This window comes from Podarcis filfolensis (assembly GCF_964270895.1).
Source record: "Podarcis filfolensis genome assembly, chromosome: 17".
Classification (NCBI taxonomy): domain Eukaryota; kingdom Metazoa; phylum Chordata; class Lepidosauria; order Squamata; family Lacertidae; genus Podarcis; species Podarcis filfolensis.
The window spans coordinates 31,302,304-31,414,058 of NC_139621.1; the positions used below are offsets into that span (position 1 = coordinate 31,302,304).

The window sequence follows — 111,755 nt, forward strand, 5'->3', positions numbered from 1 at the left end:
TTTCTCCCACATCATTGGCTGGTGAGGAGACACACAGAAAGACAAGAGGAAATCATTTTGCTCCTGATTACAGAGGGGGAGGAACCTAGCACAGGGCTGCCTTTTCAACGACAGACCTGTGTTTATTGAAATGTCTTGTTCACACATGCACAAACACACCCCTTCTCCCATCATTCTGAGAGAGACAAACAGAAGACAATAAAAAAAATAGACACTGGTCCCATACGACAGGCTTGAAGTCTGTGTCCATAACTGGAGTCTTTATCGAAGGAACCAGCCTCTTGAGTGAATGTAGCCGCTTAGAGACTACTGAGGTGCATTGATCACAAAGCACCAGACGCAAGGAACACATTAAAAAGCACATCCGTATGCGATGCTGACTGCACACAAGCCCATGTCCACAGCAGAGATGACAGGGAGACTGCGGTTTGGACACCAGGCACATCCAAATATGACAGCTGAAATGCTGTTCTGCAGTCCAATCACCCAAAGCAGAAGTCTCTCGCGAAAGCAGAAACAGAAGGGCATCTATCTAACTGGGAAAAGTGGAGTGTGACATGAGCTGTGGTGTCCTCTGAATTTGTTCTGCCAAATTGGATAAGTATAAGATATTGGCATGTTTTCTCCTTGTTGCTACCGCCACTGCTAACGTAAAGGGCTGGGCCGCCATCGATGTACAACTTTTCTGCCCCAATCTTAATGATGTCTCCGCCACGTGACCAATTCTGCTGCTCAGTTTCTTCAGAAATTGCATGACTCAAGATCCAGGTTTATATCCAAAAGCTGTGTTAGCAACTCTGTGGACTGAATCTAGGAAGTGTGGTTTCAAACATCTCCCAAGATAAAATTTTGGTTTGATCAAGGTTAAGAACAGAAACTCTGTTGAGGGGTGCTTAAACAATGAAGGGCCACAAAACTGAAGTTGCATGGAATCTTCTACTGGGCCTACTCTCTCCCTCCACCCCAGCAGCTTACTGTAGCCTGTCTTCCACAACTCCCATGTTGGTTCAGCTGCACGTAATAGACAGGCCCATAGCTAAGCTCAGAGCCTATTCAGCTACGATGTCACTTGTGCATACAAAGCAGGTAATCAGTGTCTCACTGCCCCCAAGTGAAGCGCAATCCCATTTATTTTTCACACCTACATCACGTATGACTACCAGTTACAGGCTGAATCGTCTGCTTGATTCACTTAGGCCTACCTAAGTGTGTAGGTGTGAACTATGAGTCAATAAAGCGTAGTTTAGCTTACACATGCTATTTTGGAGATAGCCAAGAAATAGCCACACACTTGATCAGCCTTTCCATGGCCTTATAAAGCACAAGGAAAAAATACCTGCAGTTTCACACCTGAGGGGGGGGGGAGGAAATTCTTTTCAAAAAGTTGTAACTCATACACATTCTCTGCTTCAAGATTATCTCTTTGGGCCTGGACATCTTTTCCAGGCTGACAGCCACATTGCGTGACTGAGTTTGATCGCTCAGGTTGTATCCCAAGGTACATTTTTCCCCTGCCTCCTCTAAGTCCACTCTCTACAGAATAGAGCAGCGCTGACTATAGAATGAGCAAGTAATCTGGCAGGTCTCTGTTTGCTGAAGCGTGGGTGGAAGGATAGAAGAAAAGGTCTAACTCTGTACCAACTTTGATCAGAAAGCTGCTTGCCAGAAAAAGCACTGCTCCATAACAATGCCAGAATTCTCCTCTGTGGCAGAACCAGACTGAATAAACCTTGATGGCTTGCAGACAGATTTAAAAGTGGAATCCACATGAAAGCTACACGGTATATTGAAAAGATGCCACCGCAACCTAGACACCATATTGCTGATTGAATACAGAGCTGGTCTTGATGCTCAGCAGAGAATGTTGTGCTCAATTCTTCATTTTATAGGTGAGACCAATCACCGGGCAAACAGCGTATTTTCATTTACCATAGAACTAGCTGGTATATTCAGGGATATGTCAAGGCTTCAAGTCAGTACATAGATCACCATCCTGTTGTTTGATCCACACGCATGAACTTCCAGAATCAACAGGCTTTCAAACACGTGAGGGGAAGTTGTCCCTGGTTGGCAAAAAGTGCACACACACCTTTCCAATGCAGCTACGTGATGCAACACATATTCTGTTCAGCCTATCAAAAGCAAAAAAAGTAAACCACTGGGCTCACATTTCAAGTCTCAGCATACGCGTCAACCTACCAACTTAACAATTCAATTATGCCAACAGAAGGCACATATACCATCAAGGAGAGCAGAAGACAATGCAAATATATATAATTTCAAACAAACATTTTGGAATAAATATTTAAACAGTCTTGCCTCAAAGGAGATCATAATAAATAAGACAAGACCATGCAATCCTTAAATTAAAGCCAAACTCTGCTTCCATCTTTACATATTTTTTTTTGGGGGGGGGACCACAAACACATCAAAGATTCATTCGTGTCTTTTCTTCCCCACCAATGCGACCGTTTTGGCTAAGCTACTGTTGATGCAGTGTAAGGAACGCAGGTGTTGTCAGAAAAAAATGTTTTAATTATTTACAGAATGATTACCGGAATGATTACATGAAATACCAAAGAAAAATGTACACCTCGCACAGAAACCAGAAAAGAGATGCTGAGCAAACTCACAGCTGATAAGGTAAACTAAAGCACTTTGAATAAGGCAAACATGTAAATTTAAAAAGGGGAAAACCAAAACAAAAAAAAACAACCAAGACAAATCATAAAGACTACATAGAGGGGGGAACAGAAATGCAAATCGAGGTTGGGTGTTTCCTCAAATGAAGGGAACACAAAAACACACACACACACAAAAGGGATTTGAAATGGATGATGCTTCCCACAGAAAATCTTGCCCACGCTAGCCGCCATCATTAAAATTACACGTGTGTTCAAACCCTCTCTCAGATGGCTTGGAACTTTCCACTCTCAGGGCACCACCTTCCGAGTGTCGATGGACCCAAAGTGCCATCTGTGCGCTGTGTCCTACAAGACACACCCCGTTTGTGAGAGTGTATAGATTCAAAGTGTGCAAGAACCGGGAAGCGTTCCCTGCCCCCCTCCCCTCCTCGATCCAAGGAGGCGACACTAGAACAGCACTCGGAAGATTCGGTTTTTGCTGCAAATACATTTTGAAATCCACCCCCGCTTTTCAAAAAGGGAGCATCTTAGAAAAGTGATTTTGATCCTTGGTTTTCAAATTCTGACCACGCGTCGCTCAGTTCCATGAAGATCATTTTGGCGTATTGTTCGTAAGGTTGCCCCGTGGCCTGCAAGGAAGCAAAACAGAGCAGGAGTTACAAGAAACGTGGGTGTTTTCACTCCAAACATGAGCTGAGCAAGAATCCTGTGTTGCTGCCAACACAGCAATTCTGCAGCCAGGATGCAAATGTACGAACAGTCCACCCCTTCCCAGACTTGGGAGTGTCTGGTCAGAAGTCTTGGCATGGAAGATAGCAAAACACCTTGCCTGCCTCTTCTGCATCATTAGCTAGGCTTAGAATCAAAGAGTCATGAAATTGTAGAGTAAGAAGGGACTGCGGGGTCATCTAGTCCAACCCACTGCAACGCAGGAATCTGTTGCCCAACATGGGGCTCGAACCCGCAACACCAAGAATGAGCTACAGAGTGAGCTATCCTAACAGGAAGGTTCCACGTAATCCTTCCACCTCCAACTGAACATTCTCAAGAGTCAAGCGACAGTTGCCTGTAACAGCTGCATTAAAGGAAAGCAGACATGCCCCCTCCCGCCCGCACCAGAAAAGGACTGCCTCTGAAGACAGTTTGGAAACTTCAGCTGGTGCAGAATTCAGCGGCCAGGTTGCTCACTGAAGGAACACGGTTTGAGCGTATTACACCAATCCTGGCCCAACTGCACTGGTTACCAATTAGCTTCCGAGCCCCATTCAAAGTGCTGGTTTTGACCTATAAAGCCTTAAACAGCTCAGGACCGCAATACCTCAAGGACCGCCGCTTCCCATATGAACCTACCTAGACCCTGAGATCATCTTCTGAGGCCCTCCTTCGTGTGCCTCCCTCCTTGAGAGGTCCGGAAGGTGGCAACACCAAAAGGGGCCTTCTCTGCAGTGGCTCCCTGTCTGTGGAATGCTCTCCCCAGGGAAGTTCGCCTGGCGCCTTCATTATACACCTTTAGGCAGCAGGCAAAAACGTTCCTTTTAAACCAGGCCTTGGGTTGATCTGTTTGACATCCTATGCCCTTTAAAAATGTGGCTCCTTTGCGGCGGGGGGGAGGTTGTTATTGGGATGTTGTTTTTATTCTGATGATATAAGTTGTGGGTTTTTCTGCGACCTCCGTGTATAGGGCAGTATAAAGGTAAAGGGACCCCTGACCATTAGGTCCAGTCGTGACCGACTCTGGGGTTGCAGCGCTCATCTCGCTTTATTGGCTGAGGGAGCTAGCGTACAGCTTCTGGGTCATGTGGCCAGCATGTCTAAGCCCCCTTCTAGCGAACCAGAGCAGAGCACAGAAACGCCGTCTACCTTCCCGCTGGAGTGGTACCTATTTATCTACTTGCACTTTGTGCTTTCGAACTGCTAGGTGGGCAGGAGCAGGGACCGAGCAACGGGAGCTCACCCCGTCGTGGGGATTCGAACTGCCGACCTTCTGATTGGCAAGTCCTAGGCTCTGTGGTTTAACCCACAGCGCCACCCGCGTCCCTTATAGGGCAGTATATAAACTCAATAAACAACAACAACAACATTACAGAGGGAAACAATAACACACCTTATCTAACCAGCTCAAGCTGTTGCTTGCTATGAGGTAGAGATGCTGTGGAGACAATATGCCAGCCTCATGTTTAAGCACTTGCACTGTCGCCATAGGCAACCAGAAATGCCATGCAGTTCCAAGGCAGGCTGGCAGAGGAGGAACAGAGCTCTCCAGTCCTTCTCTTGTGCCCGGCACAACAACAAGCCAGGCTGCCAGGAGGAGGGGAATCTCCTCTAAATCCAGCATAGGAATGTAGCTAGCTGCTGCTACAAGCCCCCTTGCAGGCTTATATTTATTTATTTGCAGGCTCATAATGTTTAGGGCAGTGTTTCTCAAACTTTGCTTCCCATGTGAGTTTGCATTTCTTAGTGCAGAAAGTATTGATCTGGTGTTTCCTATTCTAATTAATTCAAGAGGGCTCTGGAAGCTTCTCTGTGTGAAATAAACAAGCAGAAGGTACATGATGTTTGGGTTATTCCTTCAGAGAAGCTGAGCACAGCTGGCTTTAACTGGTTCTCTTATCTCTTCTGTCAAGGTCATGCTGACTATAAAAGAAAGGCCAGAAAGAGCATGGGTTTCACTTTCTCTTTCTATCTCTTTACCTTCTGGTGTGGTGTTCTGTACATAGCATGCTATACAGCAGTACCTCGGGTTACATACGCTTCAGGTTACATACGCTTCAGGTTACAGACTCTGCTAACCCAGAAATAGTGCTTCAGGTTAAGAACTTTGCTTCAGGATAAGAACAGAAATCGTGCTCCAGGGGCGCGGCGGCAGCACGAGGCCCCATTAGCTAAAGAACAGTTTCAGGTTAAGAACAGACCTCCGGAACGAATTAAGTACTTAACCCGAGGTACCACTGTATAAAGTTTAGTCTTATACGTTATTGTAAGTTAAGGCTGCTGCAACTGGATTTTTTATGAACAGCGCCAATCCTGAATGTATTGGATTTGTGACCATTATGCTCATGTGCCTTCAGTAGCAGTAAAGCTTTGCTGAATGAAATACAATTGCCTCTGGTCTGTTTTTTGGGAATCCTGCAACATGCTTCAGTTTTTACTCTGCTAACGATACACTGGAATCTGCTCTGGTTCAATATTGAGCAGAATTCCATGACATCCCAGCTGTTGCTGGACTGCAACTCCCAACATCCTCGGGATCACTGGTCCTGCTAGCTAAGGATGATGGGATTTGTAGTCCAACAACAGCTGGGGAACCAAGTTAGGGGCTTATCTACAAAGCTTCTGTAAGCTGCTGAGTGTGCTGCCACATAGTGGATTCAGGAATTGTGCCCAGCTATAATGGACGCTGTGCAAAGGCCGTCTCACGTGTGTTACAAGCTACACACACAGAGGCCAATTCCTATTTCTGAGTTTATTATTTTTTTTTAAATGTTACATACCACTTTTCATAAACTGCAGAGAGGTAAATGAAACCTCTATGCAGCTTACAGAGAACAGGAAACAGATATGGACAGTGCCAAAAGAAGAAGAAGAAGAAGAAGAAGAAGAAGGTAAAAGCAATTCCTAGAAAGACTGCACTTGCTAGATGCTCATTATTAGATCACAGCTTCCTTAAGGCAGCTTTTGTTGCTGCTATTTATTAAACTTATTAGAACAAAGTCCCTCAAAATGACTTACAACAATAAACAATACATGTTAAAACTGGTATAAATCAAAACAGAGGAAAGTCTAAAAATCATTCATATTTTTAAAAAGGCAGGACCAAAACACCCCACCCACTGAAGGCAGCCACAGATAATTATACACCAAAACGCCTGGCAGGAAGGAAATGTTTTTGTCTGGCATCTGCAGGCAAGTAATTATGGTGCCAGGTGAGGTTCCATGAGGGCAGCATTCCACAAGCTGAAAGCAGGTAACCCGGATACCCCTGTAGGAGTTGGAGGGAAGCACCTAACTTACACAGGCTCAGAGCCTTCCTTGCTGGTATGGCCCATCTCCCTGCAGTTCCCCGCTCTGGCTAAGAGATGGCAATAGCAGCACATTTAGCATCCCTCTGGCTGCCAGTTCTAAGACCCATGGCTGGCTCAAGTCCTGAAATGTTTGTTGTGCTGTATGTTCCATTGTATACTTCTTTGGACCTCTGCAATGCCTCCTACAGGCTCTCGTTGAGCTGTTCTTCAGAAGTACCTACCTAGTGGTTCACAGAATCAGAGAGTTGGAAGGGACCCTTGTCCAACCCCCTGCAATGAAGGAATATGCAGCTGTCCCTTATGGGGATCGAACCTGCAACCTGGGCATTATCAGCACCACGCTCTAGGCAACTGAGCTACGCAGCTTGAGCAGGGAGCACCCAGCACCTGGAATTGACCCTTAAGAATATAGCAGTAATTTGGCACTAGCGGTTTGTCAAATCTGCCAGAAGCACATACCTTATCTGGATGTACGACAAGCACTGCCTTCCTATAGTACTTCTTGACTTGATCTGGGGTAACCAGGTCAGCCATGCCGACTTGCTTCCATTTGGTCTCACCTTCCCAAAGCACAGTGTGAAGAGTAGATAATAAAGCTCTTATATTCCTCTCTTTTCCATCAATCCAATCTAGAATCTAGAGAGAGAGAGAAGTTCAAACACAAGTATTGTGTTATTTTATGCACGGTGACTTGCTGTTATTTTGATTTGATTCTAGTTTAGAAATGATTCCGGAGGCGGCGCGACCGGTAATGGCTGCCTTCTCCGAGTAAGGAGAAGGGAGCTCCGCTGTAAACGGGTCGTCCGCTACGGCGAAGCGGAGACCCACTCAGGAAAACCACAGGTGGCAGAAGCCTGTGGTCTCGGGACCCGGCGGGCGCCAGAAGCAGCCCCCAAAACGTTGAAGGGACCCCGTAAGGGGCTCCGGATCGCGGAGGGGGTAGCGGCGCTGTGGGTCGTTGCGCAAACAGCGAAGTGAAGCCGCATTGCTGTTGCCGGTCAGCGCTGTCCTTTCTTCCTGCAACTTTTCTGAACTTTGGAAACTACAACCCGTGAGTAAATTTGGACATTGAAAACTTTCTGAAACTTTTGTCAACTTTCTGAAACTTTTTGAGAACTTTATGAAACTTTTAAAACTTTTTTAAAAAAGTTGAAATTTGGCTGAAAACGGAGTGAGGATAAGCAGGAAGCCCATCTCCCGCTATACTGAACTTTAAGCAAAGAGCAGGAGGAGTGGAGACAAAAAGTTATGCGTTAACTAAATGCTGGCACCCTGTTAAAGCAGTTTTCTGAGTGAAAGACTTTGAGCTATTGACTTTTGCTGGTTATATTCGGGGTGCACTGATATTCTTCTTCTGTGGCACCAGTGGATTATAAAATAAATAAGAATCTCTGATGCTGGAGCTGCCTGGATGAGCACCAGTTTGCAACTTTGGATACATTGAATTCAGATTTTGAAACATTCTGAGTTGGAACTGGATACTTTGAAACTGTTGCAGTCAAGGCACTGTAAGAAACACTGTTTTGCTTTAAGTTTTACTCTGCTAAAAATAATACATGTGGAGGCGATAGACATGGATTTAAATTTATAAGTTTAACTTGGATTTGATCTTTTCCCTGAAGACGTATTAAGCTCCCTCTAGAGGATTTTGGACTTACAGCAGTGACTTTGTTTTACTTTCCCTTTCCCGGCCTCTGATTGACTATTGTATCTGGGACTCTGCTTTCTCATGGGAACAACTTGGATTGACCTTGGATTACAGATAACTTTGGAATGAGTGGCGCAAGGAGAAGAGGAAGGACTAAACAAACAACTCTAACTTTACCTGCAGCCTCACAGCGTAGATCTTCTGTGCCGGCCTTGCCTTCCACTTTGCCTCCAGACATAGAGGCGGCCTCCCTAATACAGGCAGGGGAGGGTGAGACAGAGGAGCTGCACCTGGGAGATATGGCTTCAGGGACAAGTAGCTCTGTCTTGGAGAAAATATTGGAGAAACTGGAGGCTCTGGACAAGAAGGCTGATTTGCATACAGCTAAAATTGAACAGAACACAGAAAGCTTGAATAAGCTGACTGGACAAGTTGCACAGAATGCCCAGTCTATTGGAGAATTAAAGGAGGCTGTAGGTGAAAATCGTAAACTGGCTGAAGATACTAGTCAAAGATTGGAAGAACTTGAGAAAGAAGTAAGACCACTCAGCAAACAAGTTGGAGAACATCAGATTTACTTTTTGATGACAGAACTGCGAAACAGGGAGACCAACTTGAGGATACGGTCAATACCAGAGGTGGAAGAAGATAATTTTATTGAATTTCTAACTAAGGAATTTGCCAAGTTTTGGAAGTTAGAGGAAAAAGACTTTAAAATTGTATCTGCTTTCAGGCTTGGCAGAGTCAGAAGGACAGAGAAGCCCAGAGATTGTTTGATAACACTGAGATCAAAGGAGGAAAGGGACAAGATTTTGGGCCTGCACTACGAAAAGTCACTAGACATTTTGGGCAAGAGAATTGAAATCTACAAGGACATTCCTAAGCAGTTGCTGGACCTTAGATCTAACTACACGGAATTGGCAAGACTGTTGAGAAGCAACGCAATTATCTTCAGGTGGGAGTTTCCACAAGGATTATCCTTTACCTACAGAGGGAGAAAGATCAAAATCAAAACAGTGGAAGATAGAGACAAGTTTTTGGGAGCACACGGAGAAGACCTCCACAAAGGACTTGGATTGCCAACGCCAGAACTTCCAGGGGAGCCCGCCCCCTCGGATCCTCAAGGACCGGAGAACAAGGTACCACCCCAGAAAGAATAACCAGATCTATCCAGGATGTCTCTGCAGCTTCTGAGTTGGAACATAAATGGCTGTAACAGTCCCGAAAAAAGGTCTAAAATTTTTCATATTCTAAAAAAGGAACAATTGGACATTATATGCTTACAAGAAACACATGTGATTAGGCTCCATAGAAAGGTGTTAATAAATAAAAGGCTTGGTCAAGAATTTATATCATCGGATACAGTTAAAAAGAGAGGTGTAGTGATCTATGCAAAAGAGAGCCTTTCACCAAAATTTCTCTTTAAAGATGAAAGTGGAAGAATCCTCGCAATAGAAGTACAGTATCAAGGAGAAAAAATTTTGATATTAGGAATTTATGCTCCAAATGAAGGAAAATCGGATTTTTATAAGAAGTTGCACGAGATCATGCTGGATTATCTGGATTACAACAACGTCATCATGATGGGGGACATGAACGGGGTCGTATCAACAAATATGGATAAGTCACAGAACCAGAACATTACTAAAGAGGGAAGACTACCTAAGACCTTTTTTGAAATGACTGACAATATGGACTGGGTTGACATCTGGAGAGTTAGAAACCCCCTGGGAAGAGAAGGAACATTCTTTTCTGAAGCTCAACTGACTTGGACACGAATCGACCAAATATGGATAACTAGAAGTCTGGCACCTAAGGTGAGGAAGGTGGAAATCTGCCCCAAAACATGCTCCGACCATAACGCCTTGAGAATGGATATGACATTGATCCCAATCGGCTCCTTTAGATGGAAGATGAATGATGGCCTGTTTAGAGATCAAAGAATTGTAAAGAAGGCCCAAAAAACCTTAAAGGACTATTTTGAGATTAATTTGAACACTACGGTGGAAAAAAGAACTATCTGGGATGCAAGTAAAGCTGTGATGAGAGGGTTCTTGATTCAACAGAATTCCTTAAAGAAAAGACTGCAAAATGAAAAGAAAGATAAAATTCTGGAAAGTATCAAAGAGTTGGAGAAGAAGTTAAGATCTAACCCGAAGTCCCAACCGATTCTGAGAGAAATTAAACTTTATCAGGCGCAATATTCCAAGCTGATAAATCAGGAAATAGAATGGAAGATTAAAATAATGAAACAAAAAACTTTTGAATCGGCAAATAAATGTGGGAAACTGCTAGCTTGGCAGTTGAAAAGGAGACAAAGATTAAACACAGTAACAAACTTAGAGGTTGAAGGAAGGAACATTCAGAACCCGGGAGAGATTAGAAAGTGCTTCCAGAGGTATTTTAAAAAGTTATATACTCAAGGGCCACAAGATGAAATAGAGATTACACAATTTTTGGAGAGAAATGGATTAGCAAAGCTGTCAGAAGAAAATAGAACAATTTTAAATGGCAAAATAACACGACAAGAGATTGAACAGGCCATCCTGAGTCTGAAACAGGGCAAATCACCAGGGCCAGATGGACTGACCTCTAACTACTACAAGACATTGAAGGATTATTTGATACAACCTTTGTTGGAGGTCAGTAATGAAATAATGGAGGGGAAGAAGGCGCCTGAATCGTGGAAAGAAGCATTTATCACATTGATTCCAAAGTCAGAAACTGAAAAGACACAACTCAAGAATTACCGTCCCATCTCCCTTTTAAATGTGGATTACAAAATATTTGCAGATGTTTTGGCACGAAGATTTAAGAAAGTTTTAAGTGAGATAATCCATAAAGACCAGGCAGGCTTTCTCCCGGGCAGACATATGTTTACTAACACAAGGAACATCATAGACATATTGGAACTTTTACAAACAAACATAAACACTAAAGCAGTTTTAATTTTTATAGACGCGGAGAAAGCCTTTGACAACATTTCTTGGAAATTTATGAAGGGGAATTTAAAAGAAATGGGAGTGGGACGGGGGTTTGAGAACGGGATTGAGGCAATATACTCAGAACAAAAGGCTAAACTGATAGTTAACAATGTGGTTACAGAAGAGTTTAAAATTGAAAAAGGTACACGACAAGGCTGCCCGATTTCCCCATTACTGTTTATTTCGGTTCTGGAAGTGCTCCTGAATATGATTAGGGGGGACCGGTTGGTGGAAGGGATTCAGGTCGGAGCGAAACAATATAAACTTAAAGCTTTTGCAGATGACCTAGTTCTGACATTACAGGAGCCGGAGTCTAGTTTGAAAAGAGTACTACAACTGATTCAAAACTTTGGTCGAGTGGCAGGATTTAAGTTAAATAAGCAAAAAACTAAAGTTTTGGGGAAAAACGTGACAGATATTGAGTTGGAACAGCTTCAGAAAGAGACAGAACTAAATGTGGTTAAAAAAGTTAAATACCTAGGGGTAAATATAACAGCAAAAAATCTGAGTTTATTTAAAGATAATTATGAAAAATGTTGGTCAGAGATTAAGAGAGACTTGGATAGTTGGTCAAGACTAAAACTTTCTTTGTTAGGCCGAATAGCTGCCATCAAGATGAATGTATTGCCAAAAATGTTATTTTTGTTTCAGACACTGCAGATTGTAGACAAGACAGAGTGCTTCCGGAAGTGGCAGAAAGATATTTCTAAATTTGTCTGGCAGGGCAAAAAGCCCAGAATCAAATTTAAAATATTAACAGATGCGAAAGAAAGAGGGGGCTTTGCCCTGCCAGATTTAAAGTTGTATTATGAAGCTGCAGCTTTCTGCTGGTTAAAAGATTGGTTACTTCTTGAAGATACGGATGTTTTGGATTTGGAAGGTTTTAATAATGCGTTTGGATGGCATGCATATTTATGGTATGATAAAGCTAAGATAAATAAGGCCTTCAAGAACCATATTGTCAGAAAATCAGTCTTTAATGTCTGGACAAAATATAAAGACTTACTGGAGAATAAAACTCCGAGGTGGCTGTCACCCCTGGAGGCTAAGGCTCGGAAAAGAGCCAATATGGAGGCCAACTGGCCAAAATATTGGGAGATAATAGAAAAGGATGGTGACAACTGGAAATTGCAGAGTTTAGAAAAGATGAGAGACAAAGTGCGAGACTGGTTACACTATGCTCAGATTAAAGAAGTGTTTAAAAATGACAAAAAGCTAGGATTCCAAGTGGAAAAGTCAAAGTTAGAAACTGAACTGTTAGAACCTAAGACTAAGGTACTTTCAAGAATGTATAACTTGCTGCTGAAATGGAACACACATGACGAAATGGTAAAATCAACAATGATAAAATGGGCGCAGGATATTGGGTATAATATTATGTTTGAAGATTGGGAAAGGTTGTGGACCTCTGGGCTGAACTTCACTGCATGTAATGCGTTGAAGGAAAATGTGATGAAAATGATGTATAGATGGTACATGACCCCTGTTAAACTGGCTAAAATATACCATTCGTCTGATAGCAAATGTTGGAAATGTAAGGAAAATGAAGGAACATTTTTTCACCTCTGGTGGACCTGCCCGAGAGTGAAGGCCTTTTGGGAGAAGATATATAATGAATTAAAAAAGGTGTTTAAATACACCTTCACTAAGAAATCAGAGGCCTTTCTCCTGGGTATTGTCGGCCAGAGTGTGTTAAAAGAGGACAGAACATTCTTTTTGTACGCAACAACAGCAGCAAGAATATTAATTGCCAAGAATTGGAAAACTCAGGAGCTACCCACTGTGGAAGAATGGCAGATGCAACTGATGGACTATATGCAATTAGCCGAGATGACCGGCAGAATTCGAGACCAGGGAGAAGAAAGGATGGAAGAAGACTGGAGGAAATTTAAGATTTATTTACAAAAATATTGTAATTTGGCTGAGTGCTGAATTGGATGCCAGTGCAGACAATTGTCTACCATTAAATTAGATTTAAGGTTGAATTATATGTCAAACCAAATTAAGATTACTAATTAAGATGAATTAAATGATAATTTGTTTGAAACTAATTTAATAATGATGTAAGTGTATGCGGGAGGTGTGGGGGAGTCCCATGTAACAATTGAGAGATGTTAAATGGACAATGATAAGTGCTTATCTAATATATGCTCTATTTGAAAACTTTAATAAATATATTATAAAAAAAAATAGAAATGATTTATTGTAACTGTTAGGAGTGAATTTCAGTTTAATTATTACTTGATGATATTTAATTTTATTGTGTACCACAGTATTCTAATGGATTACTGAATACTACTTTATCTGATGTAAACTGTTTAAAGTTCTGTTTTTAGTATGACATTTCTGTATCGCATCAGATTGTTATAAGGTGTGTGATCTTTGTTGTTTCTTCAGCTTGTAAACTGCCTTGCGTATAGTAAAACAGAAAGGCAGTGTACAAATTAAAAGTGAAATGAAATGAACAAGAAGTATAGGTCTTTGGCTCAAACAGGCAATCCCAAACTCCTCTACCTGTTCACTTCCAACAGAAGAGAGAGGTCTATTCATGCAGAGGAATGCAGCCACATAATTTTCTGTCCCTTCCCCTAAATAAAACCCTCAATAAAGCACAAATGAAGAAGCCCTCTCTAGAAGTAGCCCTGGATGTGTATGGGGGTGAAATTATGTGTGTATGTATGTACACATGTACGCATGCATGCATCTTCTATCAGTCCTACTACTCCCTAAAGCACAGGAGGTCTTGTACATCCCCGCTCTGTATCATCTTGCTTGTTGCCTCAAACTCAAACCCAAGTTGTGGAAAACTCTGAACTTCTGAAGCTGAGTGATATGCCTCCAGACCACTGCTTCACCAGGTCCAGTACAGACGCTCTCTCTCACTGTAAGGTGTCTTTCGCACCTTAAGGTCTTTTAAAGACCTTTTAAAAAGCAATTTTTAACGGGAGATGCCAGGGACCTTCTGAAAGCCAAGCATGTGTGCTCTGCCACTGAGCCACAGCCCCACTTAGGGCCAAATCCAGGAGGCTCATTTGATTTACATCCCAAGCTCAAAAGAGGCCTCAGGTTTTAGCCACTTGGCATTTGATAAACTTTGCGACTCGCTTTTATGCGCACCAGACCAGAACGTGACACGCACACTCAGCTTACAGCTGCAAAATTAGGCAAGTCAAATGCATGACTTGGTAAAAGGCACATCATCATCATCATCATTATTATTATTATTTTGATTACGTGTTAATGTATTTTGTTGCATTAAAGAATTTACAATTTTCACAAATATTATTAAAAAGTATGCCAGTTCTGATTGCACAAAGTTAGACTGCAGCCTCTCTGGTCCGCTAATTATATAAACAACTCTACCCTTGCTTGGTGCCTTATTTTGTTTTCACAGATCCTCCTTTTTTATTTTTATCATGGGCTAGGGGCTTCTGAGAGGGCCTGGCCCCCCACTTTCCCCTCTCAACCAACAGCCGTGCATCATCCAGGGACCGCCCTCCTCCACATTTATGCTTCAACTTCCCCTACTTAGATGGCACACCGCTGCTTTTCCAAAAACCAGAAGTTGCAGGATGAGAACTATTTGGTATAAGAACAGCCAACCTTTAGTTTCAGAGGGTCCATATCTTTAGACATTTCTTGCTTTCTCATCTCAGCAATGGTCTTTGGTCCTTTTCTGTCGGTTTTAGCTGCAAACCCTTGATTCGACAAAAGATCCTCAAAATCGTTTTCTGAAACTTTGGGTTTTTGCCCTAGCAAATGAGATAAAAAGGATTAGGCTCCCAGTTCACTTGGGTAAGCGACACAGAAGTGAAAAGTCGTAAATCATATATATGTACCAGAAGCCACATACATCATGCTTAAATTCCATCCAAACCCGATCACCTGGGAAAGTGTGGGATCGCACTGTTACTCAGAAGCAAATGTAATCTTCTGCAAAGGGGCTTTACAGACCAAAGAAGCGACTAGATCAATAAAATTATCTTTTCTCCAATGCATATCATGGATTATGATGATTTTGCTGCGCACTGATGGTATATTTTTGCTGCTGTTTAATTTGGGTTTGCTATCTAGGCTATTGTATGGCTTCTGTTGTAATGCACTGTTCTTTTTTTCTGATTCATGCCACACTTTATGGTTTCAGATTTTGTATGTCACTTGGGAGACTCTTATATGCCAAGCAACTAATATATGCAAAAAATAATCATCATCGGGTAGAGAAACATACCAAAGCCAGGCGCCCTGATGCCTCTCTCTTCTCGTCCTCCAATGACACTGAAATTCACAGTGTAGTTGGCTTTCGGCTGCGCGCTCGGCTTAGCTTGTTCTGGCACCTTTGGCTGTGCCTGGGGTTGCCAAGATGTGCTAGCAGGTTGCGTTTTGCTTGCCTGCCATTGGTTCCCTGCTTTCTGAGTTGACTTTGGAGCAAAACTGCCGGTTGAGAATCCGCCGCTGGAAGTCCCTGGAAAGCAAGGATCAGGGTTTTGCTTTTTAATTTAAAAAGATATTCCATTGGGTTTAAACCTATGAAAACAAGCATGCCAGCATCTTCTGTGGCAAGGATGGGGAGCCTGTGGTCCTCGCAACGTTGGACTACAACTCCCATCATCCCACAGCATTGACCGTGGGAACTGAAGCCCAATAATATTTGGAAGGCCGCAAGTTCCCCAACCTTGCCTTGTAGCTAGTCATGTATTGGTTCCTGAATGGATCCCCACTCCCCAGCATTACTTCCCAAAGACGGTCATAACTTCTTTACAAGCAACCAAATTCAGATGCCAGGATGCAAATCTTATGGCATGATGCTGCTTGGTTTCAGCTTTCTGCCTAGATCTCTCAGATTCACGGGTGGCGCTGTGGGTTAAACCACAGAGAATAGGACTTGCCGATCAGAAGGTCGGCGGTTCGAATCCCCGCGATGGGGTGAGCTCCCATTGCTCAGTCCCTGCTCCTGCCAACCTAACAGTTCGAAAACACGTCAAAGTGCAAGTAGATAAATAGGTACCGCTCTGGCGGGAAGGTAAAAGGCGTTTCCGTGCGCTGCTCTGGTTCGCCAGAAGCGGCTTAGTCATGCTGGCCACATGACCCGGAAGCTGCAGGCCGGCTCCCTCGGCCAATAAAGCGAGATGAGCGCCGCAACCCCAGAGTCGGCCACGACTGGACCTAATGGTCAGGGGTCCCTTTACCTTTACCTTTAAAAACGGCACGAACTAAAAACTTCACAAGTTTAAAGGGCTTTGGTTGCCTTGTACAAAAAGCCTACAACACCAAACGTGAGAGCTAACACTCAGCTCTGAACACGTTCTCTGCATGGCTGGTTTGAGGAGCGATGAGAGGGAAAGCCCCACAGCACAGAGGGGTATCCTGCAGAGGTGCCCCAGTACACTGAACAAGAACCAAACACCAAACAAAGTAAGCAAGGACTCTTGTAGCGAAATGACTGCATTTTTATTTTACAGACCCGCTCCAGCATTTTAACTACATTATCCACCCTGAATGTACAGGATAAACACACTCTACTGCAACCCTTTTCTTTCTTTTATTGGTCACTTAAACACTTACCTGGAAGGCCGGTTCTCAGGTTAGCAAGGTCAGCAAAAGGGTCAAAGTTCTGTGATTTTGCTTGACTGAATGAAAGGCCTGAAGTGGCGTTTGTGGGTCCTCCTGTCGTAAAAGCCGGGCCTATGTAATAAGACACAATTATTACGCTCTACAAAATATCACATGGGTGGCTTCAAATACTGCTATGCCACACTATTCAGCATTCTTCTCAATCAATGGATGAAATATGCTTCTGTTCATTCCTTACGACTGACACTTTCGCATGCTATGATCTGTATATGTATGTGTATGTGTATGTGTATGTGTATGTGTATATGTATATGTATATGTATATGTATATGTATATGTATATGTATATGTGTGTGTATACATACATACATACATATATGACTTTTTGTTTAACAATGCAGAGGGGCTTGGGAATTTTGATCTTGCCTGTCCTAATCTTTATCAAATTAAGAAAGTTTACATTTTGGTGTTAATTGTTATCTGTGTGCTTTTTACATCGAATCACACACTCACCTAAGACAATCTCCTTTTATATTGTTCCAGTCCCAGGTGAATATGACTGCTAAAAAGGCATGCTAGGCTGCGCCTTGTGTACGCTGTCAACTTTCAGTTAATGCTTTAGAAGGAATAAGGCAGGGACAGCTGCATTGCTAACCATAGTTATTAGGCTGTCTGTCAGTATGCATTTTATTATGCTTATATTACATTTCTATCACTGATGTTCTGCAATGTGTTTTTAACGTTGTACATCACCCTGGGAACTTTTGATAAAGGGGGGAATATAAATTGAATAAATAACAGTAATAATAATAATAATCTGCCTTGCAGTGTGAGCTGGGAGAGACTCCCCTTCCTATGTTATTTGATAAAAATCTAAGACTATTACATGACCGAGTGTTTCACATACACACAATGTTTTGGTAGCTCTGCGTATACCGCCAGCTGCCAAATAAAAGGAAGTGACTCCCTTGCACGATACCTTCCAAAGTGGACTTCTTCGGTGGTGCAGGCGCCGCAGTGCTAATTGCCGGGGCATCTGCCCAGGAATCCCAGCCGCCTAGAAGGTCAGGCTGGCTTGCGGAGGAAGCCATTTTAGGTGGGTCTGGTGTCAAATTCCCTAGAGGGATGCAAACCAAAATTCAGGGATAAGGTAAAAGCAGGCAGGTAACGCTGCGTAATCTTAACAAGGAATACAGATTCAAATGCAGCAATTATACTGGATTTTTTTTTTTAATTATCTCTTAGAAATCAATTAGAGTTTGTTAACACACACACACACACACACACACACACACACACATTCTGTTCCAGCAGAGCTCTTTTTATGACATTATAAACAATAACTTGGGGTCACCCAAATGGCTTGGCAACAGCTTCAGAGCAGACAATATACAGCTCTTCTTCACATGTGTAACTTAACTTATGGAATTCAGTACAGTGGAACCCAAATACTGCAAACCTGGAAGTAAGTGATCACCTAATCAAAATAATTTGTTGCACTTTTCAAATAATTAAATTGCAGCTGCAGCTGAGTCTATAACTGCACTGAAAATAGTACGAGCCAAATCGGTACGTTGATTGTGGCTCCGTTCTAAAATTATTTACTGGACATTCATCTGATACAGAAGCTCTAAACCATAGCCTACAGGGCTATAGATCTGGACCCCATAACTAACAAACTTCCCCTTCCCTGCGCATCTCTATCATTCCAAGAAATGAAAGCTATTAACACAGGTCATTGGTGTAGCTAAGCAGGTGTCCCAGAGGCCTTGTTGCTCTGTGTGTCCAGCTAAAAGTTCTCTCTGGACAACCAAGACACAGGCTAGAGTGTCACAGCTCTGATAAGCAAGGAGCTTATGCGGGTGGCGCTGTGGGTTAAACCACAGAGCTTAGGACTTGCCGATCAGAAGATCGGTGGTTCGAATCCCCACGACGGGGTGAGCTCCCGTTGCTCGGTCCCTGCTCCTGCCAACCTAGCAGTCTGAAAGCACGTCAAAGTGCAAGTAGATAAATAGGTACCACTCCGGCAGGAAGGTAAACGGCATTTCTGGTTCGCAAGAAGCGGCTTAGTCATGCTGGCCACATGACCCGGAAGCTGCACGCCAGCTCCCTCAGCCAATAAAGCGAGATGAGTGCTGCAACCCCAGAGTCGGCCACGACTGGACCTAATGGTCAGGGGTCCCTTTACCTTTACCTTATCCATGCCTCTACAGGAGACTGTGCTTAACATAGGAGGCTGCCTTACACCTAGTCAGAGCTTTGGTCCATGAAGCTCAGTACTGCCTACACTGACGGCAGTGGCTCTAGTTTCAGGCAGGAACTGGAGACACCAGAGATTGAACCTGGAAACTTCAGCATGCAAGGCAGATGTGCCACCAATATGCTGCCGTCCCTTCTCTGCTGGCGACTAAAGATTACATTGAGTCCTAAAGTGATCACAAGAGTAGCACTTAGCCACTAAAAGTTAGAGTTGTCTGTAGCCAAGGAGGGAGGCATCTCAGGTAGAAGGCTTTCAAGCAGTTTTAACCTGCTTTATAGCAGTGGCAGTTATAGAAACTCAGGTATATAAGCTAAGGGCCAAATGGCTCCTTAAAATAACGTTGAAGTCACCAAAATGGAATGTCTAGTTGCCATTTTGGGTAAGATAACCTTGAGCTAGGTGAAGAGCTTTGAGAACTTAAAGAAGAACAGTCACCTTATCTAGGGACAGTCCACATATATACAGTGGTACCTCGGGTTACATACGCTTCAGGTTACATACACTTCAGGTTACACACTCCGCTAACCCAGAAATAGTACCTTGGGTTAAGAACTTTGCTTCAGGATGAGAACAGAAACTGCGCGGCGGCGGCAGCACGGCAGCAGGAGGCCCCATTAGCTAAAGTGGTGTTTCAGGTTAAGAACAGTTTCAGGTTAAGAACGGACCTCCGGAATGAATTAAGTACTTAACCCGAGGTACCACTGTATAGGCCTATTGCTATTCCAATCTCTTTTTCTTAATGGCAATTGCTCAGGTTGCACAGAAAAAGCATTTTGGCTCCTGAAATCCATTCCAACTGTGCAGATAAAATAGAACTGATAGAATTCCACAGGATGGGGCATTTGTGTGTGAAAACAGTCCAGAGCCAATGATCCCAAGACATGCACCTCCAGATGGCGGAGATGTCAGGCACCATCCTGGCATCCATGAATCCTCACTTGGTCACAAGTGGTTGGTCGCAAGGTACAAAATGTGCCTGGCACCTGGCTAATTTCGAACACTGGGCAAGGTGGGCACACATCAGGCTTTACAGAACACAGTTCCACATGTTGCTTACTCCTGCTCATGATGAAATGTTTAGTACAGTGGTACCTCAGGTTAAGTACTTAATTCGTTCTGGAATTAATGGGGCCTCCTGCTGCTGCCGCGCCGCTGGAGCACGATTTCTGTTCTCATCCTGAAGCAAAGTTCTTAACCTGAAGCACTATTTCTGGGTTAGCGGAGTCTGTAACCTGAAGCATATGTAACCTAAAACGTATGTAAGCCGAGGTAACACTGTAACTTGCACCCAAAACTTATTAAGCTTATGTCAAGTATTTATTTAGAGCACTGATATCACAACTACTGTTCACTGTTAAAATGGGTATGTGTACAGAGATTATTTAAGAAAAGACACAGAAATCTCTGTCGCTGCTGTACTAACAGATCTCCAGCAAAGCCTTAAGACAACTGTGCTCAGAAGATCTTTTAATTCTCTAATTAAAGACGACAAACAGGATGTCCTGAGGAGGAAGACACAGGTTCAGCATGACATAAGATTTAAGCCTGTCTAAGACTGATACACATACTATCGCTTCTCAATCCAGCCACCGCCATCTAGAAGAGGCATGGTGATTCCATTTAAGATTTGTCTCCTTGCATTCACCACCTTAGTACCTCTTATGCAGGACCACAAATTTGGTGGCCAGTCTTTCTAGAGAACGCAACACTGAGAAGTCTGGGACTGTTCCAACTTTGGAAAAGACAATATTGAGGTAGATGGAATAAGGGTCTGTCTCAACATAAGGCAACTGTAGATATATGAATTAATAAGATATGAATGGGGAATGTGCATAAGCAGAATTCTGTACATGACCATCCAGTATGCATGTAGGCCAACACAACAGAGAATGTGCATGCACTTGACAGCATAAGCAGAGAATCTTGTAGACTGGGCAATATGTATAAGTCTCCAAATGGTATCAGAGAAATGCTAATTCAGTTTAGGGATTTCATGCATTGCCCAGTCAATGAGAATTTCCATTATAACGCCCACACTTCACATTGCAACCCCTATTAATCACATCTTTTGTGATTAAAAAGGATAACAGTACTAGTAAATCATAATACAACACCAAACAGACTAAACAAAAGCAGTCGCCAGAACAATTTCACAGAAAACCGCAGTAAGTTGTTATTTTCAAAAGCTGGTAATGGAAAACATGTAAGTCTTGAAACAAGATCATAAGAGCAACTTGACAATGTGAAAACCTTGGTTTCACAATCAGCCAAGGAGATAACTTGTGCTGGGATGGGACACTGAGGCATGAATAGATGACCGCTTCAGTGATTGTTTTTTAAGTTTGCTTAATTCATGCATTGCCTTGGTCCTGTCAGAATGGTCCATGAGACAGAAACCCGGCTTACGTCAAATGGAACAATTTGCCCATCTAGCTCAGGGACTGCCAATGTTGTGCCCTTGAGGCCTTCTCGCTGGTAAGACATCTGAAGGCAGCCCTGTATAAGGAAGCTTTTTAATGTTTAATGTTTTACTATGTTTTTATATATGTTGGAAGCTGCCCAGAGTGGACGACAACTCAGTCAGATGGGGGGGGGGGAGAGAAGTACAAATAAAATGTTGTTGTTGTTAAGTTCAGAACCAGAGAGAAGCAACCTATGTCCCAACAAGTCCCCGTTCCATGCTTTCAAAGCTGAAAAGGGGTGCACTCCCTCTCAAGTTTCTCACGCCTTGCGGGAATGTTGAGGTTGCAAGTGTGCACTCTTTTGCAATGGTTGGGTCTTCTCCCGTCTGCAAAGGTGACATCTGGTTTTACGCAACAAGGCTGCACCCTGGACCAGGGCTGGATTTAGGTTTGATGAGGCCATTAAGCTACTGAAGATAATGCGGGCCTTTATATGTCCAGCTGTCCTTTGTCAACAACAAATTGTCGCTGTTTTGTGTTGAATATATGCTATATGGTAATTTATGGACCTAATAGGTATCTAAAGCCATTTGCACATAACAAATGGGAGCCTACACAACACAAAACACTGTTGCTGTATGTAGGTTTTTTTTATCTTATATTGTGGAAATGTACATCCAGGGGTTTTCCCTTTAATTTTTTGGGGGGCCCCCAAGAGAGTGGGGCCCTAAGCTATAGCTTGTTTAGCTTATATATACAATGGTACCTTGGGTTAGAGACGCTTCAGGTTACAGACTCCGCTAACCCAGAAATAGTACCTCAGGTTAATAACTTTACCTCAGGATGAGAACAGCGGCAGCGGGAGGCTCCATTAGCTAAAGTGGTACCTCAGGTTAAGAACAGTTTCAGGTTAAGAACGGACCTGCAGAACAAATTAAGTTCTTAACCCGAGGTACCACTGTAGGTAAATCCTGCACTGCCCTCGACCAAAGCTGTTCCAGCTTCCTCATTTGGTTGATCAAGGCTCCCCAGCCTCAAGTCTCCACAAGGAGGTTGGGGGGAGGAGAGCTGGAATCCCTGCTCCTGCTTCCAAAGTGACAGAAGGAGGAAGGAGGAGATCCTCTCCTCCTCCAAGCCAGGTTTCCCACCCCTCCCCCTCCCCAATGTCTTCCTCTTCCTGTGTCGGCGCCTGTCAACCTAAGCATGATCCCAACGATGCTCACGACAACCACAGAGGTCACTGCCCAACGTGCCAGCAAATCTCATCCAGTGACCCACAGCTGATAATTTTAGAAAGCCTCTGTGCATCTTTATCTAAGGTACAAAAGCGGATGCTATTTGTGTGCCATTAAGTCGGCAGAGAGATCTCTTCCTGATTCCACAAGCAGCTATTTTTAGGTTTAATCAGGAGAGAAGCCTGAACAACAAATGTGTGCATACTTCTTCTAAGAGTTCAGAGTTGTTACAAGTAGGAGATCAGGGTTATTTTACACATCCTGTTAACACCCACACATGCAAGCCTTCAGCTAGGGCTTTTTTGTGTTGAGCGGCATTGATCTTGTGCTCCAACACAGAGACACTATCCCACATCATTTTCGCACACAACAGGATTCTAATAAATCAGTAAGGAAAAGGGGGGAAATAGCTGCGACCTGATCTCTCATTTCCCTGTGCCTATGGTGGAAACACACATGCGTATAGTAAAAAGCAATTGCAAAGTCGGCCCAGTGGCTCCAACTTGCAGTTTTCTCCACTTTCCTTAAATGAGCTGGGGGGGTGGGGAATGCATTTTCTTAGCACAGAAGAAAACGAGAGTCCTCCTGTGTGCAGCGGGCATTTGATCAGATCTGTGTACAGCACACTGAATTCATAGCATTCTTGCTGATTTGATTAAAAGCAAGTGCCTATGCCATAATTGCCACAGGTGTCTGCATTCAATTCTTCGGGGTTGTTTTTTAATCAGAATGAAAAGAAGATAGAGGAATTCAAAATGGGATACAAACAGGCACAAGTCTGCAGACAATTTGTTTTTTAATATAACGGCATAGTTATTTATGTTTGCCTTTATGATTTCAGAGATCTAAAACTCTGCATTTATGTATCTCCACCTCCTTTACCTTTTCCGGCCTAAAGGAACTGTTTTGCCAAACAATTAATAGTTACCACCACTAGCTCTCAAGTATTTGATTTCAAATCTAAGTTAGCTGAACTTAAGTGTCATTGAAGTCAACTAATTTAGGCTGTAATCCCAATTCCTGGGAGTAAATCCTGCTGAATTCAATATGCCTTACTTCTGAGTAAATATGGTTGGGGTTGTGCTGTTAGTCGGGACCCAGCCATTATCTTCTAGCTTGCTTTGTTTAAACTGAAAAAAGTGCTATCGGACTTCCTACACCATACAGAAGATAGTACTTAAATTATTAGCTCCTTGTTAAAGGGATATGCAATCTATAAGTGCCAGGCAGTACAAAATGTTGTTACAAGACACAAATGGTTAAGGATGCCAGCACATAGAGAGTGTTGAAAATCAACAAGCCGATTTGTTCTATCCTTCTAGAAGCTGAAATGAACTTCTGCAGCTAGTGGTCAATTTCATGCCTTAATGCTAACTCAAAGCATGGAATAAGTTTGCCCACAATTTCACAGCTAAGTGTGTGACAGTTTGTATGGCAACATACACTGTTAACTCCCAGAATATTGGCTGGAGTACAGTGGCAGGTGGAATACTTATGGGGGTTTAATAATTTTGAAATGCGATGTGCTGGGAACCCAATTTCAACTATCTTCACGCAAAAGGAGCTTGTAAAAAGGTAAATTAGCAAAACTTTAGCTATGTTACAGGGGGAAAGATAGACATACACCTGCGACACAAAGCTTGTTAAAATAGCAACACCACCAAGTTGATCCATTAGACATTAATCCACCTTGACTAATCTGAGTGGAGCATGTCACTCAACAGGCTATGGGACTGTCGGGGGAAGAGGGGGAGTGAGGAAGGCACATTAAACATGCACTTACCTAAATTAAGGAAGTCTGTGCTAGAGGAAGGTGGTGGTGCGCTGTGTGTGGAAGGAAATGTACCAGGTGCGGTTGGTTCATTCGGACTAAGGAAGTCACCAAATAGATCGGGGCCGGTAAGAGTCGGATTGTCGGAACCCGAGGAGACTGTGAATGGGTCAAACGGGTCAGCTGGAGACAAAACACAGCATTATTGGTGTTACTTGAGATGCTTCAAGACATCCGATGAAAAAGAAGAAGTCATGGGCAATATGAGAAGGCGGCACACAAAACTATTTAGGGTATCTTGCTTCCAAGCATACTAGCACAACTCTGCCCTCTGCCACCCACCCCTGTCACTGGGGTTTAGACGCTATTGCACAACACAAAGATTTCTGCCAATCAGCAACAGGAAGAACGGCGATCTGCTGCCTGTAAAGTCCCCCCTTTTCTCCCTATAAAGAAAAAACAAAGCCCAGCAAACCCTACGACGTCACGTCAACCACGCAAGCCCAGTAACAATTCCATGCAAACAAATCAAGTTGCAAAATGAAGTAAGTGGAAAGTTTTTCAAGCTGGAAGATTCCCCTAGCAGAAACAGTTACCCAAGTGGAATTGCTACTCCTAATAGGAACATTTAAAAAGCCATACTGTACCAGTCTGCACAATGGAAGGCATTGCTGATCTTTCTTCCTTTTTAATTTTTTTTTAAAAGAGCAGTGACTGCAAAGGCTGTGAAATAAAGGGAAGGATGCCAAAAAGGCAGCCTCCAGCCGGAAGGTCTTTCACTGAGCACTGTCAAGCAGCAGCTAATTGGAGCTGCTCAGAGGACAGTATTTATAGTTAGCAGGGAGTGGCAAGCAATGGCCAGCAGGGAGCCTGGCTGACACTCTTACCTTGCCACAGGGCTGTATTCACAGGCCAAGATGCTTTTAGAGCCCGGCCGGTTCTGAAACAGCCACCCGTCAAAACTAGAGCTCAACTGAGTCCATTCTGAATACGACCATGGAAAAGGAATCTGCCCGTTTTAGGGAACACCTCCCCATCCCACCAGCTCTTTATTTCCGGTGCAAGCAGGTAGTTAAAGCTACCGCCCCTGGCACCGCTAGTTTTCATCACGCTTCAACAGGAATTCAATAATGAGCAAGCGAATTCTCAGAGCCAGCTGAGGCCCCGCGTGCAATCCCCTATCTGGAAGCACTCAAAACAATCACAGCACTGTTGCTCTCTCCTGCGACGTCAAGATGTATATTAACAAGCAACGGAACAAGACGCTTCCCCAAAGCGGGTTTTTTTGGTCCTCCTCTGGGAGTGGTCATATGACAAAACCAGGCTGCTCTTGCCTTCCACAACCTGCCTCCACGCCCTAGTGTTAAGGAAATATTTCAATGTTACAACTGCGTTTCCAGCAATTGGAAGACCCAATAATTAACGTTTATGATGATCACAGAATCAGAGAGCTGGAAGAGACCATGAAAGTCATCAAGTCCACCCCTCTGCAATGCAGAAATCTTTTTGCCCAGCATGGGGCTCAAACCCACGACTCTGAGATTAAGAGTCTCACGCTCTACCAAATGTGCTTAACTTTTTAAAAAAGTAAATGGTCCCTTGAACAGAATACACCACATATTAAATTCTGCATGAAGATAAACCATTCTAAAGTAGGGGGTCCATTTCCCCCCGCTTCCTCCCAGCGCACAACCTCTACGCCAGGCATGGCCAAACTCGGCCCTCCAGATGTTTTGGGACTACAACTCCCATCATCCCTAGGTAACAGGACCAGTGGTCAGGGATGATAGGAACTGTAGTCCCAAAACATCTGGAGGGCCGAGTTTGGCCATGCCTGCTCTAGGCATTTAATCCAAGTGGATGCTTCTTGTTTCAAGGAATCATTCAGAATCCAGAAAGCAGATCAGCTTATTAGATGGCCAACAGCCAAAGTCACAGCTCACTGGTGAGTTTTGGGAACCTCTGGAAGTGTGGCCAGTCCCAAACAAATTATTTAACTCCACTGGAGAGACTGCCTAGCAAAAAGTGTATGCTGATTTTGTACTCATTTTACACTACGGCCAGCTAAGAGACATTCTGCTGCAAAGTTCTGATTTGTAACTTTTTAATCTTCATTGAAGAGGGAAAGACTATCAGTGGGGCTCATACCCCTAACTGGTACACTCTACTGTCTGACGCAATCTGCTTCTAAATACTAGTTGCTGGAAATTGCTTTTGCACTCAGGTCCTTCTTTGTGGGCTTCCCAGAGGCACCTGGTTGGCCACTTTGAGAAGAGGATGCTGGATGAGACCACTGGCCTCGGGGGCTTCCTGAGGGGTTTTGGCACCTGAGCAAAACATTCTGCTGCTCCCCATTGCAGGGGCAAACTCCTTAAGGCCAGGGAGACCACAGGGAGACCAGCACCCTTTGGGGTACTGCTTGAGATGACAGCCTCATCCTGCCTCATGGGCAGGCAGGCTAGACTGGCCTGATCCAGAAGACTCTTTCTGTGTTCCCTATAGGAGGAACTTTGAGGCTCCCAAGCACCTTCCCCAATGCCCATTACTCTGCGAAGAAGGCAACAGCTGAATCAGACTGCACTGTGGTTTACTGGCACGTGAGATTGCCTCGATCCTGTAATTCGCCCTTCTCCTTTGGAGACAGATCATGGCATCTGCAAGATTATTATCATTATTAATTAAATGTGCATACTGCCCTTTATCCATAGATCTCAGGACAGTTCACAACATAAAAATACAATATAAAAAACACAAAGGACATGATAAAAACAAGAACAAAAAAACCCCCACAAACCAATAATCCTCTCCCACAAATATCTTTAAAAGTGGTATAAAATTTTGGTCAGCCAAAGGCCTGGTTGAAGAGGAATGTTTTTGTCTAGCACCTAAAAATAGATAATGAAGGGGGAAAGCATTTCACAAGTGGGAAGCCACTGCAGAAAAGGCCCACTCTCATGCTGCCACCCTCTGGACCTCTCGCGGAGGAGGCACATGAAGAAGGGCCTCAGAGGATGATCTCAGGGTCCGGGCAGATTCATATGGAGAGATGCAGTTTGCAGTTCTGAGCTGTTTAAGGCTTTATAGGTCAAAACCAGCACTTTGAATTGGGCCTGGAAACTAACTGGCAGCCACTGCAGCCGGGCCAAGATCAGTGTAATATGCTCAAACTGTCTTGCCCCATAGAGCAACCCGGCCACAGGATTTTGCACCATCTGAAGTTTCCGAACCGCCTTCAGAGGCAACTCCACGTGTAATGAATGCATTGTAGTAATCTAACCTAGAGATTACCAGAGCATAGGCGACACAAGCTAGGCTATCCCTGATGACACCAAGGCGCAGCTGGGTCACCAGCCGGAGCTGATGGAAGCCGAAGCCACTCAAATGTTCCAGAGCTCAGCTAGGGCTTTGACAAGAGTGCCAGCCGGAAACCCGCCAGAGCCATCTGGAAACCTATCTAAAAATTAAAGTAAAAGTGCTCTACAGTTCTCAACAGTCCGTGTCTGCGGACTTACTGTGGACACTTCTAGGATGGCAGTGGACCCAGCTGCCCATCAGAATTCCAGTGAAAGGAAAGGCCCGGTTACGTACCTGCAGAAGAAGAGGTGGCTCCCGTTGAGGGGGCACTACTCTGGTGGGGATGCGTGGAGGGCTGTGGTTGGCCACCAAAGAAGAATTCTGCTCCTCCTCCTAGAAGGTCCGCGGTAGAGTCTTCCGAACTCTCTGGGGCACCGCCAACAAACAGTTCGCTCAGCAAGTCTGCGTTGCTGGAGGAGCTCTTCATCTCCGAAGGAGGCTGCAGCAGCTCTGGGGGAGCTTCTGAATCCAGCCCAAGCAAGTCAACGCTGTCTTCTGTGGGAGTCTCTTCTGGCTGACCAGTGGGAGTGTCAAAATCAGCTTCAAACAGCGGCTCACCGTCCTCTTTTTCCAGGGCGTGTTTCACCATTTCCTCAACTGGTCTGACCTCACTGGGAAAGGCAGCAAATTCCTCGTCGGAAGGTTCGCTGTCATCCCTTTCCTCCACCAACCGAGGTCTCTCTTTGGGGAAGGGTCCCTCAGGCGCCGCTTCGGAACTTTTGCCTTCTGTTGGGTGAAGAGAAGGACATGACACCTTCTTGCAACAGGTTTACTGTAACGGTGCTATTCCACCAGTCTGCAACAACTTTTACTGGATGAACGGAGTAAGGCGGGGATGGGAAACCTTTGCTCCATCAATGGACATGTTCCTTTGGGGGTAAGCCATCAAAGGCTACATGATGGTGGTGGGAGGAGCAAGAGTCAAAATCTGGTAAGGCCCTTTTCCCTTCCTTGCCATAAGTGTGCCATAAAGCCAAGGACCACGTAAAATTCAGCCAAGTGCCAAAGGCATGGGCAGCCAAGGTCCCAATCCGCATTCCTCAAATGGGCCTGCTGCCAAGCCCTAGTGCTGTGGACCTCAGTCACTCCATAGCTCTCCTTTTGCTTCTGCATTGGCAACCATGATGGGGAGAGGAGGCCAGCTATAGCACAGGGCCTTTAATCGCTGGCATTTATGGCACAGGAGCACATTCTTTGAGGACATGGGCCTAATGGCAAGACAGCAGCTCTGGAAGGCTGTATCCACCAAAACCCACAGGAACCCCAGAAAGCAAAATTGTTACTCTCCAGTGAAGGAAGCGAAGAGAAATCCTGACTTTTATTTGCTGGGGAATATTCCTTTGAAACTCCCCCCCCCCCGACCTCCTACAAACACTTACATTTCACGGAGGGATGGAGGGATTTTAATCACTATCATTCCAGATCCTTTGCACAGAAATGATGGAAGACTGAGCTGCCCCCAAATTGGGCAGGGAGCAGGGCTTTTTTGTGGGATTTGGACAATTTCACGCAGAAGGAACCTTCCGCTGGGGGGGGGGGAAGGGGAATTGAGGTCCGGCCAGAAAGGAGAAAGGAATGCAGGTGGACACCACCACCCCCCTGAGACCCCTATATCAACATAGGGTCCTTGGGCACAACCACTTACTTGGTGGCTAGTCAGCATTGCAGACTTCAGCTTTTCTCAGCCCAGAATTTTTAATTTTTATTTTACTTTTGTGGGACTTGAGTACACAGAGTATGAACCCACTGATGTCAAGATGACTACTGAAGCAAGGAGGCCTAGAGCAAGGCTGGTGTCGAGCAACAGACAGCACAGGAGCAACCAGAGAAGTGCGATGAAGCCATTGGTTTGCCCTACCTTGCCAATCCAGTGTGTGGAAGAAATCTGTCTCCGCGCTGCCGCTCGGTGGGGAGTCCGACTCCATGGGAGCACCTTCTGGAGATGATTCTGACTTGGAGGCTTCTGCTTCATACTGGGCAGTTGACCCCGGTTGTCTAGGTAGCTCGGGCTTACCTAACAGGCAAAAAGTTCAAATGCAAGAAATTTAGCAACATGCCACCTGTTAAGGAGATGGAAGAAATGAGAGCTCATGGTAAAAACAAAGCAATGGGGTGGGGAGGGGAGATAAATCCCCCCACAATATGAAACGTTAGCCTTTGAAAACGCTCAAACACAAAACCAGACGCATTTTTCTCATTACCAAATTTTGTTAATATTTCTTGCTGCTCTTCCCGGCTGGAGAACAGGATCTTGGGATTTAGACCCTTGGTGTTCAAGTTATCCCAGGGGGCTCGCTCAGTGCTGGGCCTGTCCCGAGGCTCTACTTCAACTTCCAGATTCACTTGGAACAAGTCCGGATATTTCTCTTGAATGTCACATGCATCCAGATCGTACCTGCAGCAATTTTACACAAGTTGATGACGGCAATGAATTAGACCACAATCCACAGGGAAGGTATTCTGTGCAAGCCACAGGGAAGCCAATGGGATACAAATTCAATCAATCAATCAATCAATCAATTGTATATAGTCAAAGGCCTTTACAATGTACAGCAGATAATAAGAACAAAGCTGAAATCACACAACATGACCTATAAAAGCTAAAAACATACAAATTTACAGCATGAGGTTTTAAAATTAGGAAGCATTAACATATCTAGGGGACCCGGGTGGCGCTGTGGTCTAAACCATTGAGCCTAGGGCTTGCCAATCAGAAGGTCGGCGGTTCGAATCTCCACGATGGGGTGAGCTCCCGTTGCTCGGTCCCAGCTCCTGCCAACTTAGCAGTTTGAAAAAACGTCAAAGTGCAAGTATATAAATAGGTACTGCGACAGCTGGAAGGTAAACGGCGTTTCCGTGCGCTGCTCTGGTTTTGCCAGAAGCGGCTTAGTCATGCTGGCCACATGACCCAGAAAAACTGTCTGCGGACAAACGTCGGCTCCCTCGGCCAGTAAAGCGAGATGAGCACTGCAACCCCAGAGTTGTTTGCGACTGGACTTAACTGTCAGGAGTCCTTTACCTTTTTTAACATATCTAGAACGGAGTTTCTTAGCTGCCAGAGCTAACTTGGCTACCAGATATGTCACCTGGAGATCTTTATTAGCTAGGAACTCAACTGTCACCTCCTGGGGGACTGGTCTGAGAGACAGTCAAGAACAGGTGATAAAAAAATTTCTCTGGCATTGAATATAAGGGACAAAGCAGCAGGTTATGCACGACATCCTCAACCTGATTGCAATCCATAAATGCACCTGCATTCTATAGGGGGAATTCCCAGGTATCTCCCCTCTAAATACGCTGAGGGCACCTGTTGGAACCTTAGTCCAACAAATGCCCTATGCAGCTGCAGGGGAGTCAGTGTCTCAAGGTAATGGGGCCTTGAGTGGTTGATCTTGATTTGGGGGTACCAAATAGAATAACAGGCAGCCATAATGGATGCTCTATCCAGTTTCTTAGGTCACATGGACTGATACAAACTCGCCTTACCCACCCATGTGTTTGGTTATTACGCTCGACAATCATCATCGCGGGTGAATGCCAACTTGTAGCAGCTCATGAATAATTTTTAGAGCCCCAAATGCAGAGTGCCCACAGGTTTACCCGCTTAACCCATGTCTGGAGTTGTCAGAAGCAACAAACAGCTCTGGTGGGGAGACTCTGCACACAGGATGGAAAGGGGCTGAGCCATGCAATCTGCAGCCTGAGGCTGAACCCTTAATTCCAGTTCACGTTTCAATGCTGTGATAGCTCAGAGAAAAAGTACAGTGGTACCTCGGGTTACAAACACCTCGGGTTACAAACACTTCAGGTTACAGACTCTGCTAACCCGGAAGTATTACCTCAGGTTAAGAACTTTACCTCAGAATGAGAACATAAATTGCATGCCGGCGGCATGGCGGCAGCAGGAGGCCCCATTAGCTAAAGTGGTACCTCAGGTTAAGAACGGTTTCAGGTTAAGAACGGACCTCCGGAACGAATTAAGTTTATAGCCAGAGGTACTACCGTACACAGCTAAAGAAGAGTGTTAAAGAGAAAGCTACAGTTTAAAACACACACACACACAACTGCAAAACTACTTCTGCAGTTAAAGTGGGAGTACTCATTGCCATTATGCTGAGGAAAGTTATCACCAAACTGGTTATCAACGTACTTCGCAAATTTCACAGTAGTGGCATTCCGCGGGACAAATCCTGTATGAAACTGGATCTGGAACATCTTCATTGATGCCATCTTGCAAAGCAATACAAAGAAAGAAAGAAAAGGACAGGACATGATTTCTGTCTTTGTGATGAATTTTAAGTTGTTCTCATTCTCTGTATGTTTTTTTTAAAAAAAAACCACAACATTTTATGAACACCACATACAAATTCTAAGCATTGAGCGGTATCTAAATATCTATAATTAAATTTCTAAAATTAATTAAACAAATAAGATATAAGAGAAATAATGTGAAATGAAGCAATTAATGTTATGCAATATTGTGCACTGCAAAAGAGATATTCCCTGCCTGCTGATATTATTAGTGACTTTGGCCAGTGAGATCCCTTTGTTACTTCTATAGTTTATTAAAAGCATGTGAAGCATTGTCTCATCTTCTGCTTCTCCAGATGTAGGGCAGCTATAATCAGTCTTGTCCAGCCATGTGGGCAAATGCATTGCCTGAAATAGGAATTGGCAAGTAAAAATATCCCTCAAGAACCCCGGCGGAGTTTCATACCAAAATTAAAATAAAATACAGTTCTATCTTTTCAGCTTACCTTGGCTTGGAGTCTGCCACCCAAAGTGGACCTGGCATGATAGATAACAATGAGAACATCTCCTTGGACTGTTATGCCTAACGGGATCAAAGCTTTGCCGTCTTCCATCTTAAAATCCCTAAGGGAGAGGGAGAAAAACCAGGCATCGAATGTCAATATGCAGCAGTGCAATTCAGAAACATTACGGCACAGGTGGGGGAATGCACAGACCCGCTCCCTCAGATGTTGTCGGTCTCCATCTTCGATCATCCCCTGCCACCACGGCCAGAGGTCAGGGATGATGGGAACTGTAGTCCAGCAATATCTGGAGGGTGCCAGACTCAGTTCTCGAACATCTCCATTGACGAAAGTTTTGGAACCCAAACGCCAAAAACCCAGAAGTAAATGCTTCTGTTTTTGAATGCGCCTCGGAAGTCGAACAACTTCCGCTGCGTGTTTTTTCAATTTCCCAACGCAATTTGCAGACTGCCCTTTGCACCTGTTTTCGAACGTTTTGGAAGCCGAACAGTCTTATGGAATGGATTACGTTTGAGAACCGCGGTACCACTGTAACTGGTTACAATTTGATTTCTTCAACCCCCAAGGTGCCCAGAGGGTGCGAGATGGTGGATTGCGGCAGCAAAGCCATGTCCAACTTGCATCAAGCTTTGCACACGGGGCTCCTATTCCTTCTCACAGGAACGTTTTAAAGGAAGCTGGGCTACTCACAAGTTGCTACACAAGAAAGCTAAGGATGAAAAAGCCAAGTGGGATGTTTCTGCCTGGACTGTTGATGACATTAACACGGATCCCCGAGAAACTCAGGTCTCGCTACCCACTTACTTCATTTTATCATATTCTTGTGAGGTAGTGGCTGCTCTTTCGTCCCCGACATAAACTTCACAGAAAGGCCTGCAGCCATTGCGCTGCTTGTTGAATTGAGGGACTGGAGTCATGACAATAGACTTGATGAGGATTGGCTTGCTGTGAGGGATGATGGGCTCTTCAGCCATCATGTCGCACATGTACTCTATATACCTGTGGAAACAAGGAAGCAGCAGAAGTCCAACAATGCAATGCTTCGAGTCGGTGAAACTATGAACTCAACACTGCACACCCTGGTCCGTCGTTCACAGCTTTGCAAGCCCACAAAAAGTTTCTAGTCCACAGGAATACTTCCCTGCTCCCTCTAGCCATGTGTGTTACATGCCAACATTTGAGGCCCACAGATTATCTGAAAAGAATAAAAGGGCAGTTCTCTTCAATTTTTTTAACGCTTCCCTGCCCAGGAAAATGAGGCCTAGAATACATTCTCTGCCTTGGAGACCTTTTTCCACCTAGCCTTGAAGAATGGGGCCCTGGCTAACTCCAGCCACAATAACTGAGGCAGCTGAACAGACTCTTGGGCTGAGGTACTGTTGTTGATTTTAATTTTGTGTATCTTTATACTTTTACTCTTACGATTTATGTGGAAATCGTTCACTTTGTCTGTGTGCTTCTCAATGTTTTGTTTATGACTACTTCTGTTATGTTTGCAGTTACATAATTTTTTTATATATTGTAAGCCACCTTGAAGCATGGTTTTAACTTTGGGAAATAAAATGACTGAGATTTTACATGTCACGGTTAGTCAAACAAGCGGGTATTTACAAGTGTACCTTACTGAATGCATATCTAATAGGGCATAGTTAAAGCTCACACAAATAATTATTGACTCTTTACAGAAAGGGGCCATATTTTGCAACTTCTGCATAGTTTGCTACTTGCTTGGGGCAAACAGCAATTATTCCAGGCAAACAGGTGAGTGGCAGGTGTCACTTGTTTCCTGCTCACTAAAGAATGAACCAACCACACTGGATCATGCAGCTAGCCTGTGAAGTGCTTTCAAGTAAGCACTACATAGATATTCAAGTCCGATGAATGGAAGAAGAGAAGAATAAGAGTTTGGATTTGATATCCCGCTTTATCACTACCCTAAGGAGTCTCAAAGCGGCTAACATTCTCCTTTCCCTTCCTCCCCCACAACAAACACTCTGTGAGGTGAGTGGGGCTGAGAGACTTCAAAGAAGTGTGACTGGCCCAAGGTCACCAGCAGCTGCATGTGGAGGAGCAGAGACGCGAACCCGGTTCCCCAGATTACAAGTCCACTGCTCTTAACCACTACACCACACTGGAAATGAGGGCCATGCCAGCTGGACTCTGATCCTCACAGAGCCCCAGCTGCCATTCACATCTATAATAGGGCTCCCAATATATTTAGGCTTAGCCGGAGGTGGAGAGGTAGAGCCCTTGGATGCAATTCAAAAAAATCAATGTAGTGTGTAATGTCTGCATGAGATGCACTCCCCCCGCCCCCCCGCCCGCCTTCCTGTTTTAAATTTTCCATCTATCTCCATTTTCATAACATATATCAGGGCTTCTGCAAAAAAGAAAAGAAAATAGGAGAACACAGCTTCATTGAACAATTGCTCACCTCTTATGGGATGGCCAAATGCCTGGCGGGCAGCGCTTCATGCTAAACATATAAACAGCGGCTTCGGCCGTAGTGAACAGACGGCAGAAACATAAGAAAGAACACACGACGACGGCTGATGCGGCTCTTCCATCCTACCAAAAAAAAGATACAAGGGTAGGAACAGTAGCTATTGATGGGAAAATGTCATTTATTATATACCAGCTCTTGGATAATGTTTTCAGTCAAAGAAATGTCACAAGTCCACTACCGAATTCACGAGCAATTAGGCACAAGCTCTGGTCTGTGAGGGAGGAAGAAAGCTCTCTTTGTTCCAGTGACAGGAATAGAGTACAGATACTCCTTAGACATTTTGATGCAGTTTGGTTAAGTCCCAACTTCCATATTGCCGTATTTTTTGCACCATAACACACACTTTTTTCCTCCTAGAAAGTAAGGGGAAATGTCTGTGCGTGTTATGGAGGAAATGCCTACGGATTTTCCTCCTCTAAAAACTACGTGTGTGTTATGGTCGGGTGCGTGCTGTAGAGCGAAAAATACGGTACTTCAAATCCCCCATTTTCTGTATACGTTTAACCGGGTTTGGGGGTGATGGAGTTGAAATTCCAAGTGGATCAGCTGCTCAGTGGTTTCTCCTCCAATCCTATCCTATCACCTTTCAAATGTTGACTCTTACGTTATGGTATCTCTCTTCTCTTTGCAATCTACAACACTTAGTTTTTAAAACCATTCTATTTGCCCCCCCCCCAACCCATTCAACCTATCCATTTGTGGAGGATTTTGAGTCAACATTTCTTTCCAACTTTCTTGTATTGTTGGAGCTACAGGGGCATTTCCAGACCTGTTGCTACTTACAAGGCAGTGCACAATGCAGACGTTCTTTGGGTCTTGCTTCAGCCATAAATGCATGTTCTTGCAAATGCTATAAAGGTTTTGAAGGTTTGGCGAACGCCTTGCTGGCCAGCCACATTCAGACACCTGTTTCAGAGACAGTACAGGGTGGGGTGCATGGATTTAACTAATTTTAATCAGAAACTTGTATAGCTTTCAAGCCTGCTATATAACAAATGAAATAAATATTCAACTCCTCCCACCCCAAAAAAGATCTCCAGAAGCAGACAAGATGACCAAAGCCAAGGCGTGCTATTTCAGACTCTGAACCCTCAATTATATTTTGCAAATTTCATAAAAGGAAGCTCAGCAGCTTAGCAGGCATGTGACGACCTGCCATCTGTTTCATGATGTTAAGAATGTACTACAGAAAGATGCTAGGCTAACCTTGCTGAATTTCTGCACATTTCCAATCGTCCTCATGATTTAGCAACATAACACAATTTAGATTAAAGTGTTGCACTGATATAGGTATAGGTATATTTTTTAAAGGTCTTCTTTTGGTCTCATGGCATCTGTTTATACTGCTGCTCTAAACCCATTTCCACGCTTTTTCGGAAACCAGAACCTGCACATCGCCCTTTCCCAATTCTCTGAAAGGAGTTAACATCCCTGGCATAAGAAAGCAGGGTGTGATAAAATAGGTCTCTCTCACATGTTTTATCATTTATTTCAGCCAAGCAGCTCAGGTTATAAGCATAATGTTTCATTTTACAGTACTACAATGCTGCAAGAAGCGTGAGGGATTTGTGACTCGCCTAAGGCCACTGAGGAACTATCACAGCGATGCTTTCTGCCCAAGTTTCCCCATCTAAATCCAGAGGCTACCAGTCAACCACAAAGGAGTGAAATATGAACACACAATTGCGCTAACCTGGTGGCTTCCAGATGTTTTGGACTACAACTTACATCAGTCTCAGCCAGCCTCCAGCCAACATGGCCAAAGGCCAGAAGTAATAATAATAATAATAATAATAATAATAATAATAATAATAATAATAATTTATTTCTTCTGAAGGAGCCCAGGGCACTAAACACATCAATACCAAAAACATTTTTAAAGCATTCTGGAAACAGTCCAAACCATTCCAAAAATATTCTCATTTGTGCAGGGAAGCCAAGCAGGCGGAGGACATCCTAGCAACTCTTACAGCTTCCCACATGTCAAGAAAGCACCAGGTTACAAGTTTCTACTGGAAAAGAAGAAGACATTGCAATGGCAAAAGGAACAGTGGCAAAGCAGCACTGGCTTACAAACCCTATTGTGAAATCTGGAGGGTCTGTACGTTCTCGGAGACAGATTGTAGACAGCATAGCGTCCGGGATGTTTCGAGTCTAAGAACAACCGCACGTCTTCTATGTTATTTTTTATTGCAGACTCAACACCTTCTGCCGGAAAGGACATCACTGGGAAGAAATTAAACGATAGCAGAGGCTCAAGCCTTTGTTTTCATAAAAGCAGCTAGAATATGCAATTTGATAAAGGATGATCTTATCATACCAGCAATTCTGGAAGTGATGTATGATAAATCCAAATCCCCCTTGGCATAACTGAAATGTAAAGAGAGGAATACTCAAGTTAAAACTACAGAATCTCTAGGCTGCTTCGAAAATGGAGTTTTCAGGATGGGGGGTACCTTACTAGGTTCTCTATGCCAGCTTCCTTGCCCTTCAAGCTGGAATACCAACACCTCCCACCCACCTTTGGAGAGTCTCTCCTACATCTGTCTCAAATCTCTGAATTATAGAAGGTATCTAAAGAATCTAGCACAGCAGCGTAAGTTAGTAAGCAGATGGCACCGTCCCATTCATGAAACTCTCTGTCTCCTGGGCAGAATATGAGACATATCAAAGATCCTGAAACTGAATGTTTTGAATACTTAAGGCAACAGAATTACGAAAATTCTTATGGGGGGCGGGCAGGGGGAGAGAGATAAGACTATTCCCAGTGATCTACATCAGCTTTCCCCAACTTCATGCCCTCAAGATGTATGGGACTACAATAGTCAAAGATGATGGAAGTTGTAGTCCCCATGCCTGGAGGGCACTCAGATGGGCAAGACTGATCTGCATGAAAGGTTTGTGAGGTTAATATCCCATTATTCCCATGGCTACTGCAGCACTAACTTCAAGCCACAGCAGCTGTAGAAGCTTCCTTGACTTGATGAAGTGGGAGCGGGATACACCCTGCTCACCTTCCCCTCCTTACTGCAATGAATAGTGGCAAATGACTGAATCATTGTTCCCACCTCCGGAGCTAACAGGGAAAGTTCATATACTATGTTGTGCAGGAGGCTCATAGGCAATATTGCAGCTCTCTGCTAGCCTTGACTCAGATATGCCCCTTGTATGGTCCTTCTGCAATCCACAGGCCAAGGGGCACATTATTGGTGCCACTGAGCCAACAGCTACAGATGTCCCAATGCTGAGGCCAAGGTTCACCACCAATATGAAACTGACAAGCTGCTTCCCACCTCTCAGATCTGCTGAGTCGGTGTAGCATCTTGAGGATCTGGCAATGAGCTGATGGGGTTAGATGTAGGAGTGTGTACATGCCTTACTAAAAAAAATAAAATCAGGACTATACAAAGCAATACAATTTTGATGACTTCTCTCATTCTTCTACCACTTTTGGAGAGGGTTCAGACAAAATATGATTTCTGGGGCTTTTCTAGGTTCCCACAACACTGACTCACCTAACCCTGATAATGCTTCACTTGGCCACTAGTAACTAGTTAAGTCTATGGTTTTACACAGAGGGGAAAAGATTTAGGAAAGTCTCTACAGCAGAGCTTTAGAATCTGTGGCCCTAAAAATACTGGACTACAACTCCCATCATTCCTCACCACTGGCCTGTCTGGCTAAGGCTGTTGGGATTTGGAGTCCAACAACATCTGGAAGGCAGCAGGTTCCCTTGCCCTGCTCTATGGTTAAGCAAAAAACAAAGACGTTCCTAATTCATGAGTGCACAGGACGAGCCTCCCTTAAAAGAGAACTGAACTAAGAGAGATGGATTAGCACTTTAAGTGGAAATACACAAAATACTATTGATAAACCAGCATAAAGTTGTATCAGTCGCAAGCAAACAAGTGAACAGAAATAAGAAGAACTGAACAGAAGCAGGTTAACCTAGGTCACCACCACAGGTATCCTTTAGACTCCTTAGCAGAGATAAGTGTGTTTATAATTTGAAATAGAGGACTGGCACTGTTAAAGAAATATTGTGGAGGCAAAATACTACAGAGCAAGCACAACCCATGCCCACTCTCCAAACAGATAACCTTAATATACAAAAACTTCCACACACATTCCAGTAAGATACAAGTTTCCTTCTTTTAACAAAGGCCATTGGAGATTGCTGGGCAGGGTGGGGGCTTGGGGGTAAGTTTCATTTTTTAAATATCCCTGTTTATGTTATGAAAACTCCCAGCAAGTAGAAAATTTGCACGTTGGGGATGGCAGTTGTAGTCTAGTCCATTCCACAATGTAGAAAGTTATGTTTGCACACATGTGTGCACACAGAGAGAGCACTTTAAAAAAATACAATTATTTCCCACCCCTTCATTTACAGTCCAGTGCAGTACAGTCCCTGGATGGAGTCCATTTTGCTGAATGTTTAGTTCAGCTGGTCAGTCCAGTCTTCTATTTCACTACTTTTTAATCAGATTTGTGTGTCTCCACTCAACAAGAAAGAATATTCCTAAACTAGAATAGGTTTATGTGTTGCCTGCTAGGTACAGACAAACCTCAGTTCCTGAATGCCGAAAACCCGGAAGAAAATGCTCCGGTTTTTTAACGTTTTTCGGAACCCGAACAAGCCGTGCCTCAGTTGCTGAATGTTTCGGAAGTCGAACGTTCCCAATTCCTGATTCCAGGACGGCTTACATTCGACAACAAAGGTTTGACTGTACTGTCAGTCAATCAATCACACAGGTGCTTTTAGAAAAGGACACCGACTTTCTTTTGAGCGTTCACACTTGTGGTCCAAGTCCATTATGAAATCCTTCATTGAAGTTTTATTCTCTTTAGTTCCACTACCCTGTGTGTCCCGCCCTGCAACATTTTGCTTCCATTTCTTCAACATGCACCGAAACCTGCCTTGCATATTAAGACCAGCTAAAACTTGTCTCCCAATCGTTCCTTAGCTGCTATCTGGACCAGGGCCGGATTTAGGTTTGATAAGGCCCAAAGCTACTGAAGGTAATGGGGTCCTTTATATGTCTAGCTCTCCTTTCTCAACAACAAATTGTCACTGTTTTTTTTGTGTTGAATATATGCTATATGTGGGGCCCATTACTTACATCATAGGAGCCTACACAACACAAAACACTGTTGCTGTATGTAGGTTTTATTTTATTTTATTTCTTTTTATCTTATATTTTGGAAATGTACATCCAGGTTATTTTTCCTTTAATTTTTTGGGGGGCCCCCAAGAGAGTGGGGTCCTAAGCTATAGCTTGTTTAGCTTATATGTAAATCTGGCACTGAACTGGACTAAGAGATGTAGGGCAGGATTCAGCTAAGTTATTGTGGTTGCGGAAAGACGTCTGCTAGCGCAATGGGACTTTTCCCCTTTCCCCAGAACATCCTCTACTAAACTGGTTCTGTAGTGGGGTATGACAGCTAAAAAGAATGCGAATACATTTCACATCTGGCAACCAATGTGTCCCTTTGGTTTCAGATGGGTAGACGAGTCTAAAAAGCCCGGGACACAAATTTCCATGGCCCTCTAGTGGCTATGGTGACTCATTTACCAGAAGTAATACATTCAGAGTTAACTCCGGAAATGCATACTCAATTCTGACCAAACTAAGCCTCCTAGAGCATCAAGAGCAAAAAAGATGTAGAAATTTGGCAGATTTGTTTTTCAAAACAAAACAAACAAAACCAGAAGCTCTGAAGTTATACATGTATTAAGACTATCAAAAGATACTTAAGTAGAATGAAATACGAAAGCTACAGGACAATCCCTTTATTCACATTGTTGTAGGTCTACCAATGTGTAGGGGCCAATGCATTGAACAGGATTAGCGTGTCATCTCTTATGTATAACTTGAGAGTTCAGAAACTTCTCAGTATGACATAGTTAATGTTAGCAGGTTAAGACCAGAACAATCCTGTTAGCATGCAACACAGAGAACACAGACAATTGAGGCATATTTACCTTGGACTGCTAAGAACGTGGGCATGGATTGATGAAAGTTGAAGGAGGGAGGAAAAATGGGCAAGGAAATAAGCGTCACACGCAAAATCAAGATGCAAAATAAAAAGAGAACGAGAGAAAGCCCTCTCCAAAACAACCATCTCATAACCCTCTGAAAAACAAATCTTGTTTTCCCTCCTTAACGAATGCCTTAAGTCACATTAGGAAAACACTACTTACTATAGGTAATGAAAACCATTAATGCTAGGAACCTAAAAATAAAAATAAAAAGAGCACCAGCCATTGCAGTTTCATTTGTTTGCATTGCTTTGAAAAGCATTTAATGGCAAGATATATAAAGAAAATAAGGTTTGAGCTTCAAGTGATACTATACATCCAACCAATTCACATCATAACTGAAAGGAGCGTTAAGCAAGTGCAACATTGACATAGAACATAGAAACCTCATCGGGAGTCAAGGGAATGGCATTTCATTTAGCCCAAAAGCGATTTGCATGAATGTTCCTAATACCCCGCTGAGGCTGGTTAGTCATGTTGCACTTCAGTGATATGTGCCAGTTGCACAGAGACAGTGGATCTCCCCGCCTACCTACCCCCAATATCATGTTTACTTGGCACACCATCAGTCTCAAACCAGTTTGCTTCCAAGTAAACACACATATGGTTACGATGCAAGTGGCAATTCTCACAATTTGGAAATTATCTCATACTAACAATATGGAAAGTGCAGTTTCAGAATTACAAACCTCAGACCTTTCATCATCTACGGTGTCCCAGATTACTTAAAATGGATTCCAAAAATTATTGTTAGCGAACCCAAAAGGCATTGGGATTTCTATTTATTCCTGTTTTTTCTTGGAAGGCATTCTGTCTGCTCTTTAGAGCAATACTGGGGGTGAGGGTGGAAGCAAGTCTGCTATTCAAAACTCCTTTCAGCGCCATGTTACAAAGAAAGAGCAACAAGCAAACACCAGCTAAAAGACCTCTTTCGAAGTGTGGAGCTCATGCATAGTTCTTCGGATCTGGGCCTCAGTAGAGATAAAATATATTTTGGCTAAAAAGATATGAGCTGCAATGTGCTATGTTGTTGTAACCTGCCCAGGTGCCTTGTGGTGAAGGGATGTGTGTTAAGAAAGCCAATATAAAAGCATAAATAAACCTTTACACTGCTCATGCAAATTATTTCTTTGGGGAGCAAGCAGGTATCTACCGTATTTTTTGCTCTATAAGACTCACTTTTTCCCTCCTAAAAAGTAAGGGGAAATGTGTGTGCGTCTTATGTGGCAAATGTAGGCTGCGCAGCTATCCCAGAAGCCAGAACAGCAAGAGGGATTGCTGCTTTCACTGCGCAGCAATCCCTCTTGCTGTTCTGGCTTCTGAGATTCAGAATATTTTTTTTTCTTGTTTTCCTCCTCCAAAAACTAGGTGCGCCTTATGGTCTGGTGCGTCTTATAGAGCGAAAAATACTGTATCTATAAGTTAAATATGGCATCAGCTTTAACAGCGAGAACATAAAATTCAGACCAAACCCTTTGCTTTGGTTTTATAGATTACCACAATAGCTCACCATTTTGCAGTGGAAAAATGCAGTTTTTTACTATTTATGTTCATAACATGTACATACAAGAGCCTTTGATTTATTGCATAGCATGACTTCAGCACGGAGGATACTAGCAATACGGCTTAGCTCATTAAGAACTAACCAAGCACAAATTCTGTAGTGGGGTTTGCTTTCGGTTTGGGTTTCTTCGACTCAGGTACTATACAATTCTCCCTACTGTCACTAACCAGTTCCCCATGGTCAAGTCCATCCACACCTGGGCCCTCAAAAGACCTTTACTGAAGTGTCAGCTTTTTCACCTTGCCCAGGAAAGGCCCTGCTTGAAAGAGACAGTTCCAGTCCATCCCAAAGGGGTTTCTCGCTGGCAGAAGACGGCGGCTAGCATTCGAGCGCCACACTTGGGAGAGAGCAGGAAGATGGGAGGAGGGCCGGCTGATCTACCCTTGGGCCTATGAGGCCTCTGCCCTTGGGTAACCAACAAAAACTGCATCATGAAAAAGGTGAATGGAAGATGACTTACCATTGGTTACCTTAACCTTGAGGTCATAATCACTCCACAGTAATAAGCCTCAAGCCTCTCTATAAGTTTAATGTACCGTATTTTTCCGTGTATAAGACTAGGGTTTTTTTAACCAAAAAATAGGTTTAAAATTGGGGCTCGTCCACAGCTGTCAACTTTCAGATTTGAAAATAAGGGATCAGCAGACTCACCTGTCCTGGGGACAGTCTACTGGGGTATCTAACAATCTGGGATAGCAGCGGGAAGCAGTGGGAAACGGCGCTGGAATAAGGGAATTTCCCACAAAAAAAGAGAAGGTTGACAGCTATGGGCTCATCTTATACATGGGTAGTGCTGAGGGGTGTTTTCTTAATTTGGAGTCCCCAAGAATAGGGGGCATCTTATACATGGGGGCGTCTTATACACAGAAAAACACGGTACTTATTAGCTAAGTGCCTTATGACAAGGGCTTTCCCTCTCCATAGTCTCTGTCTACAGAGGCTTGGCTGATGGGTGCCAGGGGCAAGAGCAATGCCCTACCCCCCAAATCAACATTTTCTGCCAGTTCTCCCAAGTTGCCATAAAAGTACATGTAGGTACAGTACTTTGGGGGAACCCATGCTATAAATAACCATTCAGCTGTGGCAGAGCATTTTTTGGTAGCGCCTGGGGGTGGGGTGGGCGCATGCGGTGCAGCACGAGGGTGGGGCATGCCACTGGAGTAACCCCCACCCACTGGAGCTAAGCAGGGCTGTGCTGCACCCCCTGCCCAGCTGTGCAGTGCGGAGCCCAGCCAGCCGATTTGGGCCGACATTGCCCTGGGAGCCCAGCACCGCTTTCTGGGACTTGCAAAAGCGGCGCAGGGTTGGCAGGACGCATGCCTGTTGGGTCCTTCTCAAGCCACGCTCCAGCTGGAGAATGGCATGAGAAGGCCGCAACAGCTCATGCGCCCCTCCAAAAACAGTGCCTGGAGCAATGTGCCCCCCAACCCCCTATGCTATGCCTCTGCATTCAGCTGGGAAATTGTGCCCCCAAACCCCACTGATGCCTTCCAGCTGCAGTGGCTGCCGATCATCCGAACAGGAAAGGTAAATCAAGGCTGGCGAACCCAGAACACAAGCACACTGCAGACACCCAAAACTGCATTGTGATTATAGACGCAACCTTCACCATGGGGCACCCATGTTGCAAGAGTTCCACTGGGTACTGGTAAACTTCCGTGCATGATTAACTATACCAATTCTTATATTTAAAACTGCAGGGAAGAAAGGTGTTGGAGAATCCCTTCTACTAACCTTGAGGCTCTTCAGATATTTGGAACCACAACTCCCAGCATCCCTGAACATGGGCCATGGCAGCTTCCAGTAGCAAGAATTTTCCTATGGTAGCCCCCTGCTTGTGTGCTCCCTCTCTCCCCACCCCCACCCCAAAAAGTAGCTAATCTGTTCCATATTTTTAGTTTGTAGGGACCGGTTCCTACCTTTTTTTATTCCAGGTAGTCTTTGAATGAGCTGGCAATTACATGTTAAATGCCAGGTTTAATGTTGATCCTTGTGGGTTTAGAGCTGTACTATTCTTTGTATTTATAATAAGCTCATGTTTTACTTAAAAAAACAAACAAACCATACATATGTTAAGCATCATCTTTTGCCTTTTTTTACACCACAAACTGAAGTATGGCAGTCACAAGAGACAGGGCCTTTTCAGTGGTAGCCCTGTCACTGGGACATTCCACCCAGCTTTGTGTCTGGCTGTGAACTTGAGTCTTTAAAGACTTCACTATTCCAATCTGCTTTTAAAATGAATGAACTTGCTGATTCTAATTACTGCACTTTATTTATGGGCTACATTTTACAATTACTGTTTTAGGTTTTAAATAGTTATGTTTTTAATTGTGAGGCACCCCTTTTTTGGCCTGAATGGCAATAGAAAAACAGCTAAATAAACAAGCTAATTTGGAACATCCAATAATATTTGGAGCTTGCCAGGCTCGGCAGATGGGGATTTCCGTGCCTTTCACAAGTTTATTTTTACAAGTGGGGGAGTCAAGCCAATCAGAAACTGCTATGCTTCAAATCTTCCTTCTAAACATTCAGCTACTGGGATATTACATATTTCTTAACCTATCCTGGCTAGGATCCCACGTTGCCACTTGCTTTTAGCAGGTGGTCTGTAGACCAGATGGCATGGAATTGCAGGTTGTCACAGAGCCAAGTTGCACTGCATGGAACAGAAGGTTAGGAGTCAAACCAGAAACCTTGCTGCTGAGCAGGGCAGCAGACCTTACGCTCACTATTGCATCTAGCTCTGTCCTGAACTTGTGTGGTTGTGTCAGTACAATATTCTCAATAATGTAACATTTGCAGTATAAACCAGGTTAGGGATTTGTTTTTTAAAGCAGCTTTTTCTAGTGATGTGCACAACTTTGCACACATACAATGCCTCTTCCAGTCGTACCTTGGATCCCAAACACTTTGTGAGTCGAAAGTTTTGGCTCCCGAACGCCACAAACCTGGAAGTGAGTGTTCCGGTTTGCGAACGTTCTTTGGAACCCGAATGTCCGACGTGGCTTCTGATTGGCTGCAGGAGCTTCCCGAAGCCAACCGGAAGCCACGCCTTGGTTTCCAAATGTTTTGAAAGTTCCAAAACCACATAACCACAATATCTTGAAACACGATAGTGCCCAAAGCACAGATTCATCCGCTGATCCTATCATAACCCACCCCTTCCTGCTTTTTCACAAGTTTTGGAGAAGGCCATCTCTTTTTAAAAACCACATGTGGGGGCGGGAAAGACACAGTACATGAAATACCCAATGCACTGAGGGAGAGGTGAGTTATGTTTGTGGATCTGCAGTCCCTTTATCAGCACAGTTACAGTTCTACTTACTTGGCCACAGACTGAATAACTTTCGAAGATGTGTCCTTGATATTTGTGAGAAACCTCTCCGTCCCGCCCCTAAGAATATCAAAGAATCCGCTGTAAGTCTGGTCACATTCGGCTACCGTCAGACCTAAGAGCCAAGGGCACAGAAAAGTAACTGAGCACAATTTCAGTCTATTAGCTTCAGTGTCAAACAATCTGGTGGTACACTTAAACTCTCTCCTATATTTTTGCATTTCTTTAGAAAGGCTTAGTCCCATTATTAAACAAATGGTCGGAAAAGAAATTGCCAAGAAGTACAACCAGACATGGTACTGGGACATCTCACATACTTTGAAGCTCTGATTAAAAAAAGGGGGGGAGGGAGGAATATTTGGGAATATACCTGCATTGTACATGTTGTTGAGCTGCCCTGCTGGCTTTGAGTTCTGTGTTACTACAGATGAAGATGTCCTAGGCAGAGCGTTATTTCCATAGCCTCCATTTTGTTCAAGGAGCTGGAAAGAAAAGCAGTCATTTTCAGAATTAGTACTTTGATCTCTTTCAAACACACACCCCACCAAAGGGTACAAGCAATACAGAGCATCTTAAAGCCACTTGCCAGGTGGGATCCACAAACGAATTGTATCCTGGCCATAAAATGGGTTCCACCACTATTCTCTATTTTATTCATTTGAGTTTTTCATCTAATGAAGTTGGCAGAAAAATTAATTGAGGTGAAAAAAACAGAAATCTTTATACGAAGGTCAATTAAGTACGAAGGAGGATAATGCTCCTTTACTCTGGAAGAGGAAATGTCAGCACATACCACTTCCCGCAGCACTGCATGACAAGCTATACTTGCCAAGATAGCTCATCAAAGCTAGAGAAAAGTCAATATATACAGTACAGTCAGACCTCAGGTTAAATATGCTTCAGGTTGAGCGTTTCAAGTTATGCTCCATGGCGACCCGGAAGTAACGGAGTGCGTTACTTCCGGGTTTCACCACTCGCACATGCGCAGACGCTCAAAATGACGTCATGCGCATGTATGGAAGCGGCAAAACGCGACCCGCACAGACACAGACGAGCAGACGCGTGTTACGTTGTACTCAGGATGCAAACGGGGCTCCGGAACGGATCCCGTGTGCATCCAGAGGTACCACTGTAAATGTGTGTGTGTGTGTGTGTGTGTGTGTGTGTGTGTGTGTGTGTTTTAATTAAAGAGGGTCCCATAACACAGCACAGAGGTTAGAGGAGGGTCCAGGTCCAAAAGGGCTGAAGACTGGAGCTCAAGCTCTTAGCCTCTACACCATCAAAGTCCTTGTTTCAACTCTGCCCTCCAAAAGCAATCTCGCTAGGTAGCTTTAGGCAAACTATCACCCTCTCAATTTCCTATCGGCCCAACCTCATATTGCTTCTTCTGCAATACAGAGATAGAACTGATCTACTTTACAAGACGGATGCAAACGTCACATTGTATGTGAAGCACCAAATGTGTTTGGTAGATTGCGGGAAGGGAATGTTGCAAAGTTTGATCAGCACTTATATTTCAAGCAGTCCAGAAATAATAAAAAAGATTATTCACGTGCAAATGCCAAGATGACTAGAAATGAAGCAGATCTTGCTCTCCACCAGCCTCCCCCAAACTCATGCCCACCAACAGCCTCCATTAGCCTCAGTCTCCATAGCCAATGGCCATGGATGATGGGAATTGTAGTCCAAAATGCTGAGGGGCACCAGGTTGGGGTTTCTCTATACCTGCTACTCATTCCCCTTATTCCCTGACTTCTGAGATCAGAGTCAGGAGGATGGGAAACAGAACAGAATTTATTTGACAACATTGCTTTTGGAAGAATTGTACGAAACACGCCAATCTATTTGCCTTATTCCAACACTGGCGCATCTTCAACGGGCAATTTGGAGTTTCAGTGCAGAGAACCCCAAACCATAAGGCTTTGCTCAATAGCTCCAATTACCTCTGTGATAGGCGACTTTGGGTTCACATTTCTAGCAGCTGCAATCTCCTGCAATTGATTCACAAGCTCCGTGATAGACAGCCTCTCTTCCGGATTCACTTTCAGACTCGATCCTAATAAAATGACACAACAGATTATTGAAACAGGGGTTTAATCTGCAGATCTCAAAGACAAATTTCTGGTTTCCCCTGGCCTAAGATTTCTATCCTGCCAGTCATCCAAAGAGACTTTCAACATGGGTAAAAGACCTGGCTAACGAATATTTGCATAACTTCAGTTATACCACAAGATGTGGCTTTAATTGTTTCAGTGATCAAGGGCTTCGAACTGTGAATAGCTGAGAATTCTCTAAGAAAAGGGAGAAGTTCAGAACATGCTGGGCTGTATAATACTTTTAGTCACCCAGGAGTGGTGAATCCCTTCCACATATGCTAGAACAAGGCTTCCCTAAACTGGTGCTTTCCAAAAGTTTAAGACTCCCATCATCTCTGATCACTGGCCATGCTGGCTTGAGCTGATGGAAGTTGTAGTACACATCATCGGGTGGGCCATAAATCGCCTACCTGTGCACTGGAATAAAGTCAACACTACACTCAAATAATAAAAAGATGGAACGGTTAACTTCACTGCCACTTCTAATTTCTTATATTCATGGATTTTCTCTTCAACCTGCATGTATACTGTCATTTCCCATTAGTTACATGTAGAGAAACTATTTTTAAAAAAATATAGGTGCATTTTTGCAAAGGAAACAAACAAAAAGAACCTTAAATCCATACAAAACTATCAATTCATTCCCAAGTGAATTTAGCATTACAGTCTTAAACTTACGAATGAGATCATGAAACACTGTGTATCTTGTGTCATTCTGAGGAATTGAATATTTTCCATTGACTATTCGAAGCTTAGCTCCATCTTCGAATGGATGTTGCCTGAAGCACAACAGATAGAGGATGCAACCCAATGCCTGCAGGGGAAGAATGCAGAAGTTAACAAAAATAAATAAATAAATAAACTCCCCAAATTCCTAAATAGTTAAGTTGTTCAAGCTTATTTCGTTTCATCCAATAGCCTATGGTATTCAATTACTTCGGAGCAGACTACAGCATTGGATGATCTGCTGCAGCCATAATGAGTGCTAACCGCAGTTTGTTGCCTTAATCCTGGCTAAAATCCCACATGAAACCATGGCTTGACTTCCCAGATTGAACCCTGCCAATGAAAGAGGATACCAATGAGCCTTGGCTGCCATCCCAAGTTTGTATCTTGACCACAAGACAACAGAGGGTGGCAACACGAGAACGGGCCTTTCCAATGGTGGCTCCTGCTCTCTCTTTAGGCGCCAGGCAAAAACATGCCTTTTTCAATCAGGCCTTTCACCATCTATGGCCTATTTGTGTGGCTGAGATGTTTTAATGTAGTTCATTTAAAAATATATATACTGGTTATAATGGGCGTATGTGTTTGTTTTTTGCTTAAAATACTGAAAGTCGCTTTGAGCTGCAGCAGCAAAAAAAGCGACCAATAAATTTAATAAATAATCGTAACACTTCAGCAGTTCCCACATCCTGCTCTCTAACCCAGGACTCTTAATCTGCTTTCTCAGAGATGATGAGGACAGGAAATGCAGGCGATCATGTCAAAACTGAGAAAGATGTGCATATAAGCACTGAATCGATTTCTCATCAAGTAAAGTGGTACCTCGGGTTAAGTACTTAATTCGTTCCGGAGGTCCATTCTTAACCTGAAACTATACTTAACCTGAAGCACCACTTTAGCTAATGGGGCCTCCCGCTGCTGCCGCACCACCAGAGCACGATTTCTGTTCTCATCCTGAAGCAAAGTTCTTAACCTGAAGCACTATTTCTGGGTTAGCGGAGTCTGTAACCTGAAGTGTCTGTAACCTGAAGCATCTGTAACCTGAGGTACCAGTGTACAAAAGTTTGGTAAGCTTGACACCCAGCAGAGCAATACAGAACACTCTGCTTGCCCATCAGTTCTATGTATTCTCCTGCTGCTTTCACCACCCTATATGGAGTCAAACTATTGGTCCATCTAACTCAGTATCGTCTACACTGAGTGGCAGCGACTCATCAGGCTTTCAGACAGCACTTTTTCCCAGCCCTACTTGGGAGTCACTAGGTACTGAACCTGGGACTTTATTGCATTCACAACAGATGCTCTACAAACTGAGCTACTGTCCTTCCCCACAAACTGATCCTGAGTGCCTCAGGACAAGATCTGTACTGCTCATGCTCCCATGTATTCACAATGTAAAAGGTAAAGGTAAAGGACCCCCTGGACAGTTAAGTCCAGTCAAAGGTGACTATGGGGTTGCGGCGCTCATCTTGCTTTCAGGCCGAGGGAGCCGGCGTTTGTCCACAGACAGCTTTCCAGGTCTTGTGGCCAGCATGACTAAAGCGCTTCTGGCGCAACGGGACACCGTGACAGAAGCCAGAGCACACAGAAACGCCGTTTACCTTCCTGCCACAGCGGTAACCATCTACAGTGGTACCTCAGGTTACATACGCTTCAGGTTACAGACTCCGCTAACCCAGAAATAGTGCTTCAGGTTAAGAACCGAAATCGTGCTCCGGCAGCGCGGCGGCAGCAGGAGGCCCCATTAGCTAAAGTGGTGCTTCAGGTTAAGAACAGTTTCAGGTTAAGAACGGACCTCCGGAACGAATTAAGTACTTAACTCAAGGTACCACTGTACTTGCACTGGCGTGCTTTTGAACTGTTAGTTGGCAGGAGCTGGGGCAGAGCAACAGGAGATCACCCCGTCAAAGGGATTCAAACCGCCGACCTTCTGACTGCCAAGCCCAAGAGGTTAAATGGTTTAGACCACAGCGCCACCCGCGTCCCTACAATGTATTCACAATGTATTCACCAGTAAGACTGGAACATTGTCTGCTGTTCACTGCATTGTGCTTAAGGCATTCCTATCAGTACATTCTATCAAATCCGTCAACAAGAGAATTATTCTCTCTCCCGCCTCCCTCTCCCTCTTCCTTCCCAGCTTCAATTAGAAAAACGGAGACTATAGCCAGAAATTACTTCCAAATACCTCTTTTCTTTTAGCTGTACTTCCTTAGAACTGCACTGGCTCCCCCCACTCCCACCAACCACTTACATAAAAATGCAAGCCTCCTATCCCTGTTTGGCTTTAACATCCCCAATGTTCTTGAAAAATCTGTGTGCTTGCTTATATGTCTCTTCTCCTCCGGTTCCTTGTGTTGCGTTGTCCTTGTAAATTTCCAGATGATTTGGCACAGTCTTGTCTATTTTTAATTCAATGCACAGTGTTTGGTAGCTTAAAACACTTCAGGTTGCTTCCAATGTCAGGGCAGACCAACCGAAGAAATTAAATGGACACGGTTAACCTAGGTCAATTGATTTCAAGGGCTTTACGCTATTGGGTCTGATTTGGTGAAAGTGTTAACAGTGAACTCACCCATTCCTAATAAAGGAGTGAGAGGTTTTCACGACTACAACACTAGCCAACAGAGAAAGAGGTAACAGCACACACTCCATTGGCTCACCTAAGAAATTCTAGATGCCTTTGGCTCCTCCTTTTCCTGAACTGTTTGTTTAAGGTGGTCACATTTTAAGAACTATGTAAGCTTGCCTGTTTTCCTCTTCCTCCTCTATCCCTTTTCCTTGTGTGTTGTATGCTTTATTAGACTGAAAACCTGTGGGCAAGGACTGCCTTGTTTTTAAATCTGTACAGTGCTTAGTGAAATGTTAGGTGCTTTAGAACTGATAAATAATATTTAACCAAAGGAAAGAGTATCAGGAGCAAAAGGTGTTTTGTTTTTTTTGTTTTTTTTGTTTGTTTGTTTGTTTGCTTATTATATGTATTAAGTCGCTACCACATTTTTGAAGTTTTAACGTCTGTATTGCAGTGGTGTTATTGTGTATGCTTTATTGGTTTACTATGAACCACCTTGGGATGAAATGGAGGGGCAGAAATTCCCTAAACAAATACAAATTCCAGAAAATATTTAGAAATAAGGTATCACGCAAGGTCTAATCTACGTACAAAGAAAATGCTTACCCAAATATCTTGTTTTTCATCAATTGGAAAGTTTGAATATAGATCTATTATTTCAGGAGTCCTATACATTGGTGTTGTGTTCCTTGTGATCTGTAGACACACAAAATAAAGGCATTTTTCTTCTTCTATACACTTATCAGAGATTCAGACACAAAATAAAATTTAAAAGGAACCTAGAGCACCCCAAGCACAAAATGCTTTGATTTTCATCAAAACAATCTGTATGCCAAATTTGGGTTTCTGTAACTCCTGCAGCAGCAACTAATAAAAAGAAACAAAATGTTTTGTCGTCTTTGTGGCATGCAAATCAAGATTAACATTCAGGAAATGAATGTGAAAGTCAATTCTTGTTTCTAAGTACAGTATAGTACAGTATTAGTAGTCTGTCAGGTGTAAAGGTAAGGGACCCCTGGACAGTTAAGTCCAGTCAAAGGCGACTATGGAGTTGTGGCGCTCATCTCACTTTCAGGCCGAGGGAGCCAGCGTTTGTCCACAGACAGCTTTCCAGGTCATGTGGCCAGCAGGACTAAACTGCTTCTGGCATAACAGAACACCGTGACGGAAACCAGAGCGCACTGACACGCCGTTTACCTTCCCACCACAGCGGTACCTATTTATCTACTTGCACTGGCATGCTTTCAAACTGCTAGGTTGGCTAGGACGCGGGTGGTACTGTGGTCTAAACCACTGAGCCACTGGGCTTGCCAATCAGAAGGTCGATGGTTCAAATCCCTGCAAGAGGGTGAGCTCCCATTGCTCTGTACCAGCTCCTGCCAACCTAGTCTGTTAGACTGGATATATATGTAGATAGCAATATCCTCCTCTTACAAGCCATGGGATGCGGCAGGGAACTCTCAAAGAAGAGGGATCTTCTTTGATCTGTTTCTTGGTTATTTATTCATTTATTAAATGCATTTATATACCACTCAATATTTCAAAAACCTGTAAGCAGCATTATGCTATTCTGGGAATGATTTCAGAGGCCTGTAGTAAATGGACCACCCTTTTGAGAGTTCACCACCACCGCTCGCGTTTTACAACCTGATGACCCTGTGACCAGTAAATTTGCAATCCTCCTGTTCCCACATGGCCAGTCGACAGACCACTGCAAACTCCTTCATGTAAGTAAAGGTAAAGGGACCCCAGACCATTAGGTCCAGTCATGACCGACTTTGGGGTTGCGGCGCTCATCTCGCTTTATTGGCTGAGGGAGCCAGCGTACAGCTTTCGGGTCATGCGGCCAGCATGACTAAGCCGCTTTCTGGCGAACGAGAGCAGTGCACGGAAACGCCGTTTACCTTCCCGCCAGAGTGATACCTATTTATCTACTTGCACTTTGTGCTATCGAACTGCTAGGTTGGCAGGAGCTGGGGCCGAACAACGGGAGCTCACCCTGTCGCGGGGATTCGAACCGCTGACCTTCTGATCGGCAAGTCCTAGACTCTGTGGTTTAACCCACAGCACCACCCGCATCCCTTACTCCTTCATGTAGCACTGCCTTAAAAGCTATCATGAAGCTCCAGCAAAATATAGTGGCCCCTGGTGACTAGGAGAGGGCACTGCAGCACCCTAGATCATGGCTCCCTGATTTTCTTCTAAGATTGCTGCTCCCTAAATTCAGGTGCCTGTTGCTGTTCTACCAGCCCTTGCCAAAAGCGTTCCAGGTTTCTGAAAAGCAGCTCTCAGAAGTAATGTTATACAAATCAGGGCGACACAGGCAGCTTGGCTCACAATTCATTTTGGAAACCGAATGCAGAACTTTTGGACAAGACTTTTATGTTATCTGAACGAAATATATTCAGCCTTAACCAACAGAGAAGACCGAAGTACCCAAGAGATGTAGTATTTGTATTGTGGTTCGGAGAGAAAAGGACACTTTATGTGGTGCTTCTTAGCCGACAGCACAATCTAATGCAGTGGGGCTTATTCCCAGGTTAAATGTGTACAGGCTTGCAGCCATACACAGTTGAAGGCTACTATTTTATTACAGCAGTAGTTTAAGAATGTCTTGTATAGGACCAGGAAAAGAATGCCCCCCCAATACCATTTCCAAGTGATTTCCACTGCGACAGAATTTGATCTAATGGATTTAAGGGATACCAAAAAGCCTAGAGTTACAAAACGTTGAAAATAAATCAGAGTATCAGGTTTCTCACCTCCTCTTCAACCGCTGCTCTTTTCTGTGCAGACCAGTTGTAGTCAGGGTAATGTGCTATGGTTGTTGCACTGCCAAAGTCACACAGTTTAATTGTTCCTTGGTTACTCATCAGCATATTTTCTATCTGTAAGGACAATCAAGTGGGGAGTTTAAGGGTGCACATTCAGCGGACACACTTACATTTATATTAAAAAAGGCAGCTTTTCATGCATATATCCTCCAAGTTCACAGCATCAAAGCGCACAAGATTTATCAATTCTGTACTGGCTGCACTGTTCACACTCCCTAATACGTGTGTTTATTTTAGAAGAGGCCTTCCCTCTGGAGAGCAGCGAACGCTGCTTCTTAGATTAGCCTAATGGAATAAAGTACAACGAAAGATGCGATAAACATCATGTAGCTATCAATATTTCCCAGACTACTTTTAATTAGGGATCGCACTACAAGAATGTTTCCATATGGCTGGCTGTATGAACCAGCCCCAAGAGATCTAAAATGTAGTGACTGTTATAAAAGCATTCTATGAACCATTTGGTTTGGACTTCCATATGTGCCCACCGCTAAGCTTGCGACTTAGTGTGTGGGCTGCGTACATGTACGACCAGTCCTTAACATCCTCCCACCTCTTTATTCTCAGCGAATATAATTTAGTAGCATGTTTTTGCCAACCAGGCAGAGGGCCTTCTCGGTAGTGGCACCCTCCCTGTGGAACGCCCTCCCATCAGATGCTAAGGAAATGGACAACTCTCTGACTTTTAGAAAACATCTGAAGACAACCCTCTATTGGGAGGTTTTTAATATTTGAGGTTTTACTATGTTTTTATACGCTGTAAGCCGCCAAGAGTGGCTGGGGAAACCCACCCAGATGGGTGGCGTATAAATAATAACTTTATTACCACTATTATACTATTATTATTATTATTATTATTATCCGATGCAATACTTTTCCATTTACTACATGACAAACTCAAAACACACTCAGTCTAAATATTATAAACTGCTTTTAGGTTCATTCGTTTTCTACCCTCAAGCAGTATATAAATTTTATGAAAAGATTAAATAACTTGCTACTGGCTGCTGCTCCGGATTCATAACAAACTCCTCCTTTGCATAAATCAGCCGTTCAGCTTGTTTTGGATTCTGTACCTTTAAATCTCTATGAATAATAGGAGGTTTCTGCTTATGCATGTGTTGCACTGCACGGCAGGTCTGATAAAAGATCTTCAACACCGTGTCACACGAGAGGGGCCCTTTGGATTCAGCTTTCCTCAGAAATTCCACCACTTGCCCTGTGGACGAAAAATTCATAATACTCTGCGAGGGGAATACGAGGGCTTCCTAACAACTCTCAGCACCCCTTAACAAACTGCAATTCCCTGGGGAGCTGTACACTACCAATTTAGGGAAGCCATGACTGTATAAAGTGGGATAATAACACTTTAAACATGCAGATGTGGCGCCACACACACAAACCAAGCAAGCAAGCAAGGAAGCAAACAACATGGCTTCTTCTATATTTGAGTGAGAATTTGGCCCCCACCCCAGACCAGAAAGGGTAAAGCCCACCCTACTTGCCAATTAATTTCCTTCCTTAGTTCTTCCCTTCTTGTGAGTGAACACACCACAAAATGGGGGTCCAGGTCTCCACCCTCAGAAGTCTGCCACCTCAAACCAGGATGAGATGGGCGGCCATCTTGCCCCGTTATTAGCCCACAAACAGCAAACCTCTCATGCCCTCCTACACAATATTAGATTCCTAAGCAAATCTTTCTATCCTGTTCCTAAGCAGTAGCTCCTGCACATATAAAACAAGGAACTCCAGAGTATGTGAAATGTTAATTCCCCAGCCCTCAATTCTCAAATCATGGCCAAGATCCAAGGGCAGCAGGAGGGGGGGTGGAGGAGTGAGCAAAAGCAAATACTGAACCCAGTCAGTCTCAGCTGCCTGCAGTTCTCACTGCAAGAAGAAAAAGCTGGCTAACTTCAAATGCAAAACATCTACTAGCTCTGGATACAGACCAAAGGGGAAAGCCATAAAAAAAAACCTCTTCCAAGTGTTTCTTCTCTTCCAACTTGGCACAAGGACAAAGGAGCCATCGTGTCTGTGTGACCTGCACGGCAGGGTGCCCTTCAGTCCCGGTCACACCAATTAATTAGAGAGCAAATTTTAATCGGCAATTAAAGCTGTGATTAAAGCTCACAGTCCTAATTAATATCCGTCTCGGGGGGGGGGGGAGAGAGAAGGGGGAAAAAGAATAACTGTGTGGGAGGAAAGAAGAGCCAGTCATTTCTACGTCAATTTAAAATGCCTTTCCCAATGTGGTTTTCAGTAAACAAGAAGGTTATGAGAGAGGGGTCAGGGGAGACCAATGCATGGATTGCTTCCATGTAAGGCACACAAGCGAACAATGGATATTCCTTTTTTTATTAAAAAAGGGGAGGGGGCCAACCACCTCCTAAAGGTAAAAGTAAAGGACCCCATGATGGTTAAGTCCAGTCAAGGGTGACTATGGGGTTGTAGTGCTCATCCCACTTTCAGGCCGAGGGAGCCGGCATTTGCCGACAGACAGCTTTCTGGGTCATGTGGCCAGCATGACTAAACGGCTTCTGGCACAACAGGATACTGTGACGAGTGCCAGAGCTCACAGAAACACCGTTGACCTTCCCGCCTATTTATCTACTTGCACTGGCATGCTTTCAAACTGCTAGGTTGGCAGGAGCTGGGACAGGGCAACGGGAGTTCACTCTTTTGCGAGGATTCGAACCGCTGACCTTCTGATCGGCAAGCCCAAGAGGCTCAGTGGTTTAGACCACAGCGTCACCTGCATCCAAACCACCTTGTGTTGCATGCTAGTGTCTGTATAAGAAGGCCAACGAGCAAGCTTCACTTTGTATATAGGGCAGTGAGCAGCTGGAGACCCAACATTAGGAAACACTGGTATAGGGGCTCTGCATAATCGGGACTCCTGGTTGTGTGGGTGCCATAGCTGTCAACTTACAGATTTGAAAATAAGGGACCAGCAGCCTCGAAAATAAGGGACCAGCAGCCTCGAAAATAAGGGATCAGCAGCCAAAATAAGGGATTTTCCGGGCACAGGTATGTTCGCCTTCTGAGCCCCTCCGAGCCAAAGGTAGAAAGCCCAGCCAGAAGCCAAACGAAGCCTCAAGCGGTGGTTCCCACAGCGCAGCAACCCGGCAAAGGGGATGCAGCAAGGAAAACCACCGTCACCTCTCCGCTGGGAAGCGCTGAACAAAAGCGAGTCCCCAGGCAACGCGGCCGATTTGATCAGCACAAGGCATGCAAGCTCCACCCCCCAGTCGTTCTTAGACTCCTTATTGGGTGAGCAACGCAGCCAAGCAACACAGTTGGAGCCTCCCTCCTCCCTGGTCAGCAGGGAGGGAAGGAGAAGAGCTGCTTCTTTTGAAACCCAGGAAATTTAAGAGGCATTATCAATAAGGGACAGCAGCGGGACACGGCGCTAGGATAAGGGAGTTTCCCGCCAAATAAGGGACGGTTGACAGCTTTGGTTGGTGCCTAGCTCAGAAGGAGCGCCTGTAAATGAGGGGGAGCGCACAACTTGGCTTTAGACAAACACATGCAACACATGGTTGTTAAAAAAGAAGACCTGACATCAGGCACAGGGCAAATGCAGAGCTGGGGGGCTGGGGCTGTACTCTAAGAACCCCCAGTATAGAACTACATATCCATAGATGCGAGAGTGACTTGCGAAGTAGCTTGCCGGGTTGGGAAGAGCCGCTGTGCTAGCTTCCAGGCAGGTGGGTCACAGTTGCTTTACCAAGATGTGATGTGGCCCAGATGTCAGCGCAGTGTGAACGCACCAGAAAGAGCGCTGCATTGGCTCTGCCAGTGCATCTGCACTGCACCAACCGTCCTGCCCCTCTCCCTCCCGGGAAGCAACAACTGGAAGGTCCAGCTTCCGGGAAGCTAGCGTAGCGTCTCCACCCTACCTGGTGGACAAGATCTGTGACACTGGCTGTAAGCGGCAACCCCTTGTGACAAGAAAACCGCCTTAACCTGATTTAATAGATAGAACAGGGGGCAGCAGAAGGGGAGAAGCAACAACTCAATGGAAAACAAAGTGGGAAATCAACAAAATCAAGAGAAAAGACAAAATTGTATCTTGATTGTGTATGTTAAAAATGTTGAAACTTGGTAAAATATAATTGAAAAAGAAAACAGCCTTATTTTACTGGACATGAGCCCAGTAGCCATAGCAAGGAGTTCCATGAAGGAATAGAGTGCTCCATCCCTTCTCAGCATCCAGCATCAAAACCAAAGTAGGCTGCCAGGAGGCACAGAAATGTGTCTGGTATAGAAAGAGACCTGAGGTCTCTTCTTCCTCCTCTGCCAAGACCCCAGCTGGCCACTAGAAGTTTTTGCTGACTATGTAAAATTGGTCAGCTTATCTACAAAGCTAGAAGGATGTTTTGACCAGCCTCACCACAGTCATCTCTGAAGGAAGGACCGGCTTGGCTGAACTGCTAGATTAGTCCACCAAACAATAAAGAGCCCACATAAATTATCATTTTACCTCTGCAAAGCTCGGTTAGCAGAAGGAACTCCCCTTGTCCAGTATCAGATTCCTCTTTTCCAATCGATGCAGCAGAGCAGAACTGGACAACGTTCGGGTGACCAGATAGCTTTTTCTAGAGGATTTCATCTGTTAAAGTTTCAAAGATTGCTAGATTTGGAACACATCTTTTGCAGCCAGGTTATACAATAAAGAACAGCTCGTTTCCTTGAGAGATTACAGTCCCAAATCCATTGGAATTCCCAGCTTTCTCTGGAGGCAGGGAGCGTGCGGGCAAATCTACTGCTACAGAAACATTTCCAACGATGTTTTAAGAAATAAGAACAGGTCACACAGCACATTGTTTTTTATAGTGCCTATGTGAATTGGGAAAATTAAGGCAAGCCAAAATTTTAATCTGTATGCCTTCACTTAAGGTGTCAGAAGAAATCCTGGTGCCACAAACCAAAAGAAGGAAATTCCAACTATGGAATTTCTGCACTACCACAGATATGATCCCTTAGACAACCTGTGACAACCAAAGACGGATATGCATAACTGTATAATTAAGGACTGCTTTACCCAAAGTGTTTCAGGTTGTCTCTAAAAGGATACCATAAAACAAACTTCTTGAATGATGGCTTTGTTCTTTTCTTCTTCATTAGATAATAATCTCTGTCAGGAAATAAAGATGTTATAGAAATGTAAAATTGTTAACAAGGCATTATGCTTTTTATGAATGGATTCCAAATATTGTTGCATTTATCCATACACAATCTGTGTCGAAAAGCGATCTGTTCATGTGTTGCTAGAGTTGCCGTATCTTCTATCCATTGATCACAGAGAGACATGGCGTTATCTTTCCAATAAATTAATATCAGTCTTTTTTATGACAGCATATATTCTTATGCTTTATATAATGAAAGAGACATTTCACAGCCCACACACGAATATCAGGGACAGCCTGCCTTGCCATCGTCAACATCCATTGTGAAGCACTGGTGACAAGAAGCATGGCAGCACCAGAGACCCATCACTTAAAGTTCAAATTATGTTACCATTATGAAGTCACTTGCAAGAATAGTTCCAACATTTTGGGGGGAGAGGATCTTAGCCCAGTATAACAGTCTCCCTCAACATAACGCTCTCCAAATTTTGTCAGATCACGACTCCCATCAGACACCAGCTGCATGGCCAATGGGAGTTGTAGTCCAACAATGTACCAAGGGCATGAGGAATGTCATTTTGCATGGAAACACCTTTCAGATTTCTGCAATTCCACATGCTTGTGGTTTTGCTTGTGACCTAAAACCTTGTGCAAGCTTAGTGCCTAGTGCAAATTCCCGGGAATCTTAATTTTCACTTGGAAAGTTGCAGATTGTTACGGTTAACGACCAACTGTTGAACACATGCAAGTAACCTCTATAAGCACACTGTTTCAGAAGGCAAAGCTTAAGCACCCAGTGCTATTTGTAATCATTTCTCCTTCACAGAGAAAAAAGGGCATACACACATACACTCATGAGCACACGTGGGTTGGAGGCTTGACACATTTACACCCATTTCTCTCCCTCTGGTGCAGCACCATTATGAGAAGGTCTTGGAGATCCTTCTAGAGTCTCTACAACCTTCTTATAATGACACCAGAGTCTGTTTTACAAGTTAAGAAGAGGGCTTTCCTTCACACCTCCCCAATTTTGGGCCACCAGAAGTTTGCTACCTACCCGTTATGGAGAAATATGGCTACAAATGTCAGCATGATATGGTGTCCCGTCCCACATTCAACTTCTGACTCAGCCATGACATTCTGTGGGTGCCCTTGGACAAGTCACTGCTGCTCAGATTGATCTACTTTACAGGTCCGTTATGAAACCAAAATATCACTCAGAGCCCCTTAGAGGAAGAAAGGCTTGTATGTTTTAAGAAATGTAACTAATATTATGTTTTCAACAAATCTACTCTGGGGCAGAAGTATCCCAGGCCGAAGGAACACCAGTCTCATGGTAATAGCTAACTCGTAAGTTGCTCTGACACATTCACTAATGACAACTTTAGTCCTGGGGAGGGTGCAGGCTAAGGTTTCATAGCTTATTTATTCTTTAAGTGTTTGCGTAGCATTGATGACACTATACCCCAGAACTATCCAAATGCACACCTCTAAGTATTTCATTGTTCAACGCTCTGGAAGCATCTGGTGCAAGTTAAAGGGCTTGCAATTCATATATATCAAAAAAGCAATAAGCAAAAGCCTGAAACAAAGGTTTAACACTGAAAGCTATTCTAGGTTGTTCTGAAACAAAAGCCAATTGGAAAAAAGGGACACCATTATCCTCCTGCTATTGTTCCAGATGAGTTTGCAAAACCATTCAAATCTCGAATGGCAAGATCCCAATGATTCTCTACAGTAGCGATGCACTAGAAAGGAAGGTGGCCTACAGAGACACCGTGAAGCAGGAATGCCGGCATTTGGCAAAGCAATAGTTTACTTCTCAGATGCAGCAAGAAAGTATATGAGCTACTAAATTGCAGCAAAGGTCAGCCACTTAGGGCGAAGGATGCACTGCCCCCAAACTTCAGTCTGCCCTCAGCTAACCCCCACTGTCTGCCTTATTAGTTATGAACAGTCCAGGCGACGGCAAAGCCTGTCATCTTCCTCTTCCTTAGTCTCAGTGTGGCCCTTGTGTAACTTAACAAAGAGAAGGATGAGGAAGAAACTAGACTTAATTGGCTCTGCCCGTCACTGGCTTTGGCACCACCTACTGTTAGCCTCCTACTTTACTAATTGTACAAATCATCACCACAAACATCGCCTCCGTACATGCCCTTAAAAGGTAAAGGTTGCGGTGCCCATCTTGCTTTACAGGCCGAGGGAGCCGGCGTTTGTCCACAGATAATTTTTCCGGGTCATGTGACCAGCATGACTAAGCTGCTTCTGGCGCAACGGAACACCAAAACCAGAGCAGCGCTCAGAAATGCTTCCCGCCGGAGCAGTACCTATTTATCTGCTTGCACTTTTTTGCATGCTTTCAAACTGCTAGGTGGGCAGGAGCAGGGAGCAAGCAATGGGAGCTCACCCCATCACGGGGATTCAAACCGCCAACCTTCTGATCGGCAAGCCCAAGAGGTTCAGTGGTTTAGACCACAGCACCACCCACGTCCCGTACATGCCAGTAGAATTAAAACAACAACACATACAGAGAGAGGGAGGTGCTTCCTTCCAACTAGGACATACAGTGATACCTTGGTTCTCAAACGCCTTGGAACCCAAACAACTTGGAACCGAAACACAGCAAACCCGGAAGTAAGTGTTCCAGTTTGTGAACTTTTTTCGGAAGCCAAATGTGCTCCAATTTGAGTGTTACGCTTCCAATTTGAGTGCCACGCTTTTGTTTTGAGTGTTACACTGAGGTCTGTCTGTTTTTGGTATTTATTTTGCATTTTTGTTTTTGCGGCTCCTTTCGTTTTGTTTTTGTGACTGTGTGGAACCCACTTCAGCTACTGACTGATTGATTGATTGTGTGACTGAAGTACATTGTTTATTGCTCTCATTTTATGGATCAATGGTCTCGTTAGATAGTAAAACTCACGTTAAATTGCTGTTTTAGGTGTTGTTTTTAAAAGTCTGGAACGGATTAATCCATTTTGCATTACTTTCTATGAGAAAGCGTGCCTTGGTTTTGGAACACTTTGGTTTTGGAACAGACTTCTGGAATGGATTAAGTTTGAGAACCAAGGTACCATTGTACATGGCTTCTGAATGGATTCACTATAAGCTACAGGTATTTTCACGTTTGCTGCCTTACTGTTAACCATGTCAACAATGTAAAGACATGCGTTGAGTCCCAAGAAACTGAGGATATTTACCTTTAAAGCATAATCTTTGCCACTTCCAACATCCTGAGCTTCATATACAAAAGCAAAGCCACCTAAGGAGAGAGAGAAAAAGAGAGATGGTGGTGAAACTTAAATGTTTCTAGTAAATTAACGGCAATTTAACACAAGCACCGAGTGATCGCCCAGGAGAGGAAGTAAGATACACTGTGCCAGAAGGGGCTTCAACACGTTAAAGATGACACCTTTAATTCAAGACAAGCAACACAAACGCACCAGCATTAAAGCTTGTATTGTTCATACCTAGTAACTGAATTAAAGAGGAACCAGCAGGAGAGTACAGATTCAGCAGGAGAGTACAGACTCCAACAGATTTGTGTTGTGTGTTTTTTGCATTTACATCCCACCTTTTTCCTTAAAAGAGCTCAAGGTAGTGTACATGGTTCCCCCCCCCCCATTTAATCCCCAAAGCAACCCTAGGCTGAGAGGCAGTTAGCTTCATAGCCAACTGGGGATTTGAACTCTGGTCTCCCAAGGTGCTAGTCCAACACTCTAACCCCAGCACCACACTGGATGTCAGAAAGGAAAAACAGCCTAAACGCTGCATTGCTTATATTAACACTGCAGGATACCTCTGGAATCGGAAGATTATAAAGACCTGAAGAAATGTCATATATTTCAAAAAATAAGGATAGAAGCTGTAGAGATGTATGTACGTACGTGTGTGTGTGTGTGTGTGTCTCACGAGAGTGTGTGTGTATCTCAGAGTTTATAGACCAGGAAAGTCGACAAATCACAATTAATATGAATTCATTTAGGCTCATAATATAACTGTACCAAGGGAGATATTGTGGTTTATTAAGGTGGATGTTTAAGTATGCAATCCAAATTCGCTCACAGATTACAGTAGATATAATATACAGTCGTACCTTGGATCTCGAACGGCTTAGTTGCCAAACGTTTCAGCTCCTGAACAATCGAAACCCGGAAGTGAGTGTTCCGGTCTTTGAACGCTTTTTTGGAAGCCAAATGTCGGATGGGGCTTCCGTGGCTTCCGATTGGCTGCAAGAGCTTCCTGCAGCCAATCAGAAGCCGAGCTTTGGTTTCCAAACGTTTTGAAAGTCAAACTGACTTCCAGAACGGATTCTGTTCGACTTCCAAGGTACGACTGTACTTGTATTGCTCTGCTCTTCTTTTACACTATATGTTATAGTCTTGGAACATTTCTAACAACAACAACAACAACAACACATAAGTTACTGCTGAGCCATGATTCTTTGCCCCTGCTTTGAAGCATGAATAATCAGCCAGTGGCTTAGTTGGCAGCATCAGCAAGTGTGCAAGACCTCCTGCCTGCATCTCCCTCTTGCATTGCAGGCAATACCGGTGGCAAAGCGTGGGGGAGGTACAAGGTGGTTGCCCCAGGCACAATGTTCTTAGGGGCGCAAAATTTCAACACCCATTGCTGCCTCAATAAAGCTGTGCACTTCCATCGCTGGGCTCCACTGAAAACGGCTTCTCCCTGCGAACCAGGAAGTGACCTCTCCAGACAACGGAACAGCTCTTCATTTCTTATTTATATGGCTGTGATCTCCTGGGTGACGCAGACAGTTAGGCAGTTGAATGTGCATGTGTAGTCCGTCCATTTCCCTCCCACCCCACTCCGCATGGCCCCGGGCACTGGCAACCCACGCTATGCCACTGGCCAATACTAAAGGGTCCCTGGGAATGCATATACACTGCAGCACACACCAGAGTGTCGAGCTTCTCTTCGAGCTAGAGCTCGATTTGTGGCATGCTAACAAAAACCTTAAGTGGGACTATTTTAAAACTGAATGCTGACAACCGGCCCTTTAAAAGCACATCACTCACAGACCAGGGAGGCTATGATTTGAGAAAGGATTCAAGAACACGATTAACTGGGCCCAGGTATTGTAATTTGCTATCATAAGCACATGATTTGTACTCTCAGGCTGCTGAGTGGGTGATTGCAAAACACGAGCTCTGAACAGAAATACGTTCCCTGTTAACAGGAAACACTCCCTGGCTGAGTCATAGGTACAACTAAGTCACAGTCAAAAGTTTCTTTGCAAAATTGCATCTTATTCCTGAATCACAGTGCTGCTTCATTTGCAATTCCAGCAGTCTCTTCCTGGAATCCTGGTGTGTTTTAGACTGGTTTATTGTGCACCAACACAAAACACAAATAAAGAAAGTTTCAAACTCTCACAGATGGCACAGTCTTCAACTAGATTTTGTTAATTGTTTTCAGGCAATTACTGAAGACCTTGCTGCAGTCAACTTAAACTGTGGTGGCCAAATTTTTTAGTTTACTGTTGTCTTAACATTTGCTTAACATATTGTTTTAGTGCCTGATTCTTTTATCTTCTATAACTTAAGAATTTTTAGAAATTTATTTTGCTTTTCTCTAGGGTCTGTCTCAGGGTACCTCAATGTACCTTATGTTTGTTTATTTATTTATTTTGTAGAAATGTGTGCTTCACGGCGATACCAGACCTGGTTAGGACAAAACCCAAATATTATGTAGAATATATGTTATCTCATGATCTATGTCCTCTGTTTGTTAAAGCTTGCTCGCAGTTTGGCTGGCGTTTCAAGAGATCAGGGGCAAAAACCCTACAAAAAAATTCAAGGCCTGAAGTCCCTAATGCCTCAGGAGCACAGGAAGTCCGGGCCTGGAAATAAATCAAAAACCTGCCACATCACAACAATAAATAACTTAAGGCCGGAAGAAGGAAGAAAGATGTGTTCTCTTGATACTTCCACTGCCTTAAGAAATATAACTGTGATATATATATATATATATATACACACACACATATATAGGAGTGGGGTTTTGCTAAGCATTAAATTCCCATAAATGGAACAGAAGAACGACTATGTTGAATTAATTGTAAAAGATGGCTTGAATTAATAGTGAAAATGTGCGGGGGTTATTATTGTCTGAAATCTTACAAGGTCCATCTGACGTCAACTCCCCGCCAACACCATTTTAGCTAAAACAGGCCCCACTTCAACCTTCTAGAAACAATAGTTCAGAGACTGGCACAAAAGTTAAACAGGCTTTCCCTGTCCACCACGCAAAGCCAGTTTGAAATCCATATCGTGATCTCAGTTTCATAATTTCTGACCTGGCAATATATCACAAATCATGATTTGTGTTTGTGGGCTAAGCAGGGTGGGTTTGATTTAAATCAAATCCATTTTTTTTTTACCCCTTGTAATCTTCCACGTTTCCGGTATATAATTTAGAATTAAATTCACTTCCCCTCAATTTTTATTACTCTTGCTATATATATCCTCACCTCGCACCAAAATGATCTTATCATCGGACAGTTAATCATCATATGTACTAAGTTCACATTTTTACTCCCATATCTCCTGCAGTTGTCTGAATTTGTTATTTTCTTCTGGTAGAGTTTTGCTGGAGTCCAGTGGACTCTGAATATTATTTTCTGCTGAATAAGAGGAGGAACTAGGTTTCAACCAGACAGAACATCCTCTGGAGAAGACCTCACAAAACAAAGGTCCTATGACTACGAATGTGAGCATCTTACATCCACCGTCCGAAATCAACAACTTCAATCCTAAAAAAAGCATAACAACTTTGGTCGGCCCTCACACATGTTCACTTCATCAAATCTGGCCCTCTTTGAAAAAAGTTTGGGCACCCCTGTCCTCAGGCTGTGCTCACAATACACCTTCAAAGCACAATTTTGCCCTCAAAGAATTCTGGGCACTGGAGTTAAAGGGTTGCTGGGATTTCTAATGCCATTTGGCATAAACCAGCTAAACCACCGCCTTACAAAGACAGTGCCAAAACTTGCATTTAAAAGAGTGCACAAACCTGGCACAAATAGCCTCAAAAAATGTAGCTCTGTGACATTCTCACACCAACGCAAAACCGAGGAAGAGCCCGTATCACTCTCTCATACAAAGGAACACTGGGAATTGTACTGAACAGCCAGGGTTTTAAAGCCGTCAAATAAATAAATCAGGACAGAAAGTCGATAGCAATGGTGTTCCTTAATCAGGCTAATATAACAACTCTAGATTTAAAACTAAAGAATCCAAGCTAACTTTGGATTTGGTTTATGAGGTGTTCTAGTGACATGGTTTTCAGGTTTAATACACACATAATTTTGGCTCAAGGAGTAAGGCAGCTTGCAGTCCAAGACAGGACTAGAATGATTCCTAAAAATATGACCTTTTCGTTGCATTACTGATCAGCATGCAGAAGAGGTGTGGAGAGAGTCTCTACCAAAAATTGGGCATCCTTGATTCATGCATCAACAAAAATAGACACTCCATGTGTGTGTATCCATCAACTCACAGGTTTTTTCACATCACAAATATGTTTCTCAGGTGAATCTGCCTATAGAAGCTGTTATGCAGGAGAACTGCCTTCAGAGAGTTATAATTTATAACCATGGTATTAAACTAAGGGTTTGTTCTCAGCTAACCATGGTTTGTTTGGAGTAAAACAAACCATGCTCTCCAGTTTGGATGTAACACCTAAATTGTTGCCCCCATTGGTTAACAGGAAGGAGTTAAAAAGCAGGAATGATCCTGGCATTCACAGGAACTGGAACTAAGAATAAACTTAAGACCTTTACGTAGCTATTAATGCAATGGACAAGGGCAAGAACCTAACAAAACCGAGTACATTTGTATGCATTTATGGTTTAGCATCCAGGCACCAAGCCAAAAACACAGAAAACTAGATTGTTGCAAGGTTACAGAAGCAAGGAAAATGTAGTCACAATAATCAATTCAACACCATTTCCATAAAGTAACAGAATGCAAGCTCTCTCTCAGAAGAGTTATAAAAATGAATGAGATGAAACTGTTACCCATCTTAAGACTTGAAAACAGATGTGAGAAAGAAGCTCTCTAGTTTAAAAGTGTCCCCTTGTGTCTAGCTAAAATCCAGAGACTTGTAAGATCTGGGCATAAATTATTTCTCAGGGAGCAAAACCTCTCTACGCATCTAAATCTAAACACCCACTGTTGGCATTTCCCCCCTTGTATCTGAGAAATTATAATTTCACTCCTTGAGACACCTTAAAATAAAATGCCAAAATCCTGAGAATGAACACAGGATTATTTACTGCCCTGGAACTTCCAAGGCTGCTGATCATTAAATGGGAATGTTAACCACATGCAAGTGTTCCTCCCGTTCTCATACAAAGCCCTTAAACAATTCGTGCCAAAAGATACTGAAAGTTGTCTTGTGTTCAGAAGTACTACTGTTCCATTCCATACAAAAGCTCTAAAGCTTTAAGCCGGCCAATTTGACAAGACTGCAGCGAGCTTTATAATTGACTCCTCTGCTTAAGACTGTCTTGCAGCTTGGTATTTTTATACGCCCTCCATAAAAACCACCCTTGCGAATGGCTGAGCAGTTTAATAGTTTTTGTTTATCTTCCATTTCACTACCTGCCCTGCAAAAAGGAAAGCAGGCAGCTAAGAATTAGTTAGATCAGAAGCTACTTAAACCTACTATTGTGTATCTTCCCAGGAATTTGGAGAAGTGTATGGGTGGGTGGGAGAATTTATTTATATTTTTCAAAACAATACAAATTATTCTCACGGAAAAAAAGAAGCTGCTTGAACAGCTCAGAACAGCTCGGAGGTTACTTCATACATATCCTTAAACCCACTCACTGAACAGCATTGTTTTAATGGCTTCTTCTCTGCATTTTATGTCATCACCACAAGACAAATTTTCTGGTCTCCTAATGTTCACATAAACAGATTGCAATGGTTTGTGAGGACAGTGTTAGAAACTCCTAATGTAGAAACTACATTATTCCTCACTGTTATTCAAAGGCACTTCAGATTCCAACATTTTTTTAGTATGCCAAGAAGCTTAAAACCGAAGAATGTGGAGATATAAAGAGGCTTAGGTAAAACAGTTTAAACTAATACTTCTTATTCAAGCAAGCGTTCAAGTTCGGTCTAATGCAACAAGCCAACACCAAGAACACTGCAATGTGGGGTCTATGCTATTTAAATTATTGTGCCGGCAACTTCCTCCCCAATGAATAATTCCAGTTCCTTTCCCAAGTACGTACTGGGCTGGGATGCAGTTACACAAAGATTCATATTGCTATTGTAAAGATTCTCTATTGTAGAGAAAGCATCACAGTTCAAAGATTCTAGGGTCCGTAAAAGAAGCCATATACAGTGGTACCTCAGGTTGCAGATGCTTCGGGTTACAGACGCTTCAGGTTACAGACTCTGCCAACCCTGAAATAGTACCTTGGGTTAAGAACTTTGCTTCAGGATGAGAACAGAAATCGTGTGACGACGGCGCAGCGGCAGCAGGAGGCCCCATTAGCTAAAGTGGTGCTTCAGGTTAAGAGCAGACCTCCGGAACGAATTAAGTTCTTAACCCGAGGTACCACTGTAGTGTACAAATTTCAAAAAGTCCCAGACATACACAAATCCAAGACAACTGTTTCAAAAAAAGACACTTTACCCCCATTCTGCAGAGACTGAGGGCTTTTGTCAACTTTAAGTGCTCCTGGATGGTTAGCGCAATCTGAATTCTCTACTTCATATAATGCTAGAATTTGGGACCTCCCATTAAAAAAAAAAAAGAACGTTGTGAATATTTGCTGATCCTAAACCTATTTTACACAAGTTGTAATTAGCTAGTGGAAATTATAGCCACAATATTTGCCATTGGCGCAGAATTAAATTTTCAATAAAAAATATGTTTTAAAAATTATACAAATTCACAGAGTCAAGCCTGTGACAGACATATCCACCATGACTGCTAATTGGGGGCTATAGGATGAGAAATGTGTAGCTCTGGACATGAGAGGCAGTTGAATCATCAACAGTGGATAGCAACTGCCCCATTTGTGAGCTTCCCAAAAGCATCTGGCTGCAAATCACTGCAAACTTGATGCTTCAATGGACTTTGACAGGCAGAAAAGGAGGGTTCTCCAGCACTTGCTAATAAACCAAAGATTCCAGAGGGCATATTAAGGTCTAGATTTCTATGGCACACTGGCTTGCTATTGCAATCCACTCTGCTGTGTCTTCCATTGCAGTTCCTTGACATCTTATACATCACCGGAAGGATGAAATGCACTATCATTTAGGCATACTTCACTAATTGCTGTGTTCCTGGCACACCTTACTGTCCTAGTCACATCCTTTGAAGCCTGGCCCACTAGGGCATTTGCATATCAAGAATCAATTCCCTCCTCCTGGACAGAGCCTTAAAAAATTCTCTGCCAGTCAACTTTCTGCCTTTCCTCTTTTAAGATTGAGAAAATATCCACTTGCAATGTAAACACCAGGTACTTGGTAAAGCTTCAGGATTTCTGAGATAATGAGCAACCAAAGTTCTTAGAACTTCGAAAAATTACTAGATTCTGATAGCAGCAGTCAGATCTATGTTTGTAAAAGCATAACCACATTAAAGACTCATCTGTGTGTTTGGGGAGTGTTACACCACTTTAATGATAATATTTTTTTCTTCAAAGAATCTTGGGAATTTGTGATGGAAACGCTTGAAGGAGGACTCGAAGCAGAGATAAGTTTAATGTTACAGCCTAAGTGCAGGGAAAACATTTGGTCCTATGATCTTCAGATGAAGGGTGGAATAATGATGATAATAATAATAATAATAATAATAATAATAATAATAATAATAATAATAATAGATAGAAAGTGCCAAACTCCCATCAGCCCCAGACAACAGGGCCAATGATCAGGGATGGTGGGAGTTGAGATTTGTATTTCAGGAACATCTGAAAAGCTAAAGGTCTCCAACCTCTGTTATAGCCTTTGCTTCCTGCTCAGTTCAATGCCCTTTTCTACCAATTTCCTCCTCTAAATTTTTGTCCATATCTTTCCAAGACTTTGTTGTTGTTGTTTAGTCGTTTAGTCGTGTCCGACTCTTCGTGACCCCATGGACCAGAGCACACCAGGCACTCCTGTCTTCCACTGCCTCCCACAGTTTGGTCAATCTCATGCTGGTAGCTTCGAGAACACTGTCCAACCATCTCATCCTCTGTCGTCCCCTTCTCCTTGTGCCCTCCATCTTTCCCAACATCAGGGTCTTTTCCAGACCCTGGAAAAGAGTCTTCTCTTCTCATGAGGTGGCCAAAGCGTTGGAGCCTCAGCTTCAGGATCTGTCCTTCCAGTGAGCACTCAGGGCTGATTTCCTTAAGAATGGATAGGTTTGATCTTCTTGCAGTCCATGGGACTCTCAAGAGTCTCCTCCAACACCATAATTCAAAAGCATCAATTCTTCGGCTATCAGCCTTCTTTATGGTCCAGCTCTCACTTCCATACATCACTACTGGGAAAACCATAGCTTTAACTATACGGAACTTTGTTGGCAAGGTGATGTCTCTGCTTCCCCCCCCCCCCAAGACTTAGTGGAAGGCAATTACAGCTACATGAAAGCATCAACATTTCATAGGCCTTACCTAAAAGATCTGGAGATGGAAAGCGGCAATAACTTCTTACTGATGAGCAAGCCAAACAGCTTGACACAAATTGCGAGTCAGAGATATAGCAGACCACAGATACTTCTTAGGAACCCCAACACACTGGTCTCAATGAACCCACATAGCTTGAGGGAATGTTTTAAAACACCACCCTGTCCACAATGCAGCTGTATCTAAAGACAAATGAACACAAGCACCCTTCTCGCTTCTGATTCCTCTCCTTTCTGTGACAGTCTTAATCGTGGTTAAAGAGTTACATCTGCATCAACCTGCATTACCAATGGTTAACTAACATTAACCAGCATTCCATGGTAACCACGGTTTGTCTAAGAGAATATGGCCATGGTCATCGTGGAGAAAGGGAAGGGGAATCTGAAAGCATAAGAGGGGCCTGGGAAGTAAAGAGACAAAACATGTGGCCAGCTCAAAGGATGGAGACCAGAAGCATTACATCTGTATTGTGCCTATATGAACTTTCCAAAATGAAACCCAATGATAACTACCACAGTAACTCACCATAAAGTTAGCAGGGGTGAGACTTTTTTATATTCTCCATTGCTGATTTTTAAAATGTCACCCTTTTATAAAATGTGCTGTCCGGGGACTGCCATCGGAACAGGGGAGGGGGACAGGGGAATACAGAGAGCCTCCGATGCTTCTGAGGAGCAGCTCCTCATCCAGCGGTGGGGAAATCCACACTTTCAGTGGAGCAGAAGGGGAAGGAGGTAGCCAAGCGAGGGGAGGGCTCGAAGATGCTATTGAGAGCCCAAGCACCTCATCTAGCCCGGCCAGCCAGGAAACAGACATGCCGTTTCCGTTTGCTCAGCTTGAACAGAGGGGTGAAACGAAAGGAGGGGAGGCGGAGATTTGGGGTGTCTAAGTTCTTATTTTGGGGGAGAAACCGGAAGGGGCCACTCCCGGAACCTGCAAGTTACTGAGACGGACATGAACTTTGGGGTTCTGCACTGTAAACAGTTTGAACCAATAAAACCTGTAAAAGACAGGTCAGAGTCCTGCCTCACGAGCAACTCACGAGCAACCACCACCAGCACCTGACATGTGCAAGCCCCTATTTCCAAGGAATATTTTAACATATGCTCTCCCCAGGGAAATTTGCCTGGCACCTTCATTATACACCTTTAGGCACCAGGCAAAAAGGTTCCTTTTTAACCAGTCCTTTGGTTGATCTGATTCACATCCTATGCCCTTTTAAAATGTATTGGGGGGGGGGCTATTAGGTTGTTGTTTAGTTTTTATTAAGTATTTTGTGGTTTTATGTCTTGATTTTATTCTGTGAACCACCCTGATTATAGAGCGGTATATAAATTCAATTAACAACAACAACAACAACAATAACAACAACAACAACAAATCAAACCAGAGACAATTCAGTTGGCGTGCTAGCTCTTGCATGAATTATAGAAGTTTTGTGGAAGGTTTTTTTAAAAAAACAACTCCATTTTTTTGCATTCTACTTTTTAAGATTTCCTAACTGCAATGTTAAGAGGATCGTGTCAGCTACTTCTCTAAATAAGCCATTTTCCAAATGGCAAGCATGATTATTCCTCTGGCTGCGATACTGGGATGGGGAGCAGCAGCTCAAACAGCTCTGCCAGAAGAAATAATGTCTTTCAGTCTTCTTATCTTGTCACGTCACATCTGGAAGAGTGACACTGACAAGCTGACATTCACACCCAACCTTTATGCTCATGACTCACCATTATTTCGATAACTTTAGCATGGCTCTACACCTGACACACAACAAAATCATAGAACCCTGGGCGTTTTCACTTTATACCACAGGTAGAGGAACCTAAATGCGGGAAGCGGGTGGCGCTGTGGGTAAAACCTCAGCGCCTAGGACTTGCCTATCGTATGGTCGGCAGTTCGAATCCCCGCAGCGGGGTGAGCTCCCGTCGTTCAGTCCCAGCTCCTGCCCACCTAGCAGTTCGAAAGCACCCTTAAGTGCAAGTAGATAAATAGGTACCGCTTTATAGCGGGAAGGTAAACGGCGTTTCCGTGTGCTGCGCTGGTGCTGGCTCGCCAGAGCAGCTTCGTCACGCTGGCCACGTGACCCGGAAGTGTCTTCGGACAGCGCTGGCCCCCGGCCTCTTAAGTGAGATGGGCGCGCAACCCCAGAGTCGGTCACGACTGGCCCATACGGGCAGGGGTACCTTAGAGGAACCTAAACACACATGTGAAGCTTCCTACATTCAATAAATTATTATATCAGAGACAGAGCTATCCTAAGCCTCTCTCCCTCGTGTGCTATCTTATTGGATGCAAGCAGTTTCTATGTGGGAGATCATTCAAACAGAATGTCAGAAAACTAAGACAGACCAAAACACTGCAAGAAATGTTGTGCTGCACCAGCCATATTCTGTATTTAATTCTTTATTAAAGAAAATCAGTGAGCTCTCAGCTAACCCTGTTCCTCCTCACAGTAACACCCTTCTTTTTCACTTATAGAAAGGAGGCCAACTGCCCACTTTTACAATAAATAAGCTGTACTGTAGGATGAGAGTACCATTTCACTCCATTGTCTATTTTTCACTCATCTACCTGCCACCCAACCTGTCACACTTGCTCAGACATATCTGCATAATTGCCTACAATCCCTAAAGTGATGCTATTGTTAAATGCAGACTTAACCTTCTATACAAAATGCAAAGAGAACTCTGCAAAATGGTATGATTCCCAACACATTTCAAAAAAATGCTTTATCACAGGGAAAGTGTCTACACTGCTTAATGCAAGGTGATCCTGAAATAAGATTTTTGCATTTGCTTTGGGGTGCCGCAATGCAACCGTTTGTTCCAAGCGTTTTTTTTATTAAGAAATGTCGGCATTTCCTTCCATTATAAAAAGAGTTTTCTAAACGCCCTGGGAATCACACTAACTTGCACAGCTATCTTGTGTGACTGTTGCCTTTTGTTAAACCGAGTCTCTGTCTTTGTGTCTTCACAATCTGAAAAAAGTTATGAATGAAACAGTAAATGAACATTTTATCACAATTTGGGTGAAAATCGAAGCAAGTGAACAGGTATAGATGCTTTGGGGGAGGCTTGCAAATCTCCAGGGTGCCATCTGCCCATTCTTGTTCCAAGGTGTATATACACAGTTCTGGTGGAGCAATCAGCCAGGCATATGGAACTTCAATAATAACCTGCATGAATTGAAAGGGCATCACAAGCTACACCCAACACACACCTGTAGCTTTGCACTGTAAGATAATATCAGTACTGGAGGGAAAGACAGTTCACCATTACGAATCTTCCCATCAATGAATCCCTCATACACTTACAGATAACCCCCGAGTTCCCTGGAAGCCACTAAATCATGAAACTGACATTTCCCAATTTATGTTTGTTTCTGTAGTAGAGCCTGGTTTCTCAGAACAGGACTGAAGCTTCTAACAGAACTGCTATGCAACTTTTCCAGGAAGAGCAAACCAAAGGGAAAAGGGACCCAAAAGCTGGACAATTACCTACAAAATAAGTCTAAATATTCTAAAGGCGCATGTCTTAACATATGACTATCATGTGAACTAGCGTGACTGCGGCATAAAGGCATGCTTTCCTTTCTGAGAATCAGAAAGGCATATACAGTTATGTTTTTAGAAGGACATCTCAGTTTTTAGTGTCCTAGTTAAAAATCAAAGACAAGAGAGCAAGAACTTCAATGTCAGATTAGAAATCCGACACCACTCTTATTTATTCACTTCTGCTTTAGTCCAGTCTAATTCGGATCGGGAAACATACCTATTATCAACAAAAGCAAAACTGACTTTCAAAACTGCAAACTGCCAAACTTATGAAACATAAATCACCCCCAGGAGAGTGAGAGATAGTCACATGAACAAAGTGTCTTCTACAGACACTGCATATGTGTATTCAAAACCACTTCTGGAAGAATATCCCTGACTGCACTGGAATGCTCACTGGATCCTTGTTGAACAGGTTTGATCTATTTTGACACAAATGAGAATGAGAACCTGCATCTAGTCACATGAAGCTAGAGAGATCCCACGTTGCCTTTGCCTACAACTTGACCAGAAGCAATGCTTCTGCTGTGCAAAGGGCAAAATATATGGTTTGCGCTAGAATGCTTGCAAAGTGGCACCAGCCGTCTTCAACATCATTAATAGTTAACTGATACTTCTCCTGCTTAAGAGTCCGAGACACTTGGCTCAGTTCACTTTTACAGGGCTATCTTCACAAATCTATGCCCAAACGCACAAGCAGGCAACCTGACCAGCAGCGCAGATTACACAGTAGAGTTTATCCAGATATTTAAAGCTTGCTCCAACCACGTATTATCCTTTGCTGGGTTGTTCTGTTCAAGCTGGCAGAAAGGTAACAGTACAGGTTCTCTTCCAGGTATAATGGAGGTGAGGATCACCTTTGTCATTTTTATTTTTTTTAAAGCAGCAGGAGAAGACAGGAGGAAAGAGGCAGATGTGTCACTACTGGAAAGAAAGACCAGAGAGTTTCTGAAAAACTTAATAAAAAAAAGAAGCATTCGTGAACCAGTGAAAGATGCCAACCTTGCTTGCGTACTTTTTAGTGGAGGGCATTGCCATATTTAAGTAGCGAGAGCCAAGCCTTTAAAATGCAAATTTTTTAACTTCAAAACTGGCAGAACATGGCACAGCAGGGACAAGAGTTGTATCATGAGTCACTTATGATGTCACAGTCATCCAGAAGGAAATTGCAATGCAAACATGCCCCACAGCATTCGCTATCAAAACCAACACGCTTGTAGGAAGAAACAAAACATCCAGTTTCCCCCAACATGAATAAAAGCACTTCAGGAAACTATGACATCTCTGCAACCTCTTCTTCAGGGAAGAAGTCTGCAGCTAACCATCTTGTATATACATTTACACAGGGACAAACACAAAACTGAGTTAATTATTCAGGAGACCTCCAATTCAGAGAGAGCTAGGTTCACAGTTGCTACTACCAACGCTGAAACAGAAACAGCAATGCTACAGGGTGACACAGATACTGTATAACATGGGTCAGCAAACTAAGGTCCGCGGGTCGGTTCAGGCCCAATTGCCTTCTGGATCCGGCCCACGGACTGTCCGGGAATCGCCACGTGGATCGCCAGTGGGCAGGCATTCTTTCCCTCTCCTTCCCTCTCCCTCGCAGGTGGCAGCGGCAGCACCCCCTCCCTCCCTCCTCCTGGCTTTTCCCCCGCCCTGCCTAGAGGAGGAAGGGGGCTGGACTTTGTTGGTGCCAGCAGTAGCAGCACTCGAGCGGCTGCCATTTAAAGCAGCCCCTCTCCGAAGTCCTTTCGCGCACCACTCATCATCCCGCCACCCCCTGCTGCTCCCAAAGACATAGGTAAGCAGTCACCGGGGCTCGTGGTGCTCTTAAGTCAGTCCCCCCCCCCAAAAAAAATATAGTCTGGCCCCCCACAAGGTCTGAGGGACAGTGGACCGGCTCCCGGCTGAAAACGTTTGCTGACCCCTGCTGTATAATGTTCTCTATGTCACCACAAACATACGAGGAAGGGTTTACAGGCGGCTTTTGCCCCTCTATAGGTGTAGGGAAACACATGCATCTGACGTACGTGTCAAAGTTATTCATATGCTTTACATGCTATACACATTTGGGTTTAGAAGTCCCAGCAAGCAGAAGCTTCCAGACGTGTAGACATGACACTTATCCTGTGTGCATATTGCATGCAAGCTTCTGAATGTTGTATCTTCCAAACCCAAACACATCACTTGTACATGGAGACTTGTTAATAAAGGTAGCTCCAAACTGCACCAGTGATGTTCTATGTTAGCTAAGCTAAACCAACCCCAGTATCTAGGGCCCTCTCTTCACTTTACCCACAACCATTCAACGGGGGTGGGGGATCTACCGCATAACTATCCTAGTTGGTATGATTCAGTCTGTCTTCAACAGCAACATGAAGCACACAAACAGCCAAGTTTCCCCCAGTGTTTTAGCTCCATGCAGCAAAAGCTTCGCCAGATACAGTTCTTGTCAAACAGCTCCTGGAGACAGAGGAGTCCTGGCCAGAAAAAATAAGTTGGCAAACCTTTATGGAGCTCTGTAAAACAGTAACAGCTCCTTAATAATGGAAATGGGCAGGCAAATTCCAGAACAGAATTAAGCTGTTATAACTAAGTTGTAAGGGAATTAAGTCGTAATACGTTGACACCAAACAACTGACAGAAAATTGCCACCTTCCTTTCTGGGCCCTGATCCTAGCCAGAAGAGACTCTGTGCCCACCATTTTATGTCCCTGCTGGGAAGAGTTTCGGCCACTGAACATTGGAGCTTTTGTGAGTGGCGATTACCAGCCCTACCTTCCTGCACCTGCAAGACCCTCCTTCCCTTTTACTTTCCATTCCTGCCAAACTTTAGATTCGCAGCCCGCTGGGAGGGCCTGTTTCGTTCTCCATTAGTGTACAGTGCCTGGTTTTATTATTATAATTATTGAGCAGAAAAAAACAGGAAGAGAAAGGTAACAAAGCAGGTGTGGGAGTTGACTTACTTCTTAAACTATTGATTTTATTGCTTGTTTTTCACCGATTTCCTGCCTTAGGTTGGGTATTTCTAAGGCGTTCACTGCAATTAATAAAATGAGGAGTGGGAGGGAGAGAGAGAAGAAGAAGAGCCTGTTGAAGAGGGAAAGGGGTGGAGGGAAAGGGGGTGCCGAGAAAACACCTGGGGGTCACCGCCTCACTCTGCCCCCCCAGCCCCCCAGATCGCCCCCCTGCGCCCCCGAAGGGCTCCCCCCGCCCCGCCTCGCCCGCCCACCTTCGGCGATGACCTTCTTGATCCGCAGCTTCATCTCGCCCATCTCCACCACCTGCCCCACGAAGTCGTTCTGGTCCCGGCTGGCGGCCCCCAGGGAGCCGGGCCCCGCCAGGAACTCCAGCGCCGACTGCAGCAGCGACATGGCCAACTCCGCCCGGCGCAGCAGCAGCCGGGGACTGGCGCTCCCAGGACCAAGCAGATCGCCAGGCCGGTTCCTTCGGCCGCTCCCGCTCCTGCCGCTTCACGAGCGCCAATCCTGACCCTCAGCGGCCACCGTACTCCCCGCCGCCCCCGCCTCCCTCCTCTCCCTCAGCCCATTGCCGAAACCCGTTTCCGCCAACGACGCTCGTCGGAGGAGGAGGAGGGGCGAACGCGCTCGCCCCGCCTACATTCGCCTAGCTCCGCCCCGCAGCTCCAGGGGAGATTTCCCCTCCTCCGCGCGTGGGCAGGGCTTATAGAGAGAGAAAATCGAAGAGCGGTCGGCGCGCTACCTCATTCCGGGCACTAAGTTGAAAGCAGCGCCAGCCGGGGCCGCGTCGCCGTTTGCCAGGGCTCCTCGGGGGCCAAGCGAGCCTCACACAAGGCCGGCCCAAGACTTTTCTTTTTTAATAATTTTTATTAAATACTTTCAACATACCAAATTATCAGTCCAAATAATCAATTGAATTATTCCCCCCCACCAAGGACTTTGCACATATTGTTCTCTGCATGTTATAAATTGTACATATCCTTGCCTTATCTGTCATGTGTTCAACTAATAGATTTGTGGGTGTTTATTCAACAACAACAACAATCTTTATTACGGTCCAGAGACCCAACAAATCGTTACAAAGCAATACACAATTCATACAGCCTACTTCCAGGTTAAACAAGCATTTTGTTCAGAATATAGGGATCATTGGTTCTTGCAACCACCGATAAAAACTTGGCCACTGCTAATGTCTAGCATTTGTCCGGTCTTCTAGTAGGAACCTGACATAGTGAGCCTCAGGTTACTGAGGGCTCAGTTTTCGAGCAGCTGGCACTGGGGATCACTATGCATCTGGAATCCAAGAGTATCATTCTTGTTTCAGCTTATATCCCACCATATACAGTGCAAACACAGATCAAGAGCACATGGCGTAAATTCCATAGTTTCCTTTATTCCCTACAAATTAAGTACCCCGGATCGCCATTTTACCTAATGGGGGATATGAATGCCAGAATAGGCTCAAATGATGTTTATTCAAAACCTGCCAAGGAGTCCATGGTCCAATACTTTTCGGCACCAGAGGCGAACTGCAAAATGATGACCTGCCCTCCCCGCCAGGGAAGAAGAGGGGAGCAAAGATCTACAACAGGAAGGGGGAGCGGGGATAAAAGCTCTGTATTGGGATCTGCCAGCACAATGGAACCTGCTGCCTGAGGCGGTCGCCTCACCTTGCCTCCTGGGTGGGACGGCCCTGTGCCCTACATATAATTTTGCATTGGAAATTGATAGTGGAAAAGAATAGGAGATATGCCACTGGTCTGACTTGGGAACCCCAGTTTGACCTATTCAAAGGGCAATCCTTGCATGCACACTGACGGGAGAAGAACACTGCAATCCCAATGATCATAGAATTGGAGAGTAGGATGGGACTCCGAGGGTCATTAATCACATGCAACGCAGGAATCTCTATTAAAGCATCCCTGACAGATGGCTATCTAACCTCTGTTTTGAACCTTCCAAGAAAAGAGAATATGCCACTTCTTGTGGAAGATTGTTCCACTGCTGAACTGTCAGAAAGTTCTTCCTGATGTTTGAGACTCCTTTCTTGTACAGTGATACCTCAGGTTACAGACGCTTCAGGTTACAGACTCCTCTAACCCAGAAATAGTACCTCGGGTTAAGAACTTTGCTTCAGGATGAGAACAGAAATCGTGCAGCGGTGGCACGGCAGCAGCAGGAGGCCCCATTAGCTAAAGTGGTGCTTCAGGTTAAGAACAGTTTCAGGTTAAGAACAGACTCTGGAACAAATTAAGTACTTAACCCGAGGTACCACTGTAACTTGAAGCCATTGGTTCAGGTCCTAGCCTCTGGAGCAGAAGAAAACAAGTTTCTTCCATGTGACAGCTCTTTAGATATCTCCTCTCAGTATCCTCTTTTCCAGGCTAAACATACCCAGCTCTTTAAACCATCCCTCATCAGGTTTCCAGACCCTTGATCATCTTGGTCACTCTCCACTGTACACATTCCAGCTTGTCACCTCCTCAAATTTTGGCACTCAGAATTGGACACAGTAATCCTGGTGTGGTCTGGCTAAGGTGAAATAGAACAGGATCCTTGATCTGAACACTATACTTCTATTGATGCAGCCTAAAACTGTATTTGCTTTTTTTTGCTGCCGTATCACACTGTGGGGGTGGGGGGACGCGGGTGGCGCTGTGGGTAAAACCTCAGCTCCTAGGACTTGCCGATTGCATGGTCAGCGGTTCGGATCCCCGCGGCGGGATGCGCTCCCGTCGTTCGGTCCCAGCGCCTGCCAACCTAGCAGTTCGAAAGCACCCCTAAGTGCAAGTAGATAAATAGGGATCGCTTACTAGCGGGAAGGTAAATGGCGTTTCCGTGTGCTGCGCTGGCTCGCCAGATGCAGCTTGTCACGCTGGCCACGTGACCCGGAAGTGTCTGCGGACAGCACTGGCTCCCGGCCTCTAGAGTGAGATGAGCGCACAACTCTAGAGTCTGGCAAGACTGGCCCGTACATGCAAAGCTTGTGGTATACTATACAATGAAATTCAGTTAGGGGGGATTTGAGAAAGTCAGTTAACAATGAAAGTTAAATTAGGTTAGAAGTAGTAAATATTTTTATTGGTTTAGTTTTTCTCTTTAGTATTGTAATGTGTTTTTTGTGTGTGTGTGTTTTGTATGTTATTTCTGTTGTAAATTTGGAAAATTAATAAAAAAAATTGGGGGGGGGAGCTTGTGGTATACTAAGACTCCGGCGCTAGATGACTTTCATATGTACTACTGGCAAGCCAGGTGTTATATTACGCTGGGGTTGCATTACAATAAAAGTGGTCCCCTCTGTACACGGAGGAGTGGTCATTCTTGATTTTCGAGTCTATGGTCCCTAGGCCACGAAAACCGCCTCTTCCGCCAGAACGCAAGCCGGCTTCTGGCGCCCTAGCCACGCCCATCGCCCCGCCTCCTTCCAGAGTTCGAATCAGCCTCCTATCTGTGCTGCTCTGGTATTTGCCGCGCCCACGCTTGGTGTATCCTGTCGCTCTTGCTGCAACCGATGACGAAGTCCTGCAATTCTGATGATGCAATCTCATATACTCAGAGCATGGCTAGGCAAACTAAGGGCCGGGGGCCGGATCCAGCCCAATCACCTTCTAAATCTGGCCCGCGGACGGTCCAGGAATCAGACTGTTTTTACATGAGTAGAATGTGTGCTTTTATTTAAAATGCACCTCTGGGTTATTTGTGGGGCATAGGAATTCATGCATTCCCCCCCCCCAAATATAGTCCGCCCCCCCCACAAGGTCTGAGGGACAGTGGACCGGCCCCCTGCTGAAAAAGTGTGCTGAGCCCTGTACTCGGAGGGCTTCTGTAATATTCAAGGACCCCGTCATAAGCTTCCTTACCTGCAGCCCAATACTGTGCTTGCTTTTCGCGGAAGGAAGTCCTATTGATTTCAATAGGTTTACACCCCCATTAAGCGCGCATAGGATAGCAGCCCTAAGAATAGCTTCGCTGGTTCGGATGAATTGTCTATTTCATCTTTCTGGTTCCAGTCGCCAGCTAGATACCCCTGCATGTTCACAAGCAGGACAAAAACGTCATGGCCACATCCTGTATCGGGTATGGGATATTATGAGGTACACTGCCACTGAACAAAGGGTATCCATTTGGGTATCATGCCAAAAAGGGTTGCCAAACCTGTTCTTCTCTATGAATTGCTCTAATTCCTCTAAAAAGCAAGCTAAGCTAGTGCCAGTGACTGTATCTTGTGATTCCAAATTTATATAAAATACCAATACAGTGGTACCTCTGGTTAAGTACTTAATTTGTTCCGGAGGTCTGTACTTAACCTGAAACTGTTCTTAACCTGAAGCACCATTTTAGCTAATGGGGCCTCCCGCTGCCACCGCGCCACCAGAGCATGATTTCTGTTCTCAACCTGAAGCAAAGTTCTTAACCTGAAGCACTATTTCTGGGTTAGCGGAGTCTGTAACCTGAAGCGTATGTAACCCGAGGTACCACTGTAAACTCAAACAGTGCACTTCAGTGATATTTTGTGCTGCCATACCATGACTGCAGTCCTGATCCAACATTTTGAGTGCAATGTAGTTTGTTTCTTTCCAAAGAGTTACCACTTAACATCCTGCCTCGGGCAGTCTTTCAGCCACTGCAATATCTTACTGCAGCAGGCTAAGAGAGAGGAGGGGTTGTAACCTAATTCTAGTAGAGCGTATGATTTGCAAGCAAAAGTTCTCAAGCCCAGGCACCTGCTGTTAAAAGGATCACATAGTAGGCAATGTAAACAACACTGGATGAGACCCCAAAGAGCTGCTGTCAACCAGACTAAGAAATATGGGGTTTGATGGACAAATGATTCAACCTGTTGTAACTCCTAGGTGAGTTCTTCCACTGCTCCTAGTGCAAGAAAACAGGATACTGTATAAGACTTGCCGAAATTCCCCTTTGAACAGGGAATAATTTATTTTGCAAAAGAAAATCATTTTGAGCATGATCAGAGACCAGAAACCATTTCACCCATAGTTAATAAACAAAACAGAAACTTAACTCACCATGAGAAAATAAATGCATACAAGGCTCTTAATACCAGGGTCATGGGTTTGAGCCCCCCATTGGGTAAAAGATTCCTGCATTGCAGGGGGCTGGACTAGATGATTCTCATGGTCGCTCCCAACTCTACTGTTTCATGATTCTATGTTCCAAGGCAAACTTCTCTTGGTGTCAGGTGTAAAACAAATAGTGAATCTGTGGCTCCTGAACCCAACCCACAGAGAGGACTACTTCATGTTAGTCCTGCTCTACAACTGAATCGGAAAAACGATTTGGCTTATCTTTTAAAAATTCTGGACAAAATACTTCTGCTAGTTACAGCTGCAGAAAAGAAGGGATGCATGGACTGTGTTTGCCTATTCTTCATAAGCCTGTTGATTTGCCTGGAGAACTGGTGGTGAAAGAGTGGGTGCATGTAAATTTTCCTGATTTAATTTGCCCTCCTCCAGCTGCTTTTTCTTTCATGAGTATACACTTCAAACAAGCATCCATACTGCTTTGCCTCATTGTACCTACCTACCTACACACACACACACACACACACAATTTTATTTTCTTACATTCCCATTCCACCTTTCTTCCATCATGGAACCCATAGCAATGTACATGTAGTTCCCAGACAGTTGCCCATCCAGACACAAACCACCCCCAGACCTGCTTAGCTTCAGTAAGGTGGTGAACTCTTGTTCTTTCATACTGCACCCCGGGACCTGTTCTACTTTGAAACCATTACCCTAATAAAAATCAATGAGGCACAGAAAAGTAATGAAGTTATATTTAAAAGCTTATAAAATGACTTATTCACAGAAACTTCACATTTTATTCCTCCAGACACTTTAGATTTGATTGCCTTCTTTCAAACCTTGCCCCCCTTCTTTTTGAGAGTCAACATTTTTTAAAACCATAATCTGGTTTTTCTGAAAAGGGTAAACCCAGATTCAATACAGGCTGCATTTTGATGCCAACAATGTTGTGTGGATACTGTGAATAATTTGTTGTATTCCACAATAAATGCCAATCTGGAAGCAACCTATAACTAGTAAACCAGCTTTTTAGGTTGTTCCCATGTAAATTCTTCTCTTCCAAAATGCCCGTAGCATGCAGTCTGTTGATAAATGGGACTCTTCAAGTTCAGTTCTCTGTAAGCAAAGAAAACACATTTCTGTTATCTCACAAGACTAGCAGAGAAATCCTAGGTGGCTTCAGAGCCACCACACTTCACATGAGGCTACTCAGAAGTAAGGGGAACAGTGTGGAAGCACCTGCTCAGATCAGGGCCTGTCTGAGAGCTAGGAATGGGTGGAACCCCCAGCTTCTATGTAAGCTCTGTCTAAAACGTTTAATTGCTGAAGCTTCAGATGTCCTGATTGGGATGGGATGGGATGAATGAAGGCAGACAACACCACATCTTGAATGGGTCAAGTAGGGGTTTTTTTACTTTTAACCTTCTTCCTTAAGGGTTTTTTAGATGGTGAGCTCTTTTACCTTTTCCTCACATATGACTTGAATAAACAGAAGGGAGTTCCATTCCGTTCAGATAAATGGATGATGGTGTTAGGGACAAACGCTCCATCATTTCAGACCATTTTATTCCAATCATCTGAGATAAGAATGGAACTTAGGTTCTCTAGAAGGTTTTCCTGATTAGTTTAGAGCTCTTAGGGGTCCTCTCTCCTAAGTTGGGCTGAGCCCACCAGGTGTAGCACGGGACTAGCAAACGCTATCTAAAGACTCCACAAGCAAACCCTTGTGGTGGGTTGAATCCTGACCTCTCTTCAAAGTGAGAAATCCACTGGGTGCACTCTTAAGGCGAGAACACGTTCTTGGTCTCTCATCTGAAGGGAAAACTTTACCGTAGGCATCCAAAGATCCATTTTTAAAAGGACAAACCTTATGATTGGCCCAAGGCGAAGGTCAAAGTTCTTCTGAATGATATCCAGCAGCTCATCTTCTGATCTGTCCGAAGTACCGTAATGGAACACTGAGATGGCCAGTGGATGACTCAATCCAATAGCGTAAGACAGCTGAAGGATATATAAGTTCGCTGTAGCTGAAGAGTATTTGAGTTCATATGAACTGATAGCATTACAGCTTGGGATCTGTTCCTGGTTACTTTATCAGTGGATACCTGAACCAGGGTCACCCTTGTCTAAGTCCAACACTTTGTCTCCACACACCACACTGACTCTTTTTAAACCACTTTGGATGCAAGTGTGAAGCATCTCTCCAGTTTCATTCAGAAAAGGGACCCCTTAATAATTAGGTGATTTGAGGAAACACTGGTATAATCTGTGCTATCCATAATACCAGTGTGAGGCACAGCAGTTATGTACTTAGGTTCCCACACCCCCATAAAATTAATACATTCTATGAATGCAATCAACCCCTGTTGTTTATCACCCAGTTGAAAAGATTTCCACAATAAATGCAGCATTTGTAACATCGCAATGGCTCCCATTGACTAAGGATGTTGCCTGGAAGATAACCTTGATTCGCAAATAGGGAATCAGTAACAGCTATAGAAAAATCCAAGGGGAGGAAAGTTGCAAACAGAGTTCTTCGAATGTTTCAAGCCAACTCTATCAAGGGAAAGATTTGGTACTACTCAATAAAGACAACCTAGGACAGTTTTTCACTATCTCCTCTAACGAGACTTAGGCTGTGCACACATTGCTGGCTTAAAACAGCATTAGGTCATGCTTTTTCTCAGCTCAGATCAAATTTGGTTTTGGGAACAACAGATCAGAAAAGCAGCACTTAGTAAGAAACAACAGGATACATATGAATGGCTGTACTGGGTGGCGATGTGGGTTAAACCACAGAGCCTAGGGCTTGCCGATCAGAAGGTCAGTGGTTCGAATCCCCATGACGGGGTGAGCTCCCATTGCTCGGTCCCTGCTCCTGCCAACCTAGCAGTTCGAAAGCACTTCAAAGTGCAAGTAGATAAATAGGTACCGCTCCAGCGGGAAGGTAAACAGCATTTCCGTGCACTGCTCTGGTTTGCCAGAAGCGGCTTAGTCATGCTGGCCACATGACCCAGAAGCTGTACGCCGGCTCCCTCGGTCAATAAAGCGAGATGAGCGCCGCAACCCCAGAGTCGGCCACGACTGGACCTTATGGTCAGGGGTCCCTTTACCTTTTACCGCTTCCCAAACGACTGGTGAGAGCTCACTGGATGCAGAGTAAACAGCAGTGTGTACACCACCTAAGGTTACCCGCGGTGCAGAGCTGTCCCAAGCAGTTTTTAATCAAGCAGCACTCAGCATAAAGGCATACTGGGTTTCATCTCTGTTGTGCAATTCCCCCACATTTGGTCCAAAGCTCCACTGGCCCCCTCTTACCTGCACCAATACTCTCCTGCAGAGGCCTGCTTTCACCAGGGACTTTGCCACCCAGCGAGCTGCATAGGCTCCTGAACGATCAACTTTGGAGGGATCTTTCCCCGAAAAAGCACCCCCTCCATGAGCTCCCCAGCCTCCATAAGTATCCACAATGATCTTTCTGCCAGTCAGGCCAGCATCAGCCTGAAAAGAAAATAAATACATTTTTAAATTTAAAAAAAATCACCAGGATGTTTACTTTGCTAACAGTAAGAGTGTCAAATTCATCTCTCAAGATCATAACCACTTCAAAATGCCATGGCAGTGTAAAAAATACTGGCACTGGGACTGCAATACCGTGCCCACTTACCTGGGTGTAAACATAAATCAACAGGGCATACTTTTGAGGAGGCATGTATAGGATTCCACTACAACAGGGATGCGGAGCCTGTGCCCCTCCAGGTGTTACTGGACTACAAATCCCATCATCCCTGACCATGCTGGCTGGGGCTGGTGGGAGTCAGAGTCCAAGATATTATGATAGTGTGGTTTTTACATGGTGGCAAATGCAGATGCCAGCGATACATCGAAAGCCCTGTACTGGGTGGATTTGTTTTCTTCTCACGGTCTTTCTCTCTCTAAAAATCCCACCCCCAACGCTGTTATATGCCCTAAGAGCTGCAACATACAGTGGTACCTCGGGTTACATACGCTTCAGGTTACACACTCCGCTAACCCAGAAATAGTGCTTCAGGTTAAGAACTTTGCTTCAGGATAAGAACAGAAATCGGGCTCTGGTGGCGCGGCGGCAGCAGGAGGCCCCATTAGCTAAAGTGGTGCTTCAGGTTAAGAACAGTTTCAGGTTAAGTACGGACCTCTGGAATGAATTAAGTACCGTACTTAACCCGAGGTACCACTGTACAGATATGACATGGGAAAGAACATTGTTTCATCTTCCAGGAAAGCAGAGGCTATTTTTGAATACCAGTTCCTGGAACCAACAGGAGGAGAGAGTGCCCTAGCACTCAAGTCCTGCTTGTCAATTTCCCACAGGCATCTTGGTTGGCCACCGTGAGAACAGGATGCTGGAAGGGAGGGGCCATTTGTTTTATTTGTTTTAATTATTTTTGGCCCCTGCTGTCACATTGCACAAAGGCAAAGTAAATCTATATGTCAAGGAAGAACATTTTTGTCCTCGAAGGAAGCAGATTTTGTGTGTGTGTGTGTGTGTGTGTGTGTGTGTGTGTGTGTGTGTGTATACTTTTGAGGGGACACACACACACACAGAGTGGTACCTCGGGTTAAGAACTTAATTCGTTCTGGAGGTCCGTTCTTAACCTGAAACTGTTCTTAACCTGAAGCACCACTTTAGCTAATGGGGCCGCCGGAGCACAATTTCTGTTCTTATCCTGAAGCAAAGTTCTTAACCTGAGGTATTATTTCTGGGTTAGCGGAGTCTGTAACCTGAAGCGTATGTAACCCGAGGTACCACTGTATATATATATATATACACACACACACAAACACACACACAGTGGCATCGCAACAGGGGGGCCGGGGGGCCGTGCGCCCCCGGTGCCATGTCTGTGGGGGTGACAAGAAGGCACCCCACGGGGGCTCACAGCGGCACGAGCAGCCATTGTGCCACCGCAACCGCATGTGGAGGATCCTCCGTTCACGGCTACCACCACAAGCAGAGGATCCCAGCACTGGCAGCAAACCGCTATGTACAGTGCATGTGTGTGACGCCGCACATGCCCTGTACATAGCGGTTTGTCGCTGGCCCTGCTCGAGCACCATACAGATGGCAGTAGGATTCCCTCCGTTGCCGCTACAGCTGCATGTAGAGGATCCTCCGTTCGCGGCCGAAGCGGTGACAGAGGGGTCCTGGCACCATCCATACTGCACTTGAGTGCCGCCGCCAGCAAACCGCTATGTACAGCGCATGTGCGGCATCGCTATGTATGGTGCATGCCTCGTACATAGCGACTCAACACATGTGCCCTACGTAGCGACGCCCCGCCCCGGTGTCACAACGCCTTCGTTCGCCCGTGTATATATATATATATATATATATATATATATATATATATATATAAAACACACACACACACAAACCTTTCCTACATTTAAGTGTTTTTAACATTGCATTTCCACACCCGTCTAGAATTCAGCTTAATGCAATGACTTCATTCGTTCCTGTTCGGAGTCCATCCAACACTACTTATACAGCTTGAATTCCAGAAAAATAAAAGGTTCAGATATTACCGTCCCACTCCAGTAAAACATTCCAATAATCCAGAACTCCAAAATCTAGGCAGAAATTTGGGGGTGGGGCAAATTTGGTAATCCCAAAGTCCTGTTTTTAAAGTGCTACTGCCTGGTGGTCATCTTCAACTGTTACTGTAGTAACTGTAGTAACTGTATTTTTACAAAAACCTACTTTAATCAGAGATGACTGTTGCCTGTCCCATTATACCAGCTTGACATATTACAAATATATAATATTTGGCCCAGCCAGATGGGCAGGGTATAAATAATAATAATAATAATTATTATTATTATTATTCAGTATCCTGTTTTACCTGTGACCATATACACATTCCTATAAGGGTTATATAGTTCAAGGAACAATAGTCCATCAGGAGTTTTCTGCAGAGCATACATGTATCACACACGCACAAACTGTTTGGAGTACAAATGTATTTTTTAAGCAGCCTCAGGTTAAAAGGAAACTTCAAACAAGGGTAGAAATTTAAGATTTAAATCAAGCAATAGCCTGGTATCCTTGCTATACTTTGTTTGTTGCATCTGGGTTGTGTTCTGTCTCATTTACTGGCTTTGGCAAATGCGTGTCTCTCCCCCCCCCCCCCCTCGCAGATTGACATTTGTTCTGATTCAATGGTGAACAGCAGTTTCCCCAGAGAAAGAGGCAGGACAAATGAAAAACCAGTCAGATTCATGCTTTCTCTCTCTCTCTCTCTCTCTCTCTCTCATTATTGTATATCTAGAGGTTTGGAGGTTAGGGGTACAGTACCTTAGGACCACCTGCTAGAAAGGCCTTACTCGGCAGGAGGTGATAGACTGTGTTTTCATCCAGGTATTTCGCTGGAACCACTTCTTTCACAACTTTGTCCATCAGCTCTTTCTGTATTTTCTGCAATGGCACCCCAGGAGCGTGTTGTACAGAGATGACCAAGGTGTGCACCCGGATTGGCTCCAGCGCACCGCCGACATCTCGGTATTCCATCGTGACCTACAAGATTGGCCATAGGTTTAAACAGTCATATCTCTTGCTTCCGCCACTTTATACAACTCTGCTGAACAAGCCTGAGCTACTGCTTTCTTTTTCATTTATCTTCCGCTATCTTATGTTGCATTATTTTCTTGCATCCTGATCCTAAAAAGTAAGTTTCACCGAACTCCCAATAGAACCTTTCTATCAGTCACTTTAATTTTCCTTTTACTGCAAGGCAGACATGAATCGGTATAGACAATAAGAACATAATAAGAGTGTCTGGATCCAGCCAATGACCCATCTGGTCCAGCATCCTGTTCTCACAGTCGCTAACCAAATTCCTGCAGGAAGCCTGGAAGCAGGATACGAGGACCAAGAGCACTCTCCCATCCTGTAGTTTCCAGAAACTGATATTCAGTAAAATACTGCTTTCAGCAGTGAAGGAACACAGCCATCAGTGTCAGTAGCCACCGACTACTTGGAATATTGTGCAGAGAATGCTATCCTGGTATATCAAGAAAGATTCATCAACCTGCTGCTAACCAGCTAGCAAAGGGGACACAGGTGGCGCTGTGGTCTAAACCACTGAGCCTCTTCGGCTTTCCGATCGGAAGGGCAGCGGTTTGAATCCCCGCGACAGAGTAAGCTCCCGTTGCTCTGCGCAAGTAGATAAATAGGTACCACTGCGGCAGGAAGGTAAACGATGTTTCCTTGCGCTCTGGCTCCCGTCACGATGTTCCATTGTGCGCCAGAAGCAGTTTAGTCATGCTGGCCACATGACCCGGAAAGCTGGCTATGGACAAACGCCGGCTCCCTCGGCCTGAAGCAAGAAGAGCGCTGCAAACCCATAGTCGCCTTTGACTGGAGTCCTTTACCTTTACCTAACCAGCTAGCTTACTACAGTAATAGTCAGGATTGATGGGCTGTTGCTTTTTCAGTGAAAGCTACAGGATAAGCAATGCTTATTCAATCCAATCTGCAGGACAGAATATCAGATCAGCATTCTGTCCTGCAGAAAAGACAGCAGCAGTCACACAGATCACTGTGACTTTAGCTGGACTGGGACACAGGAAGTTGCCTTGGCCGCTTTGAGAACAGGATGCTGAAGTGGAGGATGGGCCTTTGGCCTGACCCAGCAGGGCTTGATTTATATTCATAGGGTATGGTTCAAACAGACTAACAGTTTGTTGGGTGAAGCTGTAGAGCCAAGCAAAAGCTTGATACCACTTGGCTCTGCCAGTTGTCTACACTGGGCCAGGGATGAACTGTATCCGTATGTTGATTGTTTACAATATTCTAGCTTCAACATAGCTTTGACCATGTTCACATGAGCATTCGAATGGATAATTTCAATGGGACATAAGCACGTCTCACTTATTTCAGACTTCAGCTCTGCTTATTATATTTGACAGTCCTCAGTATATACCAACCTGTGTTTTCCCATCGGGTCGAAGCCAGGGCAGAACTCCATTTCTCTCCAGGGATTTAATCTTCATGTTAAGTTTGTGCGCAAGCAGGATAGTTAGGGGCATGCACTCCTCAGTTTCATCGGTGGCGTAACCAAACATCAAGCCCTGCGTTAGAAATCACATGGCTATATTTACCATAAGCATATTGGCTTCTTTTACAACTTCGAGTGCAGATCAGCAATACAGTCATACTTCTTGTTACATTTGCTTCACGTTATGTTTTTTCAGGTTGCGTCCTGCGGCGACTCAGAAGTACCGGAGAGAGTTACTTCCAGGTTTTGCCGCTCGCGCATGCGCAGACCCACAAAATGACATCAATCACATGCACAGAAGCAGCGAATCACGACCTGCGCGTGCACAGACGCGCAGACGCGGGTTGCGTTCCTTTCATGTTGTGAATGGGCCTCTGGGAAGGATCCCTTTCGCAACCAGAGGTACCACTGTAAAGCAACACATGCGCAGGTAGAAGTGAGGCAGCTAACCTCTTCCCCTTCTTTCCGTCTAAAATTGAGCTACAATTTCCAAGAGACAGCTACAATTCCCAGAGTGCTGAAGAATCAATCGCCCTTCCAGGGAACTCTGGAAATTTGAGGTCAGTGAGGAGGATAGAGGGTTCTCCTAACAACTTTCAGCACATAGCTGTCAACTTACAGATTTGAAAATAAGGAACCAGCAGCCTCGAAAATAAGGGATCAGCAGCCAAAATAACTTCTGAGCCCCTCTGAGCCAAAGGCAGAAAGCCCAGCCAGCAGCCAAATGAAGCCTCAAGCGCTGGTTCCCACAGCGCAGCAACCCAGCAAAAGGGATGCAGCAAGGAAAACCACCGTCGCCTCTCCGCTGGAAAGCGCTGAGCAAAGGCGAGTCCCCAGGCAACGCGGCCGATTTGATTGGCACAAGGCATGCAAGCTCCACCCCCCAGTCGTTCTTAGACTCCTTATTGGGTGAGCAATGCAGCCAAGCAACACAGTTGGAGCCTTCTTCCTCCCTGGCCAGCAAGGAGGGAGGTAGAGGAGCTGCTTCCTTTGAAAACCGGGAAATTTAAGGGACATCATCAATAAGGGACAGCAGCGGGACACGGCGCTGGGATAAGGGACTTTCCTGCCAAATAAGGGACGGTTGACAGCTATGTTTCAGCACCCTTAACAAAAGACAGTTCCCAGGATTCTTTGGGGGAAGCCATGACTGCTTAATGTAGTATGATACTGCCTTAAATGTATAATGCAGGTGGGGTCACAGACAGAAAATGTAGGGGCCTGAAATGCTTCATAGAAGAGGGTGGGAACCCAAACCAAAGCGTGTTACCTGGTCTCCAGCTCCAATATCATCCCCAGTCTTCCCCTCGGTGATGGCTTGTTTGATCTCATGGCACTGCTGCTCCAGGGCTACCAGCACAGTGCAAGTCTTGTAATCCAACCCTATGAAGTGAATAGCAAGCCACAATAATGGGCAACTGGCTTGGACGCAGAGGCCTGGCTGGCACATCACACCAGTGCTTGGAATGAATTAATTCAAATTAACTAATCACAGAATTAATTCCAAAAATCTCTGAATGACACCTGCAAGTAGTTTGTATGATTTCCAGGTGAACTGAACATTAAATTCCTTTTGTGGTGGGGTTTTGCATGGTTTTCAACTCAATTTTAATTCTAATTCAGCATCTCTGTATCTTTTACATCTGGATTTCATTACACTTAACTCAGTGTTTGATGGTGGCCAATGCATTTACCATTTTCAACTATCTGGAAAGTGATGCTGCTGTTTAAGCTTAAACACAATAATTGCTGGGAAAATAAATAAAACTCACTGAGACATAGGAGGAGCAATTGTTGCAATCGATCTCCTTTTAACCATTTAGACACATTGTACTGCACAGGCTGTCACTAATTTTGAGTGGGATTCAATCACATTCCAATATATTCAGGTTGTGTAATTTAAATTGATGGTGAGGTCTTGCGCAACAAACCTGCTACCATAAAATATCTGACTTTTTGCAAAAAACGGAAATGATGACTAAATGCACTGGAAACTGTGGGCTAACACTTGTTTCGACACAACATCGTTGAATCTTCCCAGAAACAATTCAGAACAAATGCTCATTAAATAGCCAACGTCATCCAAGCTATGTATAAACAAATCAAGTTGAATGCTCAATAAACAGGACATCGGAAGTGCCCTTTATTTCTAACCCGAAAGCAGGACTCCAAACAACTATTACTAATACTAATAATCTTACAACAGCACATGAAATATAATTAAAACATCAGGAAGCATAAACATCTCAACAGTCCTCGGTTTTCTCCAAAGTTTCTGCTAGACAAGACAGTACCTTTTTATTGCTATCTTAAATGTCAGAAATGCATACCTTCCTCTAGATTGCATCCACTATTGTCACATCGCTGAATGCAAAAAAAAGTTTGAGGAACAAGCCAATGCATGCATGTTCCAAAGCAGGCATAGGCAAACTCTGGCCCTCCAGATGTTTGGGACTACAATTCCCATCATCCCAGCTAGGGATGATGGGAATTGTAGTCCCAAACATTTGGGGGCGGGGCGAAGTTTGCCTATGCCTGTTCCAAAGAGACGATGCTCCTTATAACATGTAGAAGCTGCTTCAAACTTCTCATTTCACACAACACCTTTCACAGCAGTTAGTGAAGCTTGTTAAATGAGTAGGTTCTAGGTAAAATAACATTATAGTCACCAAGAGGCTCTGATGAGCACCTACGGTACTTGTTTCCTCTTACACAGAATCTATACTTGGTCTATCTCCAGTGGCTTATTCAAGTTACCACAACCCACCTTTGGAAGAGTCATCATAACCAATCTTCTGGAGGGTGTCTCTCACTACTTGCTGGTAATCAATGATAGCTTTTGAGGTAATTTCACCACATAGCAAGATCATCCCAGTTTTGGCCACACATTCTGCAGAAACATAATTCAAGAAAGCTAGTTATATACTGAGATATATGAGAAGAGAAGACTCCCTGGAAAAGAACCTGATGTTGGGAAAGATGGAGCGCACAAGGAGAAGGAGATGACAGAGGACGAGATGGTTGGACAGTGTTCTCGAAGCTACCAGCATGAGTTTGACCAAACTGCGGGAGGCAGTGGAAGACAGGAGTGTCTGGCGTGCTCTGGTCCATGGGGTCAGGAAGAGTCGGATATGACTAAACAACTAAACAACAACTATATATATAGTTGTATACACACACCCTCCAAATATTTCTTTTCCCCAATAAAGACAGTGTGTACTTATATCCCTGCTTGTATCTTTAAGGCATCCAGCTAAGGCCTTGCCCTGGGTACCTGAAATTAGGCACATATCCACTCAGAGCAGGGCCTTGTCCAAATGGAACATTCTTCTTTGTAATGGCGACGACTTGCAAGTAAAGACCTTTCCATTTTGCATTTTGAAGAGTGTAGGTTCTGCAAATTTTAATTGATTCAATAATTAAACAGTTTAGGCTGCCCTTCTAATCTCATAAGGCTGTCATGCGTCCTGATTTCCCTGGACATTAACGGGATTTCAAAGGTGGAACGTTATGTGACATGTTACCTGACAAAAAGTTGTTTTCAGGAAGAGAATAACTTAAGAAGAAATCGGCTAGGGCTGGTTTTCACTCAGCATGCATGGAAGGGAACTATAAAGAGTGACTCTGTACCTGAGCTGCTGCCTTAATAACCATTTATCATAATAATCAAAGTCCAAAGGGTGATAACGGCTCTTAAGAAGCTCTTTGTAAGCGGTCCTCTGTGATCCTTGCCCATCTGGCTCCAAGCCAATTAATAATCAATAGCTAATAGTCTGTGGTCAATATTGCCTGCCATGTTTTGATATCCCCCCTTGGCTGTAAGTTTCCAGCCCTTGTAAATGATACTGACACAACTTCTACATGAAATTGCTACACCATACTGTACTGACATATGCCTTCCAAAATTCCCATGTCCCCTAAGCACAGAAATTCCAGTGAATGGGAGAAAAGTCGCCAGTAGGTTTCAATGCATTTTTGACAATGTTTACTTATGTCCCTGCTTGTATCTTTAAGGTACAGTGGTACCTCAGGTTACATACGCATCAGGTTACAGACTCCGCTAACCCAGAAATAGTGCTTCAGGTTAAGAACTTTGCTTCAGGATAAGAACAGAAATCGTGCTGCAGCGGTGTGGCGGCAGCAGGAGGCCCCATTAGCTAAAGTGGTGCTTCAGGTTAAGAACAGTTTCAGGTTAAGTACGGACCTTCGGAACGATTTAAGTACTTAACCTGAGGTACCACTGTATCTAGTTAAGGCCTTGCCCTGGATACCTGAAATTAGGCACATATCCACTCAGAGCAGGGCCTTGTCCAAATGGAACATTCTCCTTTGTAATGGCGACGACTTGCAAGTAAAGACCTTTCCATTTTGGGGGGCATTTGCATTTTGAAGTGTCTAGGTTCTGCTGTAATTACTAGTCCTGCAAATTTTAATTGGTTCAATAATTAAACAGTTTAGGCTGCACTTCTAATCTCGTAGGGCTGTCATGTGTCCTGATTTCCCTAGACATTAACGGGATATCAAAGGTTGAATTGATGCCTGGGGGGAAATTTCCGAAAGGCAGCATTAAAAGAAAAAATGCTCAAGAACTCCCGAGTCTTCAACAATTTTTTTTTTTGGAGGGGGGGGTCCTGTTTTTTACTTTTTGAAATATGGCAACCCTATAATCCCAGTGTCGTAGGAGTATGTCCCACTGAATTTACTTCTGAGCAAGCATGGTTCGGATTGCACTGTAAAGCTATAATTCTATATCCCCTTACGCAGGAGCACTGCCCAGGAGTATACAATTTTGTTTTTGTTTTAATGGATATGTATAGAATTGTGCTATAAAGCTTTTGTTTGCCAGTTGGTAAAACAATTTCAGCATTAGCCTTTTGTTGTGTACTGTCTCCAACACCTAATTCCTAGTAGCATGGAGAATTAGCTTTAAGGTCTTGCTGTCCACTGTGGAGGGACACAGGTGGCGTTGTGGGTTAAACCACAGAGTCCAGGACTTGCCGATCAGAAGGTAGGGAGTTCGAATCCCCATGATGGGGTGAGCTCCCGTTGCTCGGTCCCTGCTCCTGCCAACCTAGCAGTTCAAAAGTACATCAAATTGCAAGTAGATAAATAGGTACCGCTCCAGCGGGAAGGTAAACGGCGTTTCCGTGCGCTGCTCTGGTTCCCCATAAGCGGCTTAGTCCTGCTGGCCACATGACCCGGAAGCTGTACGCCGGCTCCCTTGGCCAATAAAGCGAGATGAGCGCTGCAACCCCAGAGTCGGCCACGACTGGACCTAATGGTCGGGGTCCCTTTACCTTTACCTATCCACTGTGGAATCTTTGTCTAGAATTTAGCCAACACTGGGCTTGAAATGTTTAAATTACGATGACTCTTTGCAACCACTTGGGATACAATTACAACACAGGGGGAACACCTCTTTGCTACTCCCCTCCTTTATAATTAAACTACGCAGACAATGCACTATGATTCTGGGTAATGTTGAATACCTTAGGCTCTAGAATGAAGGTTGCACAAATGGACACACATATAATAGTGGTAGTCTGCTGTACAGAAGTGAGGAGTTTTGCTGATGTTCTCCATATTCAGTTTCTTCCCCCTGCCTTATTGTTTAAAAAATAAATATAAGCATTTTGGCTGTTCACCTACTAAAATAGTCAGAAAAACAGATGTTACGGAGGTTCAAAATAGTGCAGAAACGGACAGAGGAGTTGTGCTGACACAGGAATTGGCCAATACATGCCAGTAATAGTTGCCCAGCTGCAGCACACCAGGTGCTTCAAGCTGCAGTAGATGCATCACCTTGAGAGGGGAAAAGGGAATATTTATTTTCCCAGTAATAAAGCTTATCGTTGGGGAAAGGCCATTTCTTCCTCAGTAACGAACACCTGCATTTTTACTGCACGCTTTAAAGAAAAACCCCTGCAAAGATGTAATGAAACACAAACACAAATTGCTCTGCTAGGCCATAGATGAGACTTACCACAAGCAACCTTAGCATCTGGATCAACCTTAATATGAGCATCAAGAACAGCATCACTGATCTGGTCACACAGTTTATCTACATGGGTGGAAAGGGGAAAAAACAAAAATAAGCCAGGTTTCTATAATTCATTTAGTTGTCAACGGTATAAGAACAGGCTGCCTAGGCTGCACTAGTTGGCCTGGAAGCCAATCCAGGTGGAATCTACAGTGGTGCCTCGCAAGACGAAATTAATTCGTTCCGCGAGTCTTTTCGTCTTGCGATGTTTTTCGTCTTGCGAAGCACGGTCCGTCGCAACTGCGCCTCTTCAAGCGGCTTTAAGAAAAAAGCGAACAAACTCGCAAGACGTTTTCGTCTTGCGAAGCAACCCCATAGGGAGAATCGTCTAGTGAAGCAACGCAAAAACCGAAAAACCCTTTCGTCTTGCGCGTTTTTCGTTTTGCGAGGCATTTGTCTTGCGGGGCACCACTGTACGCACATATAAAAAATGTTCTGAAAATGCTTTTCTTATATATTAAAAAAGCGTTTTAAAAAATACATTGAATTTTCCATAAGGCTCACCATTGCCACCTAGTGTCACATTGTATACTGCACTTAAAACACACTTAAAACGTTTTATTTGCAGCTGTATAGCTGAGTCGCCATTATTATTATTATTATTATTATTATTATTATTATTTTAAAAAGAAACATTTTTTCTGAGCTTTTTAGAGGTCACAATACCCTCCACAAGTACAGTACCTCTGGTTAAGTACTTAATTCGTTCCGGAGGTCTGTACTTAACCTGAAACTGTTCTTAACCTGAAGCACCGCTTTAGCTAATGGGGCCTCCCGCTGCCGCCACGCCGCCGGAGCACAATTTCTGTTCTCATCCTGAAGCAAAGTTCTTAACCTGAAGCACTATTTCTGGGTTAGCGGAGTCTGTAACCTGAAGCATATGTAACCTGAAGCGTATGTAACCTGAGGTACCACTGTACATCAAACATCCACTGGGGTTTGCTAGAAAGCAGTTATATAAAGAAACCGCTGGGATGACATTTGCGAACGTACATACCTCAGTGGTAGAGCACTTGCTTTGCACGCATAATGCTTCAGGTTCAATCATCAGCATCTCCAGGTAGGTTGGGACAGACCTGTGCCTGAAATCTGGGCGGGGGGGGGGGAGTTGCTGCCAGTCAGTGTAGACAACACTGAACTAGATGGACCAATTGTCTGACTCAGTACAGTCGTACCTTGGATCCCAAACGCCTTGCAAGTCTAAAGTTTTGGCTCCCAAATGCCGCAAACCCGGAAGTGAGTGTTCCAGTTTGCAAACCTTCCTTGGAACCCGAACATCTGACGTGGCTTCCAATTGGCTACAGGAGCTTCCTGCATCCAAACGGAAGCCGCACCTTGGTTCCTGAACGTTTTGGAAGTCGAACGGACTTCCGGAACAGATTCTGTTCAACTTCCAAGGTACCACTGTATAGGGCAGCTTCTGGTGTTTTCCTGAGAAGTTCAGGCATTTGCTGGTTTGCTGAGTTGACTGTTAGAGCATTATACATCCAGTTCTTTCAGGCTCTCTTGCAAATAATTGAAAATAGCACTTTTAAAGCATAGCTGTCAACATTTCCCCTTTTTAAAGGGAAATTCCCTTTTAAAACTTTTATTTTGCTTTAAACAAGTACATATAAATATAAACAACCAAAATTACAAAGGAAAATTCCTTAATAGTAATGAAAAAAACTACAAAAACTACAAAAAATATCGAAGTACATGACACAGAACATAAGCAACTAGGGGAAAGATAAAAGAAAAGAAAAAAATATATGAAAAAAAATAAAAAGAAAAAGGAAGATGAGCCAAAGCAGGAATGCTCATCTATTGTACACTTCCGTCAAGCTCACAACAGATTGTTATTCTTATCAATTCTCTCTATCTGCATTCCAAAGGAATCCCTCATCTTGGTATCAGGGAGCATTTCTCTATGCGGTATCATTCTAAACATAACCAGGTCTTTCTTGTTGAGCCTATTCTCTTATTCCGAATAGGATTCCTTGCAAGAAAAGGGAAAAGTTGACAGCTATGCTTTTAAAGAGTTCAAAGCAAGACCGTACCCATCACTGAGCAAACATAACAAGCACTAAACCTGCTGTATTAAGACGGTGAAAGCCACTTGAGCCGTCAGGTGGGGATGGAGCAAGAACTGAAAATATCCATGGTTGGAAGCTTACTCGCTTCCATTCCTTCGGAAATTGGAGGCCTCAGAAGAGGCTATTAGAAAGTTACATTTTGCATTCACCAAACTGCTGGACAGGAAAGCCACATTCACTCACCTGAATGTCCCTCGGCAACAGACTCAGACGTGAAGAGGAATCTCTTCTCTTTCAGGGCGACGTTATGTGACATGTTACCTTACAGAAAGTTGTATTCAGGAAGAGAATAACTTAGGAAGAAATCGGCAAGGGCTGGTTTTCACTCAGCATGCATGGAAGGGAACTACAAAGAGTGACTCTGTACCTGAACTGCTACCTTAATAACCATTTATCATAATAATCAAAGTCCAAAGGGTGATAACGGCTCTTAAGAAGCTCTTTGTAAGCAGTCCTCTGTGATCCTTGCCCATCTGGCTCCAAGCCAATTAATAATCAATAGCTAATAGTCTGTGATCAATATCGCCTGCCATGTTTTGGCTTTAAGTTTCCAGCCCTTGTAAATGATACTGACACAACTTCTACATGAAATTGCTACACCATACTGACATATGCCTTCCAGAAATCCCATGTCCCCTAAGCACCTAGCAGTTCTGAGGCATCTGATCAAGGCCTGTATTTTAAAATGAGCTTAAAGATTTGCAAATGTTTCATGCCAGGCAGAAAACCAGCTGGCTAAGTACTTTTTCAGTTGTTTATCTTTCTGCTCTCCTGGACAAGGGCCCCCCTGATTTATAGCAGTAGCAGGAGACAGGTTTCTCAAGGTTGTAAAAGGGAAATACAGGCTGGGAGCAAAGGTTACACTGACCCTACATATTACAGAATACAATCAAGCTGCAAAAACACTAATTAAGAGTTGGTAAATAGTAAGATCTCTGTTTAGATAGAACTTAATACCATGAGCCATCTGTTTTAGCCATTTGTTTTGGAATGCAGGGGCAGCAGGGGCAACAGGGGCAAAAGGTGATCTTGTAATTAAGGTGCCTTATCGAGGCAAATGTAAGATATATGGCTACTTGTCTGCCATTTATGGATAGAAGGAAATATAGCTCTTTGTCTCCCATAAAAGGTAATAGGAAATGGGTGTATCTTTTATGTTTGGTTCTAGCAAACAGCCAATAGGAATTTCAACCAGGCTGATTGGACAGAGGCAGCCAAAGGAGGAGCAAGGGGGCTGGGTTGAGGAAATATAAGTGCTGGCCAGCAGGGCTGGAGGGCAGGCAGAGCTTTGGTAACCATATACCACTGTGCCTATCATTTATTTGTCTGACAAATAAATTATTATTTTAATTTCTCTATTGCTGCGTTGAATATTTCATTCCAGCTAAGCGTTAACCACAAGCAGGGTGCTACAGTTCGAAAGCACATCAGAGTGCAAGTAGATAAATAGGTACCGCTCCGGCAGGAAGGTAAACAGCGTTTCCATGCGCTGCTCTGGTTCGCCAGAAGCAGCTTAGTCATGCTGGCCACATGACCCGGAAGCTTTATTGGCCAATAAAGTGAGATGAGCGCCGCAGCCCCAGAGTTGTCTGCGACTGGACCTAATGGTCAGGGGTCCCTTTACCTTTACTGACATATGCCTTTCAGAAATCCCGTGTCCCCTAAGCACAGAAATTCCAGTGAATGGGAGAAAAGTGGTCAATAGGTTTCAATGCATTTTAGACAGTCAGCCTAGGAAGTGGAGCTGAGCCATAGGGGATTTTCCTTTTATATTTGTATGATTTCCCCCTCCTGAGCATTCTGAGGTTTGTCTATGGCTGCACACATACCATGAATATGAAGCAGTACCCACACACACACACTGCAAATCCTGGAAACTGTAGTTTACTCCTCACACAGTTACAATTCCCAGCACCCTTAAGAAACTACAGTTCCTGTGGTGTGTGCTTTAAACGTTTGGTGCATATGCAGCCAATATCTAAGGAACTGAAAGCAAATGCTGTTCCTGCGAACCAGGCATTGCCATGTAATGCTGGCAAAGAAGCAGAACGGGAGGCAGAGCAGCCATCGGAAAATGAGTTAAAATGAAGGTTTTTCCTCTTCTATCCTGTTTCCTCTTTGATTTTCTTTAAACCAATTCACGAGCCAAGAACCTATACACTGACCATGAACTATGGAACTGTATATTATATAGAATCACAGAACTGTATTGTTAGAAGGGACCCTGAGGATCGTCTAGTCCAACCCCTGGCAATGCAGGAATGGGGTTTTTTTGGGGAGGGGGAGGTTATTGGGTCGTCGTTTTTATTTTGATTATACAGTGGTACCTCAGGTTAAGAACTTAATTCATTCTGGAGGTCCGTTATTAACCTGAAACTGTTCTTAACCTGAGGTACCACTTTAGCCAATGGGGCCTCCCTCTGCCGCCACACGATTTCTGTTCTCATCCTGAGGTAAAGTTCTTAATCTGAGGTACTATTTCTGGGTTAGCGGAGTCTCTTCTCGTGCACCCTATTTAACAGACAGGATTTGAAAGGACCCTATTTTTTATTCACTAGGCTAAAGCTGCTTCCAGCCCCCCCTGCCCTGCATATGGAGGACGATAAGTTCTGTTAATTGGGAACTGGACGTCTGAAAGAAAACCTTCATTGACTCTCTTGAGGACTTCCGGGTTGGTGCCACTGTTTAATGGCGGATTCCCTCCGAGCTCCGGAGGGAATCGGCTCCGTAGTGTCTGGGTCTGGCCGCTGCGGCGAAGCGGGGACCCTTAAAATCACAGGCGCGGATGCCTGTGAACACAGAGACTCGGCGGGCACCATTTGCGCCCCCCCAATCCGCGACGGAGCCTTTTTAAAGGCTTCGGAACGGAGGCAGGGTAAGGCGTGGTGCTGAGAGTACTCCCTCGTCTACGGAGTGAAGCCGCAAGCCATTGACAGAGAGCGCCAACTTCTTCTAAGAGTGATTGGATCCTAAAACATCAACCCGTGAGTAATACGGAGATTGGAACTTTAAAAAATTTCTTATCTTGGATTTGGAACGAGCGGGAAGGGGCTAAAAAGGAAGTCCACCCCCCCCTCTTTGTAAACAACTTAAAGCAAAGGACTGGGCAGCTAAGGTCGAGAGAATCTGTTTCTTGCTTTTTTTAACAAAAGATCCTGACCTCACGGTTTGGACATTATAAGAAGATATTCTGGAGGATAAAAAGAATTTTGGGAGCTGAAACTACACCCCCCCCTAGACCCGGGAACGTCCGATGAGAAAGCCTGTTGCATGGAAGATTTTGACAGCTGTCAAGTGAGCTGCTAGTCAGCTAGTTGTCAGCTGGAAAAAGAGAACATTGTTTCTGCTGTTTTTGCTGGTTTATTCGGGATAACTTGTTGAAAATAAGGTTGATACAAAATAACTGGACTTTTGGTTTTTGAGCTGAAAGGAAGATCAAGGAATTAAATCCCCCTAGAGGGGTAATAAGGATACTACATTACAAAAATGGCTGGAGTGTCTAAATTCCAAGCAGAATTGGACAGAGCACTGGTTCTCTTGGGAAACTTACAAGATGAGTACGATGCTTTGTCTACAGAGGTATCGTTATTACACTGGACAGTAAACAACAGCTTGGAGTCTGATAAGGATTTGAAACAGGAAGCCTATTCAACTGAACAAATAAATGAAACCGAAAGCGTAGACACGATGGAGCAATATGTTCTTTTTGAAGAAAATGAAGGAGGAGATGGAGGTTTGCAGGAGTCAAAGGAGAGCTACAATATGAGGCCTGACATGATGATAAAAAAGGACAATAAAAACTGGATGCGGAAAGCCTGGTTTGATTGGGAATTTGGAAAATGGAGAGATCCTCTTTTGAGGAGATCTGAAGACCTGAGGATTATAAATTTGTTGAAGGTGGAAGCTGGAGCTGTGGGGACATTTGGATTTGAAAGAAATTTGAAACAAGAGTTGGAATACCCCATAGGCTTTGCTTTTGCTTTTAAGTATGGAGGACTGGCTAGAAGCAAAACCGATTCTGTTGGGCCGGAGCCCCTCCGAGACCTGGGGCTTAACATCAAGGTCTATCAAAGAGACCGGCAGAAAGGAACTGAGAGAGACATAAGGGCCTCGGACCTGAGATCTCCAGGCTAAATAAATAATATAAAGACTGATGGATATTGGTTGGGGACTGGAACCGGGAGAAGGGTGGGTGGAGGTTGGGAATCCAAAGGGTACATAAGGATAATTTGCATTGCTTTGTTTGTTTTATATTTTGTTAGTGGTAAGGAAATTGGGTAAACCGTGGAAGGGAAATTTTGGTCGACCTTAGGAAAAAGGTTTAAGAATAAATTAATGAGGTATAAGTATTGATGTGTAATTTTAATAAGGTGAAATTGGTTTTTTTTTTCTTCTTTTTTTTAAATTAAGTGAAAATAAGGCTGTTAAAAATAAATGGAGGAAATGGAAAAAAGAAGTAAAGTAAAGTAACAGTATGTTAGAATAAATGTTTAAGTCAAGGTGAAGAAATAAGTTAAGGACTTGCTGAATTGACAATTTAAATTGGAATACAAGAAGGGGAGGTGTGAGGAGGTCTGAGAAACAAGGTTGAGGAAAATAAGTATCAGAAACTGTATGTGTTTTTTCTATTTTTCTGTTTAGTTTCGAATATGCTTTTTTGTGTTGTTTTTATTTTGTTTATTTTTTTTGTTTTTGTTTGTTGTGTGTTTTTTGAAAATACCAATAAATATTTAATAAAAAAAAAAAAAAAAACATTGACTCTCTTGAGCCTGACGCTGTAAGACCCGCCCCCTCGGTGTTTGGACAGGTGTGTTTCCCCCCCCCTTCGTTGCTGGTTCTTTCGTCCCTTTTGTCCCTGGGGCAGCTCGGTCAATAGAACATGAAACTGTTAATCTCAGAGTCGTGGGTTTGAGCCCCGCTTTGGGCAAAAGGCCCTCATAATACACTGCAGGGAAGGAACAAAGCTAGCTAGGACAGACAAAAACTGTGCTGTGCCTTTCATATAAAAGTAAGCAACAAGTGGTGGGATGCGGGTGGCGCTCTGGGTTAAACCACAGAGCCTAGGACTACTGCTACTAATGCGGGTGGCGCTGTGGGTTAAACCACAGAGCCTACAGCTTGCCGATCAGAATGTCGGCGGTTCGAATCCCCGTGACGAGGTGATCTCCTGTTGCTTGGTCCCTGCTCCTGCCCACCTAGCAGTTTGAAAGCACGTCAAAGTGCAAGTAGATAAATAGGTACCGCTCCGGCGGAAAGGTAAACGGTGTTTCCGTGCGCTGCTCTGGTTCGCCAGAAGCGGCTTAGTCATGCTGGCCACATGACCCGGAAGCTGTATGCCGGCTCCCTCGGCCAATAAAGCGAGATGAGCGCCGCAACCCCAGAGTCAGTCACGACTGGACCTAATGGTCAGGAGTCCCTTGACCTTTACCTTTATGAGGTGTGAGATGAGTGCCTTGGAAAACTGGGCCAAAACTAAGAAAATGAATTTCAATAGGGACAAATGCAAGGTTCTACACTTAGTCAGGAAGAACCAGCTGCACAAATATAAGATGGGGGACACCTGGATTGCCAGTAGTACATATGAAAAGGAGTTAGGGGTCTTAGTTGACCACAAGCTTAATATGCGTCAACCGTGTGTTGCAGCAGCAAAAAAAAGCCTGATTGGGTCAGCCCTATGTCCATCCATTCTGGACCCAGTTTCAGATGACTAAATACAGAAACACGCTCATCTTTACCCATTTGCCATTCCATTTCCAGGTTTCCATACTCTCCTGTCCCCTTGGCCTGTCATCTGTTTTTGACACCCAGTGGCGTACATGATAGGTTAGACAATAAACACAGTTGTTAAACAGATTGTCCTGTTTTCAAGTTTCTTAAAGTTATATTAGACTCAGGTAGGTAGGCGTGTTGGTCTGATGCAGTCGAATTAAATAAATAAATAAATAATTGTCTAGTACAGTGTTTTTCAACCTTTTTTGGGCAAAGGCACACTTGTTTCATGAAAAAAAATCACGAGGCTTACCACCATTAGAAAATGTATAATATTTTTTTCTTTAATGGCAAACAAAAACATTGCGGACCGTTCTCTGCTCAGCGGGGATCGATCCGCTGATCCCCGCTGAGCCGGCGGATGACAGCTCCGTCTCCGCACTGTGTGCGGAGAGGGAGATGTCAGAGCCCCGCTGCTCTCTATGGGGAATCGGATGAGAGCGGACCGCCTGATCCCCACCCAGGACGGATGGAAAATAGGGTGGACAACAGTCCGGCGCCCGCCTAGTGGGCGAAAATTTGACATTTTTTTTTTAATCTTTTGAATTTTTCAATTTTTCCCACGGCACACCAGGCAACATCTCGCGGCACACTAGTGTGCCGTGGAACAGTGGTTGAAAAACACTGGTCTAGTAGCACCTTATAGATTGTTCTGGTATAAGCTTTTGTGTACACACGAAAGCTTATAGCAGAACAAACTTAGTTGGTCTATAAGGTGCTACTAGACAATTTTTTATTTTTTTTAATTTTTATTTTCAATTAAAGTTATAGTGTTTGCAATGTTGAGGAAAAGACTTGCTCAACGGATATATTCCATCAGTTTGTATCCTGGCTACAATAGATTTACAGACAGATTTTCTGTGATCCAATTATTTCATAAATTCTTTCATTACAGCATTCCTTGATAATCAGCTAGTATGTTTCTTAAAAGGGCAGGAAGCAATTGCATGTCTCAGCAACGTTATTCTATTGTACACAATCAATGTTCATGATTTTACATATTTACAAATTCACTGTTTTGCACATAATATGCAGTTTGTTCCACAATAAAGAAATATGGATTGAGTAAGTGCTATTTTCAGAAGCTGAATTCTTTATTAATCTCGGTTTGCAAACTCTCAGACTCAAAGCTTTTAAACAGGATTTGGAAATCATTAAGATGTGGTTCGTAGTTTTGATCCCAGATTTGCCATCTCAGTTTATTTGGTTTCATATGTGGTTATATATTTATTTTTTAAAAAGGAGCAGCAATCATTACACCAACCAGTCCAGCCTTATTTAAAGCCAGCTTCCAAGCAGTCTACACTGTAAGTCCAAGAACATTCTGGAAATGTCAGAAAACACAAGTTCGTTTTTTTATATACTGTATATTTGTATTTCCCATGAGAAACTCAGACCTGTATGTGCACATTTCTCAGGAGAGTTCTTAAAAAGCGGGTACAGCAGCTAACATCTTGCACACAGGCCATGTTTCTCATATCGTATGTATTGCAACAGGACAGGCACTGAAGAAAGTCTGACGAAAAAATGTCCACGGTGCACCATTCTCATAGCCTGGAGGGCTGAAATTCTTCTTCAAGGACCTCCTCCACAGTCGCGTTCTCATAAGCAGGAGGGGGTGTGAGTGGCTCCGGACGTGCTGTCCGCTCTTCAACACCTTTGAGTTCATGGGTATCCGAGACAAATCGCTGCAGTTTTGGCGGCATGAGCAACCTGAGGCGGAACCGGGACTGTAGGTTTGCCTCCGAGGCACGCCGTGTGCCTGGTGCCACCGAAACACTGAACGCTTCGACCACAGTCTCTCCGTGGGCAGGAGGCTCAATGACCACGCTGTACGGAGGGGGCTCCACTGGGGTTGTCCCTGGACTGGAGGTGATGGTCCAGATGGTTGGTCCCGATAAGTAGCCAGTAGTCACCACCTCCTCATATGCCGGGGCCTCATAGGCCTCATTGTCTATGCTGGTAAAAGAGAGGGGAAGTAGTTAAAAACACAAAACATTATAATAGCTCCATGCTAGTCACTGAAGGCACCACCCTCCCACACTCATACTTAAGAGAAAGGGAGCCACTTGTTATTTGGGCAGTGTGGGATAGTGAGGGATAGAGAGACAGAGAGAGATAGAGAGGGATAGAGAGATAGAGATAGCAGTTGCATTGGAAGTAAGCATGGACACCGCAGGGATTTGAACCCCATCCTGGGAACCAGGAGCGCCGACCACCAGTGTCTTTTGCTTTTTTTTTGAGCAATGCAACAAGGGGAAAAGCAAAACCTGAGAGAACATTCTGTGAATGTTCTCTCAGGAAAAAGAAAACCTGAAGATGTTAAGTAGAGCTCTTTGGAGAGACCTGTGGAGAGAAAAAAGAAAAGAGGAAAAAGAAGTGACCAATACAAAAAAATTATTGCTTTGAAAAAAGACAACTGAGTGATGGAATGTGAACTTACCTAAAGCAGCACAGTCCAAATGCAGGTGACTCTCACTTCAGATACACTGAACTCTGCGAAGCCTGAAGGAAAGAAGAGCTGGAAGAAAAGAAGAAGTCTTCTCCTACCTGCAGGTGAGCCTCATTGTGGTGAAACAGAATAGGGCCTCTTCTGACAACTATCTCACCGCAACCTGAAAGAGTCTTAGCACAATGAGTTGCAGACAGAACACAATAGAGATTTCCCCCTAGCCATGCAAGGGATACTCTGAGAAACCTGAAGGAGAGATGAGCCGGAACAAAAGGAGAGAAGGGCTGGAACAAAAGAAGCAGTCTTCTCCTACCTGCAGGTGAGCCTCATCATGATGACATGGAATAGGGCCTCTTCTGATGACTCAGTCACCCCAACCTGAAAGAGTCTTAGCCCAGTGAGTTGCAGACAGAACGCAATAGAGATTTCCTCCCTGGCCAAGCAAGGGATACTCACCTAAATGTCCTTCAGTCATGGAATACCATTTTGACCGCCATTTTATTTAAAGCTGGATGAGCCATTAATCTAGAGGGGCAGAACAGAGACATTTAGAATCACTAGTTTGTCCCCAGTCACCTTCCACCAATCTTACAGAAAATGAGATTTAAAAAACAAACAAAAAGAAAACAGCTTTCTTACCACAGCTTTCTGTGACTCTTGTGAAAGAGCTGGCTTCATCTCAGTGTTGTAGGATCATTGGAGAGACCTGTGAAGAGACCAGCAGAAAAGAAAATGGGAAAAAGGAGAGACCAATACCAAAAAAAATTGTCTTGAAAAAAGCCAACAGAGTGGTGGAATGTGAACTTACCTAAAGCAGCACAGTCCAAATGTAGGCAACTCTCACTTCACGTACACTGAACTCTGCGAAGCCTGAAGGAAAGAAGAGCTGGAAGAAAAGAAGCAGTCTTCTCCTACCTGTAGGTGAGCCTCATTGTGGTGAAACGGAATAGGGTCTCTTCTGACAACTCTGTCACCGCAACCTGAAAAAGTCTTAGCACAAAGAGTTGCAGACAGAACACAATGGAGATTTTCTCCCTAGCAAAGAAGGCATTCTCAGGGAAGCCTGAAGAAAAGAAGAGCTGGAAGAAAATAAGAAGTCTTCTCCTACCTGCAGATGGGCCTCATTGTGGTGACACGGAATAGGGCCTCTTCTGACAACTCAGTCACCGCAACCTGAAAGAGTCTTAGTACAAAGAGTTGCAGACGGAACACAATAGAGATTTTCGCCCTAGCCAAGCAAGGGATACTCACCCAAATGTCCTTCAATCGTGGAATACCATTTTGACTGCCATTTTTGTTTGAAGCTGAATGATCCATTGATCTAGAGGGGCACAGCAGAGAGATGAGATTCAGACTTAAAGAACTTTCCTAAGAGAAATAATACACTTTCATGCAGGGTCCTGGAGTTGCTATGTTCCTGAGCAGTCACTCTGCATCTCCTCCTCCACAGGAGACAAGGACAAGCCACCTCTTTCTTATCATTGCCATCGACAGCTTCATCCTCAAAATGCCTTCTTTGCTTTCCCACAATGGAATTGGCAACGTTACCTTCATTTTGCTTGTGGTTTTTATGTTCCTCAAATGCTGGCATGTTTGGGACCTTCTGGATTTAGAAACATCTCCAGGAACAAAAAAACCATCAACAATGTTTTGGTGCTCATCTTCTGCAATTCCCCCATAGCTTCAAATTAGATAAAATGCTCTGAGCCGTGATGAGTGCATTTTGCTTCTGCTGCTGCTACCTGTGGCACTTGCTATCCACCAAAATCTTGGCACACTCACTCTAAGGGAGGGTTACAGGTGCTACTAGATGCCACTCTCAGGGCTAGATGAAAAACAAAGAACTTATAACCTCAGGAAGGTGGTACACACAAGGACTTTCCAGACTTTCTAGCAAGAGACAAGAAGTAAGTATGCCTGCAATGCTCCCCAAATCCCTCCCTTCTCATCTCTCCTATTCCTGGCTTCAGTAAAAACTTATTATCAAAGTATTACTAAGAACATTGCAGAGGGCTTTCAGTTATTGTGTTACCAGCTACACTTCATCAGCCTGGATCCACCAACACTTCTTGCTTCCAAGTCTTTCCTATGCTAAAGTCTTCCCAGTCTTGCCTTTTCTAGCTTCAGCAACAAAAACCTTACACGTTCCCTAGCATCAGATGCCTTTTAAAAGAAAAACTTTCCATTTCTCCTACCCATTTTTTACTGTGCTTTAAGCAAACTTCATATCCATCTATGTGCTTTCATGTGCACCTTTTTACATCCAAAGACTAGTTAGTTTGAAAAGTAAGCAAAACTTTATTTATACTCTTCATATTCCTTCATTTTCTCTTGGCTTCTCCAGTTTTCACGTGGGTTTTTTTGTTTTGGCAATTATCCTTAAAATCTTCATCTTGGTGTTTTTCTGAGTTTTCAGTTTCGATTTTGCTTGGCTAAGCTGTCTTTTGGGGACTTTCCCAAAGTCCATCTTTTGTCCACAAATGACTGTCCCTCTTTGATTAGGATTAATTCTTCTTTGGTCTTCTATTTTATAATAATAATAATTTATTATTTATACCCCGCCCATCTGGCTGGGTTTCCCCAGCCACTCTGGGCAGCTTCCAACAAAACACTAAAATACAGTAACCTATTAAACATTAAAAGCTTCCCTAAACAGGGAAATTTTCTTTCCGTTTCTGTTTGATTTCAAAATTATTGCCTCTCCTAACACTTTTTAGTCAGATATCTAATTAATACATATATATCAGCTCACAGGTGAAAATTACTTGTACCTCTTTTTGAAGTTGTAAACAGTAATGTTTCAGTAGAGTAAAATCCCTTTGTTTACTTAAAAAAGCTAAGCTAAACTGGTTTCAGTTGTGTTTACAAACCTGTTTCATCTTCCCCAGCCAGGTCTCTCTCCTAATCCCTCTGCCCCTTAACTCCTTCAGCTTTGAGCAGTAAGAGGGCCAACACCAGTACTATAGCCAGGGACAGGCTCACTCACTAGACTCTGGCTTGCTCCTTCCACCACCTGTTGGTCATAATGGCACATAAAAAAGTCCCTTGCAGCATTAATACAGTGGGTGCAAATGTCTTCATTTCAGCATGCAATCATTGCAGGGCTTTGGTGACGAATTAGTTCTTCCCACATTAATACATTATGGAAACAAATAACGTGTTTCACACTGTTCCTTTCATCATCTTATTATGAAGGTGACTCCTTCGCCATTTCATCTTGACTCACACTTGAATAAACCTGCAAACAGGTGTGTGTTTACTCAGAAACTAGTCCTGATATATTCTGTGGGGCTTACCCCTTTGTGTTTTTAGGATTGCAGCTGAGTATGTTGGATTGGGGAGGCATGCTCATCACTTCTTGGCATTTATTAACCCCTCGCACTCTCGAGTGACCACCGTGAAAAAGGGCTGTGGGAAAAGCTATGGGAAGAAGGGCTGGCTTTGGACCATGGGCCTAGCCAAGGGGGCAGGGGGCAGGTGCCCCCCTCAATCAATAAAAATACTTAACAAACTGAGTTTCTGCCTTCCCTAACAAAAGCCTGCCCCCCCATGCATGGGACTCAGTGGGGCCAATTGAATTCTATGGAACAAAATAAACAGGCTGCAATCTGGGGCACAGCTGAAAAGGACAGCAGTGGTTTCTCACTCCAGACACTTGAGACTGCATACACATATTTTACTCTAGAATCAATGGAGTCTGAGTGCTGGTGTGTGTTTTTAAATGTACACATAGCGACTATTTTACATGCATATGATTGAGGTGTGACCGTCACACACTCATCTCTGTGGACCTGGAAGTGGCCCGAAAAGGGGGTGGAACGAGACGGGGGCAGGGTGGGGCGGAACAGGGTGGGCTTACGCACGGTCCGCCAACATACGCGAAGACCCGGAATGCAACCCCCATGCAAATGGGTAGTTGCCTGTAATCGACACGGTCTAGACTGTAGAGCTATTGCACATCTTTTATCTGAAAAGTGCTTCTTGAGATTGTGCACACCCTATGGGAGCAATCCACTGTTGTGTTATTCTTGAATGTTCTGTCAGGGCAAGTTGTTCAACTTGCCAGATGGGACAGTCCCTCCTCTCTGAGACTCCATCCCAGCATGCTTTTCCGTGGGTTCTCCTGACCCTCCCAGAGCCATTTGGGGGGAACACACAGGCAGGGGGCAGCAGGGAAGAGAAGGAAGGACACTCCATTTCACAAGCAAATCTCCATATGCAGGGTTTCTGCTGAAACGACTTATTAGGTGACTCCCACCCTATACCTTTACAGGACATTCAAACATATTATTTTCCTCAGTCGATTCTGTTATGTACAGAAGTTCTCACCCTGGGCCAGCAGGGGGATACTGTAGATAGTTATGCAAATGAAGGATCGAAAGTGACGTTCAGTGATTGGATAGTTTTAGAAAATGGCAACAGTTACATTGTTCTGGAGCTCTATATAAGCAGGCTGACTGAGCTCCTCAGTTCAGTTCTGTTCCAGCTTATAAATAAAGAGCTGCTTTGGAAGAATCACTGTGTCATCTGATATGTTCGCCCACAACTTAACAGATTCTGGACACTGCAGTTTGTTAAGGGTTTCTGGGGTCAGTTTCAGGGTCCGTTCCATAACCTACAAGCTATGTAGCCTTTTGTCCTCAGGTAGGGAAATCAAAGCATCAGCTGATGTGT

The 111,755-nt window shown here is 44.0% G+C and overlaps 2 protein-coding genes and 1 long non-coding RNA gene across 5 annotated transcripts; all 3 read right to left on the minus strand.

Moving 5' to 3' along the window:
- Positions 1-2,514: 2,514 nt before the first annotated feature.
- GAK (cyclin G associated kinase) lies at positions 2,515-78,273 on the minus strand. 3 transcript variants are annotated; one of them, XM_083592870.1, is made up of 28 exons: positions 77,913-78,273; positions 62,669-62,730; positions 59,420-59,479; positions 58,826-58,940; positions 55,419-55,561; positions 54,271-54,396; positions 52,115-52,204; positions 48,889-49,024; positions 48,058-48,170; positions 46,485-46,596; positions 46,106-46,229; positions 37,494-37,543; positions 37,251-37,399; positions 35,957-36,079; positions 35,102-35,235; positions 33,472-33,666; positions 32,650-32,767; positions 32,043-32,122; positions 30,094-30,287; positions 29,751-29,906; positions 28,127-28,618; positions 24,551-24,721; positions 17,850-17,987; positions 16,862-16,981; positions 15,528-15,761; positions 14,903-15,051; positions 7,127-7,303; positions 2,515-3,274 (listed from the first exon to the last, which is right to left on the minus strand). In XM_083592870.1, the coding sequence occupies exons 1-28, from the start codon at positions 78,052-78,054 to the stop codon at positions 3,173-3,175; spliced, it is 4,005 nt and encodes a 1,334-aa protein (XP_083448996.1). In that variant the 5' UTR covers positions 78,055-78,273; the 3' UTR covers positions 2,515-3,172. The 3 variants fall into 3 exon arrangements, with proteins under 3 accessions (XP_083448996.1, XP_083448998.1, XP_083448997.1); XM_083592872.1 differs by lacking the exon at positions 24,551-24,721; XM_083592871.1 differs by lacking the exon at positions 17,850-17,987.
- Positions 78,274-83,443: 5,170 nt separating this feature from the next.
- On the minus strand, positions 83,444-99,218 carry LOC310752763 (S-adenosylmethionine synthase-like). The gene is made up of 9 exons (XM_083593754.1): positions 99,044-99,218; positions 96,729-96,806; positions 93,513-93,635; positions 92,016-92,128; positions 90,675-90,818; positions 89,044-89,262; positions 86,028-86,210; positions 84,577-84,710; positions 83,444-83,825 (listed from the first exon to the last, which is right to left on the minus strand). Exons 1-9 carry the CDS (start codon positions 99,114-99,116, stop codon positions 83,723-83,725), a joined length of 1,170 nt encoding a protein of 389 aa, XP_083449880.1. The 5' UTR covers positions 99,117-99,218; the 3' UTR covers positions 83,444-83,722.
- Positions 99,219-105,684: 6,466 nt separating this feature from the next.
- LOC310753183 lies at positions 105,685-110,158 on the minus strand. The gene is made up of 5 exons (XR_014543264.1): positions 109,952-110,158; positions 108,333-108,402; positions 107,890-108,061; positions 107,073-107,787; positions 105,685-106,975 (listed from the first exon to the last, which is right to left on the minus strand). It is a non-coding gene; the product is annotated as an uncharacterized lncRNA (long non-coding RNA).
- Positions 110,159-111,755: the final 1,597 nt, after the last annotated feature.

Coding starts and splice junctions, on each gene's coding strand:
- GAK (XM_083592870.1), bottom strand. CDS start 78,054: ATGTCGCTGCTGCAGTCGGCGCTGGAGTTCCTGGCGGGGCCCGGCTCC. Junction 24,722..28,126: donor AGCCACCTCTTCTTCTGCAG/GTACGTAACCGG, acceptor TTTTGTCTCCAG/CTGACCCGTTTGACCCATTC. Junction 7,304..14,902: donor TGGACCCTCTGAAACTAAAG/GTTGGCTGTTCT, acceptor CTCTCTCTCTAG/ATTCTAGATTGGATTGATGG.
- LOC310752763 (XM_083593754.1), bottom strand. CDS start 99,116: ATGTCACATAACGTCGCCCTGAAAGAGAAGAGATTCCTCTTCACGTCT. Junction 90,819..92,015: donor ATATTGGAGCTGGAGACCAG/GTAACACGCTTT, acceptor TTTCTAACGCAG/GGCTTGATGTTTGGTTACGC. Junction 86,211..89,043: donor TTCTAGCAGGTGGTCCTAAG/GTACTGTACCCC, acceptor TTTTCTTTTCAG/GCTGATGCTGGCCTGACTGG.